This window comes from Etheostoma spectabile, chromosome 12 (assembly GCF_008692095.1).
Source record: "Etheostoma spectabile isolate EspeVRDwgs_2016 chromosome 12, UIUC_Espe_1.0, whole genome shotgun sequence".
NCBI classification, from domain to species: Eukaryota; Metazoa; Chordata; class Actinopteri; order Perciformes; family Percidae; genus Etheostoma; species Etheostoma spectabile.
The window spans coordinates 33,811,631-33,955,809 of NC_045744.1; the positions used below are offsets into that span (position 1 = coordinate 33,811,631).

Here is a 144,179-nt window from a genome sequence, read left to right on the forward strand (position 1 = left end):
ATTCTTTAATAGATCAAATAGAGGATATTCAATAACTTCCCAAAAATGTAAATAAAATTCAACTGAAAGCCCATCATTACCAGGAGATTTCCCTTTTTTCATTGACCCGACAGACTCTGAAATTTCCATTTTAGTAATGGGACGTTCGCAATCCATTTTAAATTGTTCAGATATAGTTGGTGTACATGCTTTAATTGACTCAATGAATTTATCACATTCACCAAGTTGAACATCTGACTTATATATATTGCTATAAAATGTACCAACATATTTTGAAATTTCTAAAGAGTTAGAGGTGATATTATCGTTAATTTTAAGAGTAGTCAAATTATTTCTTATGCAATTTCGCTTCTCTGAAGCAAAAAAATAACTTGAATTCCTTTCCCCTTGTTCCAACCATTTTGCTCGAGACCTTACAAATGCCCCTTTAGCCATTTCAACATACATATGATCCACTTCCTCCTTTCATTTCTTCAATGTTATTTCTCCTTCCTCTGAAAAATTATCCTTAGTCATTAACATGTTTAACGTATCCATGACATGTATGTCTTTGGCTGTTGTATTTTTTTATTACTTTACTTCTTTTAATTGCTATTCCTCTAATTTTAAATTTTAATTTTTTGTATGCAGTTCCTTTCATTATTACTAAATATGCTATTGGCTGCTTTTTTTTTTACTAAATCACAAAACTCATCATCTTTTAATAAATTATTATTCAGTTTCCAATAACCACGTTTTGGCCTATTACCATTTTGTTGTTTTGTTCCTGCTAAATGGATTGAAATAAATGTATGAACAGAGAATGGGGCATATCTATGTGAGGATTCTGATACAAATTGCATACAAGAAGGAGATATAAGCCATAGATCAATTCTAGACTGTAAGGATCTACTGACGTTGCTCCAGGTGAATTTGTTAATATCAGGGTTTAGAAACCGCCAAACATCTATATAACTGCCAGTTGTTCACAAATATATGCAGTACTTTTGAATCTTGAATGTGGGATTAATCTTACAGGAAGTCTATCTACAAGGTATAAGGCAAAGGGGAAAAGGGCCGAAAAAGTATTCAGCAGTCTTTTTCCGCCCTTTCATCCCCTGCATGGCTGTTTTATTAAGTGGGTGTACACAGAAAATTGTTGTATATAGTTGTTTAACATAAATGTGGGCTAAAATATCATTGTTTTACATAAAAGTGGGTTAGTACATAATAATATTTGCTATACTATTGGTAAAAGAGAAACCAACCAGAGCACAAGTTTTAAGGTTAACATAGTTCACTGAAGTTTTAATAAAGAAACAATAGCTCCTTCACACAGCCGCAGCTGCAAATTAATCTAATTTTACCCTGCTGGTCAGACACGGGAGTGTCCGGCTCTCCTCGTCTTAGTGTTCTTCATTTTTCAAGGTTTCAAAATATTCACATGATAACTTTTAAACAATAATACTAGTTCATCTTTCATACAATATAACATTGTTCAGTCTCCACAATGTTAAATATAATACTCTACAAAGACAATCTTTCAACTGAAAAAACTTTATTGGTCTTAAGCTAATATTACCACAATTTGAGGCCTGCAACATGTTCCTAAATACCTGGGACAGGATGAAGACTGGGAATGTTTGGAACATTCCACAGGTGAACAGGTTCATTGTAAACAAGTGAATGTCATGATTGGGTATAAAAGGGCCATCCCCGGAATTCATTCACAACCAAGTCATCCTTGGTGTTAGTGTCCATGGGATACCCATGCTGCATGACATTCAAAATGAGTGAATCTTTGCAAACAAACAATAAAGCTTTTTAGTTTGAACATTAAATATCTTGTCTTGGTTGTATATTGATTTCATATAGGAACTTCCACCAATAGGGGGTTGTATTATAATCACATATAAACAAACTAAGAAATAAGAAAGAAACTGATTATGATGACAGAATCCCACGCTCCCCACAGACTATGAAAGCTTGCTAAGTTACACCATATTTTGAGTTGATTATCATTTATTAACAGAAGCCAGCCTAGGGCGTGAATTGTTATAGCCATGTATTTTGATGCGTGTGTGTATGTGTGTGTGTGCAAATACTGAGCTTGTCCATATACAAAGTAGATTGAAGTGAATTCTATACAGTTAAAAATGAGGAACCTACAGCAGACTTTGGATGTACAACAGTGCTCTACATCATCATAGATAGATAGATAGATAGATAGATATTTATTGATCCCAAAAAAATGGGAAATTACAGTGTTACAGCAGCACACAAAATATACATACATACAATATACATGAAATAATTATAATTATAATAACAAAATATAAGAATAAAAATATAAGAATGTAAGAACAAATATTTAAGTATATACAAGATGGGAAAAAACAAAACAAAAATGTGCAGCTTTTGTAAATATGACCCAGTCGTGCCGGTTGCCCTTATTGTAGTATTGTGTGTCTCAGAGTCTCATCTACCCCCCAGGGATGACGTGTTGAAGAGTTTTATTGTCTGAGGTAGGAATGATTTCCTGTAGCGGTCCGTGCGGCATTTAAACTGTCGGAGCCTCTTTGAGAAGCTGCTCCTCTGTTGGACCAGTGTGGGGTGGAGAGGGTGGTCAGGGTTATCCATGATAGATAACAGTTTGTTCAGCGACCTCCTCTCCACCACAGCTTCAAATGTGTCCTGTTTGCAGCCGATCACGGAGCCAGCCTTCCTGATCAGTTTGTTCAGTCTGTTTGTATCGCTGGCTCCGATGCTGCTGCCCCAGCAGATGACGGAGGAGAACAGAGCACTGGCCACAACAGACTGGTAGAAGGTCTCCAACATCCTGCTGCACACGTTGAAGGATCTCAGCTTCCTCAGGAAATAGAGTCTGCTCATCCCCTTCTTGTAAACAGCAGTGCTGTTGACCTTCCAGTTCAGCCTGCTGTCGATGTTGACACCCAGGTATCTGTAATCCTCCACCATGTCCACGTCACTTCCCAGAATGCATAGGGGCTGCGGAGCCGTTCCCTTCCTCCTGAAGTCGATCACCATCTCTCTGGTCTTATCCACGTTCAGCAGCAGGTGGTTCTTACCAGACCACTCCACAAAGTCACCCACCAGTGCCCTGTACTCCCCCTCCTGTCCATCCCTTATACACCCAACAACTGCAGAGTCATCAGAAAACTTCTGTAGGTGACATGACTCTGAGTTGTACTGGAAGTCTGAGGTGTATAAGGTGAACAGAAAAGGAGACAGCACAGTCCCCTGTGGGGCCCCCGTCCCACTCACCACCACATCAGACAGAACACGGTCCAGGCGGACGAACTGTGGTCTGTCTGTCAGGTAGTCAGTGATCCAGGAGACTATGGACGCACCGACACCCATCACCCGCAGCTTCTCACCAAGTAGCTGAGGCTGGATGGTGTTGAATGCACTGGAGAAATCAAAAAATGTGATTCTTACAGTGCCGCCACCACCATCCAGGTGCAAATGAGCTCGCTGCAGAAGATAGATGACAGCGTCATCCACTCCCAGTCGAGGCTGGTAGGCAAACTGTAGAGGGTCCAGAGAAGAACTCACCTGCGGCCTCAGGTAGGCCAAGACCAGCCTCTCCAGCACCTTCATCACATGAGATGTGAGAGCCACTGGGCGGTAGTCCTTAAGGCCAGATGGAGTCGACTTCTTGGGGACCGGGACAAGGCAGGACGTCTTCCACAACAGCGGCACCCTCTGCAGGCTCAGGCTCAGGTTGAAGAGGTACTGGAGAACACCAGACAGCTGACTGGCGCAGGTCTTCAGGACCCTGGGGCTGATGCCGTCCGGGCCAGCAGCCTTGCGCTGGTGTAGCCTCTCCAGCTGTCTCTTCACCTGGCCAGGTGTGAATGTAAAGCAGGGGGGGGAGCTTGAAGTGTCAGTGGGGGGAGGGGAAATGTGCTGTAGTGGTGGTGGGGGGAGAGGGCTGACTGCAGGAGGGCTGAGGGAGTGAGGAGGGGGGTGTTGGAACAAAATAGGGGGGGGAGGAGGCAATGAGGGGGTGTAGGGGGTTGGTGGAGCGGTAGAAGGGACAGGGGATGGCTGTGAGCTAAACCTATTGAAGTAGAAGTTTAGCTCGTTTGCTCTCTCCTGGCTCCCTGCTGTTTGTCCTCTTCTCCTCCCACACCCGGTGATCTCTTTCATTCCTGTCCACACCTCCCTCATGTTGTTCTGCTGGAGACTGGCCTCCAGCTTCCTCCTGTAAGTGTTTTTACACTCCCTCAGTTTATCCCGCAGTCGGTGCTGTACTTCCCTAAGCTCTTGTCTGTCCCATGACCTGAAAGCTGTCTTCTTCTCCTTCAGAAGGACTTTCAGGTCACTGGTGATCCACGGCTTATGGTTGGGAAAACAGCGTACAGTCCGGGAGGGCATGGTGGTGTTCTCACAGAACTTAATGTATTCTGTGATACAGTCAGCCATGTTGTCGATGTCCTCCCCATGTGGCTCACAGAGCACGCTCCAGTCTGTAGACTCCAAGCAGTCCTGCAGTGCCTCCTCAGCCTCCTGAGTCCACCTCCTTACAGTCCTTTTGTGGACAGGCTGCCGCAGGACACAAGGAACATACATGGGAGACAGCAAGACAAGATTGTGATCTGATTTGCCAAGGGGGGGGAGGGCAGTGGCACTGTATGCATCCTTAGCATTTGCATACAGGAGGTCCAAAGTTTTATTTTCTCTTGTGGGGCAGTTAATATATTGTTTAAAGTCCGGGAGGGATTTATCCAGAGAAGCATGATTAAAATCCCCAGAGATAGTAATGAAGGCGTTGGGCTGCTGCGTCTGGAGTCGTGAGACCGTGGTGTTAATGACGTCAGCAGCTGCCTCCGCATCAGCAGACGGTGGGATGTAGACCGCGATCATTATGGCGGACGTAAATTCCCTCGGTAAATAGTACGGACGGAACCCCACAGCCAGCAGTTCAATGTCCGGGCTACAGAAACGTTCCTTCACATTCACATGTCCCGGGTTGCACCACCTTTCACTCACATACAGTGCAACCCCCCCTCCATTCTTCTTACCGCTTTCTGTAACGTTTCTGTCCGCCCGAACGGTCAAAAAGCCGGGTACCGCCACACCATAGTCCGGGATGTGCGAGTGCAGCCATGTTTCAGTAAAACACAGTAAACTGCAATCACGGAACTCCCTCTGGGTTCTGATGAGCGCTGCTAGTTCGTCCGTCTTATTCCCCAGAGACCGTACGTTCCCCATAATGATCGCTGGGACGGCAGGCCTGTGCTTTCTTCTTTTCTCTTTACGTTTTATTCCTCCTCTGCAACCCCGACGTCTCCTTCGTAGTTCCTTCGGGACTTCATGTTTGGCCCCCGGCAGCAGCACAGGTCCACACAGCGCAATCAGCTGATCGCGTGTGTAAACAACGGCCCCGCTGCCTTGAGCGTAGCATGAAGTCACAAAACACGTCCAAAGTAAGAATAAAACTAAAATAAAAGTTCCGAAATGTACAGGCCCCATCCTTTTCACAGCTATACAACACTTAAAAACAAAAGAATAAATAAAATAAAGTGACTAAAAACACACAAAACACGAATGCAATCAGGAGCTGCTGCAACAGGCTGCCGCACGACACAGCGCCATCTTGCCATCGTTCATCATCAGTTCCTACATAGATTGAAGCTGTTCTGGTGGCACATTATGGCCTATACCACCTCAGTAATTCACTTGCCAAAAGTTTGTTTTTGCTTCAGCATCAGTCAATCATCCTGTCAATTTGTTAAACATTATATTTCCCTTTAGTAAAAGTTATTCAGACCTACACATTAACGTAGTTACTGGTTTATCATCTCAGAAGTCACCTCACATTAATCAGTATTTTTTCACTTTGTATTTTGTATTGCTTCATTTAGAGTACTATTTCAGTTTAAGGAGAGACAGGTTATATGTTTAACAAAGTTATCATGTATACTCTGCTTAAACAACATATGAAAAAGAAACATGACTACCAACTGAATCATGATTTATATTCTATTTGAAAATATCAGCAGAACTGGATGGGAAAGATGGGAGGAGTGGAAGCGAGATGGAGGGGGAGGACTGGTGGTGGGCTAGAGGGGAGGACTGGTGGTGGGCTGGAGGGGAGGACTGGTGGTGGGCTGGAGGGGAGGACTGGTGGTGAGATGGAGGGGAGGACTGGTGGTGGGCTGGAGGGGAGGACTGGTGGTGGGCTGGAGCGGAGGACTGGTGGTGAGATGGAGGGGGGACTGGTGGTGGGCTGGATGGGAGGAGGACTGGTGGTGGGCTGGAGCGGAGGACTGGTGGTGAGATGGAGGGGGGACTGGTGGTGGGCTGGATGGGAGGAGGACTGGTGGTGGGCTGAAGCGGAGGACTGGTGGTGAGATGGAGGGGAGGACTGGTGGTGGGCTGGAGAGGAGGACTGGTGGTGGGCTAGAGGGGAGGACTGGTGGTGGGCTGGAGGGGAGGACTGGTGGTGGGATGGATGGGAGGAGGACTGGTGGTGGGCTGGAGCGGAGGACTAATGGTGGGCTAGAGGGGAGGACTGGTGGTGGGCTGGAGGGGTGGGCTGGAGGGGAGGACTGGTGGTGGGCTGGAGGGATGGGCTGGAGGGGAGGACTGGTGGTGAGATGGAGGGGAGGACTGGTGGTGGAGGCTTGCTCGAACCTAAGTCAAATTCCTTGTATGCGTCCTCATACCTGGCGATTAAAGCTGATACTGATTCTTCCGGTTTCTTCCTGAACTTTTCTTCTTCTACTGGTTTCTTCCTGAGTTTTTCTTCTTCTTCCTGTTTCTTCCTGTGATTTTCTTCTTCTTCCTGTTTCTTCCTGAGCTTTTCTTCTTCTTCTACTGGTTTCTTCCTGAGCTTTTCTTCTTCTTCCTGTTTCTTCCTGTGCTTTTCTTCTTCTACTGGTTTCTTCCTGAGCATTTCTTCTTCTTCTACTGGTTTCTTCCTGAGCTTTTCTTCTTCTGTAAGTATCATCAGGAAAATGTAGTTAAAGTATTAAAGAGACACACGCACAGACACACGCAAAAACACACATTATTAAGTAGTGGAGTAGATATACTCAATTACATTAGAGCGGTGCACTTGAGTAAAGAACAACTATCTTAAAATTGTGCTTTGCTGTGAAGTTTGAGTAAAAATGACTCAAGCATTTGTGAAACTGTCCAAAAAGCTGAAATAAAGTGCTGTGTGTTTCTACCTTGTGTAGCAGTCAAACGCTCCACCAGGTCGTTCCTCGGGATCTTCCCCAGAGATTCTCTGGTCCTGTTGACGGCCTCCTGCCTGTCACATGACAGCATCAGGTCCACGGTCTTAAGCCTGTCTGCAGGGTTCAGTTTAAACCATGGGATTGTCGTTTTGGGATTGCGAATGTTTCGCAGGGACCATTTGAAACGTGTGAACTCATTATCAGTCAAATCCTGCAGGATGTCCTGCAGCATTTCAGCTGTCCTGTTGAAATCAGAGCACAGTTTCAGACGGCAGCTTTGTAGCTTTTTTTTACATTTTAATGCTTCTTGTCACGTTTTGATTTATTTTGTTTTGCATTTCATTTAGTTATTTGTTGCTTTTCTTCTTAAAGAGACAAGCGCTCCAGCAGAGAGAATACAGGAGCAGCCGCCGGGGGTAGGAGGAGAAACATCAAGCATGTTAAAATCTTCTAGTACAATCACTAAATACACATATGGACCTGAACATGCTACACAATAGGTTACCTTTAACAAGGTTATGCTTTTACTGCAAGTTGAACCACAAATACTGCACTCATAAATACATAATGAAGTGTACTGTTGAAAAGCATTTAGGCCCAACCCGTGATTGGCTGCAGCTAGGGAGCCACCTGGTATTTAAGGAGCCAAGATGGCGGCCGTCTGCGGGCAGCAGGCTTTCCTCATCCTCGTCATCTCCCAACCGGCCACATTTTTCCTTTGTTCAACCTTTGTGTTAGATCAGGTACAGTTTCTTTTGAATAGTAAGGGTGGACTGCCAGGCGTGCTCATCTAGTTGTCTCCTGTTTAGTTAGAGAGGAAAGTCATTTGTCATTCTTTTTGCCATTTATGGTTTCTTAGGTCAGTTTCTTATTTTCTAGACAGGATTGTTTGTTATTTTGGTGGTAGGCCCCCTTGAAGCATTTTATAAGTTACCTAGATCTACCTACCTAAAGCGCCTCTACGTTGGAGTTTACCCTGGTGGACGAGAGGGTCACCTCCCTACGCTTGTGGGTGGTGAATAGGAAAACTCTGCATATGCACAAAAGTTCAGAGTACTCAGCCTTCTTTGAGACCTTGAATGGAGTCTTGTATGGATTTCTGTGCTAGTCATGGATTGTCTATAACAAACACCATACAAACATAGGGATGCTCATAAGTGTACTTGGTACCAGAGCACCCTAGGCCGAAGGTCAATGATCGATTTTATAATCGTTTCATCTGATCTGAGGCCGTATGTTTTGGACACTCGGGTGAAGAGAGGGGCGGAGCTTTCAATTGATCACCATCTGGTGGTGAGTTGGGTCAGGGGGTGGGGGAAGACTCTGGACAGACCTGATAGTCCGGGTAAATAGGGAATGTCTGGAGGAGGCCCCTGTCTGACAGATTTTCAACTCACATCTCCAGAAGAGCTTTTCGTGCATCACTGTGGAGGCTGGGGGCATTGAACTGGAGTGGACAATGTTCAAAGTTTCCATTGCTGAAGCTGCGGTGGGGAGCTGTTGTCTCAGGGTCTTAGGTGCCTCAAACACCCTGCCGAACATCTGTGGTTAAGAAAGCCATCCGACTGAAGGAATCTTTCCGGGACATGTTATCCCAGAGGGCTCCAGAGGCAGTTGCAAGGTAACAAAGGGCCCCAATGGCTGCAGCCTCTGCCGTGAAAGAGGCAAAGCAGCCGGTGTAGGCAAAGTTTGAAGAGGACATGGAGGATGAGTTTCGGTCGGCATCAAGGTGCTTCTGGAAAACCGTTTGCCACCTCAGGAAGGGGAAACGGGGAACCATCCAAGCTGTATACAGTAAGGATGGGCTGTGGATCTCATCACTGCTTTTTGCGGATGATGTGGTCTTGATGGCAGGAGATTGGTCCAAGAATTGGTGCAGCGGGTGCGGTATTACATTCAATTCATTGCACCATTGTGACGAAAATAGAGCTGAGCCAGAAGGGAAAGCTCTCGATCTACTGTACAGTTTTTGTTCCTACCCTCACCTATGGTCATGTAAGCTGGGTCATGACCAAAAGAACGAGATCCAGGGTAGAAGCGGCCGAAATGGGTTTTCTCAGGAGGGTGGCTGGCGTCTCCTTTAGACGGTGAGAAGCTCAGTCATCCGTGAGGAGCTCGGAGTAGAGCCGCTGCTCCTTTGCGTTGAAAGGAGCCAGTTGAGGTGGTTCAGGCATCTGGTAAGGATGTCTCCTGGGGGCCTCCCTAGGGAGGTGGTCCAGGCACGTCCAGCTGGTAGGAGGCTTCAGAGAAGACCCAGGATTAGGTGGAGGGACGTCCGGCAGGGAGGAGGCCTCGGGGAAGACTCAGGACTAGGTGGAGGGACGTCCAGCTGGGAGGAGGCTTCAGGAAAGACCCAGGACTAGGTGGAGGGACGTTCAGCTGGGAAATCCATGTTGCGTAAATATTGTCTTTAGTCTAACCGAGCGTGGGATGAGGACCTCCCTCTTCTGTTATTTGCCATGCTTGAAACTTCTCAGGAGTCTTTGGGTTTCAGTCCTTGTGATTTGGTCTTTGGCCATACTTTGCGCAGTCCCTTTTAACTCCTTAAAGAAAAGTTGTTGTCAGTCCGTAGAAAATCCGAAGGGAGTTGCGTTGGGAACCGGAGGGTTGCTCGTTCAAGTCCCCGTTTGGACCAAAGTACGGAGTGTAGACTGGTAGCTGGAGATGTGCCAGTTCACCTCCTCTTGAGCAAGGCACAAAACACCCTCAGCCGCTCAGGGCGCTAGTCCAGCACTGGCAGCCCCCCCCACCCTGACATCTCTTCATTAGTGCATGTATAGGACCTGACATTTCTCCATAAGTACATGTATAGGACCTGAGCATGTGTGTGTAGTTCAGGCCTGTGTATAGTGTATATTGTAATTTCCCCCATAGGGGATCAATAAAGAGTATAAATTAAAGTTACATTAAATTTGGCAAAAAGGGCTATGATTCAGCAGTTATCTGGTTGAGCTGTTCCCAGTACTAGTGCGTGGAGCTCAAGCTTACTTAGATGATGAAGTTGCTTACTCCTCCACCTGGTCCGACTGTGAGGCCTCCCTCACCTGCAACCTCGCAAAATGTGAGTTTGGTAAGGCCACTGTTACCTATTTGGGTAAACAGGTAGGTCAGGGGCAGGTGCGTCCTTTAGCTAAAAAAGTGCAGGCGATTATTGATTTTTCAGTCCCACCGTCCAAGAAAGCGTTGCATCGTTTCCTTGGAATGTGTGGGTATCATTGTGGATTTTGTCAAAACTGTTCTGATGTGGTGGCTTCTCTCACTGGTCTCGTAAATACCTTAAAAACCTTTGTCTGGATGGACTTCTGGTTGCGCAATGTGGTGTTGAGACGTGCGTTGTCCGTGCTCCGATAACTTTCTGATTATTATTTCCAGAACACACTCTATCTGTACCCACTCTTAAGTTTTTGAGAGTGGCGTAAATTGTAGCTACTCGAGCGCGACAAGAAGATGAGCAAGGTGAGGAGAAACAGCGGTAAGGCGTCGACTCAGGCTCCGTGTCAGAGTGCTAAAGGCTGTGCTAGCAACATGGCGGACAATCCTGCATCTCCACTAACCACTGACACGCTGATCCAGGAACTTGAAAAATTCATGAAAACATCTTCTCACAACTCACATCTTTACTGAACAACTCTCTGGAACCTATTCGGTCATCAGTCCAATTGATTGAGACAACCCTGACGTCTCAAGCATCCACAATCAGAGAAATGGAAACTAGCCTGTCTGACCACAGCGGTCGGATAACCCAGGTGGAACACGACGTGGGTAAACTACAATCCAATTTAAAGTCAGTCGTTCAAGAAAATGCTGCGCTCAAGGCTAAAGTGGAAGATTTGGAATCAAGATCAAAGCGTCAAAACCTCAGAGTGCTGGGATTACCAGAAAACATTGAAGGGAAGGACCCTAGGGATTTTGTGGCGAAAATGTTTTCTTCTCTGCTTGGTGAAATACTCTCTGCCCCGCCGGAGCTTGATCGCGCTCATAGAAGCCTTCAGCCCAAGCCTCGGCCGGGAGATCCGCCGCGACCTTTTATAGAAAGATTCCACAGATACATCGAGAGAGAGATTGTGCTGAACTGGGCAAAAACCCATAGAGACATTTCCTACAACAGTATCAGAATCCGTATTTTTGAGGACTTCAGTGTGGCGGTGGCAAAGAAGCGCTCAGCTTTCAACGGGATCAAAGGGCTTCTCTACAAACGAGGAGTGAAGTTTGGCATGCTGTATCCAGCCCGTCTCCGTGTCACCTATGGCAACAGAGAACGCATCTTCGACTTCGCTGAAGACGCCGAAACATTCTTCCAAGAGCGCATCCTTTCCTCTGAGAAGTGTACTGCGGAAGTACGCTGAATCAACCATACAGGATCACTGCTAACCTCAGGTGACAGGCTCAGCTGTGCTTGCCGGCAATCTAAAGTGATTTGTTTAGTCTTTGCTCTGGCGTGCACCCTCGTTTTGATGAAAACACTAATAGTACTGACCTTAACTTTTTTTTTTTCTTTCTTTTCTTTGTCTTACTTTCATTAAGAAGTTTTTTCAAGTGACTGTTGCCTTGCCTGTATTATGGGCGTTCTGTTTCCATTATAAAAATGGGTTACAGCTGTCATGCTGCAACCCATTGTGGTTAGTGCTGCGCAAAAATGCTTGTACTGCCTTTGCTTATCTTACTCACTTTTCCTAGTAATTTTCACAACTTATGATGTAATATAGTCACGATATTAGGAGCAGATAACACCACATGAAAAATCGGTTGCATGTACATCGACTGTGGCTGCTTGCCGCTTCCTATGGACGAGCATCAGATGTTTTTACTTCGTTTCCAGTTGATTTGTTGGGCTTTGTGTGTGGGTTGGGGTAGGCAAGGGGGACGTTGTCCCATTTTATTTTCTCATACTGTTTGCTCTTTATTTATTTTTATTTATTTTTATTTTTATTTTTTTTCCTCTCTCTTTCTTTCTTTCACTATACCATGGTCCATTGCTTATGGAAGAATACTTTGCGGTTTCCAGTCAGAGGGTCACAACTTACTCTGCTACAGTTACCTAAGACAATATAAATGACAAATGCCAACACGACACCAGGCGGTTTAAACAGGCATAATATTAAGATAATTACCTGGAATGTACGTGGCTTAGGAGGGCAAATTAAACGTTCTAAAGTTTTCTCACACTTAAAGAACCTTTCCGCTGATGTTGTCTTTCTGCAGGAGACACACCTACGCATAGATGATCATCTGAGACTGCGTAAGCCTTGGGTCGGACAAGTCTTTCACTCCAATTTTAATAGTAAATCTAGAGGCACCGCAATTCTAATTCATAAACGAGTCAAGTTCACCCCAGATATCATACACTGTGATCCAAGTGGTCGTTATGTTGTAATTTCAGGTATGCTTTTTCAAACACCTGTTGTTTTAGCAAACGTGTACGCCCCCAACTATGACAGCCCAAATTTCGTGTCCACAATCTTTTCACATATACCAAATTTGGATACCCACAAGTTAATATTAAGAGGGGACTTCAATTGTGTTACTAACCCTGTTATTGATCGCTCTAACTCTAAAACAGCCACGCCTACTGCAATGTCTAAGACTATCGGCCTTTATGGATCAAATTGGCTGTGTTGACCCCTGGCGTTTCTTTCACCCCAGTGATAAGGATTTTTTTTTATTACTTCACTGTCCATCCCGTATTGACTACTTCTTTATTGACAAAGCCCTTCTATCTTCTGTTAGTTCCACACAATACACTGCCATTGTCATCTCTGACCACGCACCCCACATTTTAGATCTTTGTTTCCCGTCAAGCTCGCATAGGCATCAAGGAGGATGGAGGCTCAATTCAGGCTTACTTGCTAATGCAGATTTCTGTGATTTTGTTTCCACAAACATAGATTCCTTCTTAAAAACAAACCGGTCTGATCAGGTATCCCCATTGCTCTTATGGGAAACGCTAAAAGCGTTTATTTGTGGGGGCATTATATCTTTCAGTGCACATTTAACCAAAAATAGAAAATTGAAACAGCAAGAACTACTGGACGCAAAATTAGATATAGACAGACAGCAGGCTGCAGCAATCAATCCAGCTTTGGCAACCAAGCGCCTGCAGCTGCAAAATGAATTCAATTTACTATCAACAGGGAAGGCAGAATATCTACTAAGACGTACAAGAGCGACTTATTATGAGCATGGAGATAAGGCTGGCCGCATTCTAGCCTCACAATTGCGACGTCAATGCGCCGCCCGCTTCATATCACAAATCTCTGACTCTTCTCAAAACCTAACTACTGACCCATCAAGTATAAACTCAGAATGTTCTTCCTTCTATTCCACGCTCTACAAATCACAGCCCCCTCCTGACACCTCTGTAATGGACGCTTTTCTTAACAACTTAGACATTCCAACTGTGAATGACGAACTGGCAAAACGTTTAGATGAACCCCTAACTCTAGGAGAAATCACTTCCTGCATTTCTCAAATGCAGAGTAATAAAACGCCTGGCCCAGATGGTTACCCAGTGGAGTTCTTTAAGAAATTCTCTGCACAGCTCGCTCCTATACTTTTAGAAATCTACAATGATTCTCTGGAACGCGGTGTTCTGCCTCCAACACTCAATCAGGCTTTGATTTCTCTAATAGTAAAGAAGGATAAGGACCCTAATCTATGTGGTAGCTACAGACCCATAAATTTGCTTAACAATGATGTAAAGCTGCTGGCAAAAGTGCTGGTGCGTAGACTTGAGACTTGCCTCCCAAGTATCATTTCAGAAGACCAAACCGGTTTTATCCTTGGCCGTCAGCTGTCCAGTAATGTGTGAAGGCTTTTGAGTGTGATTCTTTCTCCCTCTGCTTCTCCATCCCCAGAGATGGTGATTTCCCTGGATGCAGAGAAGGCGTTCGACCGTGTAGAATGGCAATATTTATTTGCGGTTCTACATAAATTTGGTTTCGGCCTCAAATTCATCTCTTGGATTCGCCTATTGTACGCTGCCCCTATAGCTAGCGTCAAAACGAACTCTGACGTTTCTTCTCCCTTCCCTCTCACACGTGGCACTTGTCAGGGATGCCCCCTTTCACCTTCACTATTTGCACTGGCCATCGAACCCCTGTCTATTGCTCTCAAGGGCTCCCCAGCATTCTCAGGTATGCTTAGAGAAGGCATGGAGCACAGAGTGTCACTGTATGCCGATGACCTATTGCTATATGTACAAGACCCTGTAAACTGTGTTGATGCAATAGTGGATCTGCTGAAGACTTTTGGCACTTTCTCAGGGTACAAACTGAATATTGCTAAAAGTCTTTGTTTCCCTGTTAATCAGTCCGCCAAATCCATCTCCCCAGGAGTCCTGCCCTTCTACTTCTCCCCCAATGGTTTTAAATATTTAGGCATGAATATCTCTCATTCTCTAAGTTCTCTTCATAAAAATAATTTCATTAAACTGACTGAAAATATCAAACTAGACCTTCAAAGATGGCGCAAACTACCCCTCTCACTTGTTGGGCGAATTGAAACAATCAAAATGAATGTTTTGCCTTGAATGCTTTTTCTTTTTCAGACCCTCCCTCTTTTTCTTCCCAAATCCTTTTTCAAAGCATTGGATACCATTATATTGTCCTTCCTCTGGGCTGGCAAGAATCCAAGGATCCAGAAAAGAATTTTGGAGAGTCCCAAACTAGCAGGAGGTTTTGCCTTACCCAATATGTTGTATTATTTGGCCGCTAACATCCAAATGCTGAAGAATTGGTGCCATAGCCCAGATATTGTGTGGTGCGCCATGGAAGCTAACTCTTGTACTTCAACCTCACTCATTACCTCCTGCATTACTGTTTGCACCCCTTCCTACACGGCCCTCCCAATACACCAATAACCCTATTGTTCTCTCATCACTGAAAATCTGGAAACAGTTCAGGACTCACTTTGGATTAAAATCCCCTTCTGTCCTCATCCCTATATGCAACAACCATCTGTTTTTACCTTCCAGCATAGACAAAACATTTACACGTTGGAAGAGAATGGGCCTGGTCTCTTTTAGTGACCTTTACGTAGATAAGGCCTTTGGAAATATGGCCGACCTTTCTGCAAAATTTGGGACTCCAAAAGTGGATCTATTAAGATATTTCCAGTTGCTCAATTTCACCAAAACACACTTCACCTCATTTCCTGTATTACCTGAAAAAACTCTGTTAGAAGGTATCATGTCCTCCTCAGCATCACAAAATAGCATCTCCTCAATCTATAGTCTCCTTTCATCTCAACTCTCCCCTCCTTCAGGGCTTAGGGGTGTTTGGGAAAGGGAGCTAGGTCTTGCACTAGATAAAGACTGGTGGAGAGAAGTTTTACTCAGAATTCATAGTACTTGTATCTGTGCACGTATGAGACTCATTCAATTTAAAGTGGTCTTCAGACTTCACTACACAAGGGCCAGACTGAAAAGACTATTCCCTGACACAGATGGTCTCTGCATCAGGTGCTCTCAATCTCCAGCAGACCATACACACACTTTTTTCTTATGTCCTAAGCTACACTCTTTTTGGACATCTTTTTTGACACCCTCTCTGTAGTCCTTAATATCCCTGTGTCCCCATGCCCCTTGATTGCTGTGTTTGGTGTGTCTCCCATTGTAGGAAGATTTAATAGCTACCAAGCTGATGTTATTGCATTTACGCTCTGATAGCCAAACGTCAGATACTGCTACAGTGGAAGAGCCCAAAGCCGCCTAGCACAAGTCCTGGTTAGACGATTTATTGTCATTCTTACACCTAGAAAAATCAAACATACTGTCAGAGGATCCCTGAAGAAATTTCATAAAACCTGGGACCCGCTCCTTTCCTATGCAAACTATCTATCCTGAGCCAATGGTAGTTAACCCCCCCACTTTTTTTTTTTTTTTTTTTTCTTTTTTTTTTTTTTCTTCCCCTTTTATTTTATTTAATTTTACTTACTTGTTCTTTATTTTTCTCCTTCTTGAGGGAGGGAGATGGGTGGGAAAGTTAGACAAATGGAAGATACATGTTCAATATCTGGTTAAAGAGTGACGGAGGGAGGGGATGGGTGGGAATGTATGTGTTTCTGTTCTGTTAAAAAAAGCAAAGAATGTCAAACCTGGTACCCTTTGTTATTCCCAATACAGCCTGTAATAATTTATGAGGTTTTGACCAATAAACATACTTTGAAAAAAAAAAAAGAGCAGAAGGCAGTTTTTTTTGTCTCATGCTGTACACCTGGTCATACAGTCTCTCCCCCTGAGCTAGCTGCAACATCGTTAAGTGTGTAAAGTAAGATGTAAACGGTAAACAATAATCCCACACATCATCTCCCATTCCAATCGTAACTTGTAAACAATATGAGACAGCTATAACTGAAAACACAGCATCTTTTATTTATGAAAGTGCAAATTACAAAAATGGAAGGCACTACAGTTTGCCTCATGCGTGGACGGATGGCATGTTGTAACGAGGTTCAGTACATACAGCAAATACTTGGAGCCAGGTTGCTCTACGAGTTAATAGGTCACAGTCAGATATGTAAAAAAAATGTTTGGACCCTATTTGAATCTAAAGGCTGGTTAAGCACTGTAGGGAGGAGACGTTGACAGTTTTTATTGTCTGCTAGCTCTGACTCACTCACTGGACTGTCGACTGTAGGCGAGCTCGGGAGTTTCAGAGCTAAGGGGGGCTACAGATTAGTTGTCTCTAAAGAAACTCGTCTCTTACAGTAGTTCCGCATGACAGTACTTATTTTGCAGGCATGTTTTATTTATTTTTATACCGTGTATTCTCAGTGTAAATCCATGTACTGAACCAAGACCGCCTGTACCATTTCGGTTCAATACAAATACATGTACCGTTCCACCCCTAGTCTTCTGTTTATACTCTTAAAGTGAGGTGTGTATGTCTGTCATACACAGAAATGGATCATAAAGTGTCTATATGTCTTTAACTTAAACTACCTACAGAAAGGAAACAACTCAATGTCAATGAACGTATTGGCATTCCTTGTTTCCCTCACCTGCGTCCTTTGATAACAGCTTACAGTAGATGCCTTTTCACAGCGCTGTGCTGACTCCAAAAACTGAAGAAACAACAATCCCAAAGTAATAGCTCATCCGCTTGCCTGCGACTTACACAATCCTACGCCATGTGTTCACTGCAGGTGTAGCCTGTTAAAAGATACACTCAGTGGCACACCCGGTCCGCATGTATTACCCATGCAGTACCCAAGGCGTAAGACCCTTATGCAAACATCTGGAATCAATAAATTAGGCTACCTCGTTGAAGCATACATATTTAAATACAGTATGTAGACAAGTTAGATGTATATTTTTACTGTCTAACAGAACAATGTATCTCTGATGCTATACTAAGTATTGCTCATCAATATTTTGCGCTTCTCTTATATCTGTTTTTTCTTTGAAGCTTTTCAAGCTTCCATTGGAAAAAGAGGGGCAGGTGGGTGGACCCATCCTGGCCCAAGAAGAATTGAAGACAATATTTTGCAGCATCCCAGAAATCTACGAAGTACACACTAGAATTAAGGTAGCGTGTTCTCATTTCTTTCAATCAAAACCAAATTTGACTAAATTGTGACGCTGATTTTTTTAAAACTTATTTTCTGTTTGTGATGGTTTCTTCTTTAGAGTGACCTTGAGGAGCTCTTGACAGACTGGTCAGAAGACAAGAGTGTAGGTGATATCATCCTCAAATATGTGAGTACAAAAAATCTTTTTCTATTTTGCAGGTTTTCCTTGCCTATTTGCATGTTTATACAACAAAGTAAATACATATTGTGATGTGTGCTGTTGCAGTTCCACACTCAAGACTCTAAGATAACAGTTGTTTAGCATGTAATTCCCAACTTTTCAGCTTTGTTGAAATAAAATCAGTGTAGAAAGTGGAGTCAAATAATCTTTTACACTATAAAAGCTTATTAGGAATAGTCATTTTTGACAGTTGCTTAAAATAACTGAAGAAGGTCAAAGCCATTGATCGAACACTGTATCACTGTCTACCTGAGGAGACCATGTAGGGACATGGAGTATTTGGTAAATCACAAAAACCGTGTCTGAATGCAAAACACTTTTCAGGTATGTTTAGCCTGTGATGCTGGGTTGAATATCATCATGAACTGAATGCTTCTTTGAATATTAATTTGCTTTTATTAATCATTTTATCTATAAAAGATTGTTTTGCTGTGCAGTAATTTGCAGTTACTCAAAATATGTCGTGTGTGTGTGTGACAGGCAAGTATAGTAACTATTGAGAAGGGTTCTTTCAGTATAAAAAGGAATAAAAGTATTTTAACATTGCTAATTATTTAATGGAACTATTTTTTAAAACAGTGATTATCATCCAATATAGTTTTTCATCTCATAGTTAACTTATTAAAATTAATCACCTGGTTTTAACCTAAAAAATGTTTAAATTGACTCACAATTAGGAATCAGCCGATATGGATATTTTAGTGCTGGTTTCTTTATCTCATCAGCCTTAGCTGATAAGGGCTGCCGATATTTGGAGCTGATACTGCTTTTGCTCCCTTAATTTACATCATAAAAATGACATAATGTTGATAACAAATATTACAAGTCTCAATTTAAAAAAGGAACATTTATTGAACAAATAGTAAAAACAGGTGAGGTAGAACAAGTAGATATAAACAATATTTAGTTAAAATGCTGCCGCAGCACATTTCCGGGGTGACAAGATGGCGTCGTAGTGTGAGCACCACGTTTGCTCGGCACCTGTGGATTCAGCTGAAATATCCGTCTAAAACACGTGTTCACCTGGTAAAAACGTTATAAATGTGAGCGGGAGTAGCTCTATAATGAGCCTGGCTGGCTACTTTTTGAAAATGCCTCGTGTCAAATCTAAAAGAAATACTGTTTCGGAGGACCAACCCAGCGACGCTGCGGGGCCTACTGCTGTAGAACCCGAAAATACTAACGAAACAAATGCTGCTGCTGAAGTCGCAGAATATGAGAGTGACGTTGACCCAAATATCCTTATGGCTTTGAGGAAGATAACGGATAACATCACAAAGTTAATAGACGCCAAAGTCAACACTGTGCTCGCCGCTATACGCAAACAAACCTCTCAGATGCAGGCCCTGGCGACGCGCGTCGGGGATGCTGAGACACGGATCTCAAGAGTGGAAGACACGAGTGACACGCTGCAGGCTAAAGTGGCAAAACTTGAGAAACAAACATCCGATATGGCAGATCATTTTGACGACCTGGAGAACCGCAGCCGCAGAGGTAATCTTCGATTGGTCGGACTACCCGAGGGCACGGAGGGCAAAGACCTGGTCACTTTCATGGAGACGTGGCTCCCCTCCCATCTCAACCTACCAACAAAATCCGGGAAGATTAAGGTCGACCGCGCTCACCGTTCCCTAGCACTGAGGCCGGGCCCTAACCAACGCGCCAGACCCATCATCATGAAACTGCACAACTTCGCAGATAAACGACGAGTGATGGCGGAGGCTTGGCGCCTCGCTATGGAGCCGAACTCCCCAGTGGGCCGGATTAAAGTTTCCTTTTTCAATGATTATTCGGTGGCGGTGGCCAAGAAACGCAAGGCTTTTGACGAGGTGAAGGTCTCCCTCAGGAGGAAAAATGTGGACTATGCCCTTCTTTATCCTGCTATTCTGAAGCTGTCTGTCAACGGCGCAGTGAAGAGATTTGACACACCGGAGGCAGCCGCGACTTACGTGGAATCGCTGCCCTAAACACCTGAAAACAGCGATTTTATTTTTCCCAGCACCGCATCCGGACAGTGCCTTATGAAACGGTGTGAGTATCAGTGGACCTCTTTTCTGTTACGTATAATAACTAGGTGAAAAGTAATACTCGATTCTGCTCTGCTGTGTGCTTAGCGGACTTTAGTGTGTTTACGTCTATGAGGAGGCGCGCGGTGAGCGCTTGTTGCACCTGCCGGCTTCCGGCGGCAGGCGGGGGGAGAGTTTTCCCTACATGTTTAGTAGGGTTGTTGCCAAACTGTTGTTTGTTAAATGTGTTGTTGTACAGATATTTGTATCGCTTTTCTTTCTTTCTCTTTGTTCATTTACTCAGCTCTTACTCAGTGTATGGTGGTTCACATGTCTTAATATGTTTTGTCTGGATCATCAATAATATTAATGATGAATGAGTTACGGGTATGCACCTGGAAAGTACGGGGTGTCCACAGCCCTATTAAGCGGAGAAAAATAATTACATGCATAAGGAAAGATGATATAGATGTTGCTATGTTACAAGAGACGCATCTCGATGATATAGAGCATTTAAAGTTACAACAAGGGCCATTTGGCCAAGTGTTCTTCTCATCTTTCACATCAAGAAGCAGGGGTGTAGCAGTATTGATAAAGAAGAATCTACCTCTTATAGTGTCTGAATGCGTTAAGGACCCGAGTGGTCGCTATGTGATAATCAAGGGAACTTTGCAAGGTCAGAGTATTGTAATGATGAATGTGTACTTTCCACCTGCCCACCCAGTTAATTTTCTTACCAAAATTTTCTTACCAAAATTTTCTGGACCTAGCTCCATTTATCTCTAGTTCCACTGTTATCGTTGCCGGTGATTTTAATTTGATATTAAATCCACTCATTGACAAATTTCCGAATAGTAACGTACCCCCCTCTCCTCAGGCCAAGGCGCGCCGCGCTCTGTGTGAGGAGCTTGGCCTTATAGACGCTTGGAGATGCATCCATCCCTCGGGTAAACGATACACATTTTTTTCTCCCCCACATAAGTGTCAAACCAGGATTGATTACTTTCTTCTCCCAAAAACCGCCTTACAGTCAGTCTTATCATGCGACATAACCAGTATATTTATCTCTGACCATGCAAGAGTAATTTTGGAACTTAATCTTACAACAGCGTTATATCATTCTCGCCACTGGAGATTCAACAACACTTTTCTTAAAGATTCACCTCCAACTTTTTCAGTGAACTTAAAATGTTTTTTGAAATTAATGCCCCATCTGCCAGCAGTGCCTCAGTCTTGTGGGAAACATGCAAAGCCTATGCCAGAGGGCTAATTATTTCGTACTCTGCAACAAAGAACCGCCAAAGACAGGGGAAACAAAAGTCTTTAGAGAATGAATTGGCTGATAAAGAAAACGTATATATAAACTCCCCATCACCACCACTGTGGCAAGAAATCATGACAATTAGAGCAGCTTTAAATTGCCTTCTTACCAGGGAAGCAGAGAAGAAAATCAAATACGCAAGACAGAGGTTTTATGAACATGGAGACAAAGCAGGCAAATGCCTGGCATATTACGTGAAAAAACATGCAGAATCCCAAATTATTGCTGCGATTACAGACAAAGATGGCCACAAGGTATACGAAAATAAATTAATAAATACCTGTTTTAAGAATTTCTATGAAAACCCCTAGTCTTCTGATCAAGAACAGGAGCAAGGGCAGCTCATGGACAATTTCTTTGCTCAAATTGACTTACCACATCTGTCGGAGGAGCATAGAACTGCCCTCAATAGCCCCATAACTAAAACTGAAGTGATTAAAGCTATCAAAGCGTTACAAAATGGGAAATCACCAGGCTCTGACGGATTCTGTTCTGAATTTTACAAACATTTTCAAGATATTCTAACAGATCCTCTTCTTGACATGTTCAACCACTCCTTTACTTCAGGAGTATTCCCACAGACATTGAAGGAGGCCAATATATATCTTTAATCCTGAAAAAGGGGAAGCGTTCTGACTTATGCGGATCCTATAGGCCCATAGCTCTTCTAAATGTAGATAGGAAGCTACTGTCTAAGATCCTGGCCACTCGGTTGGAAAAATTCTTACCGGCATTGGTAAAAGAAGACCAGACAGGTTTTGTAAAGGGGCGGAACTCAGCTTCTAATGTAAGACGTTTGTTGAATGCTATCATAGCTTTCAAGCAGGAATCTGTTAATGGTCTGGTGCTTTCTCTAGATGCAGAGAAGGCTTTCGACCGAATTGAATGGTCTTTCCTACTGTATACACTGGACAAATTTGGGTTGGGGGAAAATTTTATAAAATGGATTAGGATTATATATACTGAACCACAGGCAGCAGTTTTAACTAATGGACTCAAGTCTGAATACTTTAATACTCACAGGGGGGTGATGCAGGGCTGCCCTTTATCGCCTCTCTTATTTGTCTTGGCTATAGAGCCGCTTGCAGAGGCCATTAGGACGACACCTACAATACGTGGTTTGGAGACTGGACAGCTGTGTCACAAAATAACCTTATATGCGGACGATGTTCTAATCCTTCTAACTGACCCTGAAACATCTGTACCAAGTCTTCTTGATTTAATTGACCGATTTAGTCTTTTTCAGGTTATAAGATTAACCTGACTAAATCTGAGGTGATGCCACTAGGCACCCTCTCAATGATACCACTTACTACACCTCCCTTTCCTTTTTAAATGGTCTCCCAATGGGTTTGTGTTCCTAGGAATCTTCATCACCCCATCCTTTGATCAATTATATAAAGCCAACTTTCCCCCACTATTTTGTAAAATGAAACAGGACCTACAGCGTGGGATGTCGCTTCCCATTTCCTTCTTGGGGCGTATTGCTCTGATCAAAATGAATGTCCTGCCTAGGTTATTGTATCCTATCAAAATGATTCCTGTGTTTTCTAAGTGGGTGTTGAAGGATATAGATGGTTGGCTCAGCGCTTTCATTTGGAGCAAGCGCAGACCCAGGCTTAAGATGGCTGTGTTACACCTACCAAGCTCAAGGGGCGGCCTAGATCTACCTAATATTAAAATTTACCAGCTTGGTGCCCATTTGAGATTTGTACAAGAATGGGTCACGGGTAAAACCTCGATTTGGATGGACATTGAGACAGCACTATCACACTGCAGACTAAGTGACTTGTTGTTTTTTAATAATTTTAGAGAAATCAAAACCCTCTGTGTAAATCCAGTAACAATTAATACTCTAAAAGCATGGCGGATTACCCGACGACTTGAGAGAAGATCAAATCTCACATCTATTCTTACCCCAATAATAAATAATCCTGCTTTTCCCCCAGGTTCCTCAGACCCTGGTTTTCAGCAATGGTCTAACAGGAACATAAAATCCCTTAGCGACCTATTTGTAGATCATAAGCTAATGTCATTTGAACAACTTGCAAACATTCACAAGCTCTCCAAACAGGATTTCTATCGTTTCTTACAAATAAGGCATTACATTACTCACAACACAAGTCTTATTGACCACCCTGAAACATCTGCTGTTGAGAAAATTCTGTTTAATCAACAAGTGAAAGCATCTATGAGCTCCCTTTACCATGCACTGTACGGAGTTTCAGCTGCTGATGTGCGGGGGGTCAGGGGTGTGTGGGAGAGGGAATTGTCTGTAACCATAGAGGAGGACAAATGGGATACTATCTGGTCTCTTGCAAAAGGGATATCAATTTGTACTCGGACAAGGGAAATACAATTTAAGATCTTGCATAGACTACATATCTCCCCTCACTGTAGGAACCTCTTTAACCACTCCCTTTCCCCTCTCTGTCTTAAGTGCAAAATTGATGTGGGAACTCTAACTCGCTGTCTCTGGAACATCTAACTAATGTCATGCATCACAGTGAAGACCAGTTTTACAGAGTATGACGCCCATTTTTGGACTATATTGGACTGGACCTCTCCTCCACACTATTAAGAGGCTTGCTATGGGCCTGAACAGTATGTGCTTCATAAGACTGATTCACCACCTTTCGCTCGATGGCATATGTACATCTGTCATGTAAGAGCTGTCATGTAGGTTTTGTGTTTTTTTTTTCTTTTTCTTTTCTTTCTCTCTGTTCTGTGTCTGATACATTAGACAATGTTTGTTAAAAAGCTGAAAACGCAATAAAAAAAAATATAAAAAAAAATAAATGCTGCCGCACTGGATTTATTGTTGGAATCTGCTATATCATTTGTTTAAAAAGAATAAACAAAAACACAATCAGTGTCACTTTTGCAATCATATTACAATTACATCTTAAATTCCTACTGTATTGCCCCTGGCTGCAGTAATGAATTGTATAGGGCTAAGGCAGCTGGGGTAACGATATATTACCACAGGCTACCTTTGACATTGGAAAAAAAAAAGTTCTCAACTCATATCTAGCTGCCTTAAAACTGGCTAGCCCCCAGACAGCCCCACCGATGCTACCTGCCGCAGAGAAAGGGCGATGAAATGCTCACGGCATGCAGAGGACAGAGAGGTAGCTATGTTTACCTGTTATCAGCATACTATCAAGTCTACTTGGCAAAGGGCTGGTAATGTTGTTGTCACATACATAAAACACAAACATTCACTTACAAAAATAAAGCCCAACGCATAGGCTTTATAGCGTTCAACAAAACTGACTGACACACTGGGCATTACTTCGAATTGAGACACAACACCAAACTAGATACCAAACGACCCAACCTAGGGAAAGGGCTAGCAACTAAATACGTTGGAAGCACTCTAATGGCAAACTCCACAAGCTAGTACTTCGGCCATAGACTGTATAAATAAACCAAGAATCCGACGAGATCACAGATCGATAATAATATGTTTACTAGCTGCTAACTAAACCACAGAATCCAATGTCCCTCTCTACTCACCCTAAAGCTAGCTGATGTTCACCGTCTCAGGGCAGATTGTTGATGTAGAAACACCTGTTAGTTCCACAGTAAAAAATCTGCCAACTTTGCACTAGCCTGAAGTAAACGGCAAAACTCATGAATCCTCCGTGCATGGTCAAACTGGGGTAACTCTGTGCAGCTAACAAGCGATCCCATTTGATTAATTTGTCCAACTACATTTTCCATTTATCTTCTATTTTCTTTAACAAAAAGGACCTCTATTTTCTCTAAATGTACACGATATATATATGTATATATATATATATATATATATATATATATATATATATATATATATATATATATATATATATATGTATATATATATATGTGTGTGTATATATATATATATATATATATATATATATATATATATGTGTGTATATGTATATATATATATATATATATATATATATATATATGTGTATATATATATATATGTGTGTGTATATATATATGTGTGTGTATATATATATATGTGTATATATATGTGTGTATATATATGTGTGTATATATGTGTGTATATATATATGTGTGTATATATATATATATATATATATATATATATATATATATATATATATATATATATATGTATGTATATATATATATACACACACACTACCGTTCAAAAGTTTGGGGTCACCCAAACAATTTTGTGTTTTTCTGAAAAGTCACACTTATTCACCACCATACGTTGTGAAATGAATAGAAAATAGAGTCAAGACATTGACAAGGTTAGAAATAATGATTTGTATTTGAAATACGATTTTTTTTTTTACATCAAACTTTGCTTTTGTCAAAGAATCCTCCATTTGCAGCAATTACAGCATTGCAGACCTTTGGCATTCTAGCTGTTAATTTGTTGAGGTAATCTGGAGAAATTGCACCCCACGCTTCCAGAAGCAACTCTCACAAGTTGGATTGGTTGGATGGGCACTTCTTGCGTACCATACGGTCAAGCTGCTCCCACAACAGCTCAATGGGGTTCAGATCTGGTGACTGCGCTGGCCACTCCATTACCGATAGAATACCAGCTGCCTGCTTCTGCTCTAAATAGTTCTTACACAATTTGGAGGTGTGTTTAGGGTCATTGTCCTGTTGTAGGATGAAATTGGCTCCAATCAAGCGCTGTCCACTGGGTAAGGCATGGCGTTGCAAAATGGAGTGATAGCCTTCCTTATTCAGAATCCCTTTTACCCTGTACAAATCTCCCACCTTACCAGCACCAAAGCAACCCCAGACCATCATATTACCTCCACCATGCTTAACAGATGGCGTCAGGCATTCTTCCAGCATCTTTTCATTTGTTCTGCGTCTCACAAACGTTCTTCTTTGTGATCCAAACACCTCAAACTTGGATTCATCCGTCCACAACACTTTTTTCCAGTCTTCCTCTGTCCAATGTCTGTGTTCTTTTGCCCATCTTAATCTTTTTCTTTTATTGGCCAGTCTCAGATATGGCTTTTTCTTTGCCACTCTGCCCTGAAGCCCAGAATCCCGCAGCCGCCTCTTCCCTGTAGATGTTGACACTGGTGTTTTGCGGGTACTATTTAATGAAGATGCCAGTTGGGGACCTGTGAGGCGTCGGTTTCTCAAACTAGAGACTCTAATGTACTTATCTTCTTGCTCAGTTGTGCAACGCGGTCTCCCACTTCTTTTTCTACTCTGGTTAGAGCCTGTTTGTGCTGTCCTCTGAAGGGAGTAGTACACACCGTTGTAGGAAATCTTCAATTTCTTAGCAATGTCTCGCATGGAATAGCCTTCATTTCTAAGGACAAGACTAGACTGTCGAGTTTCAGATGACAGTTCTCTTTTTCTGGCTATTTTGAGCGTTTAATTGACCCCACAAATGTGATGCTCCAGAAACTCAATCTGCTCAAAGGAAGGTCAGTTTTGTAGCTTCTGTAACGACCTAAACTGTTTTCAGATGTGTGAACATGATTGCACAAGGGTTTTCTAATCATCAATTAGCCTTCTGAGCCAATGAGCAAACACATTGTGCCATTAGAACACTGGAGTGATAGTTGCTGGAAATGGGCCTCTATACACCTATGTAGCTATTGCACCAAAAACCAGACATTTGCAGCTAGAATAGTCATTTACCACATTTGCAATGTATGGAGTGTATTTCTTCAAAGTTAAGACTAGTTTAAAGTTATCTTCATTGAAAAGTACAGTGCTTTTCCTTCAAAAATAAGGACATTTCAATGTGACCCCAAACTTTTGAACGGTAGTGTATAAACAGTCTATTTCCTAAAACGCATATTGTGCTTGGATACAATAAAGAAGTGTCTATGACAGTAGGCTGCGTCCACACACACGGCGGTCACTGTCACTCCCCCAAACAATCCTGTACTGAAGGTGGCGCGTGAAACTGATTGTCCTCCATGTGGTGGTAGTCAGACACTACAAGCTTGTCCCTCATAGGCTCAAATGCGTAACGCCATTAAAATTAGTAATTTTTGTGTGTATACAATTGCTGTAGCCGTTGCCTATATACATTCACAGGTCCTACCATGCCAGTGACGTCTTCAAAATTTTCAGCGTTCTAATACTAACAAACACAATTTTTGTGTTGCTTAAAAAAAAGCTGTATTGATTTGTTTAATTAAAATTTTTAGTGTTATCAACATTCATTCTTTCAGTTCATCTTTACGCTATTTGCAGCTCCTTAAATACAATGACAAGCAGTTTTATAGACGAGGCATTTTCATTTTCATTTGGACTCACAAACTTTCTTGCTATAGTTCCAAGCACACATAGAGCAACGTGTTTCCACTTTCAAAGTGTATGGCAATATTTTCAGCTAAGTCAAAAAGTTAAAACATGCTTTGAAAGTTTAAATCTTTCTATTGTCTAGAAGAGCAGTCTTCCAGCACTCTGTTTGTGGGAGAGTGACAGTACATGGTCTGCACGTGTCCTGTAGCTTCTACATCAACACAGATCTGGCTGTGGACGCCTATCTGTAAATAATGCTGGGGAAAAAACTATCGGCAAATGCAGCAGCCGCGTCTCGACCGATGCTCGTAAAAACGGAAATATCGTCCGGCTGATAAATCGGTCTATCACTACTCAAAATACTTCCAATAATGAAAACAATGGGTAATTATGTTCACTATAATAGACTAATTTTAGAACACACCTACACAATTATTTTCATGTGGGCTTTTTCAACTTAATGTTGTTAACCCTATTGACATCTGTGGTGTTAGTGGTCAATATTGACCCGTATTGGATGTTGGTTAGGAAAAATTTAAGTCTTTGAACAAGAATACACATCTAATGAAGAGGAGGGTCCAAATGACCCAGATCCTAAAAAAGGTTATTTAAATGAAAAATAACTTACATTTAATGGTCGTCAAGCCCTTATTCAAAATTCAAAAAGCTAATATGTTGCCATGTTAGAAATTTGATTGATTTGATTTTAATTGAAGACAGAGTGTATGATTTGTCAGTAGAATGAGTTTTGTATATGTATTCATTGGGAATGAAAGATTTGTTGGATAATTACTTTTTAGCCAGAGGCACTCTGAACCTTCTTTCTGATGGTAATAGCTCATAGCTTAGGGGGTTGGATTTTATTTCCACTGTTTGCATATAAAGATCAGGTTTTTGTGGAATGCCTAGGATCTTAACAGTTTGGTTGGCTATCCTAGCCAGGTTTCTCTTGCATTTGTTGTTGGTAGGAAGCTGTACCAAGATGTGATGTTGAAAGCGATGACAGAATCAGTGACTATGGATATAATTTAAGACTAAATATACTCTGGATAAAATGACCTGCCTCATTAAAATCCAATAAGCTTTGTAAGGGGGACCCATGCACTGTTGGGCCTTTTTGTAAATTGTGTCAACATGCAGGGTGAAGGTGTGACAGTGGTCAATCAAAGTACCAAGGTACTTGGAACTTTCAACTTGTTCCACTACTTGCCCTTCCAGTCTCAATGGTGTGGATAGTCTACCCCTATGGCAACACAGTACCTTGGTCTTGGTGACGTTAAGCTCCAGTGAGCTTCTCTTAAAGTGCCATTGTGTCGACATACTGCTTGTAAATGGACAGGGAGTCGTCATCAGTGAGGTTGGCCACCAAGGCCATGTCATCCGCATACTTAAATAGCTTTAGTCAGTTGCTGCGGCTTGTGATCTCATTTGTACAGATAGGAGAATAGGACAGGTGACAACACACAGCCCTGAGGCACTCCGGTGGACTTAAACCCATTTACCCTCACATGCTGTAGTTGGTTTAGGGTCAGGTACATAAACAAGGATCACAGTTATTTGTTGGAATTCACGAGGTAGATAGTATACATAATGACACCACCATAATTTCATAGTGGCCGGAGTAGTGTCCCACGAACAGTGTAATTTGTTGCCTCCTGTCATTAACAGCCATGCAAAGACAGCCCCTGACTAATTTCTATGTTCTCTCCGTGACCCGATCATAGCAAATTAATGTGAACCCATTAATGCTTAATGCAGTGTCTACAGACAACCATGTTTCAGTGAAAGAAAATAAACTTCCGTTTCAATTCTGAATCGAGCTTTACCAGTGTGGAAAGTTCATCCATCTTATTGCGCAGTGATCGCACATTTGACAGAGTGAAAACAGGTAATAGTAGCTTACTTCCTCGTCTTCTTAACCTGTTCCTAATTCCACCTCTCAAACCTTGTTTCCTCCGTATCCTTTTCCTTAACAGGATTTTTGTAAAAGATCTAGTTGGCCTGTTATTGACTGGCGAGCTTGAAGCTTCAGAAGATCCGCTCTAGCATAGATGCATCTATTCAATTCAATTTTATTTATAGTATAAATTTATAACAAGAGTTATCTCAAGACACTTAGTTACAGATTGAGTAGGTCTAGACCCCACTCCAGAATTTACAAGGACCCAACAGTTCTAGTAGTTTCCTCCAGAGCAAGCAACAGTGCAACAGTGGCGAGGAAAAACTCCCCTTTGGGAAGAAACCTCGGACAGACCCAGGCTCTTGGGAGGCTGTTTCTGACAACCGGTTGGGGTTAAAATGAAGAGTGGCAATAACAGTCCCGAAAAATATGAGTTTGTAGTAGTTCTTTGAAGTAGTTCGTAGCAGGGCACTGTGCGGCATTACAAGGCACAGCAGGACGTAGCAGGCTGTAACATGGCATCACAGGACGTGGAGCAGTACCACGGCAACAGCTGCAACCTTGATTTTGGAGCCTCCCTGATCCGAGGAAACATGCTGGGGGAAAAAGAACATAAGGACTCCGGGGAATGACTCCCCAGAGCTAGGTTAGTAACAAGCATTTCTGGGACATGGATGCACACAAAATGGGAAGATGGAAAGATAAAGGAGAGAGGAGCTCAGTGTGTCGAAGGAAGGCCCCCACTGTCTAAAACCAGTACAGCATAACTAAGAGAGACAGGGTAAAGAGAGGAGCCTGGTCCGGCTAGAACTCTCCCCAACCGGATCAGGCTGTATGCCCTGCCTCTCTCTAGTTTTATTATATTAATGATTATATGATAGATAAATCTGACAACTATGACGAGAAGCAGGTGGGCCAAGTTAGGCGGACGCTGCGACTCACTCCCTAACTATATTCAATTCAATTCAATTTTAGAGGTGCTCAGTGCATCATGGGAAGTCCCCCAGCAGTCTAGGCTTATAGCGGCGTAACTAATGGATGGTTCAGGAATTTCCTGAGCCAGTCCTAACTATAGGCTTTATCAAAGAGGAAAGTCTTAAGCCTACTCTTAAATGTGGAGAAGGTGTCTGCTTCCTGAACCCAAACTGGAACCTGGTTCCACAGGAGAGGAGCCTGATAGCTGAACGCTCTGGCTCCCATTCTACTTTTAGAGACTCTAGGAACCACAAGTAACCCTGCATTCTGGGAGCGCAGTGCTCTGCTGTGTTATTATGGAACTATGAGCTCTTTAAGATAAGATGGTGCCTGACCATGAAGAGCTTTGTAGGTGAGAAGAAGGATTTTAAATTCTATTCTGGATTTTACAGGAAGCCAATGCAGAGAAGCTAAAACAGGAGAGATGTGATCTCTTTTCCTGGTTCCTGTCAGAACACGTGCTGCAGCATTCTGGATCAGCTGAAGAGTCTTTATGGACTTTTTTGAGCAGCCTGATAATAGAGAATTGCAGTAATCCAGCCTAGAAGTAACAAATGCATGGACTAATTTTTCTGCATCATTTTTAGACCGGATATTCCTGATTTTTGCAGTATTACGTAGGTGAAAAAAGGCGGTCCTTGAAATTTGCTTTATGTGAGAATTAAAGGACATGTCCTGATCAAAGATAACTCCACGATTCCTCACAGTGGTGCTGGAGGCTAGGGTGATGCCATCCAGAGTAACTATCTCATTGGATAATGCGTCACGGAAGTGCTTGGGCCCCAGAACAATAAATTCAGTTTTAGCTGAGTTTAACATTAGAAATTTACAGGTCATCCAGGTTTTAATATCCTGAAGGCACATTTGAAGTTTAGCTAACTGATTAGTTTCATTTGGCTTGATTGATAGATATAATTGAGTATCATCTGCATAAAAATGAAAGTTTATGGAGTGTTTCATGATAATATTGCCTAAAGGAAGCATATATAAAGTGAACAGGATTGGACCGAGCACAGATCCTTGTGGGACTCCATAACTAACTTTGGCGTGCAAGGAGGATTCATCGTTAACATGTACAAACTGAGATCGATTTGATAAATAAGACTTAAACCAGCTTAGAGCAGTTCCTTTAATGCCAATTAAATGTTCCAATCTCTGTAATAAGATAGAATGGTCAATGGTATCAAATGCAGCACTAAGATCTAATAACACCAGTACAGAGATAAGTCCTTTGTGTGATGCAATTAGGAGGTCATTAGTAATTTTCACAAGTGCTTTCTCTGTGCTATGATTAACTCTAAATCCTGACTGAAAATCCTCAAATAAGCTGTTGCTATGCAGTATGTCACACAGCTGTTTGGCAACTGCTTTCTCAAGAATCTTAGAGAGAAATGTAAGGTTGGATATAGGTCAATAGTTGGCTAAAACATCTGGATCAAGGATGGGCTTTCTCAGAAGAGGTTTAATTACAGCTACTTTAAAGTACTGTGGTACATAGCCTGTTAATAAAGACAGATTTCAACACCATATACCAGAACAAGATCGAGATTCGATTTATTGATCAAGATTTGCCCATCGAAACTCTCATTACTTGATGGAGATTGGGTTTTAGCGTCTGCAAATGGAAATCTGTCAATTTTCCATACCTCTTACACAAGGCCTGCACGATATTGGAAAAATCTGACATTGAAATGTTTTTTCCCCCTGCAATATATATTGCGATATGAAAAAAGAAAAAGTAATTTTTAAAAGATGACATAAACAGCTCTATTTGGAAACAATAAATCATTCTCAACTACTGCAGTGGTTTTGTAGAGGAGTGCATCTACATAGAAGAAAAAAAATGGAAAAGGATCTTTTCTAATGTGAACCATTCTTGGTTGAACTTTAATGCTTTACAAACACCAAAGCAAGTAAGCTACTCTTCTGAAGTGATTTTGGAGAGTGATAGTTCATATAGTACTATCAATTCAGGCTACAGTGTATGACAATGACTGCATGTTGCTTCCTCTGAATTTCAGGTTGTTGTCGACTAGCATGGCATAGCATGTTTGTTTGATAAATGCACTAGAAACAAACTCTGTGTATCCAAGAACAATTAAATCAGTGTAAATGACGTTAGATCAGACACAGACTTCTGTAGTAGATTAGTGTTACGGTTCGGAACCGCGATGCTGGAAACATAACGTTAGTTGGGACAGACAGACCCTTTGTTTCTTTAGGCTAACTATATTAAGTTTAGCCTGGCTGGTAGCAGCTTTCTGCGGGGGAAATGGCCGGGAGACATTGTGATCATGTTGAATTAATCAGGTGATTTAGTTCGTATTTTCATCGAACATAAAACACTGACTAGGCTACCCACTGAAAACTATGCGCAACACGTGTCAGCTGCAGCTGCCGCCTACAGCACTTTTCTACACACGGAGAGCCACCCTTCCCATAACAATAGACCCCGTCGGACTAACGTGACATACACATGTTGGCCACATGGCTACCTGTCTTAAAGGGGAGGGGTTTGACGGTAATAATCTTGTAAAAGAAGAATGATAAGAGTTTACTTTTCTATCAAACATCAAAAACGGATAAGCGTCAACATCGCAACATCCTGAGATGTGACTTTTGCGCATGCGCACATCGCAATGTAAATGCTAAAACACAACATCGTTCAGTCCTATCTTACACCCATTGCCATTGTTGATAAATGTTTATTTATAATTAAGTATATTGTCTATAGCCTTCAATCATAAGTTGCTCAAACAGAGGAGTGCCCCGCGTCTTATTGCCCTGTCATACCCAAGGCAGAGCACCAACATTCAAGTTAATTTTGAGTCAAAAGGTATTGATATCCTGCGAGAAGGCCGGTGTTCCCAGGATTTTGGGGTAGGTTGTGTGTAGCCTGTGTGGTGTAGTTGGACACCGTTGAGCTAAATCATCAACAAAGCAGCCCTCAACTGCCAATATTCTCTGCCGACCCAAAACATCACGTATGTCGTTTTTTTGGGGGGGTGGGTTTCTTTGTGTTAGAATAACCATGTCTGAGGATATCATGAGGCATTGTTCCTATAAAAAAGTAAATGATAGTTTTTACACATCTGAACTTAAATGGGTCAAAATAATTGACCCTAAAACCACATAAGGATTAAACAAAAAATTGTGATTCAAATTTTTTTTTTTTTTCTTTTATGTAAAACCTCATGCTTGTATCTGTGGGGGGCTTCCTTTTGATGATTCTGACCTGTTCTTGTCTTCTCTCTTTCCAGTCTAAAGAGTTGGTGAAGGCCTACCCACCTTTTGTCAACTTTTTTGAAATGAGCAAGGAAACAATTGTTTCTTGTGAAAAACAAAAGCCTCGCTTCCATGCTTTTCTGAAGGTATGATCTTTGCATTTGTACTGTATGTTTGTTTGCTTGACTGGTGGATGTCATGTAAAGTTAGGTTTTGCGTAAGATGCTTTCAAAAAGTGGCAATAACAAACGGGAAAACCTGATATACATGACACTACTTTACAGCAACACTATAAGTATAGACTTGTCAATTAGCACATCATTAATGTACATCATCTCTGTGACACAGTCCCAATCTGTTAGGCTTGTGTTCCTTTAAAATTAGGTAAAGTCTACTTCTTGGCAGTTGTATAGGACGAAAATAGTTTTTTGTTCCCTCTATATGACTTCTCATTTAACTTGGTTTCTCTACCATCTACTGCTATTGGAAATTTCACTGCCTTTACATGCATGCACAAGAGGGTAACAGTCAGTGTCATTACGCAAGTTGATTTCTTGAATGATAATGAAGAAACCAGTTTTCCATTAGTTGGGTAGGGTATTAGAAGAAACTCACCTACATTTCTCCTCGAGAACACTGATGTAATTGTCTTTTTACAAGTATGCATGTGCAGGACAAAAGACTTCACACAGGGAATGTAACACTGTGACAGCTGAATGGAGGGATAAAAAAAAAAAGTCCTTTTAATTAGATAGACTTGAGCAAATTGAGCTTTATTTTTTTGGCAGTTAGCATGCAGTCCAAACTTTTGTTTCTCAATTCAATGAGTCGCTTAGGTTTAGTCATACACACATGCTACACTAATGCTTTCATTCTACAGATCAACGAGGCCAAGCCAGAGTGCGGCAGGCAGACCCTGGTGGAGCTGCTGATTAGACCTGTACAGAGACTCCCCAGTGTGGCCCTTCTTCTTAACGGTAATACGCACACACACTCACACACACCTTCTTTCATGTCTTAAGTTGTCCTTTCAAAGGAAGATCTAAAATGCCCCAAAATATAATCTTAAAAACAAAACATGTACAGAATAGGTTTGTCTGTGAATGGGAAAGCGGCAGTCAATTCTTCAAAAACTCTGACATCAAAGAGCGGATACGAGAGGACAGGGTAGCCCGTCTATGAACTATTTGATTACCTGTATCTAAAGACACTGCTCACATATGTCATAGTATAGTTCTTTAGTGCACTTACATAACTGCAGTGTGAAACCAAAACTAACCAAATCAAATGTGTACAATGTAGCAAAAACATTAACCTTGGTCAAAACCTTGGTTCAGACTTTTAGGTGTGAAAAGTACGTTGGCCGACAGGGGCACCCTGCAACTTTAAAAAAAAAAAAAAGGATTTTACAGAGTGGTGCAAGTCGACTTTTATTAACATTAACGTGGCAAAAACTAAAGAAATGCTAATTGATTTTAGAAAGAACCCCCCCATCCTCTCTTCTACTCATTAATGATCAAGCTATAGAAGTGGTGGAATACAAATACAAATACCTTGGTATTATAATCGATGACAAACTCACCTTTGAGCCACAAGTTGATGCTGTCTGTAAGAAATTACATCAATGCATGTTTTTTTTATCGTAAAATTCGCAATTTCAATGTCGATAAGACTTTTAGGAAGATGTTTTATTGTTTTATTGAATCGATTCTTTTGCCTTTGTGAGTTGGTTTGGGTCCTTCACGCTTAAAAACAAGAACAGGCTGCAAAAGATAGTTAAGGTGTGTGGCAAGATTTCCCACAACCCTCTGACTGACTTAAACTCTGTCTATGAGACAAGGTCCCTCAAGAAGGCCCAATCAGTCCTGGCCGACCCCTGAACAGCTGCTTCATTTTGTTGCCGTCTAGCCGCAGATTCACTCTGCCTAAATGCAGGACAAACAGACACAAAAACTCTTTTGTCCCTGCTGCTATAGGCTTTTTTAATAAGTCAATGTGAGGTGTGGACTTCCTTGTAGTACGTAATTATTTTGTTTCGAGATGTATGGCTGTTGTCTTGCATAACCTGTGTGTTATTTGTGTTACATGCTGCTGCACAAGAAATTGCCCCCGGGGATAATAAAGCCTCCTTGAACCTTGAACCAACTTAAGAAAACACATGCAATTAGACAAAACGCAAGCAAGTTATTATTATTAATCAACCTGTACATGAATTGACTTTCAGACCAGTTTGAGCAATTAGCAGCTCCAGGCCTCATACTCCTATACAGATTAAATACCTGCTTTATGCTGATGACCTTATTTTGGTTTTTCCAACCAGAGATTTCAATTTGATTTATTTAATTGTATCAAGAATGCCTTACACATGAAAAGACATCAAATACAATCGAGGATAAAAACGCCAAATAACACCTGTCAAGCAGAACTGGGACGTTTCCCATTACTGTTAGATATACTGTACAGAAACAAGCTATTACATTTTGGACGCATCTTAATTTTAAAGCACTAAAAACGCAGGAGCTGAATCCTGAAAACAGTGCCCTTAGTCAGCTGATGAGGTGAGCAGGTGAAGCTAAATAACCAGGCCTCCATCAGCACTGATTTAACACAACAGAACAAAACAGATTATGAATCATTCAAAAGATAAATATTTAGAACACTGGAAAAGTCAAACAAAAACACAAAGCAGACTAAGTTGTTGTTTGACTCTTAACAGAGGATGTAAATTGGCTGAGTATCTGCACACTATCAGAGATCTAAAGCAGATTCTGACTAAATACGGGCTTAGTGACCACCAACTAGCCGTAGACAGGAAGACTCAGACATCGCTGTCCATAGAGGAGTGTAAATGTGCTTACTGCTCAACGGGGGAGATAGAAACATAGATACACTTTCTCCTCCACAGTGAAAAATTAACTTCTCTTTGCACTTTGGAAAAATAGCCAAAAAAATAACAAATTTCCAAATGTTAACATCAGAAAAGAAGATGGAAGTTCTCCAAGGAGAAGAGACAGCCGCTCCACTGGCAGCTAAATATGTATCTGCCTACCAACAACCTGAGGGAATCACCACTATAACATTCCAACATTACACATTGGTTTAGTATTGTACAATAACTATATTATACGAAACTGTTATATTGTGTTCTGTATTTGGTGTGTTGTATAACTATCAGTGCAGCATAGAATCGATGTGAAACCTACGGTATGTATTTAATATATATATATATATATATATATATATATAATATGCATTTTCTGTAAACAGCTTTGGCAACATGTTTTCTTTTTTCATGGCAATATAAATACAAGGCTTAAAGTATTCCGGCCCCGTGCCGGATCTCCACCGTGCGGCCGTGAGGAGAAATAAATAAATACAGTACATTTGGGAACCTGCGTGCGGTTTTATATTTTCGAGTCAGTTTATTTCACCTACCAATAATAGAGGAACGCAATGCAAACTAACGCAGAGCTTGAAGTACTCGGGGCTGGTGCTGGATTTCTGGGGTTTGACCATTTTAGAAAAATAAATTTTAAAAGTCCACATGGATTTTTTTTTTATGCGTTTGGTAGGGCTGCACGATTATGGCCAAAATGATAATCACAATTATTTTGATCAATATTTTGATCGCGATTATTCTCACGATTATTTGTTGATTTTAACCAAAACAAATTTTATCGTCACGTAGGCTATTTATAACTGCGAGAGTGAGTGTGATGGACGCTACTCACAAAGAGACAGCTGACTCATTATGAACGGGTCCAGCACGGGTCAAATGGCGGATACACACGTGCTGTGTATGAAACGTCTGTATCGTCACTGCGCTGCATTTTTATGAACTATGATATTCTCGTAATGGGTCACATCTCTGGTCCAGCAGCTCCGTCTCACACGCTATTACTCTACCAACTGAAGTCAGTTGCATTCAATAACTTCTTCTGTGTTCTTCGCCAAATTTGATTGTGGGAAGTCAAAATCGTGATCGCAATTAAAATTCGATTAATTGTGCGGCCCTAGCGTTTGGTTTAACCAATTATCAAACTTCCATCGACCACTGAAGTTGACAAGTTCTAGCCAATCAGATGCAAAGGAGGGCGGGTCCTTGCCAAAAAGCAAGAGTGTGGTCTCCATGGTAACGTGGCTAAAAAATACAGCTTTAGTTGAGAAAGGAGTTTGCAAACAAATGGCGCTGGGCATGAGCGTATGTTCAAGTAAGATACTTACAGTACGGCAGCAGCGGTAAGAAAGTGCTTGCTAGTCATTAGATGCTAGCTTGTCACAAAGCTTCGTTCTGTACACTGTCATACGAGTATGTGTGACAGAATGCATGCCAGGATTTGTATCCCCTGAGTTTAACTGGTGCCCTTCGAATTGTTTAACTGCTGCACTTTAAATTTACCTCTTTAAATGAAACAAATGGCGACGTGGAAGACTAAACAGGGTTTTCCATTGTAACATGGGTCTCAGTTACCTACATAAATACGTATATTTGTCTGGTACATTAAGGCAACTTGTGAATTGTTTATATAGTTGTTTTAATATTGTGGATTAATCGACAGTTTTCCATGCACCATAGCTGCATAAAGGCCGACTGATAGGTCTATCTAGCCTCCCTGTCCTCTAATGTAATTTCTGTTTTAATTTAGTTTAGTTTAATAAGGCTTTTCAATTAACCATTTTTCCCACCTGTCTACCATATGAGTTACATAGGAGGTAGGCTGCTCAAATTATCAGGCCGTTTTCACCTGATATTTAATGTATCCCATCCCCTGAAATGCAAAGGGTCTGCCCTGTCATCATGAGTGTTATTCTCTGTTTACCAGGTCACAATAAACAACCTGAGACAATATGGAGAGGTCTGTTGTTTAATAACAAAAGTTACATAGGGGGATGGGATACATCAAATATCAGGTGAAAACTGGCCTCATATTTTGGGTCCCGCTACAGACCGTTGAGAAAGACGGGTTCAGACCAATGATTTAAACACTGGATATAAGATGTCTTGCCTCGTGGAAATACGTTTGTCAACCTACTAACATTATTTACCGAAGGAGGCTGACAGCGGAGCTGTATTCAGTTGCCCACTTTTCTACAACAACCTAACTTAGCTGTTGCCATGGTAGTGTTTATACAACTATCTTAAAATTATGTTTTGAGAGGAAAACAATGTTAAAGTTGTATGTGTCTTCTTTTGATTTAATTTAATTTTACTACTTTGCACAAGCAAACTTTTGTCAAGTAAAATAATTATAATACTGTGAAAGCCGTGAGGGCATGAGACGTGAGCATAAACTGAATATTATTAATATGTTATATTAATAATTATATTATTTTAATATATGGACAGGTGGCATGAGAAAGGAGGTCTCCAGGCGGCAGCCATACCCAACACTTATAAAAAGGGCGCTCGCTCCCTGCGGGGTTGAAGATCAAGCTGTTCCACTTAGCGCTCCCTCTAGAGGCCTGGAGAACCGTTGTGTAGTGTTTTTTTTTTTTTTTTTTTTTTTTTGCATTTGTTTTCGGGGTTGTCTGCTTTTTGTTTTACATCGGTATTTTTTCCGGGTTTGTGTGCTTTTCTTTTTGTATAGTTTCTGTATTTACAGCGTATTTATGTATTTGGTTGTGTGTATTTGCAGAGTGTTTGCTGAATGTTGTGCATGTATTGTCAAATTAATGAAGGTGTTTTCCTAATTTGCGTGTTTTGTCTGTTTGCATGTTTTCTTAAGTTGCAGGGCATTTGCCTCTGTCAGACACCATAGAAAAGACCATAAAGGTTTTTTTTTTAATGTGGATTTGCAGCCTGCTTGATTTTTTTTTTTTTTTTTTTTGATTTTTTTTTTTTTTTGTGGTTGTAAAAAAAACCTTAAATGCAATGACAGAAGTGAGGGGACAGTCAACGAGAGAGCGTTCTCCTGTTGATACCTGTCTATAATTTCTATTTCTTGTTCTTTTCCTCTCCCCCTTTCTCTACAAAATGTTCATCTTTTCCTGCATGTCTACTCCTTAACAAACTTTCCCTTTGTTCCACTATTTCAGACATAAAGAAGCATACTCCAGATGATAACCCAGACAAGATAACACTGGAGAAAGCCATTGAGTCGCTGAAAGAAGTTATGACGTAAGTTGGCATGACCTTACCTTTCTTTTATGACGATCACACAGCTAGCAATATTTGATTATTTCAAACACCTCATGTGAACACTCATATCTCCTATTAAGTCTTGAGCTTTATATAGGTTTAATATAAGTAATAATAATATAATAATATAGGTAATAATATAGGTGATTTCAATTATAGATTTTGTTTAAGATTTATAATCCTTGACATATCTGAGACCAGGATTTGATGAACTCTTTGATATGTCATTGCATTTTCTGATCTTTACGACGAAAATGTGCACTTCCAAGCAGTGAATGGCTATTGTAGAAGATAATGAAGATACAGTAGTAATATAGTAAATGATTCAGGGTTTTTCCTGGCTCAGAATGGTATGACATTATTACTGGTGTTCTTTAATTTAGGCAAGGTTTGCCACCGTTACACCCTGAAATGCTGGTCAAAAAGCTGAACTTATAAAAATAATGAAATAATTCATCCACTTTGTCCCCTGTTTTTAGTCTTGAGTAGGAAAGTTAAATTATGGTATTGTTCTTGATATGAAACAAAAATGAGCAGTGAATCCACACAATTAAGTAGATGGAATCAGCAAATGTATGACAGTTTTTCTTGATCAGGGGTTGGCAATTAATTTTCCTAAGGGGCCACATGAGAAACAGGGACTGTTGGGGAGGGCCGGACAAATAGGCTAAACTCAATTCTGCTCAATATTAATTGTATCTCTTTATAACGAGCAGTACATTTTAAGGTCTTTAATAAGCTGTAAATAGTAAGTGCACAAATGTTATGATTAGGACATGAAAAAAGTGAAGCAGACATAGCACAAAATGTAATTATGTCACTATTTAATCAACATACAGTACATGAATGAAATTGTGACCAAAATGTCTGTTTTTTGCCAGTTTTCAATGAACAGCATTCAATTAACAAAGTGCTATTACTATTTTGTTTGTAGTCTCGCTACAGAATTAGCTTTTTTTTTAAACTTTTGTCTTGAAAAGAACATTAAAAAGTGATGCGGACATGCCGCAATTCCTCAAATAAAAGCCAGGGCCTTTAGTTACCTGAACCGCAGAAGTTACCCAGCTTTTATTTGAAGCAGGCTTTTATTAGTGGCAGGCCTTTATTTCTAATTCCATCTGTTTGATGAGTATAGTTTTTTTATACAAACCGTTTTGAATGAAAAGCCGTAGCGTTCCACTGGACAAAGATCATTAATTCTTTAAGAAAATATCACCACAGTCAGAAGGACAACAGAACAATTTGAACTGAATTTTGAATCTGTTAAATTAAACTTGAATGCACATTATATGAAAGGCATTTTCCTTTAGATTATCCACACAATTTTTTTTCCGGACTTAATTTGAGGCCGGCCTTTATTTGTCTGTGTTGACCACGCCCCCAGCCACTATCAGAGTCTTTATTTGAACAATTATGGTAGTACAAAATGCCAACATTATGTCACTATTTTGCATTTCATATGCAAATAGGCCCTCGCCTTGCAGTTTGGATTTTAGTTCATTCATTAGTGCAGTCACATCAACAGCAAATTGCAAGCAAGAACTCTCTGAACTCTCGAAGTTCTGCTCTAAACTTTTTAAAGCACTTTGCCCAGGCTGAGCCACCTGACAGCTGTGAATCTCCAGGTTTCCCGCATAGTCATTGATCTTTCTTGTTACGGTTCGCCTGGAAAGCGGCACATTCTCAAACGCCTATTTGTTCTCTGGGCATATTAGCGCAACAGAGTCCACCAAACACTCTTCAATAAATTCCCCTTCAGAAAATGGCTTACGGTTTTTGGCAATCTTGTGGGAGATTACAAAGCTGGTCTTAACTGCTTCATCTCTGGATGTGCAACGCTTGGTAAAAAGCCTTGTTGCTTTTGCAGTTTAACTAGCAAATATTCACATGTTCGTGTCCGGGTCAAGTTGTATTTCTCTGCGTGTTTAGTAGTAGTAGTCTTGGCGATTCAAATTATACTGCTTTAACACAGCAATCCTTTCTCCGCAAACTTAGGACACAGCTTTACCTTTGACTTCAGTAAATAAATACTTTGAAGTCCATGTTTGGTTAAAAACTTGGTACTCTGGATGAATCTTTATTTTTTTCCCCATGAGCTGACATTTTTGAGGGATAACAGTTCATTTGCGTCTATGCTAACATCTTGTGAGCTCAGTTCGCGGCTCTCTAACACATTGCAGTTCTTCTACTTATTTTAAATTGCAACTTGCAACCAGAGAAGAAGAAGCTGCATACGTTGCCGCAAAAAAAGCAACGACACCGTTCAAAATAAAAGCAATGCAGTTGTATTCTATGCAATGCACGTTTGATTACTAACTTCCCATTGACCTCATGCGGGCCGGTTAGGGCTGGATGTGGCCCCCATGCCGTACAATAACAAGACAAGTGATAGATTATCAAAATGTTTATTGACTTGGTTTCTATTGGTCAACTAATTGATTTCTTAACTAATTGTTTCAGTACTATTGACATTAACAATAACATTTTACTTCCCTTCTCCCTTCCCTCTCACATAGTCACATCAATGAGGACAAGAGGAAGACTGAAGGCCAGAAGCAGATCTTTGATGTTGTTTATGAAGTTGACGGCTGTCCTGTAAGTTTGAGGATAGCTGGTGTTAAAGTGTCTGTGGTTGTGTTGACCAACCAAGGGCTTTAACATTGGCAGAATTTAGGTAATACAGATCTGAGGTCTGGAAAAAAAATCACTAGCTACAATAAAAAATAGCATTGGGTTTTGTCATGGGACTGATGATGACCTTATGAATTCCATTTTTTAAATTTGTATCAGGAGAAATGTAAACAGCAACAAAAACACTCATATTCTCTGGTCAAAAAATATGACTGGCATCTTAACATAAAATTTGACATTAAGAAAACATCTATTAACTTTGATTAGTTTTGAGTGCCAATCATTGATGTACAGTGGTGCTCAAAAGTTTACATACACATGCTTAAGTTGACTAAAAAGAGGAATAAAAAAATCATGTTTTGGAAATTTATTTTAATACCTAAATTAAAAAATGAGGTAAAATCCAACCTTTAAGGACACCAATTTTCTTTGTGAATGAATAACGTATTGTAAATAAATAAATGTTCTTATTTAAAATACAGGGGTCATAAGTATACATACCCCTATGTTAAATTCCCATAGAGGCAGGCAGATTTTTATTATTAAAGGCCAGTTATTTCCTGGATTCAGGATATTATGCATCCTGATAAAGTTCCCTTGGCCTTTAGAATTAAAATAGCCCCACATCATCACATACTCTTCACCATGCTTAGAGATAGGCATGGTTTTATTTCAGTTAGACTAATACCTGGTTTGATTTGCATTGAGAGATGATTTTATAGAAAGTATCCCATGCCTATCTCTAAGCATGGTGAAGAGTATGTGAGGATGTGGGGCTATTTTAATTCTAAAGGCCAAGGGAACTTTATCAGGATGCATAATATCCTGAATCCAGGAAATAACTGGCCTTTAATAATAAAAATCTGCCTGCCTCTATGGGAATTTAACATAGGGGTATGTATACTTATGACCCCTGTATTTTAAATAAGAACATTTATTTATTTACAATACGTTATTCATTCACAAAGAAAATTGGTGTCCTTAAAGGTTGGATTTTACCTCATTTTTTAATTTAGGTATTAAAATAAATTTCCAAAACATGATTTTTTTATTCCTCTTTTTAGTCAACTTAAGCATGTGTATGTAAACTTTTGAGCACCACTGTAAACACTGAGTCAGCCTGCCCTTGTCTTTACAAAGTTTTGCCTCCTGTCGGCGCTAAATACAGTCTGCCTGTCAAGTACAATAACTTGATCTGGGACTACGAAAGATGTGGACACAACAGTCTTATTTCATCCATTTAATTTTCCTGCGACTGAACATTTGGAATAGTGTTAGGTCCATGCTAGGTTGGCTAAGCTGTATGCCTATCTATGGATTTTCCATTAGTACATGTTTGTGTATCTGTATGTGCTATTGTGCTGGCATTAGGCTATTATTTTCTTTTACTGGCAAAAGAAAACTAAGAGTAGCACTGTTTTCCTCGTACAGCAATGTTCCAATTAAGTGCAAAAAAGTGAGTAGTCAGTTTTGGCTACATTTCTTTTGATTTAGTAAACAATCGAAAACTACTTAAAACCAACATATAAAATTTCAATCTGAAATATTACAAATATAATTATATATAATATTTTTGCTTCTTGTTGAATGTGGACACAAAAGACAACATGATTGTTTTTGGTACAGCAGCTACAGCTCAGCTAATGCTAGCGCTGTTAACAGTAGACAAACAAACGTTACTACTTAGCTTGCAGGCTGCACGCGTGTACTCAAGCCAGTATGAGTCTGTATTTTCATATTCTATGTGCTTTCTAAATGGCACCTGTTTAGGTGATGAAAAAGATTTGAGTTTCCCGTCCTGCTTGGCACCAACTGCTGACATTACTTAGACTTATCTGCTCCTCGTCACTTTGGTGAAATCCTAACTATTTTTACACAACTGAGGTTTTGTAACCCTTTTTTATCAGTGTCTTTTATCAAGCTTGAGAGGATAACGTGATTTTAATGTTCATGTCAGTTCTTCTCTATAAGGCCAATCAGATTTCTTTTTTTATATATTTTAATATTTAATGCTCAAATGCAGCCTGTTATTAATATGTACTACACTCCTCAGGCTTATACATTGTCTGTTCACTATGAGCATGTAGTTGTTGTACATTCTGTCCACAAGAGGGACAACTACTACTACTTGAAAACTAAGCCAAACGGTGCTGTCACTAATATTTTAGTGATTTTATAAGCAACCTGTTTCTTGCAGATTGTCACATTACTGACAGGGCTTGTTATTAACTTTTTGAGGCACTTGTCCTTTGGACAATTCAATTCAATTTTATTTATAGTATCAATTCATAACAAGAATTATCTCAAGACACTTTACAGATAGACCACACTCCGGAATTTACAAGGACCCAACAGTTCTAGTTTCCTCCAGAGCAAGCAACAGTGCGACAGTGGCGAGGAAAAACTTCCTTTTAGGCAGAAACCTCGGTCAGACCCAGGCTCTTGGTAGGCGGTGTCTGACGGGCCGGTTGGGGTTAGAATGAAGAGTGGCAATAACAAAAATAGAAAAAATTAGTAGTTTGTAGCAGTTCTTTGTGGTAGTTCATGGCATAGCAGGACGCTGTGCAGCATTACAAGGCACAGCAGGACGTAGCAGGACGTAGCAGGACGTAGCAGGACGTAGCAGGGCACCACAGTGTAGCAGTTGAACATGGCATCACAGAACGTGTAGCGGAACCATGGCAATAGCTGCTACCCTGATTTCGGAGCCTCTCTGATCCAAGGGAACATGCTGGGGAAAAAAGAACATAAGGACTCCGGGGAATGACTCCCCAGAAATAGGTTAGTAACAAGCATTTCTGGGACATGGATGCACATAAATGAAAAGATGGAAAGATAGAGGAGAGAGGAGCTCAGTGTATCAAAATAAGTCCCCAGCTGTCTAAAACTATTACAACAAAACCAAGAGAGACGAGGTAAAGAGAGCTCCAGCCCGGCCGGGCCAGAACTCTCCCCAACCGGATCGGGCTGTATGCCAAGTCTCCCTTTGGTTCTATTATATTCTTGATTATATGTTAGATAAATCTGAAAACTATGTGACTAGCTACTACTCCCTAACAATATTCGATTCTATGCCCTAACTAGTGTATCAAAATAAGTCCCAGCTGTCTAAAACTATTACAACAAAACCAAGAGAGACGAGGTAAAGAGAGCTCCAGCCCGGCCGGGCCAGAACTCTCCCCAACCGGATCGGGCTGTATGCCAAGTCTCCCTTTAGTTATATTATATGATAGATAAATCTGAAAACAATGTGACTAACTACTACTCCCTAACAATATTCGATTCTATGCCCTAACTATAAGCTTTATCAAAAAGGAAAGTCTTAAGCCTACTCTTAAATGTGGAGACGGTGTCTGCCTCCCGGACCCAAACTGGAACCTGGTTCCACAGGAGAGGAGCTTGATAGCTGAACGCTCTGGCTCCTGTTCTATTTTTAGAGACTCTAGGAACCACCAGTAACCCTGCATTCTGGGAGCGTAGTTCTCTCCTAGGGTTGTAAGGTACTATAAGCTCTTTAAGATAAGATGGAGCCTGACCATGAAGAGCTTTGTAGGTGAGAAGAAGGATTTTAAATTCTATTCTAAATTTTACAGGAAGCCAATGCAGAGAAGCTAAAACAGGAGAAACGTGATCTCTTTTCCTGGTTCCTGTCAGAACACGTGCCGCAGCATTCTGGATCAGCTGTAGAGTCTTTATGGATTTTTTCAAGCAGCCTGATAACAGAGAATTGCAGTAATCCAACCTAGAAGTAACAAATGCATGGACTAGTTTTTCTGCATCATTTTTAGACAGGATATTCCTGATTTTTGCAATATTACGTAGGTGAAAAAAGGCGATCCTTGAAATTTGCTTTAAATGGGAATTAAAGGACATGTCCTGATCAAAGATGACTCCAAGATTCTTCACTGTGGTGCTGGAGGCCAGGGTGATGCCATCCAGAGTAACTATATCTTTGGATAGTGCGTCACGAAGGTGCTTGGGTCCGAGAGCAATAACTTCAGTTTTATCGGAGTTTAACATTAGAAAATTACAGGTCATCCAGGTTTTAATATCTTGAAGGCACGTTTGAAGTTTAGCTAACTGATTAGTTTCATCCGGCTTGATTGAAAGATATAATTGAGTATCATCTGCATAACAATGAAAGTTTATGGAGTGTTTCCTAATAATACTGCCTAAAGGAAGCATATATAAAGTGAACAGGATTGGACCGAGCACAGATCCTTGTGGGACTCCATGACTAACGTTGGCGTGCACAGAGGATTCATCGTTAACATTAACAAACTGAGATCGATCTGATAAATAAGACTTAAACCAGCTTAGAGCAGTCCCTTTAATGCCAATTAAATGTTCCAATCTCTGTAATAAGATATAATGGTCAATGGTATCAAATGCAGCGCTAAGATCTAATAACACAAGTACAGAGATAAGTCCTTTGTCTGAAGCAATTAGGAGGTCATTAGTAATTTTCACAAGTGCTGTCTCTGTGCTATGATGAACTCTAAATCCTGACTGAAAATCCTCAAATAAGCTGTTGCTATGCAGAAAGTCACACAGCTGTTTGGCGACTGCTTTCTCAAGAATCTTAGAGAGAAATGGAAGGTTGGATATAGGTCTATAGTTGGCTAAAACATCTGGATCAAGGTTTGGCTTTTTCAGAAGAGGTTTAATTACAGCTACTTTAAAGTGCTGTGGTACATAGCCTGTTAATAAAGACAAATTGATTATATTTAGTAGTGAAGTGTTGACTAATGGTAAAACTTCTTTAAGTAGCCTAGTCGGGATGGGATCTAAGAGGCAGGTTGATGGCTTAGATGAAGAAATAATTGAATTAAATTGATAAAGATCAAGTGAAGCAAAGCAGTCAAAACATGTATCTGGTTTTACAGCTGTTTCTAAGGTTCCTGAGTTTAGAGATAAGTCAGTGCCAGTTAAAGGCAGGTCTTGGTGAATTTTGCTTCTAATAGTTATAATTTTATCATTGAAGAACCTCATAAAGTCGTTACTACTAAGAGCTATGGGAATACTTGGCTCAGTAGAGCTGTGACCTTCTGTTAGCCTGGCTACAGTACTGAAAAGAAACCTGGGGTTGTTCCTATTTTCCTCTATCAATGACGAGTAGTACGCTGCTCTGGCATTACGGAGGGCCTTCCTATACGTTTTAAGACTATCTTGCCAGGTTAAACGAGAATTTTCCAGTTTGGTGGAGCGCCAGATCTTCTCAAGTTTCCGCGATATTTGCTTTAATTTGCGAGTTTCAGTGTTATACCATGGAGCTAACCTTCTTTGTTTTATTATCTTCTTTTTAGAGGGGCAACAGAGTCTAGAGTCATTCGTAGCGAGCCTGCTGCACTATCAACAAAATGATCGATTTGGGAGGGACTAATAGCATAGGAGTCCTCCGTTACTTTGGGACTTGGTAATGAATTAAATGCTAACTGAATCGTATCCTTAAATTTAGCTACAGCACTATCAGATAGACATCTTGTATAGGATGTTTTGCCTAACGGCGTGTAGTTCAGCAGTATAAACTCAAAAGTTATCAAACAGTGGTCAGATAGGAAGGGATTCTGTGGGAACACTATTAAATGTTCAATTTCAACACTATATACCAGAACAAGATCGAGGGTGTGGTTAAAACGGTGAGTCGGTTTATGTACACTTTGAGAGAAGCCAATGGAATCTAATAGAGAGATAAACGCAGTGCTAAGGCTATCATTCTCATCGTCCACATGAATATTAAAATCCCCTACAATAATAACTTTGTCCGTTTTTAGCACTAAGTTCGATAGAAACTCTGCAAATTCGGATAAAAATTCAGAGTATGGACCAGGTGCTCGGTACACTATAACAAATAGAACTGGTTGCATTGATTTCCAACTTGGGTGTGAAAGACTAAGAACAAGACTTTCAAATGAGTTATAATTTAGTTTAGGTTTAGAGCTAATTAGTAGACTGGAATCAAAGATAGCTGCAACTCCACCTCCTCGGCCTGTGCCTCGAGGAATGTGAGTATTAATATGACTGGGGGGGGTGGACTCATTTAGACTAACATATTCTCCATTACTCAGCCAGGTTTCAGTAAGACAAAATAAATCAATATTAGAATCTGATATTAATTCATTTACTAGTACCCCTTTAGAAGAGAGAGATCTGATGTTTAAGAGTCCACATTTAATTCTCCTATTCTTTTGAACTATTGCACTTGTGGTTTTAATTGTTATGAGGTTTTCATGCACAGCTCCTCTTCTGTTTACCTTTGATTTAAATAATTTTAATGGTCGGGGGGCAGACACCGTCACTATGGGATTTTTACTAGGTAACACCTGGAATAAAGGAGCAGAGAAGTGTGTTAGACTGGGACTCTGCCTCCTGGTCCCAACTATGGATTGTCAAGGATTAGGTCCACCAATACACTTGTCAATGTTTCTAGAAATGAGAGCTGCTCCAGTCCAAGTGGGATGAATGCCGTCTCTCCGAATCAGATCAGGTCTTCCCCAGAAAGACTGCCAGTGATCCACAAAGCCCACATCATTATCTGGACACCACCTCGATAGCCAGCGGCGAAATGACGACATGCGGCTATACGTGTCATCGCTGGTTAGATTTGGCAGGGGTCCAGAGAAAACTACGGTGTCCGACATTGACTTCGCGTATGTACACACCGATTCAACATTAATCTTAGTAACCTCCGATTGCCGTAACCGGGAGTCATTAACGCCAACGTGAATAACAATCTTGCTGTATTTACGTTTATCCTTAGCCAGCAGTTTCAGATAAGACTCAACGTCGCCCGCTCTAGCCCCGGGATGCACTTAACTACGGCCGCCGGCTTCGCTAACTTCACGTTTCTCAGAATGGAGCTGCCGATAATCAGAGTTGGTTTCTCAGCGGGGGGGTTGCTGAGTGGGGAAAATCTGTTAGAAACGCTAACAGGCTGGTGGCGGTCCGACGCCTTGGAAAGCTTACGACTGTCTCTTCCTCGTCCTCGCACAGTAACCCAGCCACTATGTCCTGGCTGCTCCGGAGTTCGCGAGGAACTACCAGAGGCTAACTCAGGCTCAGGCCGGCCCGTGCTGACTACCGGGGGGAGGTTAGCTACAGTAACTGACGACTGATCTGTCATGGTGCGGATCCGGACTTCTAACTTACTAAGCCTCGCCTCCACGTCCAAAAATAAACTACACTTGTTACACACGCCATCACCGCTAAAGGATGCAGAGGAGTAACTAAACATCTCACACACCGAGCAGGAGAAAGTCGGAGAGGGGGCCGACATAACTAACTGCTAAGCTAAAGTCGTTAGCAGCTAAGCTAAAGTAAGGTAGCGTTAGCTACCAAGCGTTAAAACAGCTGTTATTTAACAAAAGTCGCTAAAAAATGAGAAGATATGTGAGTGCTTAGGCAGAACTGCTATAAGAATAAGTGTTTAGCGGACAGTTAGCCGCTGTAATAGCAAATCTAACAAACTGAACTGGTATGTCGTGAGCAGCAGAGCAACCAACACGCAACCAACACACAGGCACAGGAAACGGAAATGAGTCAGGTACGCTTACCGTAATGCCAAGTACATTTATGTTTCATTTATGTTTCACTCGTCCATGTACAAAAGTCACTTGTCCGGGTGAAGATCAGTTTATAACATGACTGTTTGTCTGTTGTTGTTATTATTATTATTATTATTATTGTTATTGTTATTGTTATTATTTGCTTCTGTTGCTCCGGCTTAAATTCTTGTGAGCTCGAGTGAGCTAGAAACATGAAACTTCTATAGAAATATGAAACCAATCGGCCACATGGTGGCGCTGTAATTAAGTCTTACAAATACAAACTTTGCTAGTTTTTTTTTGTGTGTGTTTTGCTAATGCAGAATTTAAACACACCTTTGAAAGCATCCAAACATTTACAACAGTTATAACATTGAGTTGAAACAGTAGAAAAAAAAAGAAACTCCAGACTCGGTAATACAAAGTAATACTTTGCACGCCGGTGTGCAGGAGTTGATATATTGAGATTCTAAGTCAATATTTTAAAGTTTCTCATTACTTTCAGATTCTTAGTCAGTAATCTGAATTACTAATTCAATATTGTATATCAAGATATTAAGTCAATATTTTGACATATTAAGTATATTATATTGCGATATAATAAATTGAGATTTCACTTACTAAGTCAATATATTGAGACACTAAGTCGATACTTTGAGATATTGAGTCAATATATTGAGATACAGAGCCAAAAAAAAAACATCATGTAGGCGCTGTGGAAGACGGCTGCCTCTCCAGTAGCTCTCCGGTTTTCTAGCTCTTTTTTACTTATTCGAGTGCAGTCTCTCTCCTACTCTCCCCTACTATCTCCTATTTTTGTCTACTTTGTTGTGTGGAGACTTTCTTTCTCTCTCCCACCTGCCTGCTGTTTTCCTGGGAAACTTTCGAAATGGAATTGATCATGCGGTCACTCAGCGCTATTGGAAAGTTTTTCTCACCCAAGTGTGCTTCACCGGGTGGAACATACGCTGCGGGCTACACTCGCGATTCTTGGGAGAATTGGCGAGCGGTCTGCTTGGATGTTCTGAACGTGGGAGCTGTAGAAGATTTGTGGATAATTGGAATTCTGCTGGGAGGTTTTTTTTAGCCATGGGACTTGGAATCTCCCTAAATCATCGTGAAATTGGTAGGGCAGCAGCCACAAAATTTGCCTCAATGCTGTCTGGGGAATTAAAAAAGGGTTGAATGTATTGGACGAGGAGCTGAAGGTTTTACATCAGAGGACTGATCAGACCGGTGAACTGTCTCATAACATCTCAGACCGGGCTGTGGAAGCGCAGAGATGGATGGATGCCATCGGGGCTCAGTCAGTGGACCTGCTTTGTGCAACCACCGGACTGACAATGAAGATAGGGGAACTGTCGAAAACAATACATGAATTGGATGCACGGATGACGCTGAGGATGAGAAAATTTGATGGACACAGATTCGAACAAACACCACCGAATCGACCTAAATTGGATTTAAACTGACTGTCTTTTTTTGCCCCCCCCCACCCCTTCACCCGTCCGGGAAAACAACCTGCAGCTGGCCTCTCCTCCTGTGCTGTCTTTATCTCTCCCAAGGACAAGGCCAAACTGAACTGAACTCCTGTAACAACAACACAGACAGTCTGCCGCCTCACACCTTATCACACACACACACACACACACACACACACACACACACACACACATACTCACATACACACCCCGTCCCTATCCCCACCCGCCTCCAAACTGACTGCCTCGGGGACCTTCTTTTTGTGTTTCTTAACCCCCCACCCCAGTCACCTCAAATAATCCCTTCATGTAACCACATGTACTGTGTGTTGTCCTGTGCATCATTGTATTACTTTGTGTTTATTGTATTCTTATTTTTTCTCCTTCATATGCTGTATCGGATGCTGGTAACTGTAATTTCCTTGCGGGAGTCATCCCAAAGGGATTAATAAAGCTAAGTCTAAGTCTAAGTCTAATATATTGAGATACTGAGCCAATATATTGAGATTCCAAGTCGATATTAAAATTTTCTCATTACTTTGATATATATATATATTTTTTAATACAATATCACTTTCTATCCGGCAGAGGCTGATTTACCAAGGGATCCTTTAAAAGGTGTAACTACTTTACAGTTGATTATTAGCTGATATTTAATCCGGCAAGTCATGGAGCTGTGGTCTTGCAATAACAAATGAGCAGTGAAGTAGTAACGTTACAAGCTAAATGAGGCAAATTAACTTCATGTTTCATCCAGGCAAAGCACATTGCTATCGCCACAAGTGGCATCTGTGTTTGGCTCCTAGAGGTAACGTTAAGGTAGAGTTAGGAAGCTGATGTTTGCCAACTAACACTGTCTGGCTTGCTGTGCTTTTATGGTGCATCGCTTACAGAGAATGAGCTGAACAGCGGGCTGGGTCTAACGTTAGTGGTCTGCTGATCCAATGTTGCTGGATCTAACGTTAGCGGTCTACTGACCCACTGCTGCTGGGTATGTTTGCCGTCCACTGACCTGCTGTCGCTGGGTCTAACGTTAGCTAACCCTCTGTCGCTGGGTCTAACGTTAGCCGTCCGCTGACCCGCTGCTGCGGGTCTAACGTTAGCCGTATGCTAACCCGGTGCTGCTGGGTCTAATGTTAGCCGTCCGCTCACCCACTGGCGCTGGGTCCACTGCCCTGGATTATGGGGAAAATGTTTTATTCATTTCAAATTGGTAACATAGACATGAGTGGCACATAGTGTGACTTAACATGGCATTTTATTTTGAGTTTACTTGTCCAGTGGGGCAAGTAAATTTCTCTTCCACTTGCCCTACAAAAAAATCCACTTGTCCCAGACAAGAGGACAGGTCTTAATGTTGAGCCCTGACTGAGAATACAGCTACTAGAAGCCAATATATGAAATCAAAGCTAACTCTGAAAGCTGTAGGGCAGCTAAAATAAACTTGAGCTGCTTCCATGAAGATCCCTAATATAACTTGCAAAGCAATTAGGAAACAAGAATGAGCTAACTAATGTTAACATTTTTCCTCTGTCAAAAAAAGTCATGTTAAAACAATTTCCCATTGTTCTTCTGATTTCCAGCCACAGCTGGTCACTCTCCCCCGTACTAACGTTACTTGGTACATAATGTCAGCTCCGTCATGCTAAGACCTCACAATGCCTTGTGTTTCTCACTCCCTCTTATTGTTCATCTGACGTGACATTACAAAAGTGTTTCATTTACACGTGCAGGTAGGCCAAGGCGAGAAGAGGGAGATTAGCTAACATTACCCAACAAATTTATAAAATAAAATCACATTCAAATAGTGATTTCAGCAATTGAATAGTATTGTTGTTGTTTTTTGTCTATTTGATTTATATTTGACTTTCTGAATTCGTTTTTAACAGCCCTAATGTCCATCGGCTCCACTTTCGCCTTTGAAGACCCCCCTCCCTGACAATATGCATTTCCCCCTAGCGTTACCTGAACCAAACCTTATCTCTATCTATGGATCGGGGAGCAACGTATTTTAACCATGGGAAAACACTAAACCCAGGAGGAGCACATACTTCCACATCAGTAACAGACACGCTTACAATAGGTTGTGGTTTCAAGATTGTTTTCACCCACCCCTAGTTTGGTCTGGCTGGGTGGTAGGAATATGTTGTGGCCGGTGATCATCTCAAAGACCTTGCACTTAAGCATTCTCAACACTTTTATTTTACTTTCTGTGCTTTCTTCTCTGCAGGCCAACTTGCTGTCTTCCCATCGCACTCTGGTTTACAGAGTAGAAACAATAGCCCTGGGAGATCAGCCTTGTGACCGTGGAGAACATGTCACACTCTTCCTCTTCAATGACTGCCTTGAGGTGAGAATACACATAAGCACCAATGAAAGCACGGCAAAATCCGTAATTTTAAGATAATCAATAATTCCGAATTAATTCACTTTTTTGAACAGCGACTTAACTGTAAATCCACCATTTTCTAGATACTTAATACATTCTATTCTAAAAAAAAAAAATATATATATATATAGTCACTTTTTTTACACTATCTTTTAGTACACTCATTAAAGCTAGCAGTTCAGAGTTGCAATGTACACCCTAGAGATATATTGGCGGGCCAATATCGGCCAATATTAGACATTTCCATATCTTTCGGAATTTATAATGGCCTGATTATATATTTTTTTGTTTTTAAATATTCATTCATCACAATCATTTATAATGACAAATGGTTCTGATAAATTAATATTTAAAAAATAAAAACTGAGTGTCAACCATGTTATGAGCCTTGGCGTTGCATAGTTTGTCCACCAGAGGGCACTCTACAACGTACTCAATACTCTGATAGTGGCCTTCAGTTCTTCTGCATTGTTGTGTCTGACGCATTGCATCATCCTCTTCACAACACCCCAGAGATTTTCTAAAGGGTTATGGTCAGGCGAGTTTGCTGGCCAATTAAAAACAGGGATACCACGGTCCTTAAACCAGGTACTGGTAGCTTTGGCACTGTGTGCAGGGGCCAAGTCCTGTTGGAAAATCTGCATCTCCATAAAGCAGCAATAAGGAAGCATGAAGTGCTCTAAAACTTCCTGGTAGACGGCTGCGTTGACCCTGGACCTCAGAAAACACAGTGGACCAACACCAGCAGATGACATGGCACCCCAAACCATCACTGACTGTGGGAACTTTACACTGGACTTCAAGCAATGTGGATTCTGTGCCTCTCCTCTCTCCCTCCAGACTCTGGGACCTTGATTTCCAAGGGAAATGCAAAATTTACTTTCATCAGAGAACATACAGTGCCTTGCAAAAGTATTCGGCCCCTTTGAATTTTTCAACCTTTTGCCAAATTTCAGGCTTCAAACATAAAGATATAAAACTAATTTTTTGTGACAAGTGGGACACAATCATGAAGTGGAACAAAAATTATTGGATATTTAAAACTTTTTTAACAAATAAAAAACTGAAAAATTGGGTGTGCAAAATTATTCAGCCCCCTTAAGTTAATACTTTTGTAGCGCCACTATTTGCTGCGATTACAGCTGTAAGTCGCTTGGGGTATGTCTCTATCGGTATGGCACATTGAGAGACTGAAACTATTGCCCATTCCTCCTTGCAAAACAGCTTGAGCTCAGGCGAGGTTGGATGGAGAGCGTTTGTGAACAGCAGTTTTCAATTCTTTCCACAGATTTGATTGGATTCAGGTCTGGACTTTGACTTGGCCATTCTAACACCTGGATATGTTTAATTGTGTACCATTTCATTGTAGATTTTGCTTTGTTGTGGATCATGGTCTTGTTGGAAGACAAATCTCCGTCCCAGTTTCAGGTCTTTTGCAGACTCCATCAGGTTTTCTTCCAGAATGGTCCTGTATTTGGCTCCATCCATCTTCCCATCAATTTTAACCATCTTCCCTGTCCCTGCTGAAGAAAAGCAGGCCCATGATGATGCTGCTGCCACCACCATGTTTGACAGTGGTGTGTTCAGGGTGATGAGCTGTGTTGCTTTTACGCCAAACTTAACGTTTTGCATTGTTGCCAAAAAGTTTTGATTTTGATTTCATCTGACCAGAGCACCTTTTTCCATATGTTTGGTGTGTCCCCCAAGTGGCTTGTGGCAAACTTTAAACAAGACTTTTTATGGATATCTTTAAGAAATTACTTTCTTCTTGCCACTCTTCCATAAAGGCCAGATTTGTGCAGTATACGACTGATTGTTGTCCTATGGACAGACTCTCCCACCTCAGCTGTAGATCTCTGCAGTTCATCCAGAGTGATCATGGGCCTCTTGGCTGGATCTCTGATCAGTCTTCTCCTTGTATGAGCTGAAAGTTTAGAGGGACGGCCAGGTCTTCGTAGATTTTCAGTGGTCTGATACTCCTTCCATTTCAAAATGATCGCTTGCACAGTGCTCCTTGGGATGTTTAAAGCTTGGAAATCTTTTTGTATCCAAATTCGGCTTTAAACTTTTCCACATCAGTATCTCGGACCTGCCTGGTGTGTTTTTTGTTCTTCATGATGTTCTCTGCGATTTAAATGGACCTCTGAGACTATCACAGAGCAGGTGCATTTATACAGAGACTTGATTACACACAGGTGGATTCGATTTATCATCATTAGTCATTTAGGTCATCATTGGATCATTCAGAGATCCTCACTGAACTTCTGGAGAGAGTTTGTCGCACTGAAAGTAAAGGGGCTGAATAATTTTGTACGCCCAATTTTTCAGTTTTTTGTTTAAAAAAAAAAGTTTGAAATATCCAATAAATTTCATTCCACTTCATAATTGTGTCCCACTTATTATTGATTCTTCACAAAAAATTACAGTTTTATATCTTTATGTTTGAAGCCTGAACTGTGGCAAAAGTTCAAGGGGGGCGAATACTTTCGCAAGGCACTGTAACTTTGGACCACTCAGCACCAGTCCAGTTCTTTTTTTCTTTAGCCCAGGGAAGACACCTCTGACGCTGTGTCTTGTTCAAGAGTGGATTGACACAAGGAATGCGACAGCTAAAACCCATGTCTTGCATACGTCTGTGCGTGGTGGTTCCTGAAGCAATGACTCCAGCTGCAGTCCACTCTTTGTGAATCTCCCCCACATTTTTGAATGGATTTTGTTTCACAATCCTCTTGAGGGTGCGGTTAAATTCTCTCCAGGGTGGGGTTATTCCTATTGCTTGTACACTTTTTTTTTACCACATCTTTTCCTTCCCTTAGCCTCTCTGTTAATGTTCTTGGACACAGAGCTCTGTGAACAACCAGCCTCTGTAGCAATGACCTTTTGTTTTTTGCCCTTCTTGTGCAAGGTGTCAATGGTTGTCTTTTGGACAGCTGTCCACTCAGCAGTCTTCCCCATGATTGTCTAGCCAACAGAATTAAACTGAGATACCATTTAATGGCCTTTGCAGGTGTTTTGAGTTAATTAGCTGTTTAGAGTGTGGCACCAGGTGTCTTCAATATTGAACCTTGTCACAATATTCTAATTTTCTGAGAGACTGAATTTAGGGTTTTCATTAGAGAAAAAAGAAATGATTCATTTGAAATAAATTACTGTGTGATAAATGAGTATAATATAGAAATTTAACTTTTTGAATGGATTTACTGACATAAATCAACTTTTTCATGATATTCTAATTATATGACCAGCACCTGTACAATGTTGCTGGTTATGATACGGGACACTGATGAAAGACATGTGAGCGAAAGGTTACTGTCCAACAGGCGTCAGACTGGTCTGGAATATCTGTAGTTTGTTAGCGGTCTTGTTTGTCTTTTTTTAGTTTTACAAATTTGAGTGCCTTTTTATGTGTGTGACATGGAAGTTATGGTTCTAATAGTTGATGATAATGGTTCTTTAATATAATATATTTTATGTAATGTTTTTGCCTGTTATATTTAATGTGTTGGGCAATAAGACTTTTTGTTAGAATAGTAGAATTTTTTGTTAAAAAGTTTTTCTGAAAGTCAATGACATTCAAAACGGTGATAACTGTAACAGATATACAACACACCATGCAGTGTGTATACACATACGTATTGCAAACAGACCTAAGTACTACACAGTTAACATTTGCACCACCACCACTAAAGTGTACAAAAAATATCTAAATGCATATGACACTGTTGTCAAAACCCACACAATTGTCATAGACACACTTGCAGAAGGCATCTTAGAAGTTTGTTATCAATAATGTATAATGATGTAACCAAGTGGTGTCCCATTTCATAGTGGTATGTTTTCACCCCTTGCCCTTACCACTCTGTTTCGAGGGCCAAGTCGGTAAGGGGAAGTAGTAGGGATAAGATAGAGAAATGGGATTCAGCCTAGATATAGGTCTAAATTTGGCTAAGACCTCAGGATCAAGGGTGTTTTGTCAGAAGAGGTTTTATTGCTACTTTAAAATTTAAAGACACTGAAGACATTGATCATATCTAGTAGTGAAGTGTTAACCACCGGTAACACTTCTTTAAATAGCCTTGTTGGGATGGGGTCTAAGAGACAGGTAAATGGGTTAGCTGAAGAGACCTTTAATTGTTGGAGGTCTATAGCAGTGGTCCCCAACCCCCCGCGGACCAATTGGTACCGGGCCCTACAAGAAATAATTAAATATTTCTGTTTTATGTATTGTCTGAGTCTGAACAATCTTTTATTTTGAAAAACCTTTTATTTATTCTCTCGGTTACGTCTTTCGCGATATTGAACCCACAATCGGCAAAATGAGTAAGAAACAGATGTCTTTGGAAAGTTTCTTTGCGAAGGGGAAAAGGCCCAGTGAAGAGACAGGAGAAGAGCCCACTTCCAAGAAAAAGAAAACTTTTAATAGACAATACCAGGAGTCCTATTTGAAATATGGATTTATCCCGGTCAGTGATTCCCACAAACTGAGCCCGCTCTGTATAGTGTGCGCCGACCGGCTCGCTAATGAGGCGATGAAGCCTTCAGAACTGCTTCGCCACTTGGAGACCAAGCACCCAGGATCAAAAGACAAGCCCCTGGAGTATTTTGAAAGAAAAAAACAGGAACACGACGGACAGAAGAAATCACTGAGGGCCACCACATCAGTAAATGCTAATGCACTGAGAGCATCGTACTTGGTGGCTAACCGTATTGCTAAGGCTAAAAAGCCATTCACTATTGGGGAAGAACTGATCCTGCCCTCCATTGAAGACATTTGCCGGGAACTTCTAGGAGAGGCTGCTGTTAAAAAGATCGCTCAGGTGCCTCTGTCGGCTAGCACTGTGACTCGTCGCATTGAAGACATAGCCGAAGACATTGAGACACAATTGTTGGAGAGGATTAATACATCACCGTGGTACGCACTCCAGGTTGATGAATCTACAGATGTTGACAACAAGGCAATACTACTTGTGTATGTGCGATATCTTTATCAGGAGGATGTGCATGAGGAAATGTTATGTGCACTGTCGTTGCCAACCAATGCACAGACGGAGCTGCTGCGATGACCGGACGGCTGTCTGGTTTAACTGCTCGAATAAAAGAAGTTGCACCTGAATATGAATCTACACATTGTATCATTCACAGAGAAATGCTGGCAAGCCGAAAAATGCCACCAGAATTGAACAGTGTATTGAATGATATTGTTAGTTATTAAACACGTCAAAGCACACGCCCTTAACTCGCGCCTGTTTGAGCAACTTTGTGAGGAGATGGACACAGAGCACCGACGCCTCCTCTTATACACCGAAATAAGATGGTTATCCCGAGGGAAATCGCTGACCAGAGTGTTTGAGTTACGTGAGCCGCTGCAAAGATTTCTCTCAGAAAAGTAGTCACCGCTGGCAGCACATTTTAGTGACGAGGAATGGGTCGCAAAACTGGCTTACCTGTGCGACACATTCAACCTGCTCAATGAACTCAATCTGTCACTTCAGGGGAAAATGACAATTGTCTTCAAGTTGGCAGATAAAGTAGCTGCATTTAAAGCCAAACTTGATTTGTGGGGACGGCGCATGAACAGAGGCGTATTGGACATGTTTCAAACATTAGCGGAGATTTTGGGCGAGACTGAGCCTGATCCGTCATTTTCCCAGCTGGTGCACGATCACCTGTCTTTGCTTTTAAAGCAGTTTGAGCGCTACTTCCCAACCACAAAAGACCCACGAACTGGCAAGGAATGGATCCGCGACCCATTCAACAAACCAGGTGAATCTACCATGTCTGTACAAGAAGAAGATCAGCTGCTGGAGATCGCAAATGACGGCGGCCTTAAAAGTCTGTTTGAGACAGCCACTCTGGATTAAAGTCAAGGCAGAATACCCTGAGATCGCCACGACAGCACTGAAAACCCTTTTGCCATTTCCGACATCCTATCTGTGTGAAGCGGGGTTTTCTGCAGTGACAGCAACCAAAACCAAACAACGGATTAGACTGGACGTAAGCAACACACTTCGGGTGTCGTTGTCTCCCATCACTCCCAGATGGGACCGTCTCGTTGCAGAGAAACAAGCTCAAGGCTCCCATTGATTTGTTGTTATCGTGAGTTAAAACTTTCATGAAAATAAAATGTTCCTTATATTCGTTTTTGTGGCGTATCTGTATTTTACTTTTGAAGGGATGTTTAAACGTTACCATAGCGACCAGAGTCAGAGAGCGTTAGGGCTGTGGTCGAGAAGAGTAGAGCTTAGCGGGAGTAGAGTCTTAGCGGCGCACCAACATGCGGAAGCCTACACCCCCCCTACAATAGATCTGTCAGCTTGGCTACAGTGCTGTGGTTTTTCTTATATTCTTCTTTTAGTGAGGTGTAATAGTCTGATCTGGCATTTCTGAGGGATTTCCTATACATTTTCAGACTGTCTTGCCAATCTAAATGAGATTCTTCCAGTTGGGTGAAACGCCATTTACTGATATGATTTTGATTCCATGTTGCGGAGCCATGCCTCAAACTCACTAAGCCTCTGCTCCAGGGCAGCAAATATATTACATTTTTTACATGTACCGTCATCACTAAAGGAGGCAGAGGAATAGCTAAACACCTGACACAAAGCAAGAGAGAGCAGGAGAGAGAGAGAGGAATTAGCCATTGCTAATGGCTAAGCTAAAGTAGCTAACAGCGTTCAACAATTGTAACATAAGTGCTTGAGTATAACTAGTGTTTAAATACAATCAGGCACTTAGCCGCCAGATTTAAACAATAAAGCAGAGTTGAGTAAGTTTTTGCTGGAGCAGAAAAATAGTGTCTCTGTGAGACCAGAAATGAGACAATACGCTTACCATAAATGTCAGGACGTCAGCTGGTTGAATGGTTTGGTTCAACCAGCTGCATTGCTTTAAAAGAAGCGAGTTTAGTTGCAAAATTTCTAAAGAATTCTGCTGTGAAGCCCTGTGGCCTTAAGCACAGGAAGGACCCCGATTATCTCTTTAATTTCCTCTGTAGTTAATTCCGTCCAACACTGACGCGTGTTTCAGACGATCCAATGCTCACCAGAACACCAAAATAGTTCACTCTTTCTGGCAAATGAACTAGTTAGTACAGATGTCTGTGTGCTGACCTGTTACAACTTGAGGTGGAAAGCAAGAAAGGGGGGAGAAACGTGAAGTTTTATAGTTTAGGCCAATGGATATGGCTCCATGCTGTGTTTATGGTCCCGCTGAACCAATGGGAATACTCAGGTCTTGAAGGTGTGAATCCCCTTTCTGCAGCTCCTCCCTCCTGCCATTTTGTGAACTCTCCCTGTAGGAGTTTGGTGAAAAGGCTCTGGAATTTACGAGTAGGCCCTTTGTCTTTGTCTGCATGTGTTCCTTTGTCCCTCAAAGATTAGTTTAAACTTTATATTAAACTTAGAAAAAGATATCCAATGACAAAACTGCAGAGTATTATAGGCCGTGTTAAGTAGAACAAGGTCTGATTTAAATGCATTTTTATATAGAACATCATAGTCCAGGATCGGAAGTATACGTTTTGTATGAACAATGCGCTAACTCAAATAAAGAAAAGAAGTGGTCCCATTGTTAAGCCCTGTGGCACACCTCTTTGTTGAATCAAAATATGGGATTTACTTCCATGTAGAAATATAGATTGTTTTCTATTAATGCAAATATGAATTGAACCACAGAACTGCATTTTAAGAGAGGCCGATATCATTGAGCTTATCTAAAAGCAGAAAGCGATCAAGAAAATCCAAGGCTTCAGTTAATTCAGTAAAGATGGCACCTGTCAGTTCACCATTATTTCCAGCACAGTACACATCATGGATGAATTTAAGTATGGTAGTAATTGTGCAGTGATTAGATCTGAAGCTAGATTAAAATGGTGATAGGGAATTTTGGGTACTGAGATAATGTGAAAGTTGATTATAAATAATTTTTTCAAAGACTTAAGCAATACAAGATATAATGGATACAGGTCTATAATTTATTTTGTATCACGTACAGCTCCAGATTTTTGGAGTGATGCGCGCACAATTCACACTGCCAAAATAACAATGACCTATGATGAAATGCCTTTTTATCCTCTCCCCCATCTTGATCTTCCTCCATCTGTACTCCTTTTACTTTTGTGTCTCTTTGATAAAGTAATGTGGGATTAATGAGTTGCATCGTTTAGCTCTTTGAAGGTGTCATTGATTTATTGCCAAACCTTACCCACACTCTGCAAAATGCCCTCACACTCAATTCTGGATTCAACAACACACAATGTCCTTTTTTGACATACCTCCAAAGTTGCAATCTTATTGTGTGTGTCTGTGTCTCTGCAGATTGCAAGGAAGCGACACAAGGTGATCAATACATTTAAGAGTCCGCTGGGACAGACGAGACCACCACCCCCGCTCAAACACATCACACTGATGCCGCTGTCCCAGATTCGAAGAGTACTGGACCTGCAGGACACAGAGGGTAACAACGACAACATGTACACACTGCAAACTAATGAAGTTACAGCTTATCCCTTTTTCTGCATGTCATTTGAGGGTGTTTTATATTTAGAGTTTAAGTAAACTGGACAGACAAATCAATGCACACGAGTATGCAGAGATACAAAGACATGTAAACAAAGTAAGGTAAGAAACAAAAACAGGGCTTGACATTACCCTTTTGAAGTTTTCATTTGTCCATGCACAAAAGTCACTTGTCTGAGTAAAGAAGTAAAATGTATCATTTTATAATTTTTTTTTTGTCTTTGTTAATGCAAAATTCAAACGAACCGTTAAAAGCATCCGAACACTGAACATTAATAAAATTCAGTTGAAACAGTAGAAACAAATTTGTCCCAAGAATAGATTTCCTCTTCAACAAGAAAAAAAGATCCCCAGACTTCATAATACAAAGTAATACTTTGCACGCTGGTGTGCAGAAGTTAATATATTGAGATTCTAAGTCAATATTTTAAAGTTTGTCATTACTTTCAGATTCCTAGTCAATATTATAAGTCAATACTGTATATTGAGATACTAAGTCAATATAATCAGATACTAAGCCAATATATTGAGATTCTAAGTCAATATTTTAAATGTTCTCATTACTTTGAGATTGTTAGTTTATATTGAGATACAGGGTTTATAGATTGAGATACAGAGTCAATATTTTGACCAGAAGTAGTGGTGACTTGAACTTATCTTTTTTTTATATTCAGAAGAAGGATTTTAAATTCAATCCTGGATTTTATCAGAAGCCAATGCAGAGAAGCTAATTTGCTTTAAAAAAAAACTTTTTTCCTTGTATTGAAATCACTTTTTCATGCAGCCACCATCAGAGTCTTTATTTGAACAATTACGGTAGTACAAAATGCCAACATTATGTCACTATTTTGCATTTCAGGGGCAAATGTGCCTTTACCTTGCAGTTTGGTGTTCATTAGTGCAGTCACATCAACAGCAAATGCAAGATCAGCCATCCAGCTTACATCTGAGAGCTCTGGAATGTCTTTGCCTTTTTATATAAAAAAACTCTGGAATCTCTGCTCTCAGGTCCCATACTCTTTTAAGCACCTTCCCCAAGCTGAGCCACCTGTGTGGCAGCCTATGTCACCAGTTTCATGCTCCTTCAAAAGTGAGATAAACTGCCTGGGATGTAATGCTCTTGCCCTAATGTAAATGTAAATGTGCTGTATTTATATAAAGCTTTTCCAGTCTTAACAACTGCTCAAAGCGCTTTTACATCTACAGGAAACATTCACCATTCACACACATTCATACACTGTGGCTGGGGCTGCCGTACAAGGTGCCACCTGCTCATCAGATAAACATTCACACACATTCACACTCCAATGCGCAGCACCGGGGGCAACTCGGGGTTCAGTGTCTTGCCCAAGGACACTTCGACAATGACTGCAGGGGCGGAGATCGAACCACCAACCTTCCGATTGGCAGGCAACCGCTCTACCACTGAGCCACAGCCGCCCTGTGCAGTTATAGTTACAGTTATATGTAGTTAACTGTTTTAGTTACAACATCAGTTTTAGCACTGACTTACACAACACCTGCTGATGTACATTACAATGCAAAAATACCATTTTCAGTTCTGAGTTCACTTCAGTCACTTTATCTTGCATCCACTTCAAAAGTCTGATGTTTTTTTCTTGTCAGATTCCAACAACTCATGCCAGTTTGTTCCATTTAAGTCCCATTTTGTCATAACATGCATTTACCGTAGCGAACAAATCCCTTCCCGCCGTCGTCCCTTTCATTGACTGCATTGCTTCCTGATCCTCAGTTATTAGGGATGAGCCGAGTACTTGGCTGAAACAAGTATCCGGTACGGATAAAGCACTTTTTCCGAGTACAAGCATTATACGAGTAATACGAGTCAATATCTTTACTCGGATTGAATACAACTCTCAGCTGACCGCGCTGCGTTCTGTGATAGTCACAGCCCCCCACACACACACTTTGCTCACTCACACACAGAACACGGAGAACAGCGCTCCTTCTCCCTCTCTTTCTCTCTCCGTCTCTCTCTCCCTCTCCCTCAGTCAATCAGGTCTGCGGGTCTGTTCCGTTAACGTTTAGGGTTTCTTCAGCTTCAGGTTTGTTTTTAACTTTGGTTTGTAGTACTTACTTAGTAACCAGTAGATTTCTGGTGAAAGTGGGGTTTCAGACATGCTGCTTGGTTTAAATGCAACTCCCGTTGAGTCTTTGCCGTCAGAGATTTTTTTTTTTTTGTTAACTGTCAGCTGCCCCCCCTCTGTCCCCTCTCTCTCTTTCTCTCTCTCTCTCTGTGTCTCTCTCTTACTCTCTCACACACACACACTCACACATACCTGGTGTGGAAATAAAAAAATAATAAAAAAGAACCAAAAACAAAAAAATCACACTGATCATAAAAAAATTAAAAGTTAAAAAAAGAAAGTTATATTGAGTATGAAAACTCTTGTTCATTACATTTTACTTCATAATTGCAACCGCATGTGTTGTATTCATTGTTGCAAAACGTTCTGTATATAATTTGTTTGTTACCATGACAACACCATTGATCTGAAGCTCGATGCTGTCATGTAAATAGTTTTAAAATCAGCAATAAATAAAACAATTTCTGATCAACTCAAATCAATTGCATGCTTAAAATAACATACCGGTTAAGACAACCCGACCCACTTCCGGGTTAAATCTGCCCACTTACGGGTTAGGCCCCGCCCAGTCCGAGTACAGATACGGATACAGATAATTCATGTGGTAAACAGATACAGATAATGCTGTACTTGCCATCCCTATCCGTTATCTCATCTTTCGTTACCCCCACGTACAAAAATTTGTAACTGGGCTGTGGACATCACAGCTTTTGTCCAGAGCCAATGAGAAAAGTTCAGAATTGTCTGCTTTGCTTTGCAGCCGAATCTCCAGGTTTCCCGCGATGTCCTCAGTCCTTCTTGTTACGGCTCGCCTGGAAAGCGGCACGTTCTCAAACGTCTTTTTTTTCTCTGGGCATATTAGCTCATTAGAGTCCACCAAACACTCTTTAATAAACTCGCCTTCAGAACATGGCTTACTGTTTTTGGTGATCTTGTTGGAGATCACAAAGTTGGTCTTGACTGCTTTATCCTTGGTTTTGCAACGCTTGGTAACAAAGCCTTGTTGCTTTTGCATTTTTTTTGCATTTTTTTGTGAAAGTAATGTGACATATTATGTAAAGAAAAAAATAGATGATAATGTCATTAGAAAGTGCAGTTAATTTTATTTTATTATTTGCCTTTTTATTTTATATTTTTATTTATCCTTTTATTTCATTTTAAGCTTGGATATCAGTGAACATTCAGTCCCGCAGAAAATAGATTTTGATGTTGCTGAACATCATTGTGTTGTAAATTTGTTAACTATTTTACATTGGAAAGCAGCACTGTATTTGTAATAAAGTGGAAATGGTGATGTTTTACAAAAATACACTGACATACAAGGCTGTAGAGAACAGTGTGAAATTGCAGACAAATATATACTAAGGTTTTAACTACATTATTTTAATATAGTTAGTTGTCAAGTAAAGTAAGGCATGAAACTCCAGAGCTGAAAATGAGTCCCACTCCAGCCCTGAAAATACTAATAAGTCAATAATAATAACTAACTATAATTAGAGCACAAAAAAGAACTAAGGGGAGAGGGGGTGGGAGGTAAGACCTCTCTATGAGGTCTTTATTAAGTCATATTGGCGGTTTGTTAATCTTAACCATATTGTTTCCTGTGTTGCAAAAACTGAAAATTATCAAATAAAATAGTAAAACTAGTCCATGCTGATTAAATATAAGCAAATTGACAATTCCTTGACTAAAATGTTCCTTAAACTTGTTTTAGGTTACCGTTTCACTGTAATACAAAATTGTTTATTACCAGCCGGCCGTTTTCTGGCCTTGTAGCACCAATCTTAAAACAACAACCAATTGTGCTGTTCTACTGCATAGACAGCCCAGTTTTATGAGAAGACCCTCTTTCCAGCTGTAACACACTACTTTAATAGTGCTACAGTATCTCAGCTCGTCTATATTCAAATTTGCCATTACATCCTTAACCCAATAGGGATGTGATTGTGGAGTCCTGTCCTTGCACTTTAAAATAATAAATGGCAGGCCACAAGCAATTGAGAGCGTTTGACTGGCTACTTAAAAAAGCCATCTCCTCTGGAGTAATTCCAAAGATAACCGTTATGAGGTGAGATATTTAGGCTATAAAGTAAAGTTTTAAATATATATCGAAACTGTATACTTGACTGACAGGAAAAAAACAGGGTAGAGGGGGGGACCATGAGGGTTGCAGATCTACATCATGGTACAACCTGGTGAGTCTGCTCTACCAGATGTAGGTGATAAATCACTTTGAATTGTCTTACACAAATTGAGGATATTATCTCAGTTGCAGACTGTCATGTCTCACCAGTTAGTCCTATCCCCAATTATTTTAGCCAGGAACATTTCAGATGCTTAAAAGGGCTAGAGATGTTCTGAATAATATTATATACAGTGGTGTGAAAAAGTGTTTGCCTCCTTCCTCATTTCCTGTTCCTTTGCATGTTTGTCACACTTAAGTGTTTCGGAACATCAAACCAATTTAAACAATAGTCAAGGACAACACAAGTAAACACAAAATGCAATTTGTAAATGAAGGTGTTTATTATTAAAGGTGAAAAAAAAATCCAAACCATCATGGCCCTGTGTGAAAAAGTGATTGCCCCCCTTGTTAAAACATACTATAACTGTGGTTGTCCACACCTGAGTTCAATTTCTCTAGCCACACCCAGGCCTGATTATTGCCACACTTGTTCACAATCAAGGCATCACTTAAATAAGAGCTGTTTGACACAGTAAGGTCCACTAGAAGATCCTTAAAAGCTACACATCATGCAGAGACCCAAAGAAATTCAGGAACAATTGAGAAAGAAAGTAATTGAGATCTATCAGTCTGGAAAGGGTTATAAAGCCATTTCCAAAGCTTTGGGAATCCAGCGAACCACAGTGAGAGCCATTATCCACAAATGGCGAAGACATGGAACAGTGGTGAACCTTCCCAGGAGTGTCCGGCCGCCCAAAATTACCCCAAGAGCGCATCGACGACTCATCCAAGAGGTCACAAAAGACCCCACAACAACGTCTAAAGAACTGCAGGCCTCACTTGCCTCAGTTAAGGTCAGCGTTCATGCCTCCACCATCAGGAAAAGACTGGGCAAAAATGGCCTGCATGGCAGAGTTCCAAGGAGAAAACCACTGCTGAGCAAAAAGAACGTCAAAGCTCGTCTCAATTTCTCCACAACACATCTTGATGATCCCCAAGACTTTTGGGACAACATTCTGTGGACCGATGAGACAAAAGTGGAACTCTTTGGAAGGTGTGTGTCCAAGTATATCTGGCGTAGAAGGAACACTGCATTTCATAAAGAGAACATTATACCAACAGTAAAATATGGTGGTGGTAGTGTGATGGTCTGTGGCTGTTTTGCTGCTTCAGGACCTGGAAGACTTGCCGTGATAAAAGGAACTATGAATTCTGCTGTCTACCAAGAGATCCTGAAGGAGAATGTCCGACCATCTGTTTGTGTACTCAAGCTGAAACGAACTTGGGTTCTGCAGCAGGACAATGATCCTAAACATACCAGCAAGTCCACCACCGAATGGCTGAAGAAAAACAAAATGAAGACTTTGGAGTGGCCTAGCCAAAGTCCTGACCTGAATCCTATTGAGATGTTGTGGTATGACCTTAAAAAGGCCGTTCATGCTCGAAAACCCTCTAATGTAACTGAATTAGGACAATTCTGCAAAGATGAGTGGGCCAAAATTCCTCCAGGACGATGTAAAAGCCTCATTGCACGTTATTGCAAACGCTTGGTTGCAGTTGTTGCTGCTAAGGGTGGCCCAACCAGTTATTAGGTTTAGGGGGCAATCACTTTTTCACACAGGGCCATGATGGTTTGGATTTTTTTTCACCTTTTAATAATAAACACCTTCATTTACAAATTGCATTTTGTGTTTACTTGTGTTGTCCTTGACTATTGTTTAAATTGGTTTGATGTTCCGAAACACTTAAGTGTGACAAACATGCAAAGGAACAGGAAATGAGGAAGGGGGCAAACACTTTTTCACACCATTGTGTCCTTGCTCACCTGTTAAGGGTCAAGGCTAAAAAAGTTCCATCCATCCTCCAGGTTTTCTGGTAAAATCTTGTGTTTGAATATATTTAAATAAAAATGTTTTCTTGGAATATCATATTCTTTAACTAAATGAGTTAACTTTCAAATGAGTAAGTGAGTAAAAAGTCAGTAGTACTTATCAATACTTACTTACCTTCCACAAGCATAAACATGTAGGAAGCAATATTTCAATCTCCTCTGTCTGCATGTGGTCCCGTTCTCCTCTATGCCGCTGTTTTACACAACACACTACTCTGTATAGTAATAGTAAATATATAGTAATTTCCCATGGATCTTGAAACTTGGACAAACACTTGTAAACTTTACTGCTGGCAAAAATAACAATCCTCTCTGCTGGAATGGTAAATCCACATGCTGTAGGCTCTCTGCAGTCCCATTCACCTGGTCTAAGCTGTCTTTTGCACATTCAATGAAAAGAGCCATTACCTCTCCCATCGCTAACTTTAGGTCACAAAAAAATAGAGCAGATGAAAGTGTATGTGCTTTTTACATACCTAAGACTTCATACAATAACCTCAAGTGCCCAAAACTGTTTGGTATCACAATGGGTAAGGTAATGCTTTTTCACAAATTCCAGTACATTTCTAAAACTACTTTTCACAAATTGTTTATTTACCAGTTATTCTACTTTTTATGTGTGCATGAGGACTCTACTGCAAACAAAATGTACATCTGGGTACAAATAAAGTAACGTGAACTTGAACATTGATTGAAAGCTTAGCCTCTCATGATGCTATTAAGACCAAACACATAAGATGACTTATAGCAGTTATACAACTGTAATAAAGTTGCCATGACACTGACAAAGAAGGCACAGCTAGTGTTGAGTGTGTTTGCGTTCATACCTTTTCATTCTCCCTTAATCCATGTCGGTATTTTTTTCATACCTCGCCAAGTCCAAGGAAATGGAATAGCCAAGCCATGTTATCCAAAACAAGCTGTTCGCCTCACAATCTTGAAGTTACGAGACCGACATACAAAAAAAAAAAGAACCCCACTATTTCCTTTCCAGGCCTTTCAAATGGGACTGATTTCTCATGCGATACTTCTAATGGCCAATGAGGGCATCCATGTTGTTCTCTTAAGTGTTAGGAATCAAACAAGACCTCTCATGAGGCTGAGATAGTCAGTTTTAGGCTAAATCCCATTTCTCCATCTTACCCCTAGCCCTTACCCCTAGCCCTTGGCCCTTGAAACCAAGTGGTAAGAGCTAGGGGTGAAAACATACCCCCTATGAAATGAGACACCACATGGTTACATCACCATACAGTATTGATCAGAATCTTCCAAGACACCGTCTCTGTCTATGTCAATTGCGTGGGTTTTGACAACGGTGTCAAATGCATTTATAGATTTATATATTTTATAGTTATGTTGTGTTCACTTTGGTGCAGAGGCAGATGTTCTTATCTGTGTAGTACTTAGGTCTGTTTGCAATACATGTGTATACACACTGCAAAACCAATGCAACAATGAATAGGTACAACATGAACACACGACTTAAGAAACTTCTGCTCGTTTTCAGCGTTAGCATAGCAAGTTAGCAATTTAAAAAAAGTTTCAATTAAGAACATAGTTGCAAGTATATATGCACAGGACTGTATAGACCACAAAACAAGACTGTCGTTATATTTAAATCAATTATTTAAGCTGAAAAACTTACATTAATGGGTTTCTTTGGTCAATGCGGCATCCATTGTTGCCTGTTACACAATGTATATTGCTACCCCTCGATTTCAAGTAAGCTCGCGGCCTCCCTTGATTTTTTTTCATTCACTTACTCCTCGATCAAAAAGAGCATTGGGACAGCAGTAGGTCTCGTGTGAATGCGCAAAACCTGATGTGGCGAAAACGTCATGGCGTCTGATTGACAGTTGCTCAAACTAGTTACAATTCCATGTTACGAGACCCTCCTACCTTTTTAGCTGATAAGGAGACCATTCAAATGAGTTTTGGAATTCTGTGTGTGTTTGTGTATTTGAGAAGTTTTGTATTTTGCGCATTTTGTTTTTTTGCTTTACACTTACCAAATTGAAATAAGGAAAACGCATAGACATACCTGTAGAAAAAAATTCATATAAAATCCATTTTTTGAGTCTTTTGATTTCAAATTTTTTTTAGTAAGCTGAGCTGGCTCCGGCCTTGTGTTATCTGTATCTCACCTAGCCCCTCCAGCATTTTGCAATGTTGCGATCGCATCAATTCACGCAAATTCAACCAAACACTGTAACTTTGGTGCAACTTGCAATTTGGACCAATAACCGCAAGTATTTCGCAAAATCCGTGGCTTTTGCACGCACGCGCGCACACACACACACACACACACAGATGCAGGGTAAACCGGAGACGATACGTACAGGATGACTTAAATTGAGGACAGTTACGCTTGTTGTTGTAAGTGCAATGATAAGGTAAAGTCCAATGAGTCCTTTATCAAACTGAATGAATGTGTGTCTCAGGATAGGAAATGAACTAAAAATGTAAAGATCAACAAGCCACTAACAGATATGTTTAAATTGGATTCATTCAATAAATTATTTTTTCACCAGCCATTTTCGTATTATACCAACATTTGTGGCATCCTGAGCCTTTTTGGTATGGTTACTAGATAAACTCAGCCTAATTTAGTTTATTCTCTCCAAAAGAAGTTTCCTTTTTAATTTTAAAGAACTATATAAAAATAAAAATAAAAATAATCACAACTTTTTTTGCTATCTCTCTCGCAACTTCATTGCAACAAACCTACAAAAAACATTGCAACTTTTATTGCAATGTTTTACAAAGCTCCCGCAACATCAGCCGTTTTGGGCCACAAAAATCTGGAAAAAAAAGTCTGTGAAATCCTGTCTGTCACTGGTATTTTAGTCGGTTTATAGATGTATGACTTGGACGGGAACTCCAAATAAAACTACATTCAAGCCTCTGTAACTCTGTCAGTAAGGCCTAGAATCCTGACCTCAGTGTTACCTTTCCAATGATATCAAGCACACCCCAGAGTGTCAAAGTATGTGGGAGCTCTACCACTTTTAATTGGGTATGCCGTTTAGACCAAAAAGGATGGAATTTCAGCTATTTTCGTAACCGGTTAAAAGAGCATTGTACAAAAAGACAAGGAATGCTTTAGTTTTTTAAATAAATTTCTGAATAAAATTTTGCTTTTAATTTTTTTGTCCGACTAAGAATCTATTAATCAATGGAATAATCAACAATAGTTGATTAACCACCAAGAGTAGTACCAATCCTGATTTCAGAGCTAGATATCATTAAAACAATTCAAGTGGATTTCTTCTTTTAGTCTGCAAAGTCTTACTTTTTTCTGTAGAACCACTCAAGGATTCCAAATTTCGGGATACAGTATGACACACTGACAAGGTTTAGAAAAGGAGGTTTAAAAGCAAGTTCAACATTTTGTGTTTCATGTATTGTCTACCCCTGTAGTTTCATTTGAAAACACATTGTTTAGAAATAATTACAAATGCTGTCTTTACACATGCAACAGTGGTGATTGATGTTAATAAATTTGAACGAAGCACTGAATTTGATTTATCTTGCATCTTTTCTTCTGCTACTTTTGTTTGCTTTAAGCTTTCAATTTATTTCTCTTCCCTTTCTCTCCATCTAACACTTTTTCTCCATCATACTTTTCCATCTCATTTTCTTCATTTTAATCTCTTCACTTGGTCGATTTTTGTTGTTGTTGTCACTATTTATTATTTTTTCTTTATCACTTCAGATTGCGTGAATGCATTCGCCTTGGTGGTTCGCCCTCCAACTGAACAGGAGAACTTGTTGTTCAGCTTTCAACTGGCTGGAGAGGAAATGGTTAAAAGTGTCTTGTTGCGAACACTATGCCGCCATGTTGCCAACACCATCTGCAGGGCTGATGCGGTGAGAAGCCACACACACACAAACACATACACACACTAATACAGGCTAGTGTCCACATGTGTCCTTTGACAAGATTAACGTTGACACTGCAAAACAAGGTATTAATTCCTTTTTACAACTTGTAATATTAGCTAAGTTAGCTATTGCCACCTTAGGCAGACGGGGAGATCAACCTGTGCTAACTGACGTAAAACTTGTCATTTGAATTTAGGGCGGGAAAGTCGCACCAGGCACTCAGAATCAGATTCAGATTTATTCGCCAGGTATGAGGACACATACGAGGAATTTGACTTGGATTAGAGCAAGCCTCCGGGCGGCAGCTTTTGAACAGCGCCACCACACGCTTTCCAGAAAAGGATTAATGCAGACAGCAACATAGTACACAATACATCACAACATAATGCACAAGACAACACACAGTACATGTGGTCACATGAAGGAATTTTTTGAGGTGACTCGGGAGGGTGGGAAAAAAACACAAGAAACCGTGGCAGTCAGACGGAAGCGAGGGGGGTGGGGGAGGGCATGTATGGTGTGGATTGAGATAATGAGTTGTGTGTGTGTAAAGTATGAAGCGTCAGACTGTCCAAGTTGTTAGAAAAGTTCAGTTCATTCGGCCTTGTCCTTGAGGAGATAAGCCAGTGCACAGGAAAAGATAGTAAGGCCAGCTGCAAGTTGTTTTCCCGCTTGGGTGAAGGGAGGGTGGGAGGGTGGGGGCAAAGGATAACAATTTCAATCCAATTTAGGTTGATTTGGTGGAATTTGTCCGAATCAATGTCCGCCAATCAATCTCTCTCACCATCAGCAACAAACGTGCATCCAGTTCATGTACTGATTTCGACAATTCTTCTACCTTCGCTACCAGTATGGCGGTTACCCTTAGCAATTCCACCGACTGAGCCCCGATGGAATCCATCCGCTTCCACAGCCCGGTCTGAGATGTTACGAGACAGTTCACCGTTCTGAGCAGCCCCATGATGTAAAACCTTCAGCCTCTCATTCACTTCATTGAAGCACTCAGATTGTATTACTTGGCAAAGCAGCCCATACAAATGCTTTCACCAATGGGTCATATGCTCAGTCACCATTGTTTTAACTCACTCTTTGATAGATAGGAACTTAACAGACCAGATCAAAATCTTATAGACTACAATTCACAATTTACAAGTAGTATGGACTATTAACTTTGTAAAAACAAAACATTCAAATTAAACAGGAATAAAAAAAAATCTTTAGAAATGTTAAGTGCTAATATTAGCTTATATAATATATTAGCTTACACGGAAATATAGAATTGAAATCACAATTAACACATTAACTTGGTTAAAAACAACATTCAAACTAAATAGGAATCACATTCTGTGTGAACTTAGTGTGACATCACATTGGTGAAAAAGTAAGTATAAGTATTTAAATTCCAATAAAAACAATGAAAATATAGAAAATAAATCACAATTAACAGGCCAAGTCGGGTTACTGGTGGATGCCGCTCGTTGCGACTGTGCATTTGCACTGCATTCAGACACTACAAATCGTCATCAATGAAAAGGGACAGACTCAACGTCATCATCAATTAATAAAGAGCGCTCTGCTGAGTTCAATGATACCTCACACAAGGGTCTACATCAAACGGGTCATAAGTTATAAAACAAAATATTATGGAAGGGGGTGTGGCCTGAGTACATTCGGCATAGTTAAAGTATAGGGGGCAGCTCAGTATCACATGGAAACCACACACGTTTCATGTAAATTGGATGATGTTTGTCATATAAGGTTGATTTCCTGTTGCCACCGGGGGATGCTATGACCGAAAGTCAATTTTGGCCTATAAATGTCCTCAGGCCTGGACCTTCGTGAAAAACTACTCAAAATGGCCAGCACACCTCAGGACAAAAGGTTTTGCTTTTAATAACTTATCATCGTCTTATCAGGTCTTTAGATGACACAAACTGAATTTGAAGTCAATCTGATGAAATCTGTAGGAGTACTTTGTTAACCCGTGTGTTGTCTTCCCTTCAAAATTGAAAAGCAACACTTAACTTTTTATTTTATTTTTTTTTACCCTTTTTTTCAATACTTTTGACGCTTTTTCCCCCCAATGTTTGTCACTTTTTTTGGCGTTTTCAACACTACGTAACACTAACTTATTAACTTTAGTTTTACAGTTATTTTTGGAATTGATGGTCAATTGAGTTAGAAATGCAGAAATTAGGAATTATTTAGACTAAAATTAAAGGAATGTACTGTATGTTAATGGGTAATCACAGATTGGAATATGTCAACTTTTTCTCAATACTATTTCAACATCACTTCAATTTTTTTTTTTTAAATGCTATAGAAATTGAATAAGACTCCCCAAAATGAAGGAAAGTAGAGATTTGTACTTGCCAAAGAGCGTTGTGTGGAATCAATCCTGTTATTCTGGGTCGTTTAAAAAGAACATTGATTTTGAGAAACGGAACAGTTTGACCCAAGGACAACATGAGGGTTAAAGTATTGCACTTGGACTTTTAGGCCTACTACCTGTTGCCACTAGGGGGCGCTATGACTTTGAGTAAATATCAGCCTTTATATGTCCTCAGGTTTGGACACTTATGAATCCTGGAAATGGACAATGTACACTCAAGTTACACCCACTTCCTGTTTTGATGGCGAAACGCACAAAATGGTTGCCCCGCCACAGCCATGCCCTATGATAAAACGTTTTTATTAAGTTTCATTGCTAAGGTTTTAAGGTGGCACAAACCAAATTTGAAGTTGATCAGATGAAATCTCTAGGAGGTGTTCGTTAAAGTACAACATGTGGAATTGACCAAAATCTCACTAATTTTGAACCTTGTTTTCAAAATGGTGGACTTCCTGTTGGGTTTAGGCAAGGGGGCAAGCATCTCCTCTCTATGCTTAGCTCCCATGGCGCCATTTTAATGCTACGAAGCCATCGCCCTGCGTTAGCATTCCATTGACATACATTTTTAATGAATTTTTTTATTTTTCCATTATTTATTTCTAAAGAGACATGATGATATATAAAATGCTCCATTACATTGTACCTCACATTATGGCTCCGGAGCAGACATTTTTATAAAAATATGCTAATGATTGTGTCATAACCAAGTGACTTGCTGTTGCGTGGTCGACAAATCACCGTATTGTCAGGAGAAGTTTGCAGACAGTTTTGACTTACATCAGCTGTTTAGGGTTAATTACTAATTCTAATAAGCATTTTAGTTAGCAATAATTAGCCTGTGCCTATGTTATCTCCTTACATACAGTATACCTACGCTCTCCATCTCTGCTGATTGGGAATGATTGAAATTTCTCTTGGCACAGCTACCAGAAGACTTACAACTTTAAGACAGGTTGCCCACCTCACATCTACGTGGTCAAGCTCAGTTAGAGGCTGCACAGTAACGCTTAGCACTCACCGGAAAATTGCTTCTAATATCCTTCACTAATCTCCGTCCAGAGCAACAGGATCTGTTGATCCATTTCTTTAACTGTCTATGGGTTTTGAGTATGGTTTCAATGAGCTTTTTTTTGTACGTCTTCACATGATACATTCAATATGTGTAAATGTACTTCAGGGCGCCTCTTCCTAAAACCCTTAAAATACATACATATTCATTAGACTTGATGTGCCCGCCAATTTTGGTGAGGTTTCGTGTACGTTAAGCCCCTAAAAAAGGTGATTCATTTGCAGAAAAGAACAATAATTCCTTCAGTTTCAATAGGGCCTTCGCTGCTATCTGCGCTCGGGCAGACAGCAGACAAAAATAAGACAAGTATTACAAACAGCAGAAAGGAAGAGCCACACAGTCCTTTTTCATTCTTAGTAACAGATGACACAGTGACCTGTTGCTCAGAATGCTCACTGAAGTTGCAATTACAGGTTATTTTAATGAATTATATTAGTTGGATGTGTCTGGGGCAAAAGCAGGCAAAGTAAATACAAGAAGAAGGTCCTGTGTTCTGGTCTAGAGCATACAGTATTTCTTGCATCTCCATGGTCAAATCAGCTCATTTCATTTAAATAATATAGTTGAAAGCCTAACAAAAAAAATGTTTCCGTGATGACAAACTGTACCATGGTTCCAAGTGTTGGATCAGGCTGCAGAATCCCTATGTTATGACGACAGCCAGGGTTGGAGCACACTTTCACTTTTTTGTGCTATTTTTGGGAAGCTTATACCTTAGCTTCCCCTCTTTTTTTAATGCCGTATTTAGCAGAGAAAGCAGCAGGGGGTGATGTTGTTACTGTTTTAACTGGGTCAGCACTTCGATGTTAACAGATGAGTAAGAGCCCGGCTTGCAGGGTGAGGGAGAGAGAGATATTGTGTGTGTGACTGTCTGTCACTCTCTGTCTGATCTTTCCATCCCCTCTCCCAAGTTTTTTACAGCAAAGCATAATGTTTTGAATAAATTAATTTCACACTTATTATATTGAGTTTGAGATTAAATTGTTTTTGTCTTGTAATCAGGAGGACCTGATTCAGTGTACAGACCCAAACTCCCTACAGGTCAACACCAAGGATATGGACAGCACCCTAAGCAAAGCCTCCAGGGCCATCAAGAAGACCTCTAAAAAGGTAAAGGCAGCCTTCCGAACTGCACCTTTGCTCAACATGTATGATGTTATCATGAGTCATCCCTAGAAGCCAAGCATTATTTATACTTGTGCTGCCCCCTAAACTTAGACGATTTGAAGAATCAGTCAAGAAGCCAGAAACAACCCAGTTCTGTTTGCTGCTCTCAACTCCGTTGCTGAATGTCGGCTAAGCTTGTTTTTAACCGGACGCTGGCAAAACCTCCTCTACTGTCATCCAATGTGATTGACTCTTCTGACAGAGCTGTAAGCAGCCGCACATAAGAGACACATTGGCCTGAAGTGCCGACTTTAAGTCGACCCAAATGTCCTCATTCGGGTACAGCCATAGTTCAGACTGACAAGACTTTTTAAATTGTAGTCTAGATCATGAGGTAAATATGTGTGCTGAATTGCACATGTAACCCTGTTACCATTGGCTCGTAATATGAAAAATATTTTATGCAGTAATCACAACATTACACACTTGAACTCCGTACTTGGTAAAATGGTAAAAGAGACATCTCATTGAATAATAAATCTGTCTTGGGTAATCTATGACTCTCGTTATAACTTTGATAACTAATGAGAGGCTAAGAGAACAATCCTGGTTTAATAACCAATTATGATGTTATATTGAGCTGAAGTTTTCTGTAAGTTTGTTTGTGGTATGTGGTGCATAGTATCAGGTCTTTGGTAAGACTGTTATTGCATTCCTGATTTTTATAATAATACTGTGATTAATCAGTTTTTCATAATTACTTAGTCATTGCAGCCTACAGATTTAAAATTTAGCAATAAACCGGAATTGTTCAAATGGTTACTTTACTGAATTCCCTGTTGTACAGTGTTTTGAGACCATGTATTATGGTGATATTACACTTGAAATAAAATTGAATTGAACTGATGCCATGAACAAGACAAAAAAAGAGTTCTATCTACAAATACTCAAAAGAAAGTGGCTAAAAATACAAAATAAAATGCTAAGATTCTGTCTTTGTGTTTGTGCCAGGTGACGAGGGCGTTCTCTTTTACTAAGACCCCAAAACGTGTGATCCAGAGGGCGTTCATGGCTAACAGTACTCCAGATGAGAAAAGTCAGAGACTGAGTTGTGAAAATCGCATTGGCAGCAGCTCCACATTGGCTGTAAGTGTTTTTGTTAATATACACACAAAAGTAGACATAATGCTTTCTAATATCCACATGTTTATGATTCAAACACTAATATCTGTGTTTTGGTTTACTTACGTCATAAGATTTTTGAATTTAAAGTGTGTGTGTGTGTGTGTGTGTGTGTAATGTCTCTACTTTGTCTTTCTATGAACCGCAAAACACAATTAATACTGGGTGGCTGTTGGATGTCTCTGCCCTTGATTTCTTTTTTTATTCTATCTCTTTTTTTCCCTTTGCTGAAAACCAGGCAACTGAGTCTTCCATTAATTAATGATGGAACAGCTTTCAGTTGGCTTTAGTAGTTTCTATCTTGCCTAATTAAAAAGAAGAAAAAAATCAAATTACAACATTCACAACATTTACACACATTCAATTGCCATATCTAAATTATTACCTTGTTTTTTAATGAGGATGTTAATGCAATGTGTTTGGCAGCTGTAGGATAAATAGTAAAACCTATTTTGCAAAAGATGTTTTATTTACTTTTTGCCCAAATTGTTAATATTAGGAACTGACTGTTCCCCAACTTTGTTGCATGACCAAAAATAAAGTAAAAATGGTTGGACAATGACAGTGAAACCAGGGGCCAGATGCATAATAACTGGCTCATGACTCAACAAAAACACTGCACATTTAATTCCAAATCAAAACATGACAAACATTGATCAAGTTTGTGTTATACCTTTACAGAAAGTGAAGAAAAATGAATATTAGGCTGTTCAAAAACATAGCAGTATCACTGCACTAATATTAAGTTGCATAACCATTATTTCTTAGAACTGTTTCACATCTGTGTTGCATGGAGTCAACCAACTTCTGGCAACTGTGAACAGGTATTCCAGCCCAGGACAATTTAACTACATTCCACAATTTCTCTGCATTACTGGATTTGGCCTCAGAAACCGCATTTTTTATGTCACCCCACAAGTTTTCTATGGGATTGAGGTCCGGGGACCGGGCTAACCACTCCAAAACATCAATCTTGTTCATCTGGAACCAAGATTTTGCTCCTAACTGCTGTGTTTTTGGGTCATTGTCTTGTTGAAAGAGTCCTTTCAAAGGCATTACCTACAACATGACCTCTTCAAGTATGTTAATGTATTGAAACTGATCCATGATCCCTGGTATGCAATACATAGGCCCAACAACACAGTATGAGAAACATCCCCATAACATGATTTTTGCACCACCATGCTTTACTGTCTTCACAGTGCACAGTGGCTTTAATTCAGTGCATGGGGGTCGTCGGACAAACTGTCTGCGGCCCCTAGACCCAAAAAGCAATTTTTCTCTCATCAGTCTACAGAAGGTTGCTTCATTTCTCCTTTGACCAGTCAGTCTCACCTTTGGCAAATTTCAACCTATTCAGTACATGTTTTTTTTTTTCAGCAATGGGACTTTGAGGGGCTTCTAGCTAATAGCTTTGCTTCCCATAGCCTTTTTCTGATTGTAACAGTACTCACAGGTAACTTTAAGTCTTCTTTGATTTTCCTGGAGCTGGTCATTGGTTCAGCCTTTGCCATTTTGGCTAATCTCCCATCCATTCGAATGGTAGTTGGTGTTTTTTTCCCACGTCGTTCAGGCGTTGGATGCCTTTTCAAGGCATTTGAAATCATTTTGGCTGAGCAGCTTATAATTTTTGCACTTCTTTATATGTTTTCCACTCTCCAATCAAAGTCTACTGTTCCTCAGAGCAGTATCTGGAACGACCCATTTTGCTGAGTATTTCAGTGTGAAATGCACTATAACCAGCATGCACAACATGTGCTTCCTTCCTAAATAAGTGACACCTGTTTCTTCACAGAATTAATCACCTCACTAATTGGACACAACACTGCTATTTTGAACATGCCCTTTTCAATTACACAGAATAAGCAGCATGCATGTCTGGACTGTTGGATCTGTTGGTTTTATATGATTCTACAACACTTACTAGAAATAACACTTCTACCAATTAATATGATTTATGATATTGGACTGCTATTATTTTGAACACAACTGTACACATGTCCCACCAAAACAAGTTCCTTCCAGACGCTATTTTGCAGAAGCCCCGTTGCTCCGTCTGGCGCATACCGCCACCCAGGACGATTTTGATTGGTTTAAAGAAATGCCAATAAACTAGAACATATATTTTCCCTATACCGGAATGTTGTGTGGACTAGCCAGACCTTCCACTGTGGAGGTAGGTCTGGCAATGCGAGACTAGGAAGGCTTAAACGGGGCACTAAGCCGTTAAAGGCAGCGCTTCTGACTTGTACCAATTTACGTTATAACGGAAACATTTTAATAAACAGCCAATGATACTGAGTAGTCAGGGTATTGATCTGCTAGGTTTGGACACAAAAAGTAATATACAGCGGGTGAAATAATTATTGAACACGTCATCATTTTTCTCATATTTCTGAAGGCATGACATGAAATGTTCACCAGATATTGGTAACAGCCCAAGTAATCCATACATACAAAGAAACCAAAACAAAATAAATTCAGAAATTAACAGTGATGGGAATAAGGGCATTATAAAAGAACGGTGTTACTAATGGCGTTACTTTTTTCAGTAACGAGTAATCTGATTGATTACTCTTCCCATCTTAATGCCGTTATCTTTACTGCCGAAAAATGCTGCGCGTTACTATAATTGTAATTGTGTTTTTTTTCTTCAGACCAACTAGATCTCTGAGCCGAGAACCAAAGACTTTTTTTCTTCCTTGGTTAGTGGGGCATGCACAAGACAAGCACATAAATGCTAACAATTGGTTGAGGTTAAGTAAAATTTCATGGTAAGCCAATCAGAGTTAGAGTTGGGCGGGTGTTCATAAGCACAGACACATAACAAAACACACAAGCGAGTCAATCAACAAGATACAGGTATGGCGTTAAAGACACACACACACACACACACACACACACACACACACACACACAGACACACACACACACACACACACACCGGCTTGAAGCACACACCAGCGCAAAAGTATACATCAGGCCACTAACGTTATTTGGAGAGCTATAGCACAAGCATTATTTAATTTTGCCCAGTTGTGGCCTGTTGAGGGGCGATAAATATCAAAAGTTCCAAAACATCTATGTTGTTATTTGTATCGATCCACTAGACATATTATCATATTATACATACGTGACGTTTGATTGGAGGCTAGTCTCACTTTGTCCCACAGCAACATTAAAAGAGTTTGGGTTTTTGCACAGTTTCTGTTAATAATGTATTGTATTAAGTGTAAATTTCATTATAATATTCAGATTTATCATTAATAATTGAACATGCACATGTATTTTATGTTCCGTTAAAGAGGGGGGGAGGTGGGGTCACATTTGAGCATTTAAAAATTCACTTCAAAGTAACGCATTAGTTACTTTCTGAAGTAACAAGTTACTTTTATAATTTGTAACGGAGTATCTAATTTAGTTACTTTTTGAAAGAAGTAACTAACTAATTACTTTTTAAAAGTAACTTGTCCAACACTGGAAATTAAGTTATGTGTAATAATGTGAAATGACACAGGGAAAAGCATACATGCCATGGCGGTGGAGTGCATTACTGACTATTTTCTTTGAGACAACAGTACCTGCTACTTGCAGGTCTTTTTTGGGGGGGGGGGTCCTTGGCTCTTGGACAACTCTTTTGGTTATTCTTTTCACTCTTCTTTCAGAAATGTTGCGAGGAGCACCTGGTCGAGGCAAATTTATGGTGAAATGATTGTCTTTTCACTTCCGCATTATGGCCCCTTAAAAATGCGCCTATAACTAATGCCATCCTTATGTTTTGCAACAATTAGGTTTTGAAGGTCTTTGCACAGATCTTTGCTTTTACCCATCATGAGATGTGTCTTGTGTGACAACTTGGCAATGCGAACCTTTTGTAGTCCATCAGTTGGGACTGAACCAGCTGATATTAATTTACATGCCTTTTTGTACCTCCCTTTTTTCATGTGTTCAGTACTTTTTCCCCTGTGTCATTTCAAATTATTACACATAGCTTAATTTCTGAACTTATTTGTTTTGGTTTCGTATGTATAGATTACTTTAGTTGTTACCAACATCTGGTGAAAAACTTCATGTCAATAGCATCTTTGGAAATATATTTACTGAGAAAAATGGTGATGTGTTCAATACTTATTTCACCTGCTGTATCATCCACATAAAGCATACGTTTGTGCACTACCCTTCCTGCCATAACACCTGGGAAGTTAGTCTCCCTCCCCCCTTATGGCTGCTGCCAAAGGCTCTATGGCTTAACAAAACAACAAAGGAGAAAGTAGTGAGCCATGTCTTGTTCCCCTTCCAAAAGCAACATTTTTAGAACATTTTGAACATATAGGCATCAAGGGAAATCTGTTATATCTATCAGCTATTGGTGTTTATCAGCTGCAGACCATGCAGTATTAATGAGACCTAATATTATCCAAAGGGCTACGCCCGTGAATAAACCCAACCTGATCGGGATTAATTAAAGTCCCCTTATTATGAAAAAAAATCACTTTTCCTGGGATTTGGGGTGATATTTTGTCTCTGGTGCTTTCACACGCATGCAGACTTGAAAAAAAAACATCCATGCTGTTTTGAGTGAGATACGGGTTCCTTAATGTCCTCAGCCTTCAGTCTCCGGGTGAGCTGTTCAAAATCTCCATGGCTTTCTACGTAACTAGCTGAGACGAGGTGGCTAACCGTAGAATGCTAGCGCTAGCAGGCTAGCTCGTTCTCAATGCCAAAACACTGCTACAGAACACACTAGTTCATCATAATCTACAAAAGAATCCTTCCATGTTCCTGTTCTGCAGGTATTCCACAAGTGGCCCTCGTCTAGAAGAAGTCGCCCAGCTAATCCTGCCTTGTACTGACAAAAGTTAGAGAAACTTATCTAGCTGATGTGAGCCTTACCTAGCTACTGCGCTTGTGCGACTCCCAACAAAGATAGTAAAGAAGGGAGATGCCTCACTCTGTAGCTAAAACAAGTGAGATACCTCACTCTGTAGAGACCTAAACACAAAGGGTGAAAAGAGGATCTGCAGCAATGTGCAGTACAATAAAAATATAGTGTTTTTTGAAAATTAAACAATGTAAACCTATTCTGGTACAACCTCAAAATACAATTATAAACCTAAAAATGACAATAATATGGGCGCTTTAACTAAGCAATTACCTTATTAAATGTATTTGACAACATTTTTTAAATCTTAACATCTAACTGCATCAAGGAAATTGGGCAGTAATTTTTAGAAGGGCTGAACAATTTTTGGAAATAACATTTTTTTTACCAATATTGCGATTTAAAATGTGATTATTTTTTTAAGCTCTTTGTCTCCTGTATTTTTCAACAAAGACGAGCAATAAATCACTGCATAGTATAAACAATATTCAATATATTAAACAAAATGTTCTTTTCTGGAGGCCAGGCCTGTATGTGATGATGAAATTAGGTGATTTATATGAATGACCTTTTTTATTTTACTACTTCAATCACAGTAGCATATTGAGCAGTGACCAAGCCTGGTGTAAAAAGTCATATGAAAGTCAGAAACAAACTAAAGTTCAGATTACATAAATACAAAATGAAATATGTGGCTTTACCACCCTTAGTAGTATTTACATTATTATTTAATGTAATAAACAAATCTCATGCTAATTTCACTTTTTAAACACTGAACGTTACTAGAAAGTTAAATAAGTAAAAATATAATGTGTATGTGTGTGTGTGTGTGTGTGTGTGTGTATATATATGTATATATATATATATATATATATATATATATATATATATATATATATATATATATATATATATAAACGTTGCACTTGCTCAGAGAGGCTATAGCGTTAGTAGTAGCATGCTGCTGGTGGTCTTGCCTTGGGATTAACTGTGCTAATAACACCAGAATTGTGTTTTTTATGTTGAAAAATATAATTTGTGTTTACTATATATTACATCTGCAGCTGCATACCACCATGAACTGCAGCAATGCACTGCTGTAAAAGATTAATCTGTTTCCTTACTTTAAACACCACCCAGTGCAGAAGGGGGGGGGGGTGGTCGGTGAGTGATTAGTCAACTGCGTGGGTAATATCATCTACGTTCGTGTTGTGTGAAATTCATGTTGCAGTCCATAATCCATTTGAGTGGTGATTGGTGGCCCATCTGTTCATCCATTTGGTTTGCTCAAGACTGTACATTGGTGAGGAAAATGTAAGCAGATAATGCATAGTGATATGGCCTAACATTGGCTCTCCTCTCTTTCTCCCTCTGTGTTAACGGGCTCAACTCCGTCTGTGATCACTTCGGTCAGTGAGGAGGGAGGTAGAGCAGTAATACAGTACATTGACAGTAATACTATTTTCTTTACACTTTTAAATGTGCACTTGTTAAACGCCATGTTGCTTGAGTGTAAACTTTCCTAAATCCAATAGAGGACAAAGTTCCTAACATTAGCCTACACTCTAATACCGTAGCATCCAAAACTGACTCCCACTCAGGAGAAAAATACAATGTAGATATGCTAGTGGTCTTTTTCTTCCTGTAACCTCACAAAAGTGATGTACCCTCAAATATCCCTGGCTGATTTAACAAAGCTGTTCATGGGAGGTGTTAAGCAAACAGTCACTTGCCAGTGGAAACAAGATACTGAAAAGTTTGATAATCCAAGCTTTCTTTAAAACCTGTGTTTAACAATTTTAAAAGTGTTGGCAGCTGTGCATTGTACATTTAAAACTACAGTATTGATCTGTCCAGGTATGTGATGAAAACATTTTCCCTGCAGTTATAACTTTCGTAATCTGCTTTAACTTTTTTTTAAATGTTTGTCCTTATGAAATATTTACCCCTCCCCCCCCCCCCCCCCCCCCAAAAAAAAAAAGAATACTCTTTTACATGAAGACAAATTTTCTGTCTTGTTTTACCTTCTGAGGATATTCTCTCTCCCTGGATTTTGTTTCAGCATGTCTGTTCTCTGCCTATCTAATCTTTTTTTTCATGATATGTAAATCCCTGCTCCATATGTGTCTCCCTTCTGCTATGTACTCTAGATTTCTCGCTCTACCTCCACGTTCAGTTTGAGTGATTCTGCAAAGAGCAGTGCTGTGGTGCAGCGTTCTAACTCTCTGGACCATCCTCCTGTCAGGGCCAGGGTTCCTGTCTGTATACGTACCCCCTGCAGCCCAGCCCAAAACCCTGCCCATATCCCTGGCCCTGAGTTCAGCCAAAGCCTATGCCCCGACTATTGCCCTAGCACCCAAGAACCCAAGTCCATTCTTCCTGCTCCATTAGTGTCCCAATCAGCACAAGCTCATTCAGGCCTCTACAATTCCCAACAGTCCACCTCGTCAACTCTTCCCACCTCCATTCCAGCTATCCAAAACTCCGCTCAGCTCAACCCCAAAACCTCCCATCCAACATCTAGCCAGCATGTTTCCAGACACCTACCCTCTGTAGGGTTCCAGCCAAGGCTCCTTGTTCCTCAGTTGGTTAATGTCAAAGGTATGACTTTTTCTGAGTCATGCAGGGATCCTCAAGACCCCTTGGAACCACACAAGGCTGCCCTGAACAGTCCTCGCAGGGAGACTCTGCTCTAAACCATGGCCAAGTTCAGTCCTGGAGTCTGATGTGAGCAAACTTATTATTGGGGTCTAGTTTAAACCAGGGGTGCACAACTACGTTTTTTTCATGTCAAATTAATCCTCACTATATGCTGTCCATCTTGGCCTTTTAACATCCAAATGCCACATGTGTATTTCTAGTCCCAAATCAACCCCTTAGAAGCTGAGACCCTACGACAATGATGGATCAGATTAATAAGGGTCTGCTATCCAGCTGAACTCTGATCTCCAATGATTATATGAGAGGGGCTTAGAAATATACAGGTATTGCAGTTGCATTGGTTCTCCCCACTTAAGATTGGGATACGTGTACAGGGCATAGATTTTAAGGGTTGATTTGGAATAGCTGTGCTCCTTTGAATCACCTGGGTTTCTAACTGTTGATGGTGGCTGGGAATGTTTGCTAGTTGGTTTCTATCACTTGTTGGCTCTATACAAGTACGGTATTATAAAGCTGAGTTGGTGTAGATTTAGGATTCATTAGGCCTGCACGATATTGAAAAAAACTGACATTGCTATTTTATTTGTTTTCCCCCTGCAATATATATTGCGGCAACGTGGTATCATGACTTTGCGTTAACATACACGCCAACTTTCTAAAGCAAAGCCGCTCGCGAGAAGAAAGCTACTGTCGGGTTCAGGAAAAGCAAAACAAGGTTGGCTTTAGTAAAAGACGAAGAAAGCGACCGTTGAGTTTAGAAAAGAACAAAGGGGTTGGCTTTAAGGGAGTGCCACATGCAGGAGATGATCCCCGCGCTCCCGGGTGAAAGTCCTGTGTTTTACCCATTCGCCACCCCAACAAACCTCCCTAAGTGGATTTTCGCCCTTTGGGAATTTACGCCATAGCAAATAGTATCACACAATCGCAAAGTAAGGTAACTCAATGGAAGCCAAACTGCGTTGATAAACACGCTAAAAAGTAAGAATGCATCTTGATAATGCACAAAGAATGGCATACAAATTGATGTGACATACATACACCCTTTCATGAGATCAGTCTGATTGCGATATGAAAAAAACTAATTTTTACAAGATGACATAAATCGTTCTATTTGGAAATAATAAATCATTCACGACTACTGCGCTGATTTTTGTAGGGGAGTGTATCTACATAGAAAATAAAAATGAAATGGGAACTTTTCTAATGTGAAACATTCTTTGTTGAACTTTAATGCTTTACAAACACCAAAGCAAGTAAGCGCTGTGACTACTAGTGATTTTAGAGAGGGAAATTATGTAGAAATACACTGGTTGACTAGAATGACACCATTGTATTCATATAATACTATCAATCCAGGCTAAAGGGAATTATTCTGAATTATGAAATTTTAATTATGTTAATGTATGCATATTGCTTCCTATAAATTTTAGGATTAGGTCGACTAGCGGGGGCGGCTTGTTAAGTGATCAACATTGATTGTGATTGGTGGTTGGCTGTGCATGCAGAGCCTGTATGTCACGCACTAGCATCAAACTGTGTATCCATGAACACTCAGTGCAAATGATTTTAGACCAGACACAGACTTCTGTTGTAGGTTAGTGTTACATTTCCAGTGTCGTGGCTCCAAACCATACCGTTAGTAGGGACAGACTTCTGGTTTCTTTAAGCTAACTATATTAGCGTTAGCCTGGCTAGTAGCAGCTTTCTGCAGTGAAAAATGGCCGGGGGACGTGATTGCATTAATCCGGTGATTTAGTTCATCTTTGCAGCAAACATAAAACATGGACTGCTGTAGCTTCACTACCAATGGAAAAGCATCTGCCTCACTGTGTCATTTGCCGCTTATGGTACTTTTCTACACACGGGCGAGCCTCACTTCCTATAACAAACTCCATCGGACTAACGTTACGTCACATACACATGCTGCCCACATGGGCACCAGGGTTGGCCGGTAACAATGTAAAAGGAGAACAGTGAAAGTCTGTTTTGAAAACTAAATCTAATATCGTGCAGCCCTAAGATTCATCCACTTCCGCTTACTTTCCTTAAGGGGAAAATGGCTCATTAAAGGAATGCTGTTTCATATAGAATATTTTATTTTCCTGTCAGGTGTTTAACACATTACTGGGCAGATCCATAAACATTAAAATTGGTTGTTTTAATTATAAATAAATCAAATTAACTAGGTTAGGTTATTAATTAGGTTAAGTTTAACACAAAGGTTTTCAATAAATGCAGCTTCTTTAAAAACAATTTAAAGGACTAATGAAAGTGTCAGTTGAAGAAAATATCAAAAGTAAAAATCCAAATTGGCATGTAAAAAATTCAAAAGGCGTTCCTTTGATTTTGGATGCTATGCTCTTTTTGTTTTGGCCAGTTTACACAAAAACGGCTTACTAGAATTAAAATGTCAATGCATTCATCAGAGCCAGAGTGGTTTCTAATCCGATCTTTAATTTTTGGTGGCAGGTCACGTGTTGTCTGTCCTACATTTTAACCAATTGTTATTGCTGAGTTGTTGGACATATGTCCCATATTCAGTGCTCTACCATTCTGAAAGGTATTTATGCTTATGAAAAAGGGTTGGACAAAGATTACAGAAGCATGCATTTCAACAAAAAATACTAGTTGCTAACACCAACCATAGTGAAGAGGAAGAGAGTTCTACGGTCATTAAATTACTGGGCACAGTCACTCAAGTAAATAAATGAAAATCAATCTTGGGTATCAAACACTCGCTTAAAGGTAAATGTAGAAATATAGATTTGTCACTCACTATGCAGAGTAGTGATTTTTTTTATGGTGAAATATAAGTATATAGAAGTAGTCAGTCTACCTTGCCTGAAATATAGACCGCCCTACTGGCTTTGATCATAGCAAAGGCCGTTGAGTAACTAAAGTGTGTGTGTGTGTGTGTGTGTGTGTGTGTGTGTGTGTGTGTGTGTGTGTGTGTGTGTGTGTGTGTGTGTGTGTGTGTGTGTGTGTGTGTGTGTGTGTGTGTGTGTGTGTGTGTGTGTGTGTGTGTGTGTGTGTGTGTGTGTGTGTGTGTGTGTGTGTGTGTGCGCGTGCGCGCGCCAAAAAAAGCACGCTTGTTTTGGCAAAGGTTGCATTTCTTGATGAGTCCAGTCCCGGTGTTGGACTTAGTGGTTAAAGTGAAGGGAGCTAGAATGCTGGTATTGAACTGAATTGAATGGCTATGTGAACACTTAATAAACATACATTCACACGTGCACTGTTGCTTGTTCTTTCTTGCCTTGTTTGACTTTATTGTAGTCATACTGTCGATGTGGTGAATGGCCAAAATAATTTAAATAAGAGCCACGTTTTGTTAACCAACACAAATGGTTATTAACACTTTATTTTAGGTTTTTTGTCACTTCTTCACACACATTTTTCTTTCTCTAATTTGTTGCTCTTTTTTATATACAGGCACACCATTCCCCCTCCATGGTCAATCTGCCCTCCATGTTTGAGAGGAAGTACCACACATTCAGTCGTTCAACCACCCACCTCTTCTGAACTGCTTGGAAGGGTGCAAAAAAGTAGAAGTCACCTATATATATGGCTAACAAGCATTTGTCCATACTGGAGCTCCTCACAAACTTTCCAAATCCAAAAGGAAAATGGCATTGAAGGCACTGAAGAATTCATTGTTTAGCTACTGCTATAGTGCTTCACCACTGCAACTTGGGCCAAGAAGGGTTAAAACAATTAAACCAATTGTTCATCAACCTGATGCCTACCATATGATGTATTAAGTTAGATGTATGCAGTTTGGTGCTTCTTTCTAAACATACACAATTCTTGAATTAAGACTAGAAGCTAACTGGAATGGTACTGCATCTTGCTAAGGGCTACAGCTGTGTGATTACAACTGTCATATAAAGTTCGCCTTACCCTTAAAAAATGAAGGATGCTCTGCTTTTTCTCTGCACTTGTTAATGGATTATATTGACATGCTGAATTTTTGTTGTTAATTGCCTGTTCAGCTTCCTGGTTGGTTACCATTGTTGGCAGTGTTTAGTGAAGTGTTAACACTTAACTATTGACCAAGTAAACAATGTCTGTCATCTGGTTAAAATTGGAACGTTTTGCTGTCCTTGAATGCTAGTTTTATTTCACTGTGCTTTGAAGAAATAAAAATACTTTTAACTGTACATGTTTAGGTATTTGTATTAAACAAATGTAGATTGTTAAGCTCTTTGTGAGTTTTATGTACTAGTTAAAATTACAAGGTTGACCTCTCTTGCCCTTTACCGTGTTGTAACGTTTTTTTAATTCCCTTTATACCTTATGACCTTTATATTAGCTGACATTTAATGATGTTTTAATGTAGTAGTAATGGGGTAGACTTAATTTCACCTGATATGATATATTACTCCTGTAATTAACCCACCTTCAACATTTAAATATAAGATAGTTTCCAGCTTTTATAAAGCTTCTATTGTAACATTTAAGAGAATCGGTTAGAATAGTTAAAGCACTAATATTCTGTTCCCTGTACAGCCGTCCACATTTTAAAAGATGTCTTTACAGTGTGTCCATTCCGTGTCTGTGTAAATGTTTAAGAAGGAATGCTGCATCAGTGTACATATTTATCCTTGACGAATATATTTTGTTTTCTTTCTTTTTTTGCTATTTATGTTTCTAGTTTTATCTCTCTTTTTATCTAATGCTGTTTTTATTTAATTAAATCAACTCCTGTTTCATCTCTGTATTAAATACACTAAAATATGTACCTGCAGATATATGAATTTTTTTATGTTTTTACTCCTGGTTATGTGTTATATAAGGAAGCCCAGAAAGGCATGGTAAAAAAAAAAAAAAGAAGAAAATTCGGGCATCGTCGGCCAAAACATTATTAACCCCTACGTACAACTTAAACTTGAATAGTATGTCCTATGTAGCAAAATACTGGACTGTAGACTTAAACTTTTACCTCTTAGTTTTGCTGTTTTGAGAGCAAGAAAGCCCTGTCCTTTTGAAAGTTTAGCCAAATGCTAGGGATTGGTGGATCGATATTGCGGTTTCAATACTTACAAGTTACTCATTTGGTATTGACTTGTTTAAAGAAATATCGATATTAAAATAACAAACAAAATGGGGTAGCTACATCACATCCAAATGTTTTCAGCGCTTTTGTGTGTTTGTGCCAAACCAGCCCTGCGGCTAGCCCATGTCACATGAATTTGGAAACCAATGTGACACACCTATCGCACACCGCAGAGCCGTGGAGCGCTCACCCACTTCCATATCCAACATGAGAGACAGAGGGCAAAGAAACAGCGGAGAAAGGAAAGGTGGAGAATGGTAGAAAGGGTAGTGTTATAATTTTCACCTGTAGATAAAAATACAACAATATGCACTATTTTTGACACGTTTAACCCTTGTGTCGTCTTTTCAACACTATGATCACTTTTTCTGACATTGTTGTCACTTTTTCAAGGTTTTAGAGTGCTTTTTCTGATGCTTTTGCCAAAGTTTTTAGATATTTTCATTGTTGAAATTTTTTAGCGCCCATTCTTTGTGCCAAAAATGAAACAAATAACTGAAAACCGGTCAAATTTGACCCAAGGACAACATGAGGGTTAAAGTGATAAGGAGAATGTTAATGTCATGTAAATTACTTGCTTTTTTTCATGTAGGCTTGGAAGATAAAAACGTTAATTCGACAGGTAATGCATGTACTGTCTCCCTGTCACAAAATAGACTACTCGAGCAACGGAACTGAGTTGAGTTTTTCTGCTGGTTTGTTTGGCCACGCATTCATTCCTTGGGTATTTCCCTGAGTGGTTAATTAACCAGCCGTCCCATTGTAGGCCCCGTGTAGCTGTAATATCGGCACTATCGGAGATGTATTGGTGTGAAGCTCCCTGACGGGTATGTATGGATATACACTCACCGAAAGGATTATTAGGAAAACCATACTAATACTGTGTTTGACCCCCTTTCGCCTTCAGAACTGCCTTAATTCTATGTGGCATTGATTCAACAAGGTGCTGAAAGCATTCTTGTTGGCCCATAGGATAGCATCTTGCAGTTGATGGAGATTTGTGGGATGCGCATCCAGGGCACGAAGCTCCCGTTCCACCAAATCCCAAAGACGCTCTATTGGGTGGAGATCTGGTGACTGTGGGGGCCATTTAGGTACAGTGAACTCATTGTCATGTTCAAGAAACCAATTTGAAATGATTCGAGCTTTGTGACATTGTGCATTATCCTCCTGAAAGTAGTCATCAGAGGATGGGTACATGGTGGCCATAAAGGGATGGACATGGTCAGAAACAATGCTCAGGTAGGCCGTGGCATTCAAACAATGCCCAATTGGCACTAAGGGGCCTAAAGTGCGCCAAGAAAACATCCCCCACACCATTACACCACCACCACGGTGGGGTCTTCTGCTGTTGTAGCCCATCCGCCTCAAGGTTGTGCGTGTTGTGGCTTCACAAATGCTTTGCTGCATACCTCGGTTGTAACGAGTGGTTATTTCAGTCAAAGTTGCTCTTCTATCAGCTTGAATCAGTTGGCCCATTATCCTCTGACCTCTAGCATCAAGAAGGCATTTTTCCTCACAGGACTGACGCATACTGGGTGTCTTTCCCTTTTCACACCATTCTTTGTAAACCCTAGAAATGGTTGTGCGTGAAAATCCCAGTAATTGAGCAGATTGTGAAATACTCAACCGGCCCGTCTGGCACCAACAACCATGCCATGCTCAAAACTGCTTAAATCACCTTACTTTCCCATTCTGACATTCAGTTTGGAGTTCAGGAGATTGTCTTGACGAGGACCACACCCCTAAATGCATTAAACCAACTGCCATGTGATAATTGCATTAATGAGAAATTGAACAGGTGTTCCTAATAATCCTGTAGGTGAGTGTATGCCGTTTGGCATTTCATATATTGTCACGTTAAATCATAAACTGATTAAATTTGGTTTGTTGTGTTTGTATGTCAGGATTGTAAATTCCTTTGCTGGCACTGGTTTCTGCCCCTGTAGCCTATTAGGTTGACCGACTGATTGTGACACAGACGTAGTTTTGCCTTTCTTTGGCCTGCCCATGCTTATTAATGTGTGTGGAGATTGGTGTCTCTGTTTATGGGTTTCTTTTGGTAAATTAGGATTAAGTGATACATTGTTTTTGGTTATTATTATTATAACTATTAGGGCCCGAGCACTGAAGTGCAAGGGCACCAACGGTGTCCTAGCACAAAGTGCAAGGAACCTAATGTTTTTTTGAGGGTCTTAGCATGTGGGAAAACTCAAAAAAACTTGCACACTTGTCAGACCTATGAAAAATCACAAGTTCTCTAGTGATTGGTCTTGAGCGTTGTCAGGAGGCTCCATTGTGCCCCTTAACGTGCATCCTGAATTCATCATAAGTAATTATCATACTAACTTTTGAGGGCACATGTGTCCTCAAAAGTTCTAGAACTCTAGAAGCTATTTTTAGAAAAAATTACAAAATTTACATTATGGCGATTTTCGTGCGTGGTTTTAGCCCTTTTTTTTAGCAATTTTTGACGGCCTCCATCTATACGAAAACTCACAAAAATTGGCGACCACATAAACTTATGGGAGCTTTGCGAGACTGTTCAGCGATTTGGCCCATATCTGTCACATAGTGCAACCTAATGCATGGTAACTCGAACACACCTGTACTCAGATCTTCACCAGATTTGGTATGTATATTGCTCTAATCATTGTGGACATATTTCCCATTTACCGTGATTGCAATCTTCTTGAGTCTTTGCAGGTGGTATCTGTTGTAAGTAATTTTGATGCAAAAAAGGTGCAAGTTATAGAGAATCAACTTTCTGTCAGGGCTGTTGAAAGAGGAAATTGCGTATCTGATTGCTACCAAACATGACAGTTGAGCATCCATGCCAAATCTTGAGTGAATCGGCCATTAGATGGCACTGTTAGAATCTTTTAAAATAAATTTTATTGATATATGGGAAATATATTTTGTCTAACTCCTTCTGGGCTGTGAGTACAATCTACAAAAAACAACTCTGACTGTTTGTGCATATGCACCAAACAAGAGTTCGGAGTATTCGGCCTTCTTGAAGACCTTGAATAGAGTCGTGTATGGGGCTCCAGTAGGTGACTCCATAGTTCTGCTGGGGGACTTCAACACAAAAGTGGGTGATGATGGAGATACTTGGAGAGGCGTAATTGGGAGGAACGGCCTCCCTGATCTAAACCAGAGTGGTTGTTTGTTGTTGAACTTCTGTGCTAGTCATGGATTGTCCATAACAAACACCATGTTCAAACATAGGGGTGAAGAAAGGGGCGGAGCTGTCAACTGATTACCATCTGGTGGTGAATTGGGTCAGGGGATGGGGGAAGACTCAAGACAGACCTGGTAAGCCCAAACGGGTAGTGCGGGTAAATTTGGAACGTCTGGAGGAGGCCCCTGTCCGACGGACTTTCAACTCACACCTCTGGCGGCGGAGGGGAGCTGTGGTCTTAGGATCTTAGGTTTCTCAAGGGCGGTATCCCACGAACACCGTGGTGGACACTGGTGGTTAGGGAAGCCGTCCGACTGAAGAAGGAGTCCTTCCGGGGTATGTTATCCCAGAAGATAATCTGGGATAACCTCCTCAGATTTTTCACATCTCTGCACGCTTACGGGACATTACGGTAAGCGTACCTGACTAATTTCCGTTTCCTATGCCTGTGTGTTGGTTGCGTGTTGGTTGCTCTGCTGCTCACTAAATACCAGTTCAGTTTGTTAGATTTGCTATTACAGCGGCTAACTGTCCGCTAAACACTTATTCTTATAGCAGTTCTGCCTAAGCACTCACATATCTTCTCCTTTTTTTTAGCGACTTTTGTTAAATAACAGCTGTTTTAACGCTTGGTAGCTAACGCTACCGTACTTTAGCTTAGCTGCTAGCGACTTTAGCCTAGCAGTTAGTTATGTCGGCCCCCTCTCCGACTTTCTCCTGCTCGATGTGTGAGATGTTTAGTTACTCCTCTGCATTCTTTAACGGCAATGGCGTGTGTAACAAGTGTAGTTTATTTTTGGACGTGGAGGCGAGGCTTAGTGAGTTAGAAGTCCGGATCCGCACCATGACAGATCAGCCGTTAGTTACTGTAGCTAACCCCCCCTCGGTAGTCGGCACGGCCGGCCTGAGCCTGAGTTAGCCTCTGGTAGCCGTCCCTCGCGAACTCCGGAGCAGCCAGGACATAGTGCCTGGGTGACTGTTCGAGGACGAGGAAGAGACAGTCGTAAGCTTTCCAAGGTGTCGGACCGCCACCAGCATGTTAGCGTTTCTAACAGATTTTCCCCACTCAGCAACACACCCGCTGAGAAACCAACTCTGATTATCGGCAGCTCCATTCTGAGAAACGTGAAGTTAGCGAAGCCGGCAGCCATAGTTAAGTGCATCCCGGGGGCTAGAGCGGGCGACGTTGAGTCTTATCTGAAACTGCTGGCTAAGGATAAACGTAAATACAGCAAGATTGTTATTCACGTTGGCGTTAATGACTCCCGGTTACGGCAATCGGAGGTTACGAAGATTAATGTTGAATCGGTGTGTACATACGCGAAGTCAATGTCGGACACCGTAGTTTTCTCTGGACCCCTGCCAAATCTAACCAGTGATGACATGTATAGCCGCATGTTGTCATTTCGCCGCTGGCTATCGAGGTGGTGTCCAGATAATGATGTGGGCTTTGTGGATCACTGGCAGTCTTTCTGGGGAAGACCTGGTCTGATTCGGAGAGACGTCATTCATCCCACTTGGGATGGAGCAGCTCTCATTTCTGGAAATCTTGACAGGTTTATTAGTGGACCTAATCCTTGACAATCCATAGTTGGGACCAGGAGGCAGAGCCCCAGTCTAACACACTTCTCTGCTCCTTTATTCCAGGTGTTACCTAGTAAAAATCCCATAGTGACGGTGTCTGCCCCCCGACCATTAAAATTAAAATTATTTAAATCAAAGGTAAACAGAGGAGGAGCTGTGCATGAAAACCTAATAACAATTAAAACCAAAAGTGCAAAAGAATAGGAGAATTAAATGTGGACTCTTAAACATCAGATCTCTCTCTTCTAAAGGGGTACTAGTAAATGAATTAATATCAGATTCTAATATTGATCTATTCTGTCTTACTGAAACCTGGCTGGGTGATGGAGAATATGTTAGTCTAAATGAATCCACCCCCCCCAGTCATATTAATACTCACATTCCTCGAGGCACAGGCCGAGGAGGTGGAGTTGCAGCCATCTTTGATTCTAGTCTACTAATCAGCTCTAAACCTAAACTAAATTATGACTCATTTGAAAGTCTTGTTCTTAGTCTTTCACACCCAAGTTGGAAATCAATGCAACCAGTTCTATTTGTTATAGTGTACCGAGCACCTGGTCCATACTCTGAATTTTTATCCGAATTTGCAGAGTTTCTGTCAAACTTAGTGCTAAAAACGGACAAAGTTATTATTGTAGGGGACTTTAATATTCATGTGGACGATGAGAATGATAGCCTTAGCACTGCGTTTATCTCTCTATTAGATTCTATTGGCTTCTCTCAAAGTGTACATAAACCAACTCACCGTTTTAACCACACCCTCGATCTTGTTCTGGTATATGGTGTTGAAATTGAACATTTAATAGTGTTCCCACAGAACCCCTTTTTATCTGACCACTGTTTGATAACTTTTGAGTTTATACTGCTGAACTACACGCCATTAGGCAAAACCTTCTATACAAGATGTCTATCTGATAGTGCTGTAGCTAAATTTAAGGATGCGATTCCGTTAGCATTTAATTCATTACCAAGTCCCAAAGTAACGGAGGACTCCTATGCTAAGAGTCCCTCCCAAATCGATCATTTTGTTGATAGTGCAGCAGGCTCGCTACGAATGACTCTCGACTCTGTTGCCCCTCTAAAAAAGAAGATAATAAAACAAAGACGGTTAGCTCCATGGTATAATACTGAAACTCGCAAATTAAAGCAAATATCGCGGAAATTTGAGAAGATCTGGCGCTCCACCAAACTGGAAAATTCTCGTTTAATCTGGCAAGATAGTCTTAAAACGTATAGGAAGGCAGTGTACTACTCGTCGTTAATAGAGGAAAATAGGAACAATCCCAGGTTTCTTTTCAGCACTGTAGCCAGGCTAACAGAAGGTCACAGCTCTACTGAGCCAAGTATTCCCATAGCTCTTAGTAGTAACGACTTTATGAGGTTCTTCAATGATAAAATTATAACTATTAGAAGCAAAATTCACCAAGACCTGCCTTTAACTGGCACTGACTTATCTCTAAACTCAGGAACCTTAGAAACAGCTGTAAAACCAGATACTTGTTTAGACTGCTTTGCTTCACTTGATCTTTATCAATTTAATTCAATTATTTCTTCATCTAAGCCATCAACCTGCCTCTTGGATCCCATCCCGACTAGGCTACTTAAAGAAGTTTTACCATTAGTCAACACTTCGCTACTGGATATAACCAATTTGTCTTTATTAACAGGCTATGTACCACAGCACTTTAAAGTTGCTGTAATTAAACCTCTTCTGAAAAAGCCAAACCTTGATCCAGATGTTTTAGCCAACTATAGACCTATATTTAACCTTCCATTTCTTTCTAAGATTCTTGAGAAAGCAGTCGCCAAACAGCTGTGCGACTTTCTGCATAGCAACAGCTTATTTGAGGATTTTCAGTCAGGATTTAGAGTTCATCATAGCACAGAGACAGCACTTGTGAAAATTACTAATGACCTCCTAATTGCATCAGACAAAGGACTTATCTCTGTACTTGTGTTATTAGATCTTAGCACTGCATTTGATACCATTGACCATTATATCTTATAACAGAGATTGGAACATTTAATTGGCATTAAAGGGACTGCTCTAAGGTGGTTTAAGTCTTATTTATCAGATCGATCTCAGTTTGTTCATGTTAACGATGAATCCTCTGTGCACGCCAAGGTTAGTCATGGAGTCCCACAAGGATCTGTGCTCGGTCCAATCCTGTTCACTTTATATATGCTTCCTTTAGGCAGTATTATTAGGAAACACTCTATAAACTTTCATTGTTATGCAGATGAAACTCAGTTATATCTATCAATCAAGCCGGACGAAACTAATCAGTTAGCTAAACATCAAACGTGCCTTCAGGATATTAAAACCTGGATGACCTGTAATTTTCTAATGTTAAACTCAGATAAAACTGAAGTTATTGCTCTCGGACCCAAGCACCTCCGTGACGCATTATCCAAAGATATAGTTACTCTGGATGGCATCACCCTGGCCTCCAGCACCACTGTGAAGAATCTTGGAGTCATCTTTGATCAGGACATGTCCTTTAATTCCCACTTAAAGCAAATTTCAAGGATAGCCTTTTTTCACCTACGTAATATTGCAAAAATCAGGAATATCCTGTCTAAAAATGATGCAGAAAAACTAGTCCATGCATTTGTTACTTCTAGGTTGGATTACTGCAATTCTTTACTATCAGGCTGCTCGAAAAAATCCATAAAGACTCTACAGCTGATCCAGAATGCTGCGGCACGTGTTCTGACAGGAACCAGGAAAAGAGATCACGTTTCTCCTGTTTTAGCTTCTCTGCATTGGCTTCCTGTAAAATTTAGAATAGAATTTAAAATCCTTCTTCTCACCTACAAAGCTCTTCATGGTCAGGCTCCATCTTATCTTAAAGAGCTCATAGTACCTTACAACCCTGCAAGAGCACTACGCTCCCAGAATGCAGGGTTACTGGTGGTTCCTAGAGTCTCTAAAAGTAGAACGGGAGCCAGAGCGTTCAGCTATCAGGCTCCTCTCCTGTGGAACCAGGTTCCAGTTTGGGTCCGGGAGGCAGACACCGTCTCCACATTTAAGAGTAGGCTTAAGACTTTCCTTTTTGATAAAGCTTATAGTTAGGGCATAGAATCGAATATTGTTAGGGAGTAGTAGTTAGTCACATAGTTTTCAGATTTATCTATCATATAATCAAGAATATAATAGAACTAAAGGGAGACTTGGCATACAGCCCGATCCGGTTGGGGAGAGTTCTGGCCCGGCCGGGCTGGAGCTCTCTTTACCTTGTCTCTCTTGGTTTTGTTGTAATAATAGTTTTAGACAGCTGGGGACTCATTTTGATACACTAGTTAGGGCATAGAATCGAATATTGTTAGGGAGTAGTAGTTAGTCACATAGTTTTCAGATTTATCTATCATATAATCAAGAATATAATAGAACTAAAGGGAGACTTGGCATACAGCCCGATCCGGTTGGGGAGAGTTCTGGCCCGGCCGGGCTGGAGCTCTCTTTACCTTGTCTCTCTTGGTTTTGCTGTTATAGTTTTAGACAGCTGGGGACTTATTTTGATACACTGAGCTCCTCTCTCCTCTATCTTTCAATCTTTTCATTTATGTGCATCCATGTCCCAGAAATGCTTGTTACTAACCTAGCTCTGGGGAGTCATTCCCCGGAGTCCTTATGTTCTTTTTTCCCCAGCATGTTCCCTTGGATCAGAGAGGCTCCAAAATCAGGGTAGCAGCTGTTGCCATGGTCCCGCTACACGTTCTGTGATGCCATGTTCAACTGCTACACTGCAGTGCCCTGCTACGTCCTGCTACGTCCTGCTGTGCCTTGTAATGCCGCACAGCGTCCTGCTATGCCATGAACTACTACAAAGAACTGCTACAAACTACTAATTTTTTCTATTTTTGTTATTGCCACTCTTCATTCTAACCCCAACCGGCCCGTCAGACGCCGCCTACCAAGAGCCTGGGTCTGACCGAGGTTTCTGCCTAAAAGGAAGTTTTTCCTCGCCACTGTCACACTGTTGCTTGCTCTGGAGGAAACTACTAGAACTGTTGGGTCCTTGTAAATTCTGGAGTGTGTTCTATCTGTATAGTGTCTTGATATAACTCTTGTTATGAATTGATACTAAAAATAAAATTGAATTGAATTGAATAGAAGACTCCGGAGGCAGTTGCGAGGCACCGACGGGCCCAAAGGGCTGCAGCCTCTGCCGTGAAAGAGGCACAGCAGCGGGTTGTGGAGAAGTTCAGAGAAGACATGACTCTGAAAAACAACTCCGTCACTATCATCATTCGCAACTTTCACCAACTTCATCAACATTTGCAACTTTCATCAACTTCCGGTACATCCTGGTAAGACACATTATGCCGCCTAAAAATGCTAAAACATCTCCGTGTGAGGAGGATGCCGTTGTGACGATGAGTGTACTCTCCCAATTAATGGAGCAGCAGAGAGGGATCTATAAAGAGATGTTACTGCTACAACAAGATAACTTTAAATGTTTCATTCAGTTGATCATGGATGGAACTAACAAAAGATTGGATGGTGTTATCAGAGATGTACAGGAGCTGAAGACTAGCTTGGAATTTACCCAAACAAAGTTTGAAGAGGAGAAGATGGGATGCACTGAGATTGAGTCAAAGATAAGGGCACTTGAGGCAAACATAACTACTTCTAAACAGAAAATGGATGCAATGTTCAACAAGCTGGACTACATTGAAAACCATAGCAGGAGAACAAATATTTTAATTGATGGCATTGCTGACGAGAAAGGAGAGAAGTGGGGTGAATCAGAGAAAAAAGTGCGAGAGATGTTCTCAAAGAACTTGGGATTAGATGGAATAAATATTGACATCAGAGACTGGGCCAGTTTCAGGAGAGGGGAAGGCCAAGGAAAATTGTTGTCAAACTTCTTCGCCTTAAAGATAGAGAGCTAATTCTTTCTTCTGCTAAGAAATTAAAGGGCACTAAGATCTACATTAACGAAGATTTCTCTGAAGCTGTGCAACTAAGGAGGAAGGAGTTGTGGCCGAAGATGAAAGCTGCCAGAGAGAAAGGGGATAAGGCGAGTTTGAAGTATGATAAACTGATTATCACCCCAAGGGATGGACAAAGTCAGTTGTCGGCCTAATGAGCTTTAATGCTCAATTTTAAATGTTTGTGAATATGTATGTGTCTGTGTGTAGGATTATATGTATGCAGCCTACTTGATGAAGTTAAAATAACTCAGGAAATAAGATATTCTACTAGATTATAATATAGAACTTATTTAACTTTAATTAAGATGACCAGAATAAATAAATTACCTAAAGGTTTAATACTTGCACATATTAATATATGTAGTCTAAGGAATAAAATTCAAGACCTGTCTTTATTTTTACAATTGAATAAAATAGACATACTTATGATTTCTGAAACTCATCTGGATCACTTCATAGATAATTCAGAAGTGGATATAGGGGGGTTTTCAATTTACAGAAATGATAGAAACAGATTTGGAGGAGGTGTAGCCATTTATATAAGAGATCATTTTCCTGTTAAAATGAGACATGACTTAATGATTGATGATGTTGAAGTATTGTGGGTACAGGTACATCTTCCACATTTGAAACCTATTATTCTTGGTTGTTGTTATAGGCCACCTAGTGCCAGGATACAGTATGTTAATGATTTATGTAATATGCTAGATAAGGTGACTGAGGAAAACAGAGAGATATATTGGTTGGGAGATTTAAATATTGATTGGCTGTCTGATATTTGTCCTTTGAAAAACAAGCTTAAAATCATGGCTGACACTTGTGGTTTATCTCAATTAATGGATCAACCGACGAGAATTTCTAGTAACAATACAGGATTTTTAACTTCAAAATGTATTGATCACATTTATACTAATAATCCTGATATGTGCTCAACACCCATTTCTGTAACAGTTGGCTTTAGTGATCACAACTGTATTGCTGTCTCTAGGAAAGCTAAGCTACCTAGAGCCTGTCCTAAAATTATTATGAAAAGATCTTATAGGGTATTTAATGAGGAGTGTTTTTTAAATGAATTGGATAATATTAAATGGAACTTGATAAGTGACATTGATGATGTTGATGCATCCCTTAATTTATTTATGGATTATTTTATGGGAGCTGTTAGCAAGCATGCTCCATTAAATAAATTTATAGTTAAAGCCAAAAGTGCTTCTTGGGTTGATACAGAGTTAAGGAGCTTAATGAATCAAAGGGAAAAGGCTAAAAAGGTTGCGGTTAATTCTGACTCTCCTATGGACAAAAAATCTTATTGTATTTTAAGAAATCAGGTGACCAAGGTGAATAGAGTGAAAAAGAGAGAATATTTTAAGAAGAGAATTGAAGATAGTGGTACTGATAGTAAGAGAATGTGGAATGTACTCAATGAAATCATGGGGAAAAAATATACTTGTACTTCTTTTGTTGAATTTAATGGTGTTTATTTGACTAAGCCAATACAGATTGCAAATTATTTTAATGATTATTTTGTTAATAAGATTGCTAATTTTAGAGAGACGATGAAATACACTGTGGATTACAACTCAGTTGATCTTACTGAAAGGTGTATTATGCAAGATAAAAGGTGTAGTTTTGAATTTCATCAGGTTAATGTTGTGCAGGTGGAAAGGTTGTTGCGATCTGTGACTGTTGGGGGGTCTGCTGGTACAGACAACCTGGATAGTCGGCTGTTGAAGTTATCAGCTGGACATATTTCTAAACCTATCTGTCACATTTTCAACAGATGTTTGATTAGTGGTGTTTGTCCAAAACTTTGGAAGGAGGGTAAGATAATTCCTTTACCCAAAGACACAAAATCAACTTTCTGTGGTTCAAATAGTAGGCCTATTAGCATCTTACCTATTTTAAGTAAATTATTGGAAAAGATTGTATTTAAGCAAGTGCAAGATTACTTTTCGAACAATGATTTGACTACGATGTTTCAGCATGCTTATAGACGTGGTCATTCCACCTGCACTGCAATGACACAAATGTCGGATAGCTGGCTAACATCTATTGACAACTCAATGCTTGTGGGTACACTACTACTAGACTTCAGCGCTGCCTTTGATGTGATTGACCATGAAATTTTGATTTCTAAACTTATTAGTTATGGTTTTACTTTCTCTGCAATCAAGTGGTTTAAGAGCTATTTGTCTGAGAGGTTGCAAAGAGTTTATTTTAATGGTGCTTTATCTAGTAGCAAGTCCCTGGACTGTGGTGTTCCTCAAGGAAGTTGTCTTGGACCTTTGTTATTTTTAATTTTTACAAATGATATGCCGTATATACTCAGTAAGGCTAAATTGACTATGTTTGCTGATGATACTACTCTTTATTATGCAGCCCCTACATGTCTAGAGATTAATCAGGTTCTGTCTAGTGAGATTAGCAAATTGTATAATTGGATCAAAACAAATAAACTTGTCCTAAATATTTCAAAAACTGTGAGTATAATATTCGGTTCTAAGTATAGATTATCTGATAATCCCAAAATTGATATACACGTAAATGGTCAAAATGTTCAGCAAGTAAAAAAGGTGAAGCTTTTGGGACTTTGGCTTGATTCCACATTGTCATGGTTGGATCATATTAACAATGTTGTTACTAAAATGGGTAGAGCGGTGGCAGTTGTTCGTAAATGTGCACAGTTTTTAAAATTACAGTTGTTTAGGCGTGTTGTTTGTTCATTGGTTTTGTGTCATTTGGATTATTGTTCTGTTGTATGGTCTGCGGCATCAAGCAGTCATTTAAAAAAACTACAAGTTGCACAAAATAAGGCTGCAAGACTGGTTCTTGGTTGTTCTTCGAGAACTAGGGTTGCAGAGATGCATGAACGTCTTGCTTGGTTGGAGGTCAAGAATAGACTATCTGTTAATATGTTAGTATATTTTCATGGAATTATTAATACTGGGATTCCTAAATTTTTTTATGATAATATAACTTATTGTTCAGATATGCATTCACGTTATACAAGAGGGGTGAATAGTCGACAGATTTCTTTACCACTACCTAAATCTGATTGTATGAAGAGGACTGTGTTTTATAGGTCAATTGTATATTGGAACAATCTTCCAGTTGGGATTCGGGACAACAAGGGAAAAACTGGTTTTAAAAAAAGACTTAGGCTGAATCCCATTCCTTCCCCTTACCCCTACCCCTTGGCCCTTACCCCTACCCCTTGGCCCTTGAAACCAAGGGGTAGGGGTAAGGGGTGAAAACATACCCCTATGAATTGGGACACCACTTGGTGACATCACCATACAGTATTGATCACAAACTTCCAAGAAGCCGTCTAGGTCTGTTGATTGTGTGGGTTTGGACAACAGTGTGTGTTATATATTTTATAGTTATTTTAGGTTCACTTTGGTAGTGCAGAGTACTTATCTGTGTAGTACTTAGGTCTGTTTGCAATACAAATGTGTATACACATGCATCATGTGTACATATACATACATATACACCCTGTATACATGGTGTGTTGTATATCTGTTTCAGTTATCACCGTTTTGAATGTCATTGATGCTCACAAAAACATTTTGTTGACAAAAATCTGTCTTTATTGGTGATAAATTGAACATAACAGGCAAAAACGTTACATAAAATAATGTTACAGAACCATTGTCAACTATTAGAACCATAACTAACATGTCGCACACAATAAAAGGCACTCATATGTGTAAAACTAAAAAACACACAAGACCACAAACAAACTACACACACACTACACTGTTGTAACTACAGCTGCTCTGATATTCCAGACCAGTCTGGAGCCTTTTGGCCAGTAACCCCCCCCCCCCCTCACATATCATCAGTGTCCCATATCAAAACCAACAACAATATAACAAGTGCATGAACAATGAACAGGAATTAATTACAGATTATTACAATAATAGTAGGCTACCAATGCAATAATGAATGGGTAAAACATGAACATATGAATTAGGAAACGTCTGCTCGTTTTCAGCCCCAACCTGGATCAGCTGCTGTGTCCTCCTGTGTCCTCCTGTGTGAGACAGGGCGGTATATGTTAAGCACATAGCGATGTATCATAGACCGTTAATATATATCTAGCTATACAATCTATGCGATCTATACAGTCCATTCAAGGCAGAAATATGTGGGACTGTTCAACGTTAGCGTTAGCGTTAGCGATTAGCATTAGCGATTAGCGTTAGCATTGCAAGCTAGCGATTTTTAAAAAGTTTCAGTTAGGAACATGGTTGCAAGTATACATGTACAGGACTGCATAGACCACAAAACAAGACTGTCGTAACTTTTTAATCAATTATTTAAGCCGAAAGTACTTACATTCATGTGTCTCTCTGGTCGACGGGCAGCCATTGATGCCTGTGTGTTTTCTAGTGAGGTCGCGTCCACACTAGGTCCCAAGGGCTATACAGCCCTTGATCTATGCCCTACCCCTAGCTCGTAATACGTATTGGACCGGCACTAGGTGCCGCGTGAACGCGCAAAAGCTAGGGGAAGGGGTAAGGGGAAGGGGTAAGGGGAAGGAATGGGATTCAGCCTTAGACTACATTTGTTTTCGATATCATAATATTGTCTGGATTGGTTGAGTGAGGTTGTATCATGTGCTATATTATTCTTTATTAAATTTAGTTTGTTAGTATTTTTTGCATTGTCAGTTTTGTTTGTGAATTTATATATGATATATTTGTGATGTTTTGTTGTATTTATTGTCTTTTGGATGTATTGTTTGGACCCCAGGAAGACTAGCTGTCGTCTAGCTGGCGTCAGCTAATGGGGATCCTTTGAAATAAACAAATAAATAAACAAATAAACATGGAGAAGGACTTTTGGTTGGCACCAAGGTGCTTCTGGAAAAACGCTTGCCACCTCAGGAAGGTGAAGTGGGGACCCATCCAACCTCTGTACAGTAAGGATGGGACGCTGTTGACCTCAACTGAGGAGGTAATAGGGCGGTGGAGGGACAATTTTGAGGAACTCCTAAATCCAGCTAATACGCCCTCTATGGTAGAGGCAGAGCTGGAGGATGATGGGGGATTGTCGTCAATTTCCCTGGTGGAAGTCGCTGAGGTAGTTTAAAGAACTCCTGGTCGTGGAACAACGGACCAGATCTTTACTCTCGCAAGGATCCTGGAGGGAGCATGGGAGTATGCCCAACCGGTCTACATGTGTTTTGTCAATCTGGAGAAGGCGTATGACCGGGTCACCTGGGAGATACTGTGGGAAGTGCTGCGGGAGTATGGGGTGAGGTGGTTCCTTCTCAGGGCCATCCAATCTCTGTATGACCAAAGTGAGAGATGTGTTTGGGTTCTCTGCAGTAAGTTGGATTCATTCCAGGTGACGGTTGGCCTCTGCCAAGGCTGCACTTTCATAACTTGTGAATCGTTTCAAGGCCATTTTGGAGGTTAACCTCCACTGGGTAAAAAAAGCACTCAAGATATGTATATCATTTTTAGAAATGTTTCTAAATAGTGTTAAAGGCCATTTTCTTGTCATTTTTGGTATTCTGAGTTTTTTTTAAACTCAATCGGGTGATGACGTCACATTGGGGAGAGTAGCATCAGCCTAGTGCTAGAAATATGGCGAATGACTTGGATGAGGAAGAGGTGAAAAGGCCAGCAGCCATGTAATTTCAAACTTGCCAGATGTGAGAGGGCAAATGAGGAATTGCAGAGAGTTGGTAAAGAAATCCTCTCCTGGTCAAATGCACGCCTGCAAAGAGTGGCGTCTGCTAGAACCCCCAACCTGCAAGGAGGCAAGGGGCCGTTCATTGCTGCTTGCTGCTTTAATTTCAATTTCTTTTTGTTTAAGTTTTGATAACGACTTTCATTTCGGTTGAAACCTGATGGTGAATTTTTTTCTTGTTTTTGGTTATAGGCAGCTATCAGCCACTTGTGGCTGCCTAAATTTGCCTTAGATTGAAGTTGTTTTTCATTTATCAAGTGCTCTGTTTCCCACAGTTGCTGAGTGCTGACGGTGGTGGTGTTGATGTCTCCCTCCTGTGTGCTGTGTTTCCCTCTTTTGGTTTATTTTGAGTTTTTCCATTTTCATCAGATTTCTGCTCATGTTTACAACTTTGTGAACATTCAAAAGGTAACTCCTCCCATCTCTGTTGTCCGAGATTTGGAGAAATGTAATATACACTCACCTAAAGGATTATTAGGAACACCTGTTCAATTTCTCATTAGTGCAATTATCTAATCAACCAATCACATGGCAGTTGGTTTAATGCATTTAGGGGTGTGGTCCTGGTCAAGACAATCTCCTGAACTCCAAACTGAATGTCAGAATGAGAAAAAAAGGTGATTTAAGCAATTTTGATGGTGGCATGGTTGTTGGTGCCAGACGGGCCGGTCTGAGTATTTCACAATCTGCTCAAATACTGGGATTTTCACGCACAACCATTTCTAGGGTTTACAAAGAATGGTGTGAAAAGGGAAAGACATCCAGTATGCGTCTGTCCTGTGAGGAAAAAAGCCTTGTTGATGCTAGAGGTCAGAGGAGAATGGGCCGACTGATTCAAGCTGATAGAAGAGCAACTTTGACTGAAATAACCACTCGTTACAACCGAGGTATGCAGCAAAGCATTTGTGAAGCCACAACACGCACAACCTTGAAGCGGATGGGCTACAACAGCAGAAGACCCCACCGGGTACCACTCATCTCCACTACAAATAGGAAAAAGAGGCTACAATTTGCAAGAGCTCACCAAAATTGGACAGCTGAAGACTGGAAAAATGTTGCCTGGTCTGATGAGTCTCGATTTCTGTTGAGACATTCAGATGGTAGAGTCAGAATTTGGTGTAAACAGAATGAGAACATGGATCCATCATGCCTTGTTACCACTGTGCAGGCTGGTGGTGGTGGTGTAATGGTGTGGGGGATGTTTTCTTGGCACACTTTAGGCCCCTTAGTGCCAATTGGGCATTGTTTGAATGCCACGGCCTACCTGAGCATTGTTTCTGAACATGTCTATCTCTTTATGGCCACCATGTACCCATCCTCTTATGGCTACTTCCAGCAGGATAATGCACCATGTCACACAGCTCAAATAATTTCAAATTGATTTCTTGAATATGACAATGAGTTCACTGTACTAAAATGGCCCCCACAGTCACCAGATCTCAAACCAATAGAGCATCTTTGGGATGCTCCTCACAGCTGCTGATTCCGGACTCATCTCCATCCTCATCCTCCTCGATCTCAGTGCGGCCTTTGATACCATTTCTCACTCCATTCTCCTCAATAGACTTTCTTCCCTCGGCATCTCTCACACCCCTCTTGACTGGTTCCGCTCATATCTCTCCGACCGCACTCAGTTTATTCAACTCAAATCTTTCACATCCCACCCTTCCCCTGTTACTACTGGCGTCCCTCAAGGTTCAGTTCTTGGCCCCCTCCTTTTCATCACCTACCTACTTCCCCTTGGCAATATCTTCCGCAAATTCAACATTCATTTTCATTGTTACGCAGACGACACCCAGCTCTATTTATCCAGCAAACCCACCTCCTCGCTCCCCCCCTTGTCCCTTACTAACTGCTTACTTGAAATAAAAGACTGGTTCACCGCAAACTTCCTTAAACTAAACAGTGATAAAACCGAACTCCTCCTCGTAGCCACCAAGTCCACCCTATCCAAAATCAATAGTTTCTCTCTACCAATCGACAACTCCTTGGTCTCCCCTTCCCCTCAGGTCAAGAGTCTGGGCGTCATCCTCGATTCCTCCCTCTCCTTTCAGTCACACATAAATAATATCTGCCGGTCTGCATACTTCCACCTACGCAACATAAACCGCCTCCGTCCGTCCCTTACCACTCACACTGCCTCCATCCTTATCCACAGCCTCGTCACCTCCCGCCTTGACTACTGTAACTCTCTCCTTTTTGGCCTTCCTCAAAAATCCCTCCATAAACTTCAACTTCTTCAGAACTCAGCAGCTCGTGTCATCACCAGAACCCCCTCATTTCATCATATAACCCCGGTTCTTCAGCAGCTCCATTGGCTCCCGGTTCAATTCAGAATACAATTTAAAATCCTTCTCCATACTTTCAAAGCCATCCATAACCTTGCCCCTCCATATCTATCAGAACTCCTACACATTGCCGTCCCCTCCCGCTCCCTCAGATCTTCCTCCTCCCTCCACCTCACTGTCCCCCATGCTCGACTCATCACCGTGGGGAGCAGAGCCTTCAGCCGCTCTGCTCCCCAGCTCTGGAACTCACTCCCACCCGACCTCCGCAACATCAACTCTCTCCCTCTGTTCAAAACTAGACTAAAAACCCATCTGTTCCAGCTCGCTTATCTGTAAATACACTGTTCCTGTTTTGTTTTGTTTGTTTGTTTTGTTTGTTTTGTTTTTTTTTATCTGTTTTGTTATTACTACTTACACTTTTATGTTCCCTATATCTGTCTTTTATTCTCTGTAAAGCGTCCTTGAGTGTTAGAAAGGCGCTGTTAAATAAAATGTATTATTATTATTATTATTATTATGTGGTGGAATGGGAGCTTCGTGCCCTGGATGTGCATCCCACAAATCTCCATCAACTGCAAGATGCTATCCTGTCAATATGAGCCAACATTTCTAAAGAATGCTTTCAGCACCTGGTTGAATCAATTCAATTCAATTCAATTTTTCAATTTAATTTTATTTATAGTATCAAATCACAACAAGAGTTATCTCAAGACACTTCACAGATAGAGCAGGTCTAGACCACACTCCAGAATCCACAAGGACCCAACAGTTCCAGTTTTTTCCTCCAGAGCAAGCAACAGTGCGACAGTGGCGAGGAAAAACTTCCTTTTAGGCAGAAACCTCGGTCAGACCCAGGCTCTTGGGAGGCGGTGTCTGACGACCGGTTGGGATTAGAATGAAGAGTTTGTTTGTAGTAGTTCTTTGTAGCATAGCAGGGCACTGTGGGCGTTACAAGGCACAGCAGGACGTAGCTGGGCACCGCAGAGCGTAGCAGGATGTAACATGGCATCGCAGGACATGTAGCGGGACCATGGACAGCTGCTACCCTGATTTTTGGCGCCTCCCTGATCCGAGGAAACATGCTGGGGGGAAAAGAACATAAGGACTCCGGGGAATGACTCCCCGGAGCTAGGTTAGTAACAAGCTTTTCTGGGACATGGATGCACACAAATGGAAAGATAGAAAGATAGATGAGAGAGGAGCTCAGTGTGTCCCCCAGCAGTCTAAAAGAGAGAGAGAGAGAGAGAGAGAGAGAGAGAGAGAGAGACATGACCATCCCACTGTCTAGCGGAGGTGGCTATGAGAGAGTGAGAGAGAGAGACATGACCATCCCACTGTCTAGCGGAGGTGGCTATGAGAGAGAGAGAGAGAGAGAGAGAGAGACATGACCATCCCACTGTCTAGCAGAGGTGGCCATGCGAGAGTGAGAGAGAGAGACATGACCATCCCACTGTCTAGCGGAGGTGGCTATGAGAGAGAGAGAGAGAGAGAGAGAGAGAAAGAGAGAGAGAGATGACCATCCCACTGTCTAGCGGAGGTGGCTATGAGAGAGAGAGAGAGACATGATCATCCCACTGTCTAGCGGAGGTGGCTATGAGAGAGAGAGAGACATGACCATCCCACTGTCTAGCGGAGGTGGCTATGAGAGAGTGAGAGAGAGAGAGAGAGAGAGACATGACCATCCCACTGTCTAGCGGAGGTGGCTATGAGAGAGAGAGAGAGAGAGAGAGAGAGAGAGAGAGAGTAACTATATCTTTGGATAATGCGTCACGGAGGTGCTTGGGTCCCAGAGCGATGACTTCCGTTTTATCTGAGTTTAACATTAGAAAATTACAGGTCATCCAGGTTTTAATATCTTGAAGGCACGTTTGAAGTTTAGCTAACTGATTAGTTTCATCCGGCTTGATCGACAGATATAACTGAGTATCATCTGCATAACAATGAAAGTTTATGGAGTGCTTCCTGATAATACTGCCTAAAGGAAGCATATATAAAGTAAACTTTGGACCGAGCACAGATCCTTGTGGGACTCCATGACTAACTTTGGCGTGCACAGAGGATTCATCGTTAACATGAACAAACTGAGATCGATCTGATAAATAAGACTTAAACCAGCTTAGAGCAGTCCCTTTAATGCCAATTAAATGTTCCAATCTCTGTAATAAGATATGATGGTCAATGGTATCAAATGCAGCGCTAAGATCTAATAACACAAGTACAGAGATGAGTCCTTGGTCTGATGCAATTAGGAGGTCATTAGTAATCTTCACAAGTGCTGTCTCTGTACTATGATTAACTCTAAACCCTGACTGAAAATCCTCAAATAAGCTGTTGCTATGCAGAAAGTCACACAGCTGTTTGGCGACTGCTTTCTCAAGAATCTTAGAGAGAAATGGAAGGTTGGATATAGGTCTATAGTTGGCTAAAACATCTGGATCAAGGTTGGGCTTTTTCAGAAGAGGTTTAATTACAGCTACCTTAAAGTGTTGTGGTACATAGCCTGTTAATAAAGATAGATTGGTTATATCTAATAAAGAAGTATTGACTAAGGGTAAAACGTCTTTAAGTAGCCTAGTTGGGATAGGGTCTAAGAGGCAGGTTGATGGTTTAGATAAAGAAACAATTGAATTAAATTGATAAAGATCAAGTGAAGCAAAGCAGTCTAAACATGTATCTGGTTTTACAGCTGTTTCTAAGGTTCCTGAGTTTAGAGATAAGTCAGTGCCAGTTAAAGGCAGGTCTTGGTGAATTTTGCTTCTAATAGTTATAATTTTATCATTGAAGAACCTCATAAAGTCGTTACTACTAAGAGCTATGGGAATACTTGGCTCAGTAGAGGTGTGACCTTCTGTTAGCCTGGCTACAGTGCTGAAAAGAAACCTGGGGTTGTTCCTATTTTCCTCTATCAATGACGAGTAGTACGCTGCTCTGGCATTACGGAGGGCCTTCCTATACGTTTTAAGACTATCTTGCCAGATTAAACGAGAATTTTCAAATTTGGTGGAACGCCAAATCTTCTCAAGTTTCCGCGATATTTGCTTTAATTTGCGAGTTTCAGTATTATACCATGGAGCTAACCGTCTTTGTTTATTATCTTCTTTTTTAGAGGAGCAACAGAGTCGAGTGTCGTTCGCAGCGAGCCTGCTGCCGTATCGACAAAATTATCGATTTGGAGGGACTAATAGCATAGGAGTCCTCCGTTACTTTATGACTTGGTAATGAATTAAATGCTAACGGAATCGCATCCTTAAATTTAGCTACAGCACTATCAGATAGACATCTTGCATAGCAGGTTTTGCCTAATGGCGTGTAGTTCAGCAGTATAAACTCAAAAGTTATCAAACAGTGGTCAGATAGAAAGGGATTCTGTGGGAACACTATTAAATGTTCAATTTCAACACCATATACCAGAACAAGATCGAGGGTGTGGTTAAAACGGTGAGTTGGTTTATGAACACTTTGAGAGAATCCAATAGAATCTAAAAGAGAGATAAATGCAGTGCTAAGGCTATCATTCTCATCGTCCACATGAATATTAAAATCCCCTACAATAAGAACTTTGTCCGCTTTTAGCACTAAGTTTGACAAAAACTCTGCAAATTCGGATAAGAATTCAGAGTATGGGCCAGGTGCTCGGTACACTATAACAAATAGAACTGGTTGCATTGATTTCCAACTTGGGTGTGAAAGACTAAGAACAAGACTTTCAAATGAGTTATAATTCAGTTTAGGTTTAGAGCTGATTAGTAGACTAGAATCGAAGATAGCTGCAACTCCACCCCCTCGGCCTGTGCCTCGAGGAATGTGAGTATTAATATGACTGGGGGGTGGATTTATTTAGACTAACATATTCTCCATCACCCAGCCAGGTTTCAGTCAGACAAAAGAAATCAATATTCCAATCTGATATTAATTCATTTACTAGTACCCCTTTAGAAGAGAGAGATCTGATGTTTAAGAGTCCACATCCAATTCTCCTATTCTTTTGCACTATTGTACTTGTGGTTTTAATTGTTATGAGGTTTTCATGCACAGCTCCTCTTCTGTTTACCTTTGATTTAAATAATTTTATTAATTTTAATGGTTGGGGGGCAGACACCGTCACTATGGGGGTTTGACTAGGTAACTCCTGAAATAAAGGAGCAGAGAAGTGTGTTAGACTGGGACTCTGCCTCCTGGTCCGAAATATGGATTGTCAAGGATTAGGTCCACTAATAAACTTGTCAATGTTTCTAGAAATGAGAGCTGCTCCAGCCCAAGTGGGATGAATGCCGTCTCTCCGAATCAGACCAGGTCTTCCCCAGAAAGACTGCCAGTGATCCACAAAGCCCACATCATTATCTGGGCACCACCTCGATAGCCAGCGGCGAAATGACGACATGCGGCTATACATGTCATCACTGGTTAGATTTGGCAGGGGTCCAGAGAAAACTACGGTGTCCGACATTGACTTTGCGTATGTACACACCGACTCAACATTAATCTTAGTAACCTCCGTTTGGCGTAACCTGGAGTCATTAACGCCAACGTGAATAACAATTTTGCTGTATTTACGATCATCCTTAGCCAGCAGTTTCAGATAAGACTCAACGTCGCCCGCTCTAGCCCCCGGGATGCACTTAACTATGGCTGCCGGCTTTGCTAACTTCACGTTTCTCAGAATGGAGCTGCCGATAATCAGAGTTGGTTTCTCAGCGGGTGTGTTGCTGAGTGGGGAAAATCTGTTAGAAACGCTAACAGGCTGGTGGTGGTCCGCGGCCTTTGAAAGCTTACGACTGTCTCTTCCTCGTCCTCTCACAGTCACCCAGGCACTATGTCCTGGCTGCTCAGGAGTGGCCGGGGGACGGCTACCAGAGGCTAACTCAGGCTCAGGCCGGCCCGCGCCGACTGCCGGGGGGGGGGTTAGCTACAGTAACTAACGACTGATCTATCATGGTGCGGAAACGGACTTCCAACTCACTAAGCCTCGCCTCCATGTCCATAAATAAACTACACTTGTTACACACACCATTACCGCTAAAGGATGCAGAGGAGTAACTAAACATCTCACACATCGAGCAGGAGACAGTAGGAGAGAGAGATGACATGGCTTACTGCTAAGCTGAAGTTGCTAACTGCTAAGCTAAAGTACGGTAGCGTTAGCCACCAAGCGTTCAAAACAACTGTTATTTAACGAAAGTCACTGAAAGACGTAAAACAAATGCTTATGCCTATGCCCCGTTGATGCGAGCTCTAAGCGAAGCAAATGTAGCACAACCCTTTTCTCAAGTTCCAGTCACTTTACCGGATAAGGCTAACTGCTAAGCTAAAGTCGCTAACAGCGAAGCTAAAGTACGGTAGCGTTAGCTACCAAGCTTTCGAAAACTGTTATTTATCGAAGGGTACTGTACATGTAAAGAACTGTGAGTGCTTAGGCAGAACTACTATAGGAATACGTGTTTAGTGGACAGTTAGCCGCTGTAATAGCAAAACTAACAAGATGAACTGGTATTGCGTGAGCAGCAACGCTATCGACACACAAGCACAGGAAACGGAAATGAGTCAGGTACGCTTACCGTAACAGTCCCAATGCCACGTAAGGGGGTCAAACACACTATTAGTATGGTGTTCCTAATAATCCTACAGGTGAGTGTAGTCTGCTGTGCATGTTATTGCTCCGCTGATTTGGCAGTATCTCATTCAGACCGTCTGACAGACACAGAGGCCCATTTGGGTCTCTGGTCTCTGACAAAGTTTAGAGGGGGCTGTACGCTGCTCATTATTAGAGATCTATGCACGGATGCAACGCGTTACTGCCCACAGCAGAGCGAATCCACTAAAATGAACTGAAGTTGCTACACTTACCATCCGCGCTTCTCACCTCTATCTTTACAGAGAGAGTGGACACGAAGCGACGGGACGGGTCTGTAATACTCAGAGCACATACCTGAAGCCGGGAAATGCGCCTGGGATGGATCGTAAAATTTTTTTTCGCAGTTTGCGACATTTCGAAAATTCCACAGACAGAGAGCGCTCTTGAACCCCATCGCAGTCTCTGAAAGCTCAACAGGTAGATCTATAGATAAACTCATCTTTCATAAATTTGACCAACCGGGTTGACACTTCAGTGTGAGAAATCGGGGGGGTGGCGTGTGAGCGTGTGAAACCAGTCAAATGCGTGTGTCTCATGGCCAATGCGGGAGAGTTGGCAGCCCTGAATAAATGCCAGGTACATTTACAGGGTTGACAATGGTGGTGTTTGATTATTTCTGACCCAAATTGCTCTGTCGCCTTTCCTGGCTGTTGTGGTATGGTGATATTTTTGCAAATGTTTTTAAAAAAAATGAATGCTCTCTGTCCAGTGGCACGCTATGGCTTTTAATTTTAAACCGGTTTATTCAAAACAATTATACTTATGAAACAGATGGAATTAGAAATAAAGGTCTGCCTCTAATAAAAGCCTACTTCAAATAAAAGATGGGTAACTTCTGCAGTTCAGGTAAACAAAGGCCCCGGCTTTTAAGTTAAAAACTAAATTTTATCTAGTTAAATTTTACATTTACTGTTAATTTGGACATTTAGGGTTTTAGGATTTTTGATTTGTGCACATTTGCGTTTGATTTGAATATGAAGTGAGTTTAGGAAATTTCCATTTAAGGTTTTAAATGTATATGATATAAGTAATGACGGTAAGGAGAACTGCAAAGTTCACCTGTTAAACAGCCTACTGTCTGCTTTCTCTCTTTGCAAACTGAATTGTTAGAAAGTAGGTATGATAAAACAAGAGACAGCAGTACAGTAGGACCCGACGCCACCAATTGTAGCCGGGAACAAATCTATTTTTATTTTTAAATATGGTATGCTAGAAGGGGTAAACAAACTTAGGAACAGACAATGCCACTTGGGGACTTGCACCCCAAGATATGATGAAAACCAATTTTAGTAAGGACACTGGGTCAAAAACTGAGCAGGCAGAGAGAATAGAAAAAAAAAAATGTTTTTATTAACAATGATCCAGACAAACAACTTTGACAATGCTCTAACTATATTAGAATACAAATCAACTCACATCAGTGGGCTGATGCTTCAGTGGGGGCAGACAGGATACCCAGTCTCCGTAATCTGTGAGGGCAACACTACAAACACTGCAATAAAACATGCACTTAAAGAATCCCAGAGCCTACTTGCATGCAATGGGAGGGAGCGAGGTTCCATTACGGTGCCTAGCCACCCACTTGGAGCCACTCAAAACCACACCAGATAAGCAAGGGAGCAAAAGAGACAATTACTGAACACCCAAACAATCTCAGACTGTATTTCTGTTATTTTGCTTTAGTGTATACACTAAAGCAAAATAACAGAAATACTGCATATTCAATTAAACAAACTTAATGAATAAACTAAAGAAAACCAAAAAGCAACCCTAACGAAAAACAAAATAAAGCAGAATAGTAAAACAGAACAGGTGAACCTAAAACACAAAAAAGGCACAGGTTAGTTAAAGGAGACAACTTTAAATCACTAAGAAATACTAAAAAATGTGAACTCTATTCACCACCTTCATCAGGCATCTACCACCAGGGACCAGCAAAAGACTAATCTGAGCCTGCTGAGGCCTTTTATAACGCACCTGGGCAGGGGGAGGAGCTAAGAGAGGAGTTTTTGCTGCAGTACTGGAGTTGCAACACCTACTGTGGTTCACTCCAATCTACCCCCAGGTTTTCAATTGTTGGCCCAACAATTGGCACTTACTGCCAAGGCCTAAACACAGCAGAGCCACTAAGCACAGGCCTCAGAGAGTTCGTAGCCCCAATAGCACTACTCCCAACAGCCCAACAGGGAGGTGGTAAAAATTTCATTCACTGAAACCTGTTATAGTGTGTGTATAACACTGACAGTGGGGGGATAGGACTAGTGGGGTAATAATGGCCCCACGCTCTGTCTCTTTAGGAGAATGTTTGGCAACCATGTTAACCGAGCACCATCTTGACGGGTTAAAAGTGATGTGATGAACAGCTGTGTTTGATTGATGTTTGGTGTGAATAAATGGCCACAAAGGTGGGCAGCCAAAGAGCCTTGTCTTTCTATGATTCTTACATTGGTGACCCTGAGTTTCTACTGGACGTTTCCAGAGACGAGCATGACGACAAACCCAGTTTTGATTATGCTGCGAGAGTTTCTGTAGACACAAGCGAGGATATTACCACAGATGCTGTAAAGTATTATTATCTCGTAGCAGCCCTCAATAGATCATTGGCTGGCAGAGTGGTAAGCAACCTCCAGAACGCTCCTGAGAAGGACAAACATGGGACATTGAAAGATTATCTTTCTTTCCAGGGAAGCCACAAGCTGCACTTTTTGTTCATGGAACTGTTTCTGCAGCAGTTGCTTTCTCAGGTACAGGCTGCTCTGGTAAACATCATTATCACTGACTTTAGGGATTTGGCCAAAGAGGCCAATACGTTTTTTTGTGTTGTTGTCGGGGCAACCTCTAGCTCATCCAGTAACAGCGTGCGCCCCATTTAGGCTGAGTCCTTTGCAGTGGCCCAGGTTTGAGTCCGACCTGCGGCCCTTTACTTTGTGTCATCCCTCATCTCTCTTTCCCACCTTTCTTATCTATCTAATAAGGGAAAAAATGCCCCAAAAAATAATCTAAAAAAATTAAGAAGTGTTGTCAGTCCAACATTATACTGTATTTAATGTCTGTGGAGTCAACTTTGGGGTTTTATTTATTCATCATGGTTAATTAAAAAATTAAATGCACATTAAAAGGAAACAGTTTTAACACACACACACACACACACACACACACAAAACATTGCATCAAGTGTTACTGATGAATCAAGATGTTATCAGTAATATATTCATAGTTTAAATGTTTATTACTGGCTTAATTTATAACAATGCATTACATTTTAGAAACTCGTTAGGATTGTTTTGTATGTATGTACAATCCTGACCTGCTAGTAACTATAGCTGTATAATAAATGTAGTGAAAGAAAGTAGCATTACAATTGAAATACTCAAGTGGAGTGCCTAAAAACTGTACTTCAGTAAAGTACTTGAATAAATGTACTTAATTACTTACGGAGAAATATGTCACAGATTATGGATATATATGCAGAAAATCATAACTATCAGTCAATTTGTTTTTAAATATTCCATAACTGAGTCCCATGAAGTGTTTTACTAAATATGTTAAAAATTCACAAATGCAGCCTTAAAAGTCCAGTGTGTAACGTATTTAGTTGTTCATTATCAAAATCGGTGTTGCCCATTCACAGGCATTTTCATGAATATTTACCACCACCATCAATTCCAAGTATTGCTATTGGCCTGAAATTTTACATTTTCATTTGCATGAACTGGGGTAGATGCACCATATTCATGCGCCATCTTGAAATACGTAAGCCAGTAAGGGACACACAGGATATACTGCTCTGCCTTTCTCGTTTGTTTTTGCTGTCACATGATGCAGGTGCTTCCTGGCCCCAGCAAGTTTGAATAAGGAAACATGGAGGACCACATGTATTCAAAATCCAAATTTCAGGAACAGGAGTCTTCTTCTTTGCCCAGAAAAATAAAACGGATATTGAAAAGAGCAAAAGGCTGGCTTTTTGAAGCGTGAAGGCTACCGTAGTTGTAATATGTACTTTGAGCTGCATGGCGCGAGAGAGTTGATTGCGATAAATGATGTCAATGATAGCTGGGAGAAATTCCTACACATTGGACTTTTAATAGTATTTCATGTTCATCAGAATCAGAAATACTTGAAGCTGAATTCAAGGGAAATCAAATAGCAGAAAATACAAAAGTGGTTTTCTGAACTTTGACAACTCAAAGTCAAGTCCACTCAAGAGTCAAAAGAAGTAACGGTTGCGATTTCTAAAGTGCAAAATCTTTGTACAGTGAGTTCACACACATTCTACACAGCCAAACCGTGTGTGTCTTCTTGCTCTTAGCTCAAATAATCACATTAGCTACCCCAGAGTTGGCTGACTTCCTCACACTGAGTACAGGTTGGTTTTTGAATTAATATTTATGTCATGCAGCAAGACAGAAAGAAGTGCTCCTGTTATGTCCTCTTCACATGCAACCTCTTCAAAGCATTAGAAGATAATCTGTGTCTCCTGGATAAAGCGTTGGATGTGCTAGGCTGCCAGCTAGCGACTGGGGTAGAGTGCCATGCAGGCCTGAAGCAAGGTGAGACTGTGGTATAGCCACCATGAAAAGATGCCTCTTCACAGAGGACACTCACTCTTTTAATATTTGCCTTTGCTTTCACTTCCAAGTGGCTCTCACTGGCTGTTAAGGGGTGTAACGAAAAGGAAAACGTGCTAAAAGGAGGCGGTAGGGGGCTGAAGCTGGAGTGGTAGTTTGCCAATGTCAAGGTATCACGATGAAGGACACAGTACCAGACGGTAAATACTACAATTAACAGGACAGTCTCACTAAATACTGTAATTGAGAAAGATGTCCTCTGCATATATTTCGCTCTGTGCATACCCCTCTATAAACTGATTACATAGAGGAGACACGACTAAAGAAAGCAGTTTGACATTAAAATCCCTCAGTGGAAAGTGAGGGCGTGGTGAAATGTCGTTAAGGACTTCTTTACTTTAAAAGTTTTCATTTTCAGTGTAACTTTTTACTTACATTACCATGACCCAAAACTTAGCCTAACTTTAAGCAAATCTGGGAGGTTTCCAGACAGGCAGATAGGTAAACTTGAAAGGCCTTTTCTCCCAGAAGCTTATTAGTTATTCAAGCTCTTATGATCATTTTAAAGCAATTATGTGTACTTGTTTATATAATTATACCATGTTTCAAATTATTTAAATTAAATGGTTAAAGTTATGTTTATTTTGTTTGTTTGTATATCAGTGTATATTGAATATGATGTTCTCCTGCCTCCCCTTAACCTTATATATATATGAGGAATGAGGAATATGGTGTGAAAAAACCCTGCTGCTCTTTCCAAGGTTCTCCGTGTCTCTGGGGCTTAGCCTGCCCCAGCTGCAGAATCTCTTCTCCAGTCACGTCAAAAGAACTACAAGCTACTTGAGCAGTGGCAATGCCAAGCTTCCTTGTTCTCTTCTCTTGCATTGCAGCGGAGCCTTTAGAACTTGAGCTGCCAAGAGCAAACACAAGGTGGTGCCTTTGTTCAAATTGTTGTTCGATTCCAACAGAAACTGAATGATTCTAATGCACGCTCTCCCGAGGCTTAATGTGTGTTTCTGCTTAATTTCTTGGATAGAGGAAAACAGGAGGCAAACAGGAGAACTTTCTTTCTCAGTCAATACAGCACACACTGGTAATGTATTTCTTCAGTAAACTACTAATACCATTAGGACTGATTGGACATGCACATTAAAGGTTGCAAATTTTCCTTTCAACCATTGCATTCTGAAATAAACCCCAACCTACTATAACCCTGAATAGGAATGGGGAAAGGTCTAGGGTCAGTGTAATGCTTATCAATTTAATTTTAATTTTTAATTTTTTTTTAATTGCCTTTTAGCTACTATCACCATATACAGTAATGAGAGTGCATTTGCAGTGCAGCCTAGCCAATATTGGAAAGGTACCATACATAGTTATATGTCTTTATAGTTGCATGAGCACACTGTTTTGATGAAATGAATTGGCATCTGTGCTTTAACCCTAGTGTTGTCTTCCAATTAACCATGAACTTGTCCGTCCATGTCAAAATTGAACATGAATATTGTTTTGTGCTTTTCCAATGTTTTTGTTGCTTTTTCTTATTTATTTGTCACTTTTTCTATACTTTTGGTGCTTTAAAAAAAGAAAAACTGAGCTAGTTTAATAATAGTTTTATTAATAGGTTACATTTATTCATGGAATCCATGGTCAACAAACCTCATTTATATCAAATTATACTAAAGTTTGTATTTAAAAAGGAAAATTTATTAATTTTATAATTTAAATTTATTATAATTATAAAAAAGAATTTATGAATTATTTTGACTAAAAGTTAAGATCAGAGGATGTTGAGTGGATCACAGATGGGTATGTCAAAATTTAATCCGGATACTGTTTTGAAACCGTAAAAAAAAAAAAATTCAAATCCTATATTATAAAAAAAAAAAAAAAAAAAGTCATTGAAAGTAATCATTAATTTTACCTGAAGAATGTTGTATGGAATCATCCATGTCATTTTTGGGCAATTTGGTTGAAAGAAATCCATACTTCTGATATAAAAACACTTTGAAACAGGTCAGTTTGACCCAAGGACAACACAAGGGTTAAGGCATTTAGTCAGACTCTTGGGATTCCTCTGACTGTTGTGCATAATTTGATATGTGCCTGTCTGTATACGAGCGCTGTCATTCACAGAGAAACATCAGTAACATCTTAATGAATGTTAGGGCTGCACAATATGAGGAGAATATGCAACATCGAATATCGCGATAAATATCAGATAAAGTGTTCTCTCTTACAGTATTCTGTTGACATACAACAACTACTTGTGGAATTTAAAACAAATCAAAAGGAAATCATTTTCAACAAATTGAACATTGAATTGAATAAAAAGCATTTATTAAAAAACAATAAATGGTGTAACTTGATAAACAGTAGTTGCTTGTGTAAACGGCCAGGACTGTCAAGAGACTTAGTATAATGTGTGAAAGCAGGTGTGGCGATGAGAAACATAGGCCCATTTTCACCTACATTTACAAACACAAGATGCAACTTGAGATCATGTCACTCTTGGTGGACTATGGCTGACTATGGAGAACAAAGCTCAGCTGGATATGACCAGTCTGATCTGCCTTCCATCATTTATTCTCTCCCCCCCTGAAGCAAACCATTTAATTGGGAGCCTCATCCCATTTATTAGATGCTGTTCCAAAACTTATGTTGGACTATGTTCATATTATTGATAGTTAAAAGAAAGATCAAGCAGAACATGGTTTAAAGGAGCACCTGAAGAAAAACTAGTCCATTAAAAACAAATCTTAAGAACCACCTTTTTCACCTGCGAAACATTACCAAAATTAGGCACATCCTGTCTCAAAATGATACAGAAAAACTAGTCCTATGCGGGTCCCATGTTAAAGTGTCCTTGGGCAAGACACTGGACCCTGAGTTGCTCCTGATACTGCACCGGAGTGCAAATGTGTGAGTGTTTATCTGATGAGCAGGTAACACCTTGTACGGCAGCCTCGGCCACAGTGTGTGAATGTGAATGGTTCCTGTACTTTGAGTAGTTGTTAAGACTAGCAAAGCGCTTTAACATTTTACCCCATTGCCCCACAAGAACACTGCACTCTTAGAATGCATGTTACTTGTAGTTCCCAGAGTCTCCAAAAGTAGAATGGAAATCAGAGCCTTTAGCTACCAAGCTCCAAGTTTTGGTTCACTGTCTCCACATTTAAAGGATAACTTCGGGCTGTTTTTCCAACCTAGAACTTAGTATGTTTTTGTGTCCTGCAGGGTTGAGGAGTATATTTAATAACTAGCTTTCACATAAATGGAGTGGAGTAAAAGTTTCATAACATGGAAATATTCAAGTAGAAGTTGTACAAAAGTAAAAGATTGATTACATGCATGTAACCCTGTTTTGTATTCAATGTGTTCATTTTGAGAAATGAAAAATCATTTCGTAGTTTAATAAACAGAATTTAAGGTTAAAAAGTTAAGATTCATTCAGCAATGAAGTTATGATTTGCTCAATGCGAGAAATGCATGTTTTACTAAATACAGCATTTAAAATGTTATGCTTTGAAAATGCCTGTAAGAATAAGAAGAAAGAGGTACCCAATTGTTTTGTGAATTTATGTTACTTCTGAAGGTTTAGTGAATGAGCCAATCACATTTGAGTTCAAAGGACAGGGAAGTGGGTGGAGTGAAAGAAAAGGAAAGACAACGTAACAAATGTAACGAGGAAGTTGGGAGAGAGAGGGGTGTCACTGCCAAATGTCTCCACAGGAGAGTACAGATTTGAGTTGTGCATGCTCCACTTTGCGACAAGTAGCATCAGTGCTGCCAACTCTTACGCATTGGCTGTGAGACACACGCATTTGACTGGTTTCACACGCCACCCCCCCGATTTCTCATGCTGAAGTGTCAACCCAGTCGTGGTGATAAAATGAGTTTATCTATAGATCTAGCTGTTGAGCCACTTCTGATTGACTAGTTGTGCTTTCAGAGACTGTAAGGGGGTTCAAGAGCGCTCCCTGTCTGTGGAATTTTCGAATTGTTGCAAACTGAAAAATAATTTTCATCCCAGGCGCATTTCCCCGGCTTCAGGTATGTGCTCGGAGTATCACAGACCCGTGTTGCTTTGTGACCACTCTCTCTGTAAAAATAGAGGTGATCAGCACGGCTGGTTAGCGGTGCAACTTCAGTTCATTTTAGTGGACTCGCTCTGCTGTGGACAGTGACACGTTGCATCTGACAAACCCAGAAGACAGATCGTTACTACGGACGTTACGGTAAGCGTACCTGACTCATTTCCGTTTCCTGTGCTTGTGTGCTGGTAGCGTGTTGGTAGTTTGTTGCTGCTCAATTCAGTTTGCTAAATTTTATATTATAGCGGCTAACTGTCCGCTAAACGCTTATTCTCATAGTAGTTCTGCCTAAGCACTCATATATCTTTTCATTTTTCAGCGACTTTTGTTGAATAACAGCTGTTTTTAACGCTTGGTAGCTAACGCTACCGTACTTTAGCTTAGCTGCTAGCAACTTTAGCTTAGCAGTTAGCTATGTCGTCCCCCTCTCCTACTTTCTCTTGCTCGGTGTGTGAGATGTTTAGTTACTCATCTGCATCCTTTAGTGGTAATGGTATGTGTAACAAGTGTAGTTTATTTATAGACGTGGAGGCGAGGCTTAGTGAGTTAGAAGTCCGGATCAGCGCCATGATGGATCAGCCGTTAGTTACTGTAGCTAACCCCCCCCCCGGTAGTCGGCGCGGGCCGGCCTGAGCCTGAGTTAGCCTCTGGTAGCCGTCCCTCGGGAATTCCGGAGCAGCCAGGACATAGTGCCTGGGTGACGGTGAGAGGAAGAGCTAGTCGTAAGCTTTCAAAGGCCACGGACCGCCACCAGCCTGTTAGCATTTCTAACAGATTTTCCACACTCAGCAACACACCCGCTGAGAAACCAACTCTGATTATCGGCAGCTCTATTTTGAGAAACGTGAAGTTAGCGAAGCCGGCAGCCATAGTTAAGTGCATCCCGGGGGCTAGAGCGGGCGACGTTGAGTCTTATGTGAAACTGCTGGCTAAGGATAAACGTAAATACAGCAAGATTGTTATTCACGTTGGCGTTAATGACTCCCGGTTACGTCAAACGGAGGTTAATAAATTATTGAATCGGTGTGTACATACGCAAAGTCAATTTCGGACACCGTAGTTTTCTCTGGACCCCTGCCAAATCTAACCAGTAATGACATGTATAGCCGCATGTCGTCATTTCGCCGCTGGCTATCGAGGTGGTGTCCAGATATTGATGTGGGCTTTGTGGATCACTGGCAGTCTTTCTGGGGAAGACCTGGTCTGATTCGGAGAGACGGCATTCATCCCACTTGGGATGGAGCAGCTCTCATTTCTAGAAACCTTGACAAGTTTATTAGTGGACCTGATCCTTGACAATCCAGAGTTGGGACCAGGAGGCAGAGTCCCAGTCTAACACACTTCTCTGCTCCTTTATTCCGGGAGTTACCTAGTAAAAACCCCATAGTGACGGTGTCTGCCCCCCGACCATTGAAATTATTTAAATCAAAGGTAAACAGAAGGGGAGCTGTGCATGAAAACCTCATAACAATTAAAACCACAAGTGCAATAGTGCAAAAGAATAGGAGAATTAAATGTGGACTCTTAAACATCAGATCTCTCTCTTCTAAAGGTGTAGTAAATGAATTAATATCAGATTCTAATATTGATTTCTTTTGTCTTACTGAAACCTGGCTGGGTGATGGAGAATATGTTAGTCTAAATGAATCCACCCCCCCAGTCATATTAATACTCACATTCCTCGAGGCACAGGCCGAGGAGGTGGAGTTGCAGCTATCTTTGATTCTAGTCTACTAATCAGCTCTAAACCTAAACTGAATTATAACTCATTTGAAAGTATTCTTCTTAGTCTTGCACACCCAAGTTGGAAATCAATGCAACCAGTTCTATTTGTTATAGTGTACCGAGCACCTGGCCCATACTCTGAATTTTTATCCGAATTTGCAGAGTTTTTGTTAAACTTAGTGCTAAAAACGGACAAAGTTCTTATTGTAGGGGATTTTAATATTCATGTGGACGATGAGAATGATAGCCTTAGTACTGCATTTATCTCTCTTTTAGATTCTGTTGGCTTCTCTCAAAGTGTACATAAACCTACTCACCGTTTTAACCACATCCTCGATCTTGTTCTAGTGTATAGTGTTGAAATTGAACATTTAATTGTGTTCCCACAGAATCCCTTTCTATCTGACCACTGTTTGATAACTATTGAGTTTATACTGCTGAACCACACGCCATTAGGCAAAACCTTCTCTACAAGATGTCTATCTGATAGTGCTGTAACTAAATTTAAGGATGTGATTCCATTAGCATTTAATTCATTACCAAGTCCCAAAGTAACGGAGGACTCCTATGCTAATTTCAGTCCCTCCCAAATCGATTATTTTGTTGATAGTGCAGCAGGCTCGCTGCGAACGACACTCGACTCTGTTGCCCCTCTAAAAAAGAAGGTAATAAAACAAAGACGGTTAGCTCCATGGTATAACACTGAAACTCGCAAATTAAAGCAAATATCACGGAAACTTGAGAAGATTTGGCGTTCCACCAAATTGGAAAATTCTCGTTTAATCTGGCAAGATAGTCTTAAAACGTATAGGAAGGCCCTCCGTAATGCTAGAGCAGCGTACTACTACTCGTCGTTAATAGAGGAAAATAGGAACAACCCCAGGTTTCTTTTCAGCACTGTAGCCAGGCTAACGGAAGGTCACAGCTCTACTGAGCCAAGTATTCCCAGACCTCTTAGTAGTAATGACTTTATGAGATTCTTCAATGATAAAATTATAACTATTAGAAGCAAAATTCACCAAGACTTGCCTTTAACTGGCACTGACTTTGTTGTGGTTTGGGGTTTTTGTTTGGGTGTATGTTTCCCTTCCTTTGGCCTCCTTGTGTTTTTTGTCTGTTTTCTCTGTGGTCCTGTGTTACTGGCCCTGTCTTGCTCCCCTGTTGCCTGTTTGTTCTACTTTCCGCTTTATTTTGGTAGTCAGCTTCCTGTCTTGTCTTGCCTTGTCTTGTCTAGCTTCACTTTGTTTGTCTGATTGTCCAGCCCCGCCCTAATGTGATCCACCTGATGTCTCACCTGTTCCCCGTTACCTCATTACCTCCTGTATTTAACCCCAGTGTTCCTTTGTCTCTTGTTGGATCATTCCAGTCTTGTTTGCATTCCAGTTTGTTTGCTTGTCCGCTGTCGCCCTGTGTGTCTTCCAGCCTACTTGTTTCCCTGTCGTCCTTGGCCTACCTGTCGGAGCTCCAACCACCCCCTGTGAGTTTTCCCTGCTGACCTGTTTTTTTCCCTTTGGATTTTGCCTGTTCCATGAGTCCTCATTTGGATTGTTTTTTGGACTCCTTCCGTTGCTCCTGTGTTTTGTTGAACTGTGGCACTTATTAAACATTAGTTCCCTTTGCCTGCTACTCCGCGTCTGGGTCCTTCTTCATGCTGTCCCATAACAGACTTATCTCTAAACTCAGGAACCTTAGAAACAGCTGTAAAACCAGATATATGTTTAGACGGCTTTGCTTCACTTGATCTTTATCAATTTAATTCAATTATTTCATCTAAACCATCAACCTGCCTCTTAGATCCCATCCCAACTAGGCTACTTAAAGAAGTTTTACCATTTGTCAACACTTCGCTACTGGATATAACCAATTTGTCTTTATTAACAGGCTATGTACCACAGCACTTTAAAGTAGCTGTAATTAAACCTCTTCTGAAAAAGCCCAACCTTGATCCAGATGTTTTAGCCAACTATAGACTTATATCCAACCTTCCATTTCTCTCTAAGATTCTTGAGAAAGCAGTCGCCAAACAGCTGTGTGACTTTCTGCATAGCAACAGCTTATTTGAGGATTTTCAGTCAGGATTTAGAGTTCATCATAGCACAGAGACAGCACTTGTGAAAATTACTAATGACCTCGTAATTGCATCAGACAAAGGACTTATCTCTGTACTTGTGTTATTAGATCTTAGTGCTGCATTTGATACCATTGGCCATCAAATCTTATTACAGAGATTGGAACATTTAATTGGCATTAAAGGGACTGCTTTAAGCTGGTTTAAGTCTTATTTATCAGATCAATCTCAGTTTGTTCATGTTAACGATGAATCCTCTGTGCACGCCAAAGTTAGTCATGGAGTTCTTATCTTAAAGAGCTCATAGTACCTTACAACCCTACAAGAGCACTACGGTCCGAGAATGCAGGGTTACTTGTGGTTCCTCGAGTCTCTAAAAGTAGAACGGGAGCCAGAGCGTTCAGTTATCAGGCTCCTCTCCTGTGGAACCAGGTTCCAGTTGGGGTTCGGGAGGCAGACACCGTCTCTATATTTAAGAATAGGCTTAAGACTTTCCTCTTTGATAAAGCTTATTGTTAGGGCATAAAATTGAATATTGTTAGGGAGTGAGGAGTCGCAGGTCCCGCCTAAGCCCACCTGCTTCTCGTCATAGTTGTCTGACTTATCTATCATATAATCAAGCATATAATAAACGAAAGGGAGACTTGGCATACAGCCCAATCCGGTTGGGGAGAGTTCTAGCCTGACCAGGCCCCTCTCTTTACCCTGTCTCTCTTGGTTATGCTTTGATAAAGCTTATAGTTAGGGCATAGAATTGAATATTGTTAGGGAGTGAGGAGTCGCAGCGTCTGCCTAACCCGGCCCACCTGCTTCTTGTCATAGTTGTTAGATTTATCTATCATATAATCAAGAATATAATAAAACTGAAGGGAGACTTGGCATACAGCGCGATCCGGTTGGGGAGAGTTCTAGCCCGACCAGGCTCCTCTCTGTACCCTGTCTCTCTTGGTTTTGCTGTAATAGTTTTAGACAGCTGGGGACTTCCTTTGACACACTGAGTTCCTCTCTCTTCTATCTTCCTATCTTTTCATTTATGTGCATCCATGTCCCAGAAATGCGTGTTACTAACCTAGCTCTGAGGAGTCATTCCCCGGAGTCCTTATGTTCTTTTTTCCCCAGCATGTTCCCTCGGATCAGGGATGCTCCAAAATCATGGTAGCAGCTGTCGCCATGGTCCCGCACAGTGCCCTGCTATACCATGAACTACTACAAAGAACTGTTACAAACTACTATTTTTTCTATTTTTGTTATTTCCACTAACCCCAACCGGCCCGTCAGACGCCGCCTACCAAGAGCCTGGGTCTGTCTGAGGTTTCTGCCTAAAAGGAAGTTTTTCCTCGCCACTGTCGCACTGTTGCTTGCTCTGGAGGAAACTACTAGAACTGTTGGGTCCTTGTAAATTTTGGAGTGTGGTCTAGACCTACTCTATCTGTAAAGTGTCTTGAGATAACTCTTGTTATGAATTGATACTATAAATAAAATTGAATTGAATTGAATCTGTGAGTAGACCTCTGATAATGAGCAGCGTACAGCCACCTCTAAACTTTGTCAGAGACCAAAGACCCAAATGGGCCTCTGTGTCTGTCAGACGGTCTAAATGAGATCAACCATATCAGCGGAGCAATGACACGCACAGGAGACTATATTACAACTCCAAATTTCGCACAACAGAGATGGAAGGAGTTATATTTTGAATGTCCACAAAGTTGTAAACATGTGCAGAAATCTGATGAAACACATCTGAGCTATACTATACTATATATACGATACTGCTGTTGGGCCAATTGTGCTTCTCTAACCTTGGTGCATCTCTAAATGTAACTGTAAATAATTAATTCAATGTTTCATAAAATGAACAAATAGTCTTTAATTTCCCAAAAAAGTAAATACAGTAAGTGGGGCACAGAGAATGAAGGCCAAACATTCCTGAGCCTTGGCACAAAGGTTAAAGGATTAGAATTTATGTAAATCAGTGGTTCTCATTCTTTAGAATTTCAGTGGTCTTAGTTGATACCTCAACATTAATTTAACTTTGGGTCCCTGGTCCCTACACCAGGGACCCCTGGACCTGTTCACCACAGACCCAAATCTTGTCAGCTGTTGCTGACATATGCTACTGTCTCTTCATGTGGTTCATTATGTTTGGCACATTGTCTGGGTCAGTTCTTACATCATAAGAAGTTAATAATGTAAATAATGTAAATGCTAAATGCCCTAATACCTGTTGATACTACAACAATGCAAAGGCTCTTAACCCTACAGTTTTGCATATATCACGTAAGACTTGATTTCTCCATTTTTTTGCAAAAAACTCTGCAGAAACTGCCATTTAATGGTTTATTTTCAAAAATAATTTCGGGGGGGGGGGCATACCCCCTAGGGAGAGCCCCGAATCCCCCCACACATAACAAATTTTAGTTTGAACCCTGGAGGATAATAATGCTGGCTGAAAGAGCCAAAGAAATTGCTTTGTACACGGCAAAATATGGGCTGGTACCACCAAATCTCACTCCAAGGTTTTGGGAAAAGTTGGCAGCTCTGTAGCATATAAGATGCTCACATGACACTTCTGTAATGTCAGTACAGTAAATACAGTTCAGATGGACCTACTCAATGAAGTTCATTCAATGCTGGCTACAAGTTAGCATCAAACACAACAAAGGCTGTCAGCTGAACGGTGTTTTGAGCTAACCTAAGCAATCAAACAATCATAGATAGCTTAAACGTTTTTGAAATGATTCCATCTTCTGTTATTGTTTGTAATGAGAAAAGTATATTATTTCATGGATTTCACAAATTTTAGTTATGTCGTAAACCGTTTAAATCTGAGCATTTGCAACTAACATCTGCACTCGGCCAGAGCCGGTCTGACTCGACTTTCATTGGGTATGACGCGTTATGACGTAAACCGTTTACATCTAAACATGCACGGCTCAAATCTGCACTCTCCTCAAATTGGGCAGTGACAAGGATGAACGTGTAAGAGGGGAGAAGTGTGTTGTCTGCTGAAAAATTTATGTTGATGTTAATGTAATGCACAAGTTTTGTGAGAATGTTTAACCAGGATCGGTTTGAGTGGAATATTCAGCACAAGAAGACAGAAAGGAGTTTAAGTTAGCTGCTGACTAGTGCTTTCGCTTGGACTTTGCTAACAAGCTAGCGACCAGCGACCTGGACTAGTTAAACCTGTGTGGAACTGTGAGACCAACGGCGGACTAAGACCCTGACGGAGCCGGATAGCGCCACCGAGTGGTGAACTTTGCTGAGATCGTCAGCTGCATCAGTCTTCTTGTCAACCATGTGAATCTTCTCTTCCACTGTCTTCTGTTTATCATGAATCTTTTTGTCACATCTTCTGCTGCTGTCGTCTTTAATCCTTCATGTGTGAGGTTATGTTCCCATTGAGTACAGGTAGGGGAGAGCAGGGACAGTTGAAACACTTTTTAATTAAACGTAATTTACAAAGCGGTCGTATCACACTGAAAGATAATATTTTGTCACTAGCAACCTACACGTGTAATCTGTCAAATACAGTTGTATTTTTAGCTTTGGACAAAACCATTCAGGAGTTATTACCGCAAGAGTGGGACGTGCGTAATGTTTCATCTGTCCCTACTGGACGGGACGAATGAAACAGCATGCGGGGACGAATGAAACATACAGTTTAAGCCATATGAACTTCCCACAACTTTAATATTTTACTGTATATCATGGATGGTACTTCCAAAAGGTGTTATTATAGATAGATTGTTGCAGGACTATGCGTCTTTGTCAATGTCTGTTAATAAGTAATTGCTGTCATCCTGAAGCGCGTATGAAGCGGTTATTGAAATATCATACACTGTGGATTATTGTGCTATTTTTATAGCTAGAACAGTAAGTTTTTCTATTTATATCATGTTTCTATTGTAGAAAATGTCGTTTCACTAGGTTTTTTACATGGGTTATACCACTGGACATCCAAAAAACGCCCCCCAACCCATTAGTCTCCATAGGATAACATGGGAAAACTCGACCCCCCCTACCTGGTGGGCTCAAATATATTTTCATCTTTCTAAAACTGCTTTTCCATGTCTCACCTCCATAAATGATTGTATGAACACAGATATTTGTGCATTTACTTAAAATCCATGGAGTAACAGCCAGGTCGGGGACGGTTGAAACAGCTATTTCAACCGTCCCGACGTAGACATATGCCATTACAGCCTGTTTTGCTTCTCATGTAAACAAGCATGCAATATGAAAGTCTGGGATTGTGGAGAACACTAACTGGTCTACCGAATAAGCATGTAGTCAAAACTTTAAATGAAAAACCATCGTTAATAATCGAAAAATGTGACCACTAATGAAGTTTACTTTTGACCATCAAAACTTGTTTATAGGCTGTAACTCCGTGATAAAAGGAAATAACAGGAAGATATTTGACTGATAGAAGGAGGTAAACATGCTCTATGTTCAAACCTAAAGAAATCTTTCTATCATCATTGCACTCGGAGAAAACTGGAATGTTTCATCTGTCCCGCGTTTTAATGGTCCCGTCTCTTCCCTACCATTTTTCTACGTGGTGGAGCAGCCATTTTGCTCAAGGCTAAAACGTAGCCTAACTACATCCAATTTGAACATTTCAAGGGTATTTCAAATTAGACTAGGTTATTGCTGGCTAGTTTATTTTGTCAGGCCCTTATGTTTTTAATGTGAAATTGAATGCATTTGTGATCTGGAAAGTGATTTTGACAAGACACATTTAATTACTGATCTACTTTTTCTAAATAAATCTTTTATATATTATACATATTTATAAAACAATTGTGGTTAATGACTATTTTGATATTTAAAGTTAATTAAGAAAAATAGCATTTTTTGTTTAAGTGCCTAAAGTTTGAAAGTAATTCCTAGACATTTTATTTTATGTTAAAGTGTGAATATTAATGCTTAAATGGTGATTCAAAGGGAAAGACTAGTTCAGATAATTATTTAGTAATAACACACAAACCAGTTAAACACTGATAAGTGTATTAGAGAAATCCCACTTATTTGATTAATTGGATAGAGGGTTTAAAGATCTCAGGATAGCCATTGCTCACTATAGCCAAACATGCTAGAGAGGTGCTACACTTAGTCTTGAAGGAGACGCTTCAGTTAAAGACAAAGATAGTTGCTCCTCAGTTGTGGTCATTGTTGAGTGCAGATACAGTTCAGCTGCACTCTTGCTAGAGGTAGCATGTGCTATCTACCCAATAGCCATGTACCTAGCATAGTTTTGCTCGGATGAGGTAATAGGAAAATGTAACTTTTATTATGATTTTAGTACATAATTCACTCTTTGTGTTAATATTGCTAAAGCAGCTCAACGAGGAATATTGCAAATACACTATTTCAATGTACTTCATGGCATTTGAGTTTTGTTTTAAGGAAAACTTGAAAATGTATATGTTAAAGGAACACACCGACTTATTAGGAGTTTAGCTTTTTCAATGTATTCCCCAGTGTTATACAAGTTGATACATACCCTTCTCATCTCCGTGCGTGCTGTAACTGTCTGACGCCCCAAGCATCAGCTTATCCCAGCAAAGATCCTGCAGCGAACTGGTTCCAACCAGCTACTGCTCCCAATAAGTGACGAAATAACGCCAACCTGTGATTTGTATAGTCACAGGGTGTACAAATAACAAAATCACATGACACACAGCCATATTCTAACCGTATACTAACTGGGAACTATATTCTCAGAAAGGTGAAGCACTGCTACTTGAGCGAGGTGATTACATAGACAATTAAAGAAAGAGTGATTAGCGCAACAGTGAAAAGCACAAACGACAATGGTGATCATGGCTGACTTTGAGGAATTGATTGGATGGATTGATAGGATTTTCACTTGGTATCAAACCAAAATCTAGAAAATATATTTTTGAGCCAGAATACACAGACAAGGAGTTACAAATTTTGGAAGCTGATAGATAAAATGCCAACCAGACTGAGGTTGAGGGGATAATCAGGAAAAAAACCGACTGGTGGTGTTTATGTGGAATCCAATTCATTAGCAAGGTAGAGGCCACAGTCATGAGCGTTAGCTCTAGCACCGCTTATTTTATTCTTGGGTGATAAAGCGCATTTGTGGCAGCAGAGTAACATTACAGGGGATAAATGTAGTCCGAGAACAACTGCAATAGTTGTGACCACCCTATTCAAGTAATAGTTTTACTAACGTTACCACTGTTACAGTAGTTAGTCCTCTGAAAACATAACGGAACACTTGCTGTAGCTGTAGGGGATCCATTTTGTTCAGTCTGTACTATGGATGGGAGGGCCATATCTTTCAACACATATTTCATGGTCTGTGTGGCTAATTCCATTTTTTCATAAATATCATCCTCAGTGAAATTTTCTGAGCAAACACGATGGTTCTTGATGGTGGCTGCAGGTGTATTTGGATCCATATCCAGAGCAAGTATAGCTATAGATTCAGCGGTCAGGAATTCTATGAAACATCATGGTATTACTTGGTCTCCCCTGTTTATTGTCGCAGCGAACACCCATGATTGTAAACTATGCTTTTAATATCTAGTAATTGTTGACTCTATTACTCCAACTCTGAGCAAACTCTAGGCAAACTCTCTGCTCCGTGACCAGGCTTCTCAGGGGCAAGTAGCATAAGTAACAGTGCTTTGCCTTTCTTAGAATATAGTTCCCAGTTAGAATAGATAGAATAGAATAGAATGCCTTTATTGTCATTATGCACAAGTACACAGTACCTGTGCAATGAGATTGAAGCAATCCATTTACAGTGTTGACACAAAAATATAAGACAAGAATATAAAATATCAAAGATATCAAGAATCAGAATGCAGTTAGAAGATGGCTGTGTCTCATGTGACCTTGTTATAAGTACACCCTGTGACTATACAAATCACAACATGTAAATAGGAACATGTTGGTGTTATTTTGTCACTTATTGGGAGCAGTAGCTAGTTGGAATATACTAATTACATACACTCTGCCCACCGAGATTGAGGGTAAAAAAAGGAATATTGATTGCGGTGGGATGCGAACAATATAGTTTTTTGGTCGTTCCTCGGTAATGTGATTATATAATAGTTTTAATGTCATTCTAAGTTTGTCGACTGTCTGCAACTTTAAGGTTATTGAACGTTTTTTGGGAGACCTGCATCTTGAGAGTCCGAACCGCATTAATGTTGAGCTGTTGGGCAAAAAATGATTCTGCGAAGACCAGTCGGAACAGGCTGCAACTCCAGCCCTCGGAGCCTGTATCACCTGAGAGACCAGGCGCTGATAAAGAGATGCTACGTAGCATTAAGGTAATGATGGACAACAACAAACTGAAATTGTGACCAAATTTGAGTCAACCATATCGGAACTGGTTAAGAAGGAGGTGGTGACTGCTCTCAAACTGCTGCAAGAAAAAGTCTACCCTGCAAAGTGGAACCATCAGCAATCTGGAGCGCTCCGCTAATGAGCGCTTGGACCAACTAACATGCAGGTGAATGTAGCTATGCTATCTGCTACGGTGGAGTCTCTGGGTAAGAAATGTGAAGAATTTGAGGCACGCTCTAGATGGCAAAATTTTCAACTTGTGGGTCTGTCCGAGGGTCCCCAACCTACAGAGTTTATTGCCAAACCTTTAATGGATTTGCTGGGACTTGACGAGAGACCCACAACAAGTTGCATGCTTAAACCAAATAGGCTAGTGACAATGGCCCCATATAATTGAGAAACCCCTTCCAGAGGTAGATCACAACAGTGTTTTTCCTCATCTTTAAGGTCTCTCATATAAAATATTTTACTGCTAAGATTGTTAAATTAACAGATATTGTTATACACTCCAAAACCAAAAATGTACTAAAATATAGCCTGTCTGTATAGGAGGTAAGGCATATAAACAACTGCAGATCAATCACACAAGCTGAGAGCTTTGAAACTTGGCAAGTTTGTCCTCAGGGAGTTGCTGTACCTACTGGAAAAGACTGGATGTGAATATCGTTATATATGGAATAATTTGAGACATATAAACACATACCTAAATTAGGCGGACATTCAGAAAATGAATATCTAGGCAGAATGTTTTAATTTACTTTAAATGGTTGCTTTGCCAGGGATTATTGTAGAAACAGATATGATGGCTTGTTGGAAGGGTGGGGTTGTGCTGAATCCAGCAGTACCTAATATGTAAATATAGCATGACAAAGGCCTCCAACGCATACTTACATTTGCTCATAGAGAGATGATGAGGTCCATAACACTCTCGCTATATATACAGATGACATACTTTCTTCCAAAATCAAAATTTCACATCATGTATCATTTACTTGTGACACTGATGATCAGAGCCCAAAAGCACACAAGGAGCATGGAGCATCCAGAATGGACCGAGACGAAACAGACATACAGAAGATAATGGAAGCTGTGGAGCGGAGGCAGAATTCCTATGATCTTGATAGCATTCCTGAGGAACAGATCAACAGTGCAAGTGGTCAGGTTGCATCTAAGAAAGTTGCAAAAAAGCTCTCAAGCTTCCTCCAAGATGGTGCAAAGCTTTAGTGAACAACGTCTGGCAAATTCAAAAAGAACAAAGAGCTTCTGGGAGCCAGAGAAAAGAAACCAGTGTGCAACCTTCAAGGACATGAAAACATTGCACACATGTCAGACCTATAAAAAATGACCGAATTCTGTAGTGATTGGGCTCGGGCAATGACCGAGTGCTCCATAGCGCCACCTAACGTGCACCCTGACAATAAAAATGTAATCATTTCCCAACCAATTTTTGAGGGATCATGCGTATCATCTGGAACTGTATCATGCTATTTTTATAAAAAATCTAAAAAAATTATAATTTACGAAATGGCGTATTTCGTGCGAAATGTCTCATATTTCAAAGACGTTTTTGAGGACCTTAGGATCCATGAAAACTCTCCAAATCCTACAGCCATGTGGAGAATATGAAACTCTTTCATCTGAATCCACATTTAGGCTTGAGAGTGGTACGGTTGCTCTATAGCGCCCCCTTAATTGGATTTAGCACTTGGGCACATTTTTGACGGCCTCAATATATACGAAAACTCACAAAAATTGGCGCCCACGTAAACACTGCGGAGCTTTGTGAGTCTGTTCAGCGATTTTGGCCCATACCTATAAGCGGGCTCTGTAGCGCCCCCTAATTTGTGGAAAGGCCTTAACTTGGACATAGTCACTCCAATCTTCACCAAATTTTATACACATATTGCTCTAACCATTGCAAACATCTTTCCCATTTACCTTCATTAGCTCTGCCCAACCAGAAGGTGGCCATTTTGAATTTATGAATTGTCATGTGTTTTACATTCTTTCAAACTCCTCCTAGGCTGTAAGGGCAATCTTCTTGAAACTTAGCTGGTAGTATCTACTGACACTTATGATGAAAAGTTATCCAAAGAATTCTGATAGTGCGAAAATTGTGTGAGTTATAGAGGACCAACTTCCTCTCAGGGTTGTTGAAAGAGGAAGTTGCATATCTGGCCAAGATGTATTACAATTGCCCCCAAACATGACACAGTTGTGTTGCATAGCGGTGTGAGCATCCATGCCAAATTTTGAGTGAATTGGACATTAGATGGCGCCGTTAGAATTTATTTTGTTTTCTTAAATATATTATTTTCTTCCTGTAGGCGGCTATTGAAACAGGAAGTTGTGTATCTGGCCAAGATTTATTCCAATTGCCACCAAATAATGTTCAGCATAGCAACATGAGCATCCATGCCAAATCTTGAGTGAATTGGACATTACATGGGGCTGTAATAATTTTTTTTAAAATTCATTACCCACATACGCATATTGCTCTAACCATTGCAAACATCTTTCCCATTTACCTTCATTAGCTCCGCCCAACCAGAAGGCGGCCATTTTGAATTTATGAATTGTCATGTGTTTTACATCCTTTCGAACTCCTCCTAGGCCGTAACTGCAATCTTCTTGAAACTTGGCAGGTAGTATCTACTGACACTCACAATTAAAAGTTATCCAAAGAATTCTGAATTTGGATTTTGAATCAAATGCTATAAATTGTAACTGTATTTCTTTCACCACAAATGCCTATCTGACCGAATAGATCATTTATTGGGGTGACTGTGGCTCAGCGGTAGAGCGGTTGCCTGCCAATTGGAAGGTTGGTGGTTCGATCCCTGGCCCTGCAGTCCCCTGTCGAAGTGTCCTTGGGAAACACATTGAACCCTGATTTACCCCTGATGCGCATCGGAGTGTGAATGTGTGTGCATGTTTATCTGATGAGGCATCCTTGGCCACGGGCTGTGTCTCAAATCGCGCACTTCTGTACTAAATACTAACTTTTTGAGTACATAGTGCGTTCACATTGTTGAAGTGCGGTCAAATGCAGTGCACTTAAAATACCCGGATGGTGCACTCAAACCGGTCTCAGAGTTAAGTGTAGATCGATGGACACTTTCCACACTCAACGGTCGCCATCTTGGCTACGTAGCGGAAGGGGCGGAGCTAACAACCGTTGAAAAACTAGATAGCGGCGGCCGAAGACGCGATAGCGAGACCGACGGAGCAACACAAAGTTGAACGTGAGTGTTTTTGCTATACATATAAGCCACTTGTAAATGTATATTTGGTTAATTTTACAGTCGATAATAATTTTTGTACCACGAATTATAACGTTTATTAGTACCGTAATTTGACGTGCTAGCAAGCCAACCTTAGCTAGCTAACAGCGGCAGTTTAACCAGATTGGCAAATAAGTTATAAGCTAACGTTACATGTGTTGTAGTATATTGTTGTTTGTGTTAAACTTTCGTCCCATTGTAGACGATTTTAGTGTTAGATGTATGATCTTAACAAGTTGTACATAATCCGATGTGAGCGTTAGCTCAGCGAAATAGCGATCAGCTGATTGTCAGTAACGTTAACAGTAGCGTAACGTATCCACTGTTTCTGCCTCCACCTGATGTATATCCTGTTTATACTGCCTCCACCTGATGTGTATATACTGCCTCCACCTGATGTATATCCTGTTTATACTGCCTCCACCTGATGTGTATATACTGCCTCCACCTGATGTATATCCTGTTTATACTGCCTCCCCCTGATGATTATCCTGTATAACCCGTCTCTTCAGGGACCAACGAGGAATAGAGGTCCATCATTTAGGGGTGACGATGGCCATCATACCGTAGAAGGATCCCCTGGAGAGTCTGGAATCCCCCCTCATGTCCCTGTCCCCATCAGACTAGCTACGGCCTGGGGGGAGCCTGCAGAACTACAAGCACATTTTTAGATAAAATTATATTAAAAGTATTTAACTTTGTTATCTTTTGTATTACACGTTGCATGACTGTAGCAAACATATAATGAATATAAAGGAACGGGTCTATTTAAATGTCAATTCTGTTACCTCTGCTTTCACTATTGTATTGTCACTGCATGAAGACCATTTTAGAACAAAAATACAACTTATATAAAAGATGTAATGATGGTTTGTCTATTAGGTAAGTTGTAAGGTATGTTATATTGTTATTATATTGTTATTATATTAATATAAGTTGTAAGGGGTAATGCTTTATAACAACAGTCTTATCTCTGGGCCACAAGGATGTCCTCATGAAACCGTTGAGCATTAAAATGAACAGTAACGTTATGAATGAATATTTACTTTACTTATTTTTTGGAGCAGAAACATAAGCATATACATAAAAGAGTGGACTGCAAAGAATAGGTTTAATAATGAATTAAGAGTGAAGTAACAAGAACGAATATTACGATACAGTTGTGTGTACTGTTTGAAGCTAATGGGGGGGGGTGACATGACGGCGGTGTCGCAATCGTCATCCTGGCGTGACACGGAGCAAATATATCACATTTATTTTTGTTAAAATATCAAAAACAAAGCAGGAATTATTTTTCGCGAAACACAATAGACTGGAATGCTCTCCCTGGTGAAATTCCTAATTGTACAGAAGAAGAAGGGATGAAATGTGATCGTCATTTCCGGTAAGTGCACATGGAAGTGCGCGATTTGAGACAACACTCCTCTGTCAAAATTTACGCACTATGCAAGATAGTACGTAGTGCACGAAGTGTACTTCTGTAAGTGCACTAAGGGAAGTGCGCGATTTGAGACACAGCCACGGTGTGTGAATGTAAAAGCACTTTGAGTAGTCGTTAAAACTAGAGTACTCCGCCATCATTACTTTAAGAAATGAAGGGCAGTCGCTCTGGAAAATTGTCCCCAGTTGTAGTTGGCTTTAAACTTTTCAGGCTGACATGTTTTGAGTTATTTCACCATTTTTTGTTAAGTAAATTATTCTGCATGTGTTCATCATAGTTTTGATGTCTTCAGGGATAATCTACAATGTAAATGGTCATGAAAATAAAGGAAACTCATTGAATGTTTTGGCCTGTACTGCATATACACACACACACACACACACACACATAGAGACCCACCCTAATGAAGGACACAACTTCCTGTTTCAATAGCCGCCGCCTACAGGAAGAAAAAAGTATAGAAAAAAGAATTAAAAAAATTCTTACGGCGCCATCTAATGGCTTATTAACTTGAAATTTGGCATGGATGCTCCGACCACTATGCGGAACAACTTTGTCTTGTTTGGTGGCGATCGGAATAAATCTTGGCCAGATATGCAACTTCCTCTTTCAAGAACCCTGACAAAAAGTTGGTACTCTATAACTCGCACATTTTTTGCACTATCAAAATTCTTTGGATAACTTTTCATCATGAGTGTCAGTAGATAAAACCTGCCAAGATTCAGGAAGATTGCAATTAGGGCCTAGGAGGAGTTCGAAAGAATGTAAAACACATGATAATTCATAAATTCAAAATGGCCGCCATCCGGTTGGGCGGAGCTAATGAAGGTAAATGGGAAATATGTTCGCAATGATTAGAGCAACATGCATATCAAATTTGGTGAAGATTGGAGTAACTATGTCCAAGTTAAGGCCTTTCCACACATTAGGGGGCGCTACAGAGCCCGCTTACAGGTATGGACCAAATGAATAAACAGACTCACAAAGCTCCCCGGTGTTTATGTGGGTGCCAATTTTTGTGAGTTTTCGTATATATTGAGGCTGTCAAAAATGTGCACAAGTGCTAAATCCACTTAAGGGGGCGCTATAGAGCAACCATACCACTCTCAAGCCTAAATTTGTATTCAGATGAAAGAGTTTCATATTCTGCACATGGCTGCAAGATTTTGAGAGTTTTTGTGGATCCTAAGGTCCTCAAAAACGTCTTCAAAAAATCTGATATTTCGCACGAAATTCGCCATATCGTAAATTATAATTTTTTTAGATTTTTTCTAAAAATAGGTTGATACAGTTCCAGATGATACGCATGATCCCTCAAAAAATGGTTAGTAAAATTATGAAATTTTTTGTTTTCAGGGTGCACGTTAGGGGGCGCTATGGAGCACTCGGTCATCACCCAAGCCCAATCACTACAGAACTCTGTCACTTTTTATAGGTCTGAGATGTGTACAAGTTTTTGCAAATTTTACCATATGATAAAGTCCTCAAAAATGACAGTGAAGGTGCGGAATAATAATAATAATAATAATAATTAAAGCTGCAAGCAGCGATGGAGGGCCCTCGCTAACCTGCGCCAGTCGGGGTTACCGGCGGACGCCTCTCCTTGCGAACGCGCATTTGCGCGTCACTCGTACCCTGAAAATTGTCGCCAATGAAAAGGGAAGTCCCTGTTGATGATCGGATGAAATCTCTAGGAGGAGTTCGTTAAAGTATAGCACCTTGTCTTTTAGGCCTACTTCCTGTTGCCACTAGGGGACGCTATGACTTTGAGCCAATGGCGGCGTGTAGATGTCGTCAGGGGCGGACTCTGATGAATCGTGGAAAGTTTCGAGCTAATCGGACAACGTACGCTCGAGTTACACCCACTTCCTGTTTCGGTGGCAAATCGCACAAAATGGCCGCCCCGCCACGGCCACGCCCTATGACGAAAAGTTTTTCTTTTAATAACTTTTCATCGTTAACATGTTAAGATGACACACACCAAGTTTGAAGATGATCGGACGAAAGCTCTAGGAGGAGTTCGTTAAAGTACGACATGTGGAAATGGGCAAAATCGCACTAATTTCGCACATTCAAAACAAAATGGCGGACTTCCTGTTGGGTTTAGGGGGGGGCTACCATGGAGTTTTATGTCCGCCCTGCCATGATACATATGTGTACCAAGTTTCGTGACTCTACGTTAAACGTAGTGCAGGGGCTGAATTTTCGTAATATTGTAGGTGGCGCTAGCGAGCCATTTTTGTGCGCCTATTCCCGAAACCATTAAAATACGTAAATTTTCACCAGACTTGATGCGACCGCCAAATTTGGTGAGTTTTTGAATATGATAAGTCCTCCAAAAAGGCAATTCATTTGACGGAAAAAGAATAATAATAAAGAATTAAAGCTGCAAGCAGCGATGGAGGGCCCTCGCTAACCCGCGCCAGTCGGGGTTACTGGCGGACGCCTCTCCTTGCGACCGCGCAATAAAGCATCACTCGTACGCTGAAAATCGTCGCCCATGAAAAGTGAACTCCCTGCTGAGTTCATTGATACCTCACACAAGCCTATACGTCATACAAGTCATTATCTGTGAAAGGGGGCGTGGCCGCATCATATTGGGGCGGGTCAAACCTCACCAATAAAAAAGGAAGTCTCTGCTGAGTTCATTGATACCTTACACAAGCCTATACGTCATACAGGTCATTATCTGTGAAAGGGGGCGTGGCCGCATCATAAGGGGGCGTGTCAGACATCACCAATAAAAAAGGAAGTCTCTGCTGAGTTCATTGATACCTCACACATACGTCATACAGCTCATTATCCTTGAAAGGGGGCGTGGCCGCATCATATTGGGGCGGGTCAAACGTCACCAATAAAAAAGGAAGTCCCTGCTGAGTTCATTGATACCTTACACAAGCCTATACGTCATACAGGTCACTATCTGTGGAAGGGGGCGTGGCCGCATCATAAGGGGGCGTGTCAAACATCACCAATAAAAAAGGAAGTCTCTGCTGAGTTCATTGATACCTCACACAAGCCTATACGCCATACAGGTCACTATCTGTGGAAGGGGGCGTGGCCGCAACATAAGGGGGCGTGTCAAACATCACCAATAAAAAAGGAAGTCTCTGCTGAGTTCATTGATACCTTACACAAGCCTATACGTCATACAGGTCACTATCTGTGGAAGGGGGCGTGGCCGCATCATAAGGGGGCGTGTCAAACATCACCAATAAAAAAGGAAGTCTCTGCTGAGTTCATTGATACCTTACACAAGCCTATACGTCATACAGGTCACTATCTGTGGAAGGGGGCGTGGTCGCATCATAAGGGGGCGTGTCAAACATCACCAATAAAAAAGGAAGTCTCTGCTGAGTTCTATGGCATCTCACACAAGACTGTACCTATAACGGTTCAAATGTTATGAAAGGGGGCGTGGCCTGAGTGACTGGGCGTGGTCATAATATAGGGGCCGCCTCACTATCACATGTAGACCACACATTCTAAGTTTCATGTAAATCGGATGATGTTTGTCTTATAAGGCATATTTCTTGTTGCCAGATGGTGGCGCTATCTCCAAAACTCCATATTGGCCTGTAGGTGTCCTCAGGCCGGGACTATTGGTGTTTGTGGGAAATTTCCAGCAGATCCGACAACGTACACTGTAGTTACTGCCACTTAATTCTTCATTGCTAAACACTCAAGATGGCCGCCATGCCACGCCCACACCGTATGACGAAAAGTTTTTCTTTTAATAACTTTTCATCTACAACATCTTGAGATGATACAGACCAAGTTTGAAGTTGATCGGATGAAATCTCTAGGAGGAGTTCGTTAAAGTATAGCACCTTGTCTTTTAGAACTACTTCCTGTTGCCACTAGGGGGCGCTATGACTGTGAGCGAATTTCGGCATGTAGATGTCGTCAGGGCCGGACTCTGATGAAACCTGGAAAGTTTTGAGGCAATCGGACAATGTCCACTCAAGTTACACTCACTTCCTGTTATAAGGCATATTTCCTGTTGCCAGATGGTGGCGCTATCTCCAAAAGTAAATTTTGGCCTGTAGGTGTCCTCAGGCCTGGACTCTTGGTGTTTGTGGGAAATTTCAAGCAGATACGACAACGTACACTGTAGTTACAGCCAATTTCATCTTCATCGCTAAACACCCAAAATGGCCGCCATGCCACGCCCACACCGTTTGACGAAAAGTTTTTCTTTTAATAACTTTTCATCGGTAACATCTTAGGATGATACACACCAAGTTTGAAGATGATCGGATGAAATCTCTAGGAGGAGTTCGTTAAAGTATAGCACCTTGTCTTTTAGGCCTACTTCCTGTTGCCACTAGGGGGCGCTATGACTTTGAGCCAATAGCGGCGTGTAGATGTCGTCAGGGGCGGACTCTGATGAATCGTGGAAAGTTTCAAACCAATCGGACAACGTACGCTCAAGTTACACCCACTTCCTGTTTCGGTGGCGAATCGCACAAAATGGCTGCCCCGCCACGGCCACGCCCTATGACGAAAAGTTTTTCTTTTAATAACTTTTCATCGTTAACATGTTAAGATGACACACACCAAGTTTGAAGATGATCGGACGAAAGCTCTAGGAGGAGTTCGTTAAAGTACGACATGTGGAAATGGGCAAAATCGCACTAATTTCGCACATTCAAAACAAAATGGCGGACTTCCTGTTGGGTTTAGGGGGGGGCTACAATGGAGTTTTATGTCCGCCCTGCCATGATACATATGTGTACCAAGTTTCGTGAGTCTACGATAAACGTAGTGCAGGGGCTGAATTTTCGTAATATTGTAGGTGGCGCTAGCGAGCCATTTTTGTGCGCCTATTCCCGAAACCATTAAAATACGTAAATTTTCACCAGACTTGATGCGACCGCCAAATTTGGTGAGTTTTTGAATATGATAAGTCCTCTAAAAAGGCAATTCATTTGACGGAAAATAAAGAATAATTAAAGCTGCAAGCAGCGATGGAGGGCCCTCGCTAACCCGCGCCAGTCGGGGTTACCGGCGGACGCCTCTCCTTGCGACCGCGCATTTGCGAGTCACTCGTACCCTGAAAATCGTCGCCAATGAAAAGTGAACTCCCTGCTGAGTTCACTGATACCTCACACAAGACTATACGTCATACAGGTCATTATCTGTGAAAGGGGGCGTGGCCGCATCATAGGGGGGCGGGTCAAACATCACCAATAAAAAAGGAAGTCTCTACTGAGTTCATTGATACCTCACACAAGCCTATACGTCATACAAGTCATTATCTGGGAAAGGGGGCGTGGCCGCATCATAGGGGGGCGGGTCAAACATCACCAATAAAAAAGGAAGTCTCTGCTGAGTTCATTGATACCTCACACAAGCCTATACGTCATACAAGTCATTATCTGGGAAAGGGGGCGTGGCCGCATCATATGGGGGCGGGTCAAACATCACCAATAAAAAGGAAGTCACTGCTGAGTTCAATGACACCTCACATAAGTATCTACGTTAAACGGTTCAAATGTTATGAAAGGGGGCGTGGCCGGAGTGACTGGGCGTGGTCATAACATAGGGGCCGCCTCACTATCACATGTAGACCACACGTTCTAAGTT

The 144,179-nt window shown here is 40.7% G+C and overlaps 1 protein-coding gene across 1 annotated transcript; it reads left to right on the forward strand.

Annotated features, from left to right (window-relative positions):
• Nucleotides 1-10,894: 10,894 nt before the first annotated feature.
• Nucleotides 10,895-90,432, forward strand: LOC116699836 (protein ECT2). The gene is made up of 14 exons (XM_032532624.1): nt 10,895-11,527; nt 17,597-17,716; nt 17,818-17,886; nt 33,664-33,774; nt 34,509-34,605; nt 39,665-39,746; nt 42,284-42,362; nt 53,654-53,773; nt 62,128-62,266; nt 72,228-72,382; nt 76,861-76,968; nt 77,977-78,111; nt 85,180-85,756; nt 89,120-90,432. The coding sequence occupies exons 1-13, from the start codon at nt 10,895-10,897 to the stop codon at nt 85,723-85,725; spliced, it is 2,394 nt and encodes a 797-aa protein (XP_032388515.1). The 3' UTR covers nt 85,726-85,756; nt 89,120-90,432.
• The last annotated feature ends 53,747 nt before the right edge of the window (nt 90,433-144,179 follow it).

Coding starts and splice junctions, on each gene's coding strand:
- LOC116699836 (XM_032532624.1), top strand. CDS start 10,895: ATGGAAACTAGCCTGTCTGACCACAGCGGTCGGATAACCCAGGTGGAA. Junction 11,528..17,596: donor CTGAGAAGTGTACTGCGGAA/GTACGCTGAATC, acceptor TTTTCTTTGAAG/CTTTTCAAGCTTCCATTGGA. Junction 39,747..42,283: donor TCGCTGAAAGAAGTTATGAC/GTAAGTTGGCAT, acceptor CCTCTCACATAG/TCACATCAATGAGGACAAGA.